Source organism: Rhamphochromis sp. 'chilingali' (assembly GCF_963969265.1).
Source record: "Rhamphochromis sp. 'chilingali' genome assembly, chromosome: 15".
NCBI lineage: Eukaryota > Metazoa > Chordata > Actinopteri > Cichliformes > Cichlidae > Rhamphochromis > Rhamphochromis sp. 'chilingali'.
Genome location: NC_137942.1, coordinates 4,772,917 through 4,874,916, shown reverse-complemented (window position 1 = coordinate 4,874,916; position 102,000 = coordinate 4,772,917). Strand labels below are relative to the sequence as shown.

The 102,000-nt window shown below is 40.3% G+C and overlaps 1 protein-coding gene across 1 annotated transcript; it reads right to left on the bottom strand.

Annotated features, from left to right (window-relative positions):
* Nucleotides 1-5,373: 5,373 nt before the first annotated feature.
* Nucleotides 5,374-90,042, bottom strand: cacng2a (calcium channel, voltage-dependent, gamma subunit 2a). Its single transcript, XM_080906130.1, has 4 exons — nt 88,034-90,042; nt 36,084-36,167; nt 10,970-11,110; nt 5,374-6,191 (listed from the first exon to the last, which is right to left on the bottom strand). The coding sequence occupies exons 1-4, from the start codon at nt 88,257-88,259 to the stop codon at nt 5,656-5,658; spliced, it is 987 nt and encodes a 328-aa protein (XP_080762256.1). The 5' UTR covers nt 88,260-90,042; the 3' UTR covers nt 5,374-5,655.
* Between the last annotated feature and the right edge of the window lie 11,958 nt (nt 90,043-102,000).

Here is a 102,000-nt window from a genome sequence, read left to right as displayed (position 1 = left end):
CTGTTGGACTGAGATCTGGTGAATGTGGACTTTTCCACTTGGCGTAGTCTTCTGCTGCTTCAAGACCGTTTTATGCATTCAGAAATGCTCTTCTGCATACTTTAGTTGTAACAAGTGGTTATTTGAGTTCCTGTCAGTTTAAAGCAGTCGGACCATTTTTCTCTGACAAAACTCCTCCAGCGTGTCTACTAACCATGCCATGAACATCATCCTGTTATCTTGCTCACTTGTGATTGATTATTATTTGCTTTAACAAGTAGCTGAAGAAGTTTACCTAATAACGTGGCCAATGAGTGTTAACAGTCTTTGGTTTCCAACCACAATTTATGTATTAGAACTAGCAGGCACTGCCAGCATTTGTGTAAAATAAGACTGAAACCAAGAGCGAAGCCTGAGGACACCTTTCCTGAATAACAATGATTTAAAAGGTGACAACTTAAACTCTCTCCAAATTAGAAATAAGGGCTGAACTTGTCCTTGCCCTTCCAATCTGCGATACCACAGTTGATGTATTGTTTCACGGACATTTATGGCCCTGTGTCTGCCTACTGTCTGGCAGGTCCAAATCACTGCATAGCGTGACAAGCCAAGACACTGATTTGGAAAAAGTTATGAGAGAGAAGTCAGAGAAGACAGCATGACAAAATGAAGATGATATACTCGGGCAAAGCTGAGAGGGGAAAGTAAAAAAAGAAAAAAAACTTATTCATTCCTAAAACATATTAAAAATGTGACATTCAGACAGCTGCACCGAGGCCAGGTGCTGCTTTGTGAGGAAGCTGTACCTCTAAGGCGCCTCCACAGGACGCGCGCGCGCGCGCACACACACACACACACACACACACACACACACACACACACACACACACACACACACACACACACACACACACACACACACACACACACTTTCTCTTTAATGTAATCCAGGCTTGTAAAATGGCTTCTGCTTATGAATTCTGAATAAAGGAAGCTATACATAAAGAAGCCCTATTCATTTAGACTGCTACGTTGACACATTTTCCCCTCAAATTTATGGGGAGCAGCTCGTGTCCATGAACTCAGATAATGGCTTATTAGGATCTCAGCACATTTTTAAAGAGAAACTTTTCTCTGCCCTCTTATTTGATGAATCTGAAAGTGTCCAGAGCTTAGAGGATATCTAAGAGCATAATTTCACAGAGAAGTCTGCAAATCCTTTGATTTATATGTATTTCAGTGGTTTGACTTGTCTCTGCACAAGAAACACATGCTGAAGAACAATCTGCCTTTTGTCTCACAAATAGATTTGCTTTGTACACCTGCTTCAACAGCGTACAGTTAGCACTTCACACGCTTGCAGCAGTGTTTTAGGCTCTGAAAGCAATGCTTTTAGGCTGGTGGTGTAGAAAGGTTTTGGATGTTCTTTTTGCAGGCAAACCTCTGGTAGAACTGTGTTATTGCAAACCCGTGTTTCTTTCTTGGGGATGCCTCGATGCAGAAAGATGCCACTGCTGTTTGCATCGAACATGCAGGCTTCTCTGAGGCTTTTTAGAAAGAAAGGAACAAATGTGCTCACTACTGTGTAAAAGAGCTGTGTTTGTAAAGCACAAGAGATAAAACTCCCAGACAGCCTGTTTTGTAAATTTATGGTTTGAGCTGCTTTTTGTTAAACAGAGATATTGCCATGCTTTAAACGAGGTAAAGTCAGACATTTGATGGGCAATGGTGATATTTTTTGGATTGCAGCTCCCAGTGGTCGATTACAGCGTGTTATCACAATTTTACAACAGCAGGCTGAGGCCCTGATTTTAGCAGAGCACACATGGTTTTATGTCTGACAGCTCAGCTTTTATTTTTATGGGTGTATGAAGGCTGATGCCAATATTTTTTAGAAGGAAGATGCCAAATAGCAAATATTTTGTATAGATATTCAGTGTCTGAAAAATAGCCCTCTATCAAACTCCTGGCATTTCTTTATTCCATATACTATATAAGGTTAACACCAAAATGGTTCTGTAAAGAAAAGATGGAAAAAATGTCTGTATACTGAGTTAAAACATTTATTTCTGTCCAATGTTGCATTATTTATTTATTTATTTATTTACCAAAATCTTGTATTGATGCTAGATTTTCAATATTCTCATTGGACTTAAGGTCTACACTCTGTGGTGGCCGATCCTTGTGTGAAAAATGATGCCCCATGCTCCCTGAACCACACGGTCCCAATTTGAGCCTGATGAATCCTGGCATTGCCATCTTAGAATATGTCTGTGCCATCAGGGAAGAAAACAAATCAATTGATGGAAAAGCCTGGTCATTCAGTATATCTAGGTGGTCAGGTGACCTAATTTTTTCGCCACATAACGTTGCTGAAGACCCGATCAGCTGAAGAAACCTGAGATTAGCGTATGGTAGAAAGGAGTCATGATTGAGAAGTGTTAAATATCCTGTTGCCATCCTAAGCATATTAATCACTCCAGAAATTATCCAGTTACCTATTTAATCCGAGTGACTTTTGTTGTAAGCAGTGTGTGCTTAAAGTGGACTTAATCATTTTTTCTGAATTTCATCATCAGTGTATTTGATGGCTAACAGTAAACAGAAACAGTTTATAGTTTGTTCAGTGTACCTTCCAAAATGCAGAAAAATATAATCTCTCTCTGACAGCTCAAGCTTCAGACCACAAGTTTGACAGGATTTCTGATCCTGGACCTGTTTGTGTCTTTGGCTATAGGCAGATGTGAGATCTTGTAAATGCTGATTGGTATAAAAAACGGATTTCAACCCTTTATTACAAAGGCCTTCCTTTTACAGCCTTGCGTGTTGAAAAGGAGTAGCCTACATTATTCCCCATAATTTCACAATATTTTTCACATTTCACCTAATCTTGTTTTGTAATTATAGCATCTGCATCTATTGTAGTTTTCATCTTTCCTTGTGAAATACTGGATTTGCCAAACTCTTAAATAAGTAAACCTGAAAATAAAAAAAATATGAGACAATAATTATGTGGATGTTACTCACCTCAGCGCTTGTCCTCCCTTATTTGACATTTTACTACAGAGACTTCAGTCCACCACAGTAATAAATAATGTTGGTTTAAATCCTGTTTATCTGATACATTCCAGTTTCTTCCAATAAATCAGGACTCTTCAAAAGTCCTTAAAAGTTAGTCAGAGTCAGAGTTCACCAGGGTTCTGCACAAGGACTGATTCCTCTCTCGTTATATATATTAAAACTTTAGCTGATATTATTGAAAAAACAAACAAACAACAGAAAACAGAAACCACTGCATACATTAAATGTGCACTTGTAGTTCTCTACGAAGCCAGACAACACAAATAAATTAGTTAAACTATTCTAAATACTGAATTATCATATGCTGCCCTAAAAATCTCTGAATCATAACGTCACAGTGAGCAACCACAGAGTGATTATATGTCTCTTTTCTTAAATATTGGCTTCCTGTAAATCCAGGTCCAAGATCTTTCTCCCCAAAAAGACTGCAGACTTGTAGTTCGTAGAGTTTCTAGTGGGAGGCGGGGCCTTTAGTTACCAGGCTCCTGCCATGGTGCACCAGCTAGAACAGCGGTAGGTCATCTACTTTTAAGATTATGCTTAGAACCCTGAATCAGCCTTTAGTTATGCTGCTATAGGCTCGAGCTGCTGAGGAAACTTCGCATGATGCACTTAGCATTTCTTCTCTGCTTCCCTTTTATTCATTATGGGAAGCAGAAGGCATAGCTTACATGCCATTGTTAATCACATGGCATGTCATACATCTCTGCTTCTCCTGCTTCTGCAGGTGGTCGCTTCCTGTTAAAAGTGAGTTCTTACTCCTCACAGTTGCCAAGCTCTGCTTGTTGGGAATTGTTATTGTTTTCTCTGTAATATCATGGGGTCTAGGTCATGTTATCAAGCACTTCGAGACATGTGTTTTCCTGAACTTATCTATTTTAGATAAAAGGCTAAAAAGTCACATTCACAATGAAGTCAAAACATTATAAATGCTAAAAACCACAGCTCTGTTTGACAAATACTTTCCTTTCAAGCCTGATTCTGTTTGTATTTCTTTTCTTCTCTAATAAGGACCAACATTTCAGATATCAAAATGTGACAGACAGACAAGTGCGACAAACAAGAAGGTGTTGTAGAGACACGCAGTGAAACGTGATGATTTGTTCCCCCTAGGGTTCGTATTTTATTCATCAGGACTTGATGCATCCAAGTATAGGATCATTCGGTTTTGGCACCTTCAATTTGAACAACACATTAAAAATCAAACGAAACAAAGAAATGACTAAGGCTGTGTGAGTTTTAAAAATAAAATACATACATACATACATATATTTATATATTTATAAAGAAATCGACCAAACCATTTAAAAAAGCAGTTTTGTTCCATGTAGATTGTTTGGTTCGTCTCACAAAAGCAGTAATGAACTAAATAAATAAATAAATAAGAAACATAAGAAAAATACACATGAAAACATTAATACTTTAGCGCCTTGGCTTTCCCCCCCCCCTTTATAATTATTAACCTTTAAAACTTAAGTTTCTCAAGAGCAGATTTGCTGTAATTTTATAGCATGCATTTAATTTCTGAAATTGTGAGTCACTTAGCTTCTCTTGTACTATTTCATATTTAACTTGTTTTTATTTTTGTGTTTGGCGTCCTCTTCTTTTCCTTGCCCTCTGCTCCTTCCTTTCTTATTTAGCAGAAGTCGTGTTTGGAGTCTTCGCTTTGTGTGACCTTTAACCCCCTTTTGTTGGCTCTTTCTGTTAAGGGGTTTCGACTCTCGCGTTACGACCCCCCCATATAAAAAAAGAAAGTGAACAGGGACCAAGAAAAAGACGAGAAGGTTCTATTAAAAGATATTATTCTACTGTCTGCGTCTGCCTGTGGTGGCTGCTGTACTGCTGCTACCTGAAGGACCATCTCTTGTTCTCGACCTTCGAATGAAAGCATACTAAAAGAGTCTTTTCTCATATTAACAACAGCACTTGGTTTAGTTAACTCGATTTTTTTTGTGTATGTGTGTGTTTTTTTTCTCTTTTTTTGCTTCGGTAAAGTCTGTATCTCTTGATTATTAACGTAATAATTTATTTATAAAAGTAATACATATATATATGTATACATAGTACCTTTGTTAGAGATTACAGATTGGGGTAATTCTTACTGAATCCCAAGCTGTAACAATTCACAGTTTTAATGCAAAAAAAATGAACAAATCAGTCAGTAAATAAAAGAGGTGGCAGGCTGGCTGAGGGGGGAGCTTGACCTGTTGCTCCAACCAAACTTGTGGGGCAATACTGTCAAACATAAGGGCAATGAAATGATGAAACCAATTCTTTGTCTCATAAATGCCCACCCCTCCCACCCTCCCTGTCAGCGCCCCGAACCTCACAAACAAATCCTGCTCAAAAATACCTGACAGAGCTCACTTCCTTGGGACATCCTGTCCCACTCTCAGTCCTCTGCCATTCAATCCAGGAACACAGCAGACTTGTTGAAACTCTCTCAACAATGGTAATGGAAAAGTCATGCAGCTGAACAAAAAGAACAAATGTCTATAAACATGGAAATCCATCTTCTCCTGGGGCGTTCTCCACCCACAGGGGTTTCCGTGTCTCCTGGTCTCCGCCGTGCTGGCCTGGCCTGTGTCGACTCTCTCATACAGGCGTGGTGCGGCGGTTCGCTGTGTTGGTGTGGCTCGAGTCTTTCAAGTCCTTCTGGATGCAGTTGTGGACTTGCAGGAAGTTGTGGTCCCTCTCAGAGTTGTAGGTGGCGGTTGGTGTGCCGGAGGATTTGAGGGTGTCCCGGGGAAGCGTGTACATGGAGATCTCCGTGGATGGCAGCGCGCTGAAGCCCTTGAGGCCCATCGGCGAGGTGTCGCGAGAATGTGACGGGTCTGTGGAGCGGGAGGAGGAGCGCGAGCGGCGTCTGTAGCGGTAGCGGTAGCTGGGGATCCGTGTTATGGCCGAGCCTTGGAGGTAGTCGGCCGCGCGCGCCCCTATTCGCAGCTGTCGATGGCGGTCGATGAACATGTGCACGGCCAAGACGCCCACCATCTCAGCCATGATGAAGGAGAGGGCACCGAAGTAGAAAGACCAGCCGTAAGAGTAGCTGTTCTTCTTCGAGTCACTTTTTGAAGGGTCTCCTGCGTTGGCTGATATGTACACAATGATCCCGATGATGTTGCTCAGGCCTGACGTGTTGGGAGATGTAAGATGGGCACAAAATAAGGGAAGAATTGTCGATTTATTGGGAAAAAAAGATAGAGGAAAAAAGACAAAGAGAAAACAAGACACAAAGTATCAGTCAAGATGAACTCAAGCCTTTAATCCTGGTAACTTACCATTCACACTCACACCAAATATGTTTAGAGTGCTGATTCAGGCACTGTACACAGTCTGCTAATCCTGTCCAACTCCTCATCCAACACGGCTGATGTTACAGTCTTAATCTTTGCCCTTTCTGTGGCAAAAAAGGACATTTATGTCTTGTCTAGATTGAAATAAAGCATATATTCTGTGTCTGAACATATATCCAAATATATGATCTCTTTATATATATTTACGTCTCCATCTATATATCTTACTTTGCCTTTTTAGTTTAGTCACACACACAGAAATGGTTGACATGGTATTTCTGGGAAGATGGATTGTAGGGAAAGTGTGTCAGGGACACCATATTTTTAGAGATGAGTCCCAACGGGTGGTTTTTAGCCTAGCAACAGGACCAAGAGAAATGAAAGGAAGGGAAGAGAAGAAGTGACTTGTAGCTGCAGTGACAGACGTGACCAGCAGCCCGAGAGTTTTCAGCATGGCCTTTTGAATTCATGGTGTAGAACATTAAGTTTTAAAAAAGTACTTTATAGCAAATACTGAGAGGAAAAACACCAACATCGTGTCTGTGCAGTAAAAATTAGGGTGCATCTGAGATTTTGTTACCTTTACACAGAGCCAAGCAAGCAGCTTCCCTCATTTACACTCTATGGGAACATATTCACTTGATCTCATTTTGAAGTACACTGTAAACCCAAAGAATTTAGCAGAACTTGTTGATGAACTTAAATGTTTCAGTTTATCAGAACTCTACTATATTGTGTACATTTCACATTTACTCTTTTCACTAAAATAAAAGTAAAATGTTTAATAATTACATTGAAAAATATTTAGTAACTAGAACTTAAAGTTTTCATTCATATCTGCCATGAGAACAAGTTGACATTACCTAAAAGGAATGAGTGAAACACAGTCACATTTGTTGTTCACTTTTGTGATCTTTTTTAATTACACAAAACTCAAAGATCTGGACACTGAAAACTCAAAAACATGTCACACAAACTGTACAAAAACCAATTGTGTACTTCAAAATTTAAAAGCACATTTCTTCAGTTCAACAGTATTTTCTTGGCCTCCACTGATGACACACTGCACTGTTAATATTCAAAAATATCAAATGCTAAAGACATATGTCTTTTTCAAATAGCAGATGTGACTAATTACACTGTAAACTGATGAAATGCTACATTTTTAAATGCTTATGTACAACCGTCCTGGTTCTGTTATTTTACAACCTGCTTTGTTAACATTCATATTCAAAATAATGACCATCAGAAATGTCTTGAAGTTCAGTTATTGCAACAAAAATAATAAAATAAAACAACAAAAACAATACTGTGCTCTGAGACGGTGATGCACACTTTTGGGGAACAGTTTACCAGATTACAGAGTACTCTCAAGGAATACAGTGTTGTTCAGTCCCTTGGTAATAGTTGTAGTAGTAGGTGTAGTGCACAGATCACTCCAAACATGACTAAGAAGTTCATCAGCAGTTCTTGGGAGACCTCCACAAAGTCACTCTGAAGGACTTTCACAGTCTGGTTGGTAATGAAGTGGGTTTTTGGCAAAGATTACTATAACGAGGGCCGTGGCATCATCTCAGATATGGCTCATTTGATTCGTCCTGAATGAATCAGAGAATGTGATCACAAACTAATTCTCTAATTCACAGGACTATTGTATGACAGATCACCTCTCCAGTTAATCATCATAATCATCTTCATCAGAAAAGTGGTTTATACTTGTTGTGACGCAGGAGATTCTGCAAATCTTTATAATACGTTAAGTCTTTAAGCACCATCCAGGAACCTTTGTTGTGTCGGAGTTATGTTCAAAAGCCATGTATTATTTTAGCTACAACTCTGCATTTTGTAGTTGTTTTGAGAACAAACTACACGTGGGTAGGTAAAAACAGATGATCTGTGTTCTAGACTGTAATCTGTTCTGAGTCCACTGAACCCCAGTGACAAATAAAGAGGAAAAGCTGAGATGGTCTGGGCGTGTGCAGAGGAGGAATATTGGATATAGTGGACAGATGATGTTGAAGGTTGAGCTGTAAGGCTGGAGAAAAGAAAGAGGAAAGCTAAAAATTAAAGCAAAGTGAATTCAAGAATAGAATTCAAAGTCTCAGTTTGAGGTTCATTTCAAATCTCTTTTCATTATTAACATTTTACATTTCAGCCAAAACTTTTGCTGTCTTACCTGTATTAGGATACTTCTATTTGAAAAAAGTAATTGACTGAATCAGATGGCCATTAGGTTTGGCGTGGAACGTGTTGGGCATGTTCTGTTTGAACCCCTTTGAAGGTTGGTGCTTTGAGTACACCTACATCGGAAAAAAAGTGCAAGTTATGACCTTTGCTATGGTGAGAACAAGATCCTATGCCTCTCATCAAATTGAGTGAAGTAGCTAACACATTTGGATTCTGGTAATATTAGATGTTGTTGAAAGACACTGAAACGAGAATTCTGACTTTCAAAAGGCTGAAGTAACATATCCCCCCCCCTAAAAAGTTTATCCATCTCTCTACATCAGGGGTGTCCAAGTCCAGGCCTCAAGGGCCGGTGTCCTGCAGGTTTTAGATATCACCCTGTGTCAACACACCTGGTTCATTACCAGGCCTCTGGAGAACTTCAAGACATGTTGAGGAGCTCATTTAGCCATTTAAATCAGCTGGACACGTCTAAAACCTGCAGGACACCAGCCCTTGAGGCCTGGAGTTGGACACCCCTGCTCTACATGGTCATATCACGAAAGGTTAACTTCTCTTTGCTTTTACCAGCTTATGTCACTTTTTCTCCAGTTCTGAAATTTTCATTAATTCCGTCCCCTTAAGTTTGAAAGACTTCATCATAATGTTTATATAGGACAGAGAGCATTGTATCAAAAAAGGACAAAAAAAATCAAATACCTCAGAATAACACATTGTCTATAGTAAAAATGTAGCAGTCTGTCTCAGCTACCACGGTGAACTCATCTTATTAGCTGTTAGCTTATTAACTGTTAGCTAACGGTGTCACTGAATGAGAATTGCTTTGCTGACATTTCACTAAAATGGGTTGGAAAAAAGTGAGATCTAAAGAAAAGTAGAATACTTACTGTGATACAAACATTGGTGGTTCAATGAGTCTTCAGTCCCACCCACTCACATTTTAAAATCAAACTACTGCAGACACATGGGCGGACCTCCATATTTGACAGGAAATTACAGCATTAGTGGAGTCTTTATTAGTACAAAACAAACCTAGATAAAAAGGTCAGGTTATTGTTTTTAAAGCTTGCAGTTGATGCAGATTTTTATAATGGCCTAATAACTGCACTGCACTAAATGAATAATTTTCAATTGTTTTTTAAATGTTTAAAATGTTTATGAAATGTTCCAAAAAAAAATAAAAGCGACAAAAAAAGAGCAAAAAAACCCCCAAAAAACAAAACAAAACAAAACCCCAAACAAAAACAATTTGTTAAACTTTGTGGATAATGTTAGTGAAAGAACCTGTGAGCAACTAATAAAAGACAAGGACACTTTAATTCTCGGTCCCTGTTCACTCATTGTCTTTTCCCAGAATCTGAATCAACCCAGCTGCTATAGCAGACTAAAAACAAATATCTTTTATATTTGGGGTTCAAACTGACACCAGGAATCAAAACCTTCCAAAGATGTCGGCCATATAATTTAAATAAATTAGTAAAAGTAGCGAGCACTTAATAGCCAAAATAGTTGAAGTTGATCCAAAACAATAAATTATGAACTAATTCAAATGTAAGAAAATTTTAGATGAACATAAGCTATTTGAGTTAGTAGGACTGTTTTTAAAAAATTAAGTTGACATTTTCTTAATGTATTTAATTACTTTGAACATTTGGTTTACAGTGTAGATGTAGTCTAACCTCCAGCTTCCAACAGTTTAATGTTTATCCCTTCTTTAAGCAGATAATCGTAACAGATTATGAATAATACCTGCTGGTTTCAACTGTTATGTGGCATTTAAGGTAAAGTGACCATCAGTTTGCAAAAGCAAAGACAATATGTTTGATTGATTTCTTGTATTGTATCAAAATAGTGAATTTGTTGCTCAGTAAAAGCAATTTTACGTGCGTTGTACTTGTCTGCTTTGTAATTAGAGCACATATGCTTGTACCCAAACTAAATGTACATTTCATCTACATGTCAGTGCATTCTGATGTTATTTATTTGCTTTGGGGTGAAAAGATGCCATGTTTTTCATGAAACAGATGAATGATGAATTCAAAAATGGGGTTATAAATACAGAGGGTTGACTGATACATTGGGCTGATACTGCCATATCAAACACAGTACTTAAATATATGTTGTCCAGTAAATGCCAGTGTGAATACTTTATGACAGAACATAACATAGAAAAAGAGCAGTGCATTAGTTAGCACTATTGCCTCAAAGAAACCCCTGGGTTCTTATGTACCACCTTTCTGTGTTTGCATTGGTTTCTCCAAGTTAACTAAACATACATATCAAAGGCATGCATGCTAAGTTAACTGATTCTAAATTGGCCTGCTTGACTGTGAGTGCGAATGATTGTCTGCAGCCAGTTCAAAATTAGTGCAGATGGTTTGACAAATTCTCAAGCTTTTGTTTCATTTTGCGGGTGTTTGACTGACCTGCAGACACAAAGAAGATCCCTGCGCTGAGGATGATGTTGTGGCGTGACTTGTAGAACTCACTGGCAGCTATACACAGGCCTCCCATGAAGAGCAGGATGACGCTGAGGATGGGGAAGATGCTGGAGGCTCGCACCGCACCTGGAAATCAGTGGAAGACGGGAGAGGGAAAAAATTGGGGAGAGGGAGGCCAATGGAGAATGGGATGTGATTTGGTGTACACACAGAGGGAGGACAGCCAAAAGGGCAAAAAAGAAAGTGGGGGAAATGGCAGGGATGAGCATAAATCAGAGGGAGCGACAAACAAAGACAGAAAAGCATATTAAGATCCATTTCAGCATCTGGTCCTTGTTTGTGAGCACATCCTAATCAACACCCCAGCAGGCCTGTGAAAGACTCCATCAACACTGTCTAGTGAGTGTGTATCCCCACAGTGAGCCTGTTACCCAACCTTATGTAATCACACTGCTTGACTCTACCTCTCTCTTCCTTTGCACACTTCTCCACACACCACAGAGCAAACCGGTTGCTTCATGTGAAAGGCGGTCCACAAAAGCGCTAAGAGACTCTGGCATGTATATGAGCCAGGCCGCAGTGCAGAGGGATACAGCCTCTGTCTTTGAAACAAAACAGTGTCCTTGCAGCTAATTATCATGAGGAAAAAAAATGGAAACGGGATAAGAAGTTACTTTTGAGGTCAAACCAGGGTCATAAAAGAGCTGCACTGCACCCTGGGGTGTCAGGTAAAATTAGAGTTTGAGAAGCACACAGTTTCTCTCTAACAGTCACCTCCTGCCATACTTTTGCCTCTCACACTTCAATTTCCCCCATCCCTCCCCCTCTCGCCTGTTTAACATGCACACTTAGACTTTCATCAGGGTGGTTAAATTTTCACCACTTCACCTCATCTCCCCACGTTGCTGCCGCCTCAGCACTTTTCTCAGCTTCTCCCCAAAGTGCTGACACGGGGCTGGGTGGCTCTGTGTGGAGCTTGGCCGCTTGCACCTCCATGGGGACCAGCTGGAGGTCCCAGCGGCCCTTCTGCCTGCCTACCCGCCGCCATTCATCACTTCCCTCCTCACTTGATCTCTATCCTGGATCCGTTTGTCTCCTTCCCGCTGAGCACCGTGAGACTTCTTGGCTGATTGCTGGCTCAGTGGGAAAGCTACCTTGTGCCCTCAGGTGGGCTGGTTGGCATCAGCTAACAGCTGCAATGCCAGTGGTGGCCACAGCTGGCAGGGCGTTCACCCTCCACTGGGCTCTCACTGGTAACTACAGCAAGATAGGTGACTGCTGAGGCTCTGCAAAGTGTATGCCGTCATAATAAAAAATGAATAACAATTAGAAAAGAGTTGGCTGCTTGATTTCTTGATCTCACTCAAGACTATCTTCATCAATTTAATCCAAGCAGCAAACTCTACAGCTGATAAATGAAGGCAGCATCAATGTGTCAAAAACTGCAGCTCTGGCATTCAAAAAGGATGTACCTTTGTTTTGATGAAGGCAATTCCAGTACATTATTTGTATGTCACTTTGCACTAATTAGCAGGTATCTGTGTCTGTGCATTGCAACCTACACTCTATGTGTGCAGCAATCTTTCTACTCTTGGCTGATAAGTTATCCCTTCACCCTCTTATCCCAATATAATTATATCTAACTCTGAAAGGAAAAAGAGATGCGAGTGTCTAAAACTAATAGGTGATAATATAATAGCTATGTCTATCTTTGTGATAATGCCCTAGGGTGTTTTCTGACATTCAGACCTGAAAACATTGATAAATTCAGTCATGAATTCTTCTAAAGTTTTATAGGCAAAGATGACAAAAACCCACAAAGTTTTGATATGACACTTGTGACAAAACTGAAATACAGTAAGTCTGTTGGTAAGTAAAAAGGCATGTATTTAAAAACATATATCTCATATCATCCACAATAATACAGAGCTCCAGTTTGAATAGCTCTTATAGAAGCTCAACAACTTGGAAATTCACTAAGGGCAAAACAGAAGTTCTTGTCAAATTGTAACCATGCTGTGATTAGTCTCTTAGTAATTTAATTGGCTGAATAAACTGATATAGGCCATAACTCCTCAGACTGAAAAGTGAAGGCCAGTGAGGAAGTGCCTTAAAGCTGCATTATTTCTAATAGCCAGCAGAGGGCGACTCCTGTGAGTGCAGAAAAAATGTCTGTTTGAAATCTAAGGGGAAAAACAATCACTGGTTAACTTAATCTATGACTTTAGCAGACAATTTCCTGATAAGGTCACAGTTTCAACTGTTAGTCTCAAGTTATAGTCAACACAACATAATGTTGATTTTGTGAATAATGGGCCCAACTAAGGCCAAAAAGCATGATAAAGTTTAAAGATGGAACAACTATTGACAAGTTGCTGGATTAAAACAGTACACTGTCTCTTAGTTTCTCACTCATATCCACCCTTTTCCCTTTCAAAACACCAAGGTGGTAATGGCAAAGCTAAGCTTGAGGACGCATTGGTTACATCAGCCAAAAATCAAGAATTGAGGTCTTGTTTAGCATAAAGCTGAGATATGGACAAACACAAGAAAGATAACATGGTGCTGATAGTCTGTTGAGACCATGACAAAGGGTTTTGGTCTAATTCCCTCCTGTATCTCTAAACCAACTGAAACTCACGCTGAGCTCAGTGCATGGTTGGCAGCAGCAGTGCCGGAGTGGGCTACACTGCATAAGCAGTGGTGCAGAAAGTGAAGTGAGCACACAGAGGTTTGGATAGGACATGCATCCTTTCTCTGACATTGGCAACTAAGATTTTCAGCATATAAAGTGTGGAAAGGGTATAGCCAGGTAACGAGGACCTAACCACAAACTAACAACAAGTAATGATTGCGTGACAATTAGCTAATACGAAAAATAATCAGCAACAAAATTTAAGGATATGTCTTCATCAGGTTTTCACATAAAAAGGCTGTTAAAGTGGCAAAAAGCAGGTAGGGAGCAGGTGAGAAAATAATAAAAATACTTACATTATAGATCCACATCCCACTGACAGCGCACAGGAGGAGGCACATTGTTCACAGGTTTCATAGACTGAACATTCAGCTTTGGTGTGAAAGGTACCATTGTATGAAAATAGCACCTATTTGGATAACAGCCTATGACTGTATTTTTGGATGTTATGTAAAGTGGTGTAACGGACAGCAGTGTCATCCAACACTGCTGGTCCAGAGCAGATATTTCAACATCTAGTGACCACACTGACCTGAAATTCAGTATGGTGATTTGTGCTCCCCCAGAGGATGAATGCTAATGATTTTTGGTGACCCCATGACCTTTCTGTTCCGGGCATTACGAGGCCAAAACAAAAACAAAGCGAAACCGCTCCTCATCCCTAGAGGATTCACACTTTCATGCATTATTTGATATTTTAAATTTTAATGAGTATATGACATTTGGTGGGTTTGTTAATAGATCCAAACATATATATAGAATTAATTATAATGATCCCAGAGCTGACAAACAATTATTATTTTTTTATCTCCAAAACTGCCAACAGCCTGAAAAAAATTAAATAAAGTACGATGTTCATTCTGTTCTGCGCTGTACATGGATGAGACGACAGTTATCAAATAAATTACAATAAAAAAAACTGCTGCTTTTACATTTTACACAGAAAAATCTGTTCAAAAAATGCAGACTGGATTTGTTTAAATAATGTTTGTCTGAATGGCCATCTGGGACAATGAATGCAAGGCCCACACTGTCACACAAATGCTCTTTACTTTAGGATTTATGGATTCACTTGTATATTTTTAAATGATGTAAGAATGCGCTGCCATACTTTTTATTTAGGATGTTACTATTTAAACAACTTGTAATGTACTTAAAAAAAGAAATTATGAGATACTGCATGGAAACAAAAAACTGTTTGACTTTATTTTTTTTACCTTTTATATTGTAAAATCAATGCTGATGAATTCAATTACAAAAAATAAAAAATCCGATATATTCCATCCATCTATTTCCTGCTGCTCCAGATTTCGCGGGAAGCAGTCTAAGCAAACACAGAGACTTCTGAGGGGACACCGAGGTGTTCCTAAGACAGCTGAGAGATATAATCACTCCAGCATCTCCTGATTCTACCCTCTGGTAGGGTACAGGCAAAACATAAAATCAGACCCTTAAATTTTAGTTAAAAATTCAAGTTAATCATCCAGCATACCAAAGACAAGCAAATGATTCTAAAACTAAACATCCCGCCATTAAAGTTACTTTCCATTTGTGGTGTCACATGGGTGCCAGAAATTACAGGAAGAACTCTTTTGGGCATTGAAATGAGAACAATTAAGTGGAAAAATCTACGGAGAGCTTCAATGAGGTGGTATTTGTTAAAATTTCTCTGCTATGAGCAACATGGATAGAAACGATTTAATATGTGAAACCTTAGTGCTTGATCTATAAAGGACCTAGAGAGCATTCATGTTTCTGACATTTCCTTTAAATTCATCCTAGCTGATCAAAACAAAAGACCTGGAGCACCTGGTTTTGGATAATAGGATGAAAATGACTGAGCTGAAGAGATTCACGGATCAGTAGCACCTTTATGAAACTGTTTCTGACCTGACATTGTAATGTCTCTGCTCCCTGCCCCACCCACATCCATCATGCCATCATTCAACATCACGATGTACTTATCGTTATATTTAACCTTGCCCGGCCACTGAGCTCCAATCTGTATGATGAAGAAGACTTTAATGCCGTTATTCGCCACCTTCCATTTTTCTTTCATGTGTCTGTCTCTGTCTGCTGCACACAGTCATCTCGCCAACTTTGTCACACAGCAAACGTCCCACATCTCATTTTTTCTTTGTCTTCCCCCCCATTTCTTTCTCTCTCTCACTTAATTTGCACTCAGTCAAAGCACAAGGCAGTTTGAGAGATAAAGTGTCATCTCGCCCTCCCCCCTCTCTCCCGCTTGTCTCCTTGCTCATCCACAGGGGATTGTGGGGTTTTGAGTAACCAGTGAGGGGGGATGATTAAATATTAAGTTGTCCTGAGAGTTGACCCCGCTCCTGTGTCCCACTCTAAACGCACCACTCTTCCTAAATGCCTCCCCCTCACTCTCTGCCTCCCTCACCACCTCTCCCGTTAACCCCAAAAGTATTGACCTGGCCATTCACAGCACATTACCTGCGTGAGGGCACGGGGGCTCTTTTTCATCCATCAGCTTCATTTGCAGGGACAAAAGAGGGACAGAGGGCCAACCAAATTTATTGATTGTTGACAGTGGGGCTGTTTAACGGTGCGGGATCTCAAGGTGACACCAAAGTTGAGGAAACCTCAGAGAGGCTCAGTTGCAGACAAACTTAGAGAGGAAAAGGAAGCCGATTTTGACTTTATTTCACTAATCAGCTGATACGCACATTGGTTAGCAACAAAATGTAACTGAGAATTTTGTCCATCTTAGTCCAGAACAACAGCCGACGGCTTTGATTCCTAAAGCTGCTGCTAAGCCTTTACAGATTGTATTTATTAATTTAAATGTCCATCAGTATTTGAATCTAAATGTGAAATTTAATTGCTACAAAATTAACAACTGAATAAATAAACAATTAGTGTTGACAAGCTTATTATGAACATGAAAATTCACGACTGATTGGGTACTCAAGCTGTGAAATTCAAGACATGAAACCCAGAAAGGAATGACTGGGTTATAAACAAGCATTCAGCCCCAAAGGCAATTGGTTAGATATCTAATATTAGATGTGCTTTTATTAATCCAAAAATAAATGCTTATAAACATGTTATTTTATATATAGTAATGAAGCAACACCTTATGAACCCTTAAACAAGCAAACTAATCCTTTCAGTGTATAGTCAACAGCACAATAAGCATTAGCAAATGTAAGCAGACCCTTTATAAGCCTTTAATATTTGAGCCCTTCTTGTCTCTGCAGAACGAGTGCCTCAGGTATGAGAGCTTCTGTGAAATCCTGAAAGCAATGAAAGGGATGCTGTGTAGTTCCAAGACGAGAAGCTCCAACTCATTTGCATGGCTTCGAAGGTCAGCTGCCACTCCGGTCCTCTGCATCCCCTGTGCTAACATCCATGTTTAGCAGTGCGCTGAAAAGTGCAGCGACCTTCAGAGTGACCTCCCAGCATGCAGTGAGCCTTCACTGGGATCAGGCTGCGCCAACATGCCCCTGGGTTTGGCTGACCACGCGCTATCTCAGAAAGAAAGGCTGAAGTCCCTGCAGATTTTTCATGCCAGGATGCACTCTGTTCTCCCGTGTAATACTGAGTGTGTCAGTGCTCACTTATCGTTTGTATGAAGCTCACATAGCTGTGTCTCCGAGCAGCTTGTTGCCTGCAGTGAGGACAGAGGATGGGAATTGTTGGATAAAGACTGGGCAAATAACTATGCCCCCAGGCAGTGAGGCTGCATGTCTGAGAGGCCACCTATTTAAAACCAGTCCTTTCTCAAACTACATTCTCAGGATTTCACATCTTCACTTTCCATCTTTATAGGATCAGCTGAGCCCCCGTCAGAGTTTTGGATCCTGCCTGGAGGGATGCTTAAGCAGAGAAGCATCCCCAGGGGGACGCAGGCAGAGAGACTGACAGGCTGACAGATACACGGGGAATAGTCACTGCTGTGGATGGGTGAGTGGTGAAAGGACAGGTCTATGATACGCCACCTCTTTGTCCTTCTTTTACACATTTACAATTAATGCATGCTGTCTCTGATATACATACATGATTTCTTACTGATTAGAAATTTGTATCTGCACAAACTGTTTTTTAAATAAATTTTAGTGGATTATTTAAACATGGCTTTAAATAGTTCCAGATAATGAAAGCCATCCATCCATCTATAGGCAAGAGGTGGGATACACCCTGGAAAGGTCATCACTCTGTCGCAGGGCTGACACACATCCATCCTTAATTAACAAATGAACCCATAAACAGTTAAACAAAATTTTAGTTACATAAATCTCACCAGTTTGAAAACTACTACCTTAAAGGCATGGCCTCAAATGACTTTATTCAGTTAGAGGATGAAATGAGGAACTGCACCAAGGCCAAGATAAATGACGATTGGAAGAATCTGTAAAGGTGCTGGATGACTGAGCGTGCATCAGGACAAGTAAAGGTACTGTTACAACGATGTAAAAATAAACAAACAAACACAAAAAGAAAGCAAATTAGGAACAAAAACATTATTTAGACAGTTGAATTGTGCATGCATTCCCCCTTGTCAGTGATTGCACTGCAAATACTGATGCACTGTAATACTGTAAGTAGTCTAGGTCAGCACATTCAAACTGATTTTAGTTCATGGGCAGCATGCAGCCAAAGTTTTAGTGGGTAAGACCAGTGAAACTGTTGTACTGTAAGCTATGTACAACAAACAAAGAAACAAGCTTTGTTTTTCATCATAAGGAAGTATAGCTGCATGGAGAAAATGTTCAGATTTAATGAACAAATCTGACTGTCTATATTCAGTCAATCTGCTATTAAATCCCCCCCCCCCCCAAACCCCCCCCCCTCAACAATAAACAAAAACAAAAGACAGCTGTTGTCAATCAAATGAATGTGTCTGAATAGCAGGCACTGCATGTCTGTGACAGCAAGATGGCTGTAAAAGTGACAATTACTCACACCTCTGGCTCAGATGAAAAGATAGAACTTGGATCATGACATCATCACAAGTCATGATCCATAAATTACAAGTGCTTTTCTGGATGAAATTACTGTTAAAAAAAGTCTTGATGCACACTTAATCATCCAGGTAAGGAAATCCTGAAAAGTTGATTCTGTTGATCAGGGCTTAGCGTTTTTACTGCGAAAAAGGAAAAGTTATTCTCTTCTGCACACCTGCCACATTAAACCCAGCCGTGTGCCAGTTCTGGCTTGCAGGCCGTGCATTTGACAATCCTGACCTTGGTGAATGAAGTTTAACTCTTTTACAGAAACCAAGAAAGGTTCATACAAAGGTCTGCTAGCTTTATATGACTGTTTGTGCACATTTAGTGATGCTTATGATCTACACAAGTGCTATATCTTCACAGCAAATAGAAAAGGTCTCATTGATAATTATTATCAAGCAAAGCAAAGTGGCTTAATTCTGACAGACAGCTGCTAAGAGAGGAGGGTAAAATGAGTGGAAAATCACTGCCAATCTCAACAATCCCATCCAAATGACAGCTTTAACCTCTGTGCTAATATGTAATGACGGCAGTGACCTTCGCGGTGCATTTTGTTTCTGAAGCCCTGACTTCAGAGCACATGAAAGGATACTCTCTGGAGTCCTGTGATTAGCACCGAGGTCACAGTTTTGATTTAGGTTGAGGTCACCGTCACAGAGAGCGGAGCATCTCGACTGTTTTATGTCGTGACATAAGTTTAGGAACTTTTCTGGTGATGAATGCTTCTTGCAGCTCTCACTTGCACTTACATTAAAAGCTGTATCATGGCTTATACTATATTTGACTTTAGCTGTGCTGTCTGCTGATAATTTGGTTTGAGGAGGCTGAGTTTGATTTCCAGAAACTTCAGGATGGTAAACCTGTTTTTGATACATTTGGAAAGCTCTGTATGGCACCAGCACAGTACTTTACACTACCTCTCTGTTATACATCCATTTCTTATCTACATTTGATGATGCAGATGCCAGTTTAAAGTATAAATAGTTCTGTAAAGACCAATAAAATTAAAAGTCACTGCTTTTCTCAAACTTTAATTGATTTCTTCTCCTACTGCTTGGTGTCTGTTTGCCTTGTGATGATTGGCACTTTTCTATTTACCAACAATATGACTGTTTTTTTCCCTTCTTCTTCTGTCAGGAGCTGAAATGAGAAATGCCGCATAAGTTTACTTTCCCCAGATGGACTAAATCCCACCTACTGTGATTTTATTGAGCCGGAACACTGTATATCGCTGCTATTTGGTTTCTCTTATGACAACAGAAAAGTAGGCAAGCAAGGAAAGTATCATTACAGTGTAGTGATAATATATTATTTTTTAAGGCTTGAGTAACACTGTGTGCAGTTTTTTCTCTTTTTTCTTTCTCTGTGCAGACATCCTGGCTTCAGCATGATGGGAATTATGGAAGCGGGGTAGCCCCGCCCATCCCTGCCATCCTGCTATCATGCGTGCCAACCTGCTCGCAGAGACCCAGGGTGAGAGCGGATACTGTGTGTACTGTATTGATTGGCACGGCTGCAGCTCGGGCTGGTGTCCGAGCTCTAGCACTCTTCTGCACTGGCTGACAAACAACTTAATGAGACTCAACACCCATGCACACCCATGGCTGGGCTTCACCAGCAGCTGGTCCTGCTCATGTCACAGTGGTTCCACACTTGCAACCTTTGTCCAAAAGAAAAAACCCAAAACTACTACCACTGAGGCCTCACAAAGCAAACTGAGAATATACAAGTCAGAGTTCTAGTCAGATTCCTATAAAACTGCAGTATATGTGTACCTTTTTTTTTTTTTTTTTAACCAAGACGTCTTATTCTTAAGAATTCTCCTATTCTAGTAAAATGAGACGTGTTATATTTGAAATTTCAGTGCTCAAGCCAAGGCTTCATCATGGAACTTTATAACCTAGCGGGTGATGTCCCATGTGGCTACATTCTGTCATACTGTCTACGGACTACATAAAAATGTTCTGGGGAAAAAATGCAACATATTTTAAAATATATTTAAATCTTTGTTTTTTGACAACACACAAAATACACATACAAGTAATCAGGGCCCATTTAATTTTAAAGTCCTCATAGTACCATATCATCCCTATAGAGCACTTCACTCTCAGACTGCGGGCTTACTTGTGGTTCCTGGGATATTTGGAAGTTGAGTGGGAGGGAGAGCTTCAGCTTCAGCTGCCTCTTCTGTGGAACCAGATCCCAGTTTGGATTCAGGAGTCAGACACTGTCTCTACTTTTAAGATTAGGCTTAAAACTTTTCTTTTTGATAAAGCATATAGTTAGTGATGCTTTTGTCCTGTCTTCCTCTCCTCACCTCCAACCAGTTGCAGCAGATGGTCGCCCCCTCCCTGAGCCCAGTTCTGCTGGAGGTTTCTTACTGTTAAGAGGGAGTTTTTCCTTCCCCCTGTTGCCAAGTGTTTGCTCATAGGGGATTATCTAAAGTAAGTCTTTTCTCTGTAATAATTGTAGGGTCTTTACCTTAAAATGTAAAATACCTCCAGGTAACTATTGTTGTGATTCGGTGCTATATAAATAAATCTGAATTAAACTGATAAAAAGATCAAATTAAACAAAGCTTAAAAGTTCTCCTCTCTCAGCAAGTTGCTCTATAATTCCTGAGCAACTTGACTACCTGACATGTTGAGGGATGTCTGTAAAATGCTATTGAGTGCTCTATATGTTCTGAAATGAAGCTAAATGGTGATAAATTAGGCTAAACTAAAAGTACAAATGACTAAACTGCACTTTTTCATTATTTTTATCTCAGTAAAAACTCATATGGGAACATAAACTGTATCTTTTGCCTCAGCTTTTATATATTTTATATATATAACATAACATATATAAACGACTGTAGAGAAGCAAGCCTTCTCTGGTATTGACGTCAGGACAAACACTGTACATTGGGAACTTCATGGCATGGGCTTCTATAGCTGAGCAGTTTCTGTACATTTAGATGATCCAGTAGTTTTGTTCATATGCTGTATTGCATTGTATAACATATTCACGTGTCTAAACATGCACACTGTCCTCTTTACAAATGCATCTCCCTGCACCTTCTATCCCTCCCCCCTGTCTTCCCCCCTCTCTCTTTCATTGACAGGGCTGAGAGGAAATTAGCATTGGCTCTTAATCAGCCTCCCCCAGCCCTAAATGTGCTGATGTGCAGGATGGGGTCATGCTAATCAGGTGCCTCAGCTCCCAGGCACATTGACTTAATACTACAAACGCTTATTAATCCCCCTCCACATCTCTCCCCTCCTCTTCCTCAATACCGAGCCCTTGCACTGTCCTCGTCCTGGCCGTGAGGCTCCCCCCTCCTCATCTACCTCGCATCAATCACACACAAAAAATATACAGTGTAAAACGATGTGTGCACAGACAACAGAAATTAGCTTTGGTGGCTAAATATAAAATTTGAGAGAGTGCTTGCACAGCTTTCATCCTGTTTCTGAAAGCTTATCCGTCTTGACAACACGCGTCGCAGGCACAATGCAATTCAACTTGAAATGACTGAAAAATGGATGCAGGTTCTACTCACTGGCAATTGTAAAGTGGCACAAGAACATTAGAGTTATTCACAATTGATGCTGAAGACCCCTCTTATTTATGTATTGTTAATTTTTGTATGTTTTTTATTTAAGTCACTTTAAGCAAAACAACAAAAATTAACTACTTGTGACTGCATATTAGCAAACATTGGAAGTGAATGACGTCAAAAGGACCATGAAAATACCCAAAGTCTCACAGGACAGTTTCGATACACCCTGAATAGGTTACCAGCCACCAGCAATAATATTTCACATATGGTCTACTTAGAATCACCAATTAACCTACCATGCTTGTCTTCGGACTGTGGGAGCAAGCGGGAATGCAGAGAGAACCCACGGAAGCACATGGAGAACATGCAATTCTAAACAGAAAGACCCCAGCTGGCCGACAGATTTCAAGCAAAAGCCACAGCTTGTGTTAGCCACAGCTAAGCTACAGTTAGTCACATCATTTGAGGATCTTCCACACTTTTAATCTGTTTCAAGTCACAGCTGAAGGATGGTAACGCAAAGTTGGACCATAGATAACTGCATTAATGCAGACTGTCAGACAGCTTTAATGAAGTGCTGTGAGATGGTAGAAAGAGGGCCGAGTCCACAACAACAGGAGGTGGAGTCAAGCAGCAGACTGTCACATAGGTTACTGGGACTTGAGTCCCATGTGAAACAAATAGCAATGAGAAAGTAGGTTTGAATGATTCAGAGTTTCACATAATCCTTATTTACCTTAAATGGGACTTGATGCTGTTTGTCAGGTCATTCACTCACTGACACGAGCTGTTTTTGCTCTTCCCTTTTTGAAGCCACACAACTTTTAAGTCAGGCTAATCAGAGTCAACTCTCTATCTGAGATCACCAAGAATATCCTCTCCCATCATACATCATACAGAGCAGAGTAGAAAAAAACTCTCCTGAAACCTGAACTTTCTTTTTCATGCTGACCTCAGTACTTGAAATGTTTAACATGGTTAGCATGCACATCCACCTCTATGACTTTATATATGACAAAAAATACGAAAAAGCATAATATGACTACCTTAATGACAACATTATCCATGCCTTACCACTTTTTGGTACAAAGCTTTTTGTCATAAAATTGGGCCCTGAAGGCATCATTTTTTTAAGTGCAGCCCTAATGTGCATGTTATGGGTGCACAATGGCAGCGGCCCCCAACCTTTTTTGCGCCATGGACCGGTTTATGTCCGACAATATTTTCACGGACCGGCCTTACGGTGTTGCGGATAAATACAACAAAATAAAACCAGTACCGGTACCAAAAAAAGGAAGATTTATTCATAACACACGAGAAAAGACCCAGGGAAACTGAGTTAATGATAAAAACGATAAAAAAAAATAACGATAAAAAACGATAAAACCCCTGAAAACCATGAATTTCACACCTGAGCCTCAACTCTCGGTCCGTGGCCCGGGGGTTAGGGACCGCTGCACTATTCCCTCTAAAATAGCAAAAACTGTTATGAAAAACATTTTTTAATTGCCAAAAAAAAATGGTTTCCCAACCATTTTGCAGCATAAGTAAGTAGTGCTGAATTTCCCAAGTTTATATTTTGATGTAAACTCAGGAAATTAATCATGTTTTTGCTCTTTTGACTCATTTTTTATAAAGTTTCTAGAGTTTTGTACATATAAAATTTGGCTAATTTGGTTGACAGTTTCTAAAAAAAACTCCTTATCAAGCCTTTTAAAAACATCAGTTTCTTGTATTTTTGTTTTGTGATAGTTGAGATTATCTGATCTCTGTGATGGTGACCTTGGCGCACGTTTAAAAAAGAAAACTCTGAACAGGTTTACAGCACATATTAGTATGATAGGGATGCAAAATCTTTTCATGGATACGCTCACGTTTTGTTGTTTGTTTGAAACACTGATTTGAACCACCAGATGACAAAGATCTGAATACAATCCCATGATCTTCTCATATTCACCCTGCTGTCATTAAAGCCAAGCAGTTCTCCTACCGAGCACTGCACCGTCACATTAACATACCAACGCATGCAGGCCGATCCGTGGTGGACTGTAAAAGAGAAATCAGTTCATGTGACAGGCCTGCTCTCACAGCTAAAGTTCCCTTCACAGAACACATTTCAATTACTGTAATTACCCTCCACTCCACTGCTGATGTCCCCACAGATCACACCTCAATGTGTGTGTGATGACGTCTGGCTCACTGCCAGACCTTAGCATGACCAACAGCACACATGCGGGGAAGGAAACGCCCCACTGAGCTGCCTCAAAACAGGTTTGAAAGTATACATATATCATGAGCAGTACAAAGCTTGTGTGCTTGCAGCTGCTTTATAAACCCAATATTTTAATCAACATTACAACATATTTTACTTTAAATAGATTTGATGAAAGTTTGCTTACATCATGCATCAAACTGGAATCAAGAACAACATACAGAGGCATGATGTGGCCAAAACGGTGCTAAGAATCTTTTCACATGGAGACAAAAATGGTCCCAAAGATCAAGATTTTATGAAAATGTCAAAGGTTAACTACACAGTGATGTCATAAAGCTTTGCAAAAACACATTTCAATACATTCTTCAAAGCTATAACTCAAAAACAGAAGGGGACATTGTTACCATGTTTCCTGTGTGATCACATAAAAAAACAGAGATATATGAACCAAACTGTGCTGCTCCTCAGGTTTCCTTAATCCTTGTTGCTTAACTCATCTTAATGTTCTTCTCAAAGTTTCTACACACATCTAGAAGCTTGAATGATGAATAGATTTACTGACTTGTGTTGATCAGAGTGTTAGATACTGTCAGGGTGGAAAATCTATCAGAAGACTTCTAATGCAACCAGGAATGTCCACAATACCTGATTTAAATATGTTCGCTGGCACCTCTGGACTGTTTTCAGTGAGTATACTATTTATAGATCTTTCTGTAGAGATCCCTGATATCTTCTTTCACTCGTGCTGAATCTCCTCCAGATAAAAACTAATCTTTCATCTTGATTTTCATTTTTTTGGGAAGTGGATGGTGTCACAGGTGATCCAGGTGGTCCAAAGATTACTGAGAGTTCATTTACAATGAGCAACAAGGACACAGAGTAAAGTTCAGATCGTTTCCTCTGAATGGTCTCCATTAGGAAGGTGCTTAAGACGTTAGAGTGGAACTTCTTGTTGACTGCAAGCTCCTGGAAGATCAGTTTAAGAACTAAAGAGCATTATCCTGGTCTCCTCACCTGAGGTTCTGCTCTGAAGCTTGGAAATTGTGAGCTCTAAAAATCTAAAAAAGCAATCTGAAAATAGCTGCTGTGCTGAAAACTGTCAGAGATGATCTTAATGGGAGTTTAGCATAATCTAAATGGCTGTTTCACAGAACTTTTTGATCATCTACAAAGCAATGGGCAATAAGCCTATCATACTCACATGTCACAAAACGAGGAACCTGCTATTTACACAGCGTAATAGTACTAGATGTCTAAAACTCCACGCTATACACAGCATCCCTCTGAAATTAGTGTTAAGACCCCTGTTCTTTATAATTGATCTACTTCCTCTTTGAAATATTCATCATTCTGGAATACAGTTATATTTTTTTATACTTTATGTGTCTACAAAACCCAACACCTTAAGGCATTCACCATCTGTATGATGATCACTGACAGTCAAACTAAACAATAAATAAAGTGACATCATCCTCAACGGTTACTTTTTACACAGATGGCTGTCCAGTCCACACCTGCCCCCATTTCAAAAGTCTTGGTGTGGTCTTGGATAATACTCTTCTTCACTGCCAACATCACTAATGCCTCATGTTTAGCTTACTTTAGTCCAACAAGACTCCGCCCCTTTCTTTCTCATACCCAAACATCATAGAACTCAAGTAAAAATATCCAATCCCTATATATAGAAAAAAATGTTTATTAAGATAGTTATATTGCTCTCTTTGCAATGAAAGAGCCTGCAAACAATTCTTTTGTACTTTTTGTGTAATGGCTGTAAAGATTCTGATTCTGAAGTTCTCACGTAAGATTGCTGTAGTGCCATTTTGGTCTTCTTAAAAAAGATTCAAATTTGACAGAACCTCTCCTCATCCAGCATCACTGGCTCCCCATTCTCCAGCACATCCAATACAAGAGTCTGCTCGTCCCTCTCAAAGCCCTCCATGACTCCATGACAGAGACAACAGGCTAAGGGCCACATAAGTACCTCCTGCTAAACGCAAGTCAAATTGAGTTGAATAAAATCATTGTAATTATTATGTAAACTACAGAAAAACTAAATACTTTCAACACAAATTACCTTTTACTTAGAAGCTCAAATCCACAAATTTATCTCATACGGAATTCATGTATTGAACCAGTTTCTTCTTTAGTACCCAGAGGTATTTTTTTCTCTTTTGATTGCATATGGATCAGCTTTCTCTCTGTCTTGCATCACTGCATGAAACATTTTCACTTTGGTTATGTGCTGCACAAAAAGCCCACAAACTGTCAACACTGACCCTTTTACCGCTCAATGTTTGAAGATAAAAAGAAGGCGCGTATTGGAAATTTCAGCCCTCACAACTGATGAATAAATGTGTAAAACTGATCTGAGAGGGTGTGGCCGTCTTTTCAAATGTCCCGGTGACAGCGGACCACTGTGGCTCGTCCCGCATACGCTAATCTCATTTTAATGTGAGGACGCACTTCCTCACCTCTGTGTTTTACAAGCTGAGCTTCCTCTATATTCTCCCTTAATAAGATATAAAGTTAGAGGGCTAACATTCACTCGGTCACCCAGGACAAAAATGATTGGCTATTAATTTATTGGCCCGTGTCTAAGCACTGTATGTTTTATGTATTAGGCAACGGATTCCTTATTTGTTGCCTTGGATACTGCAAAAAGTACAGGATGCTCAAGGTCAGTGTGACCAACTAGGAAGCTGCTGAAGCAAACACTCAGGCTGGATACTAACTACCACCACCTATTAACATATTTTATACCCGTTTGATAGCCCATCCCTCCCCTATCTATCTCTACACACACATACACAGACACTATCAAAACTCATACTAGAGACTCACTGCACTGCTCTGCAAGCTGGTGTGATTGCTACCCCCTGCCTGTGCCCTACAAGCCCCTGTGTGTCCTCCCCCAGACCCATTGATTTTATTGGGCGACACCAAAGCCAGTTTAGGCCAGCGTCCAGTCTGCCGCAAGGCCTTAGGGTGACATAGGCCATGAGAAGCCTGTCCTTCTGTCATCAATGTCAGCGAATACTTCCAGATCAACGCATGCAAGCAGAAGACTCAAGGCTGGATCTGGACAAACAAAAAAATCTGTGATTAAAGTCTCCTAAATGGAAAACATTTTGCATGTGATATTGGTTTTCATTGACTTCACATGCTGAAACTACTCGACTGTGGGCCACTGTAAATAAATAGTGGGCGCTCACAGCTGTGCCCTCATTCTACAGTGTACACTTATCAGACTAATACATTCACACAGAAAAAAACAAACAAACTTGAATTGAATGTGGGATTGATCTTTGAAGAAACAATACAAGAAAAAAAAACAGAAATACAAATGGTATTATTGTTCTTATGTAAACCTACAATAACTGATTTTTGTAAAATGGTATAAACACAACACTGATTCATAAACTCCTTTTTAAAATGTGATATGTCTTCTAAGTTAACTGCTGTCATATTTGTAACAACCTCATAAACAAATAAACTCAGTCTGACTCTATGGCTCATTTGTACTATAAAGACATTGATTTTTGTCACTTTTAATTATTGACATTCTAAAATATGTAAATTAACATGATTTGTGAATAAAGCAAAATCAATGTCTAATCTAGAGCTAAGAACATGCCAGTATTAACATTTGCATTTAGTCTGCTTTAAAATGATTTTACAATGCTTAATGTTTTGCATGTTTTCAATGATTTATAGGTTGGATATGTAACTAGTTAACTAAGTAAGCTAATACTGAAATTCAAAGGTATGCATGCAAATAATCTTCCAACCACCTTAAATTTATATTATAAGTAAATAAGTACAATTAAAGACATTTTAAAATTATTAAATGCTTATTGCTTTCTTAAAAAAGTCCTACTTTTACCTGAAATTTGGTCAACTTGTAGATAAGAAGTATCAGGAACAAAAGACCTCAACATCATTGAAGCAGTGTGGTATCATCTCAGCAGAGAACTCACTAAAAGGCAGCCAACAGCCAAGTTTTTTTAATGCTCTTCAAGAAGTCTGGAGAACTTTTTTTGAAGACTGCTTAAAAAAATTACAAGACAGCTTGCCTGAGCGGGATCAGACTGTGTCCTTCAAGCATGTTGTATGAACTCTGCTTTTTGCTTATATGTTATATTTGATTCCATAAATCGCTTCACCTATTGTGGGATGGCTCAAGACTTTTGCACAGCACTGTATATTTATCTGTTCAAATTTTAAACATCACTTGGTTTTGTGATGATTAAATTGAGGTGAGTAAAACATTCTCAAAACTGCTACTGCAGAAAATAACAAAGGTTTGGATCATATAATCAACAGTTTGACTAATTCAAAAGTTGAAGAGAGCTAGAGACACCGGCAACCATAGTCAATTGTCTTCCAGGGGCCAGAGCAGGCGACATTGAAGGAAATTTAAAACTGCTGGCTAAGGGTAAACGTAAATTCAGTAAAATCATAATTCACGTCGGCAGTAATGACACCCGGTTACGCCAATCGGAGGTCACTAAAATCAATATTGAATCGGTGTGTAACTTTGCCAAAACAATGTCAGACTCTTTTCTCTGGTTCCCTCCCCAATCAGACCAGGAGTGACATGTTTAGCCGCATGTTCTCCTTAAATTGCTGGCTGTCTGAGTGGTGTCCCAGAAACGATGTGGTCTTCATAGATAATTGGCAAACCTTCTGGAGGAAACCTGGTCTTGTTAGGAGAGACGGCATCCATCCCACTTTGGATGGAGCAGCTCTCATTTCTAGAAATATGGACAAATTTATTAAACCCCCCAAAATATGACTATCCAGAGTTGGGACCAGGAAGCAGAGTTGCAGTCTTACACGCCTCTCTGCAGCTTCTCTCCTCCTGCTACCCCCCCCCCCCCCCCCCAAAAAAAACCCCATTTCCATTGAGACTGTGTCAGCTTCCAAAAACACAAAAAATAAATTAAAAACCAGCAACAAACAACTTAAACATAAACAGTTACAAAGAAAGAACAATACAGTATCCACATCTGAACCAAAGAGTAAAACAGTGAAATGTGGATTATTAAATATTAGGTCTCTCTCCTCCAAGTCTCTGTTAGTACATGACTTAATAATTGATCAACAAATTGATTTACTCTGCCTTACAGAAACCTGGTTGCAGCAGGATGATTATGTTAGTTTAAATGAATCAACACCCCCGAGTCATTCTAACTATCAGAAATCTCGAAGCACTGGCCGAGGGGGCGGTGTGGCAGCAATTTTTCACACCAGCCTATTAATTAATGAAAGACCAAGACAGACTTTTAGTTCAGTGAAAGCCTGATGCTTAGCCTCGTCCACCCCAGCTGTGAAACTCAGAAATCAGTCTTACTTGTTATCATCTATCGTCCACCTGGGCCTTACACAGAGTTTCTGTCTGATTTCTCAGACTTTATATCTAATTTAGTTCTGAGCTCAGATAAAATAATTATTGTGGGTGATTTTAACATCCATGTAGATGCTAAAAGTGACAGCCTCAACATGGCATTTAATCTGTTATTAGACTCAATTGGCTTCTCTCAAAATGTAAAAGAACCCACCCACCACTTTAATCACACTCTAGATCTTGTTTTAACATATGGCATAGAAACTGAACATTTAACAGTGTTTCCTGAAAACCCTCTCCTGTCTGATCATTTCCTGATAACATTTACTTTTACAATAATTGATTACACAGCGGTGAAGAGTAGACTTTATCAAAGTAGATGTCTTTCTGAAAGTGCTGTAACTAAGTTTAAGAATATAATCCACCCACTGTTATCATCTTCAATGCCCTGTACCAACACAGAGCAGAGCAGCTATCTGAACGCTACTCCAACAGAGGTCGATCATCTTGTTAATAATTTCACCTCCTCACTACGTACGACTCTGGATACTGTAGCTCCTGTGAAAACTAAGGCCTCAAATCAGAAGTACCTGACTCCGTGGTATAATTCTCAAACACGTAGCCTAAAGCAGATGACTCGTAATCTGGAGAGGAAATGGCGTGTCACAAATCTAGAGGATCATCATTTAGCCTGGAGAAATAGTTTGCTGCTTTATAAGAAAGCCCTCCGCAAAGCCAGATCTTACTATTCGTCACTGATTGAAGAAAATAAGAACAACCCCAGGTTTCTCTTCAGCTCTGTAGCCAGGCTGACAAAAAGTCAGAGCTCTTGTGAGCCAACCATCCCTTTAACGTTAACTAGTAATGACTTCATGAACTTCTTCACAAATAAAATTTTTATCATTAGAGAAAAAATTACCAGTAATCATCCCACAGATGTAATATTATCTACAGCTATTCTTAGTACCATTGATGTTAAGTTAGACTCTTTTTCTCTAATTGATCTTTCTGAGTTAACTTCAATAATTACTTCCTCCAAACCATCAACGTGTCTTTTAGACCCCATTCCTACAAAACTGCTCAAAGAAGTCCTGCCATTAATTAATTCTTCGATCTTAAATATGATCAACCTATCTCTAATAATCGGCTATGTACCACAGGCCTTCAAGCTGGCTGTAGTTAAACCTTTACTCAAAAAGCCATCTCTAGACCCAGCAGTCTTAGCTAATTATAGGCCAATCTCCAACCTCCCTTTCATATCAAAAATCCTTGAAAGAGTAGTTGTCAAACAGCTAACAGATCATCTGCAGAGGAATGGTTTATTTGAAGAGTTCCAGTCAGGTTTCCGAGCTCATCACAGCACAGAAACAGCTTTAGTGAAGGTTACAAATGATCTTCTTATGGCCTCTGACAGTGGACTCATCTCTGTGCTTGTCCTGCTATACCTTAGTGCAGCGTTCGATACTGTCGACCATAATATCCTATTAGAGCGACTAGAACATGCTGTAGGTATTACAGGTACTGCACTGCAGTGGTTTGTATTGTCTCTATCTAATAGACTCCAGTTTGTGCATGTAAATGGAGAGTCCTCTTCACACACTGAGGTCAATTATGGTGTTCCGCAGAGTTTAGTGCTAGGACCAATTCTGTTTACATTATACATACTTCCCTTAGGCAGCATCATTAGAAGACATAGCATAAATGTTCACTGCTATGCAGATGACACCCAGCTCTATCTATCTATGAAGCCAGCTAACACACACCAATTAGTTAAACTGCAGGAATGTCTTAAAGACATAAAGACCTGGATGGCCGCTAACTTTCTGCTTCTTGATTCAGATAAAACTGAGGTTATTGTACTCGGCCCTGAACATCTTAGAAATATAGTATCTAAGCAGATTCTTACTCTGGATGGCATTACCTTGGCCTCCAGTAACGCCATGAGGAACGTTGGAGTCATTTTTGACCAGGACATGTCCTTCAGCGCACATATTAAACAAATATGTAAGACTGCGTTCTTCCATTTGCGCAATATCTCTAAAGTTAGAAATATCCTGTCTCAGAGTGACGCTGAATGCATTTATTACTTCCAGGCTGGACTACTGTAATTCATTATTATCAGGAAGTCCTAAAACCTCGCTGAAAAGCCTTCAGCTAATCCAAAATGCTGCAGTAAGAATCCTGACAGGGACTAAAAAGAGAGAGCAGATTTCTCCTGTTTTGGTTCCCTTCATTGGCTTCCTGTTAAATACAGAATTGAATTCAAAATCCTGCTCCTCACATACAAGGTCTTAAATAATCAGGCCCCATCTTATCTTAATGACCTTGTAGAACCATATCACCCTATTAGAGCACTTCGCTCTCGCTCTGCAGGCCTACTTGTTGTTCCTAGAGTATTTAAAAGTAGAATGGGAGGGAGAGCCTTCAGTTTTCAGGCCCCTCTTCTGTGGAACCAGCTTCCAGTTTGGATTCGGGAGACAGACACTATCTCTACTTTCAAGATTAGGCTTCAAACTTTCCTTTTTGCTAAAGCATATAGTTAGGGATGGACCAGGTGACCCTGAATCCTCCCTTAGTTATGCTGCAATAGACGTAGGCTGCCGGGGGATTCCCATGATGCATTGAGTTTTTTCTTTCCTGTCACCTTTCTCACTCACTATGTATTAATAGACCTCTCTGCATTGAATCATATCTGTTATTAACCTCTGTCTCTCTTCCACAGCATGTCTTTTATCCTGTCTTCCTTCTCTCACCCCAACCAATCACAACAGATGGCCGCCCCTCCCATAGCCTGGTTCTGCCGGAGGTTTCTTCCTGTTAAAAGGGAGTTTTTCCTTCCCACTGTCGCCAAAGTGCTGCTCATAGGGGGTCATATGATTGTTAGGTTTTTCTCTGTATCTATGAAGCGCCTTGAGGCGACTTTTGTTGTGATTTGGCGCTATATAAATAAAATTGAATTGAATTGAATTGAATAGAATAAATACTGCTAAAAATAATATCAAGAGACTAAAATGCCTGCCTGTGACTAACAGTTAATTTCCTGCTCCAGCGTGGATCCACGGGCATCCACATCTCCTCCCCGCACATGATTTTTCCCTCTCATTGCAACACGTTGTTCGGTTTTAGTATTAGCAGATTGCATAACTAGGCGTTTTCTTCCTCTGTTTCTTCTCTCTTAGCTGCTTAGCACCCAGTAGAGCAGCCGATGATGGGAGCTCCAACACGGCATGATCTAAAAACCCAGTGGCGCTTTAGTGTGCCTCAGCTGGCTTATATAACCCCGTGTGGATGCGCAAACTGCCTTGCTATTGGGAGAGCTGGACTCACGGAGCAGACACACACGCACACACAAACACGCACAGAGAGAAGCTACTGACATGTGGCATGCTCGTATGTATTTGTACATGCGTGGATGTCGGCATGAGGACAGCAGATCTGTGCATGTGCGGTGGAGCGGGGGTGTATGTTGAGCACAGTAAAGTCAGATTTGTCTGTTTTATGCTCGGCAGCCACATCACCGAATTTCTCACTCCCTCCTCCTCACTATGCTGTCTGATGACATCACCAGTGTGTCCCCTTGATTTTGGACGCCGTGCTCGCCGGTGATGTCACTTCCGTCGGGCCTTCACCTGAAGTGACATCATTCCTGTTGCATAACTATCCCCTCTCTCCCTCAGCTGTGAGAGCAAAGGCAGCTTTTCTCCATCTTTGGCCACCCAGAGGCACCGTGAAACTCCTCATTATGGAAATGCCAGGTGTGTCCGTGAAAGGGAAAAGCGCCGATGTATAAAAGCATCACTGGGGTTTAACATGAAAGACACGCATACTGCATCCCACATGACCTTATCTTGCATACGGGATAAAAAAAAACATGCAATGCTGCAAATCATCGTGACTGAGATGACATGAGGCACTGTGCAACTCCTGACATGTAAAACTATGAGTGTGAGGTGTGAGGGTGAAGAGATGCAGAGAGAGTGAGAGAGACAACGACCGAGAGAGGCCTGACCTATATAAGAAGGAGGCTGAAATATTTATGGATGTGAGTGTCCTAATTGGCAAGCTACTGGGAGCAATGCGGCCTTCTCCTCCAGTCACAGCCTGGGAAGAGGTTAACGTGCACAGAGCATCAGTGGTCTGAGGGCCAGACCGCTGCTTCTACCCCATGACTGTCATCCTCAGCCTGAGAGATGCCTTGTTATGAGTGTGATCTGCTTTTGCCAGGGCTATGGCATTGTTAGAATCATTACCAGAACTGTTATCGTAACCGTGGTGCATACGGGCGGGAACAACCGCTCAGAGCGCTGAGTCAAACGCAGCCTAATTGGCCGGGGTTAATATCCAGCACTGGCACACACCGTTAGGCTGTCTGTCAGGCCTCGATTACAATCCCTGCAGACGAAGACGAGAGGATGGACACTTTCTGACTTACAGTTTCAAATCACTGCAGGCTGCAGGGGGAATGAGGTCAACCAGGGCTCGGGACATTGGCATTTTTATGAAGTATGACAGAGCGTTAAAGCTGGCACCTATGTTTAATTATGATGAGTGTTAATGAAACGTAAAAATTCTAGATGTCAGTACTTACAGAAAAATATAGTTATATGACCAAGTCATCTACACATCTATTTGTAGCAAACTTTAGAGAGTAGAGTACAAATATTTTTTAACTCGGATGAAGCTCACACCCGCCTTCTGTATCAAGCTATTAGGCCTCATTTATTAGCAGTGCATATACGCAAATCTGCATGTAAATCAGTGATTTATCAATATTTCTGTACCTGAATTTATTTGCACGTTGCACAAAATGCGTTAGAAGTTCAAACCATATGTACGAAAAGATGACAAAGGCCTGGCTTTCTTTGGAAGTTTAAAAACAAATCTTGAATACTATAAAAATGAATACTTCTACTCCTTCTACTACTACTATTACTATTCAGAATGTTTATTTTTATTGCCATTTGTTCTTTATTTAGAGTTTTCCACAACACTATGAGACACAAAAACATCAGGATTGCAATGAAATTAAAAAACAAAAATGTAAAGATTTGTAAAGAAAACAAAAAAGTAAGAGGGAAGGTCCTACACCTTTCCTTTTACTTTAACCTTTATATTTAAACATAATTCATTCTTACTTACTTAAAATTATGTTGCCTTTAGTTAAAAAATGACAAATCGTTTCTGGATATTATGACTTAAAGTCTCATTTTCGGTCAAATGATCACATGCTTTTTGCCCTCAATCTGTCTTATGCTTTTTCTAGTAGTCTGTTAGTGTTTTCTCATATCAACATTGGTGCCAAAATTATGATTTTTTTCTTGAATTGCCGTGAGTGTCTCAGAGGTAATGATATTCAGAACCAAGGGGATGCAGTGGGGCACTTTTGCACACAGAGTGCACACGGAGAAGTTTGAGTAGTGCGAATATTTCCTGCTGTGCAATGAAGAACTGTACCTCCGTATCTACAGTTCATGAGTGACAGCTGCACCACACACTTCAGCAGAACAGAAACATGTACAGTCACTATCAGCTATCAGCAGGCCTGGAGCAGTCACAAAGTTACAAGTGTCCATATAAACTTTTCAGTGTGGATATGAGGACTCCAGCCAATGCGTTTCCAAAATCAGTATTACACTCCAAAAAAGTTTCTCTATGAAAGCTGTGTTAACAGATTGCATTACAAGAAAGAAGGCAGCTCATAAAAATTTCTTCTCTGTCCTTCCAAAAAAACAAACCAAATTAAATCCACTCAAAGAAAAAAGGATTTAAAGCTTAGGTGTGCTCATAAAAGTATTAACAATTAGTTACTGATCTAAATCTCTAAATTGAATTTCTTATCTTTTAAGCAAATACAAAGATTAATGGGACTATTGACCTAGTGATAGTAACAGCACCTGTTGTGATTTTTAGGATTAGCAGGCAAATGAGTCCGACAAGCATCTCTGTCTTGCTTGCACAAAGAAAAAGAGAGCAGAAATCAATGGGCTGTGTTTACAGGGTACACAGCCGACTGTAACACTGCACGTTATGTTACACACAGCCAAGCAGTAAAAACAGACGAGCTGCTTGGCAGGGCTCAGCCTGGCCAGCCTCACGCTAAAGGCAGGAAGAGACGGTGCTGACACACGGGCCAAGAGCAGCGACTGGCACCGTGCTCCAGTCTGAGCAAAAAGTGGAAAGAATTTCAAAAAGAAATTATAGAAGGAGAAGCAAAATTCCTGAAGTGATTTTTTTTCTCGTGTGGTCACTTTAAAGACAAACAGAAAAAAGTCACAATGTTTCTGTGTGTGAAAGTAAAGACTGAATATATACTTACGTAAGAAGTACTCAGATGGGTCTGCTTCATAATCTGTTTCCTCGGGAAAGTGGTCTATCTGTTTACACATGCCTTTGAAGTTTCCTGTTGAGTGAAAACAGAAAGAGGGTTCAGGAGAGAGAGGGTTCTATTGAGGAGGGAATTTGACTTTCCTCAACCAGTTACTACTGGTGTACCAGACTGAATCTAACACGTGGGCCATGCCAACATTACTTGTTTTGTTGTATAAGTGAAGTAGATAAAGGTAAAAACCGTTTTGCATGTTCATGTTTTTGTTCTTCAGCTTTTCTCAGTCTGACTTTTTAAAATATCATTTTCACAGCTCCACAACTTGGAGGACAGGTTCAAAGGTCCTTTTGGTCTTTACTGTAAGTTAACTGAATATTTTAGGTTTCAAACATGTACCTCAAGGTGCTTTATACTGTAAGGTAAAGATCCTACAGTAATAAAGAGAAAACCCAACAATCAGACAACCCCCAGTGAACAAGCACTTGGCGACAGTGGGAAGGAAAAACTCCCTTTTAACAGGAAGGAAGCCTCCGGCTGATCCAGGCTTGGGAAGGGGCTGAGGGAAGCGACACAGGACAAAAGTCCCACTGTGGAAAAGAGCCAGAGTTTAATATTAACTATTAATTAAACACAAACTGTTTATGATCATGCACAACACTTTTGTTCTTTTAATGGTCAACACAGACAGTGTCATAACAGCTCATATGAGTGGACTGATCTCTTTAGAAAGCACACCTGAGCATCAGGCCTCTCTGGCAGCAGTTGGCAGCTTGTAAACAAGAGCTGTGCAGCTGGTGCGACCTGGAGCTGCTCCAACTGCCGTGCAGAGAGAACCTCATCTCTTTTTGGCTGACACCTCGCCGTTCAGGTATGCTGTCCATCCAGGAAACAGCATCCCTCTCCTCTCCCCTCCCTCCAGCTCTTCCCTGCCTGTCTGCTCCGTGCAGAGATCTGGCATTGATGAGGTCACTCAGGGTGACGTGGCGGGGGAGGCACCCATAAGGCATCCATTATGGTCACCTGCTGCTGTAGCGAGGAGGCAGATGCCTGGCCGTTTGATTGGACCAGATTAGTGTTTCATTAACTTCTTCATCTCCTTTCCCTCCAGTGTCCCTCTAATTAGGGGAACAGGTGTTGGTTACCATGGTGCTGAGGAGGTCTTGGCAGCGAGGCATGATGGGCACAGCGGGATGCAGTTATTGCTCTGTGAATGGCCCACATACAGCGGTGGGAAGGGGACCCCTGGTGATGACCACTCAGATATTAAAGAGAGCGTCACCTGACAAAACAAGCCATCAAAGCACCCTCGATCGACTCTCTCATCATGACCTGTGGGTTAGCGCCAGCTGTTGTCTGGTACGAGTATTGAATGGAGAAATGTTCATCTGATTGCCTCATTGTCACTTGTAAAGTTTGCCTACAGATGTAGCAAAAATACTACCATAATTCAGTAAAAATAAAAACGGGCTTATTTTGTAATGAATGAACATTCGCAGGTACTAACAAAGCCATTAAACTACTGGAAAACACGAGAAATAGATGAGCTGATGCAATTTAAAAAGCACAGGTCAGACCTGAATGGTAAAAAACATGTGATATATGTGAGAATCACCAGTTCACACAGATGTTTTCTTTAAGGAAGTCTGGGTACCAGTGTTCAAAATAAAGCTCAATAAGAACATTAATACTGCTTTTAAATTGTGTCGTATTTAGTCACTCTGCCACGTTTCTTTCATTTCAGCCAAACCTGAAACTATTTTGCACTTTTCCCCCTAAAGAATTTTTATATATAAGCTTTTATATATCAGGTTTTCTCTAAAGGATTATAAAATCATTTAATTTAAATATCTATAAATATAATTTTTATAAATATCTATGGAAAATTTGCAGTCAGCCATTTGGCACGCGCCATATTCCCCTTCAGATTCCCCTTCAGAGTTCTGAAAGAGGTCTGATTACTAAGAAAAGAAGAGGCTATAAAAAGTTGCTAAAGAATGAGGTGAACTCCTTAAAACATTGATGTAGTCCTAATATTTAGTCCTTCTTTGACTAAGAAGTTACAATAAAAATACAACTGTAGTGAGGTGAAGAGAGGCTTTGTAACTGAAACTGAAACTCATTTGATCTTTGTGACACGGTTCCCTGTTAATCAGAAGATCACTAACTGGTCATAAAGGGATTTACATAGTCAATAACAATGCTCAGGCACTAAGGTGGTCAAAGTGTGTTAACAAAATATCCCGTACACCATTACATCACCACCCCCACCAGCAGCATCCTGACCCACTGATGCACGGAAGGATGACTTTATGCTTTTTACGCCAAATTCAAAGTACAAATTGAGAGTCGTCAGTCCATTCCTGTTCTCAGCTCTAAACTTTTATTTTTCTATTCTAGGATCTGCAGGATTTCTGAATATGGTCACCTATGTGGATCATTTAGACAGAAGTACAGAAGCTCCACCCACCTGGTGTTTATCAGAATAAAGTCAGCTTAATGGAAGAGGAGCTAAAGTTCACATATCACACGCTGGATGAACTGAGGAGCTGCACTTCTCATACAAAACTACTCTAATAAATTCAGACATTCAAAAGGTGTGAAACAGTGTACCACTCATTTATCGCTTCTAATCCATTAATAAACAACGAAATAAAAAGGATTTTCATCAACAGGCTCTGTGGCAAAGAGGGGGGAAGACAAAAAGAGAGAAAAGCAGGCAGAAAGACAATTAATGGGAAGGAGGAGGAGAGATAAATATAGGAAGGGCAGGTAACAGAGAGGTTTTGAAGGACAGCGAGGGAAGATGGAGCAGGAGGTGGAATACATCAAGTCTGAGTGTCAGTGTAATTGCTGAGCCATGAATAGGGCCTCCAGAGTTTACCGGTCCTCCACAGTTTTGCACTTGATGCTCTGATATATGATGTGAAGCTCCTCTTTGGATGGCGGACCAAATTTCCAGTCAGCTGCTGGGTGATTTCTTTTCACTAAAGATAACTGAAGCTGAAGGAAAATAATCCACCAAAGCTTCTGTAGCTTCTGTAGCATGCTAGTTTCAGTAGTGAGTTGGTGACTACTGCAGGTGTAACCTCACCACCTTCTGCAACTACTACCCCCAGTCAGTACCTCTTCAACATACCTGCTTAAAGAAGCTTTAAATAAGTTGCATTTCTGGGGGAAGAGAGGCAAGGGGGGACACACTTGTGCCTCCTCTCAGAGCATATTTCACTGAAAGATGACTTGTGTTTACATACGACTACATTACACACTCCCAGTGGAGCTGTCTGAGCAAACTAGCAGCAGCAGCAGCAACCCACAGAGCACCATGTGTGTGTCTTAACAGCGTTATCAAGTGGGTGTAAGATTTGGTTTGCAGCTGGCTGGCCTATCCACAGTAGTGTGATTTGTAATACCAGCTGTGGAGAGTGGCCTATTGGGGGAACCACTTCAATTAGCGTGCTGAAAGATTTATGTGACACTTAACCGCTCCAAACGGTCCTTTTCTTGTAAGACATGTAAACTCAGCAGGCTGGTAAATGTTTTATAATGGCATTTTCATTTCAGAGGCCTCCCCACGTGAGTGTGAATGCAGGGGCACAATGCGGAGCGATCCGTTTGGCCATTAGGAGCTTTGGCAGGGGGACTACTGGTGAATGGGAAGGTATTACTGAAGACTCAGGTGTTCAGTGGGTCAAAACACTTATCACTTTGAAGAGAAACACCTGTGTGCACTGAGCAGCTCTTGTACTTTCAGCGCAGTATGCCGAGTAACCAAAGAGCTCTGTGTTTAAAATCACAAGGCGGCTGGAAAATCATATTTTTCCACCATGAGCCAGGATGAAGGTACAAACATTTTTTTAAAAGATCCTAAATTCTTTAACAATGCAATGAAGTTAATGGTGTTTCCTGCAGAATTCAAGTTGGTGTTATTTTAAAAATTACAAAATAGAGTATTCTTAATTGAAACGTCACACATATTGCTTGCACAGTTCTTCTACACAGAGTGAAAAAAGTACAGTAAATTGCAGGTGATCTTGAAATAACTTCAGAAATACCTTGGCAATATTTTTCAGACAAAGCTTGTGTTTAGATTAATTGGTGCACAAACTGCAGTGTGTTGAGTACAATTTAACACATCCTGAACATAGTCAGTGCACCGCACTGCAAGCAGCTTTAAGGCGCATCCTCTCGAGAAGAGACTGCAGTGATTTAGTATTCAAAAACCAAAAAATGTCGGGGAAATTCAGTCACTTGTAGCAACAACAGGTAAAAAAAAAAAGTGAAGTGAAGTGGGTGGTACTGAGTTAAACTTTTAACAATTTTCAACTCAGCAACTGAAGCAACTACCAACAGGAGCAGGAGGTGGTCAACACTAAACAGAATCTCTGAATGTTCAACCATCAGCTAAGATGTTCAGCGTTACAACAAAACTGGTGAAATCGATGTTTACTTTGCAAATATGCTCATGTCTAGCAGGTACGATGCTTCACCCTAAACTGAACTCCAACATGCTCTCCTTTCCAACTTTGCACTTTCACTGTGCCTTTATGTTGATGTAGATTCTCAATCCTACAGTTCATGGTTGGTTGAAGTGCTCAAGTCAAAGCAACTGGACTTCATTTGGTTCTTGAAGATATTTCACCTGTCGTCTGAGAATCCCAGTATTTACCCTGGAGTGGGTTGTCAGCTATTAACTATCAAGACCCAAAAGAAGCCAAGGACTTTAGAAAATTTCAGTATGGCTCAAGTCTAAACTTCATAAATAATAATAATGATGGATTGGATTTATATAGCGCTTTTCTAGGCACCCAAAGCGCTTTACAATACCACTATTCATTCACTCTCACATTCATACACTGGTGGAGGCAAGCTACAGTTGTAGCCACAGCTGCCCTGGGGCAGACTGACAGAAGCGAGGCTGCCATATCGCGCCATCGGCCCCTCTGGCCAACACCAGTAGGCAAGTAGGGTAAAGTGTCTTGCCCAAGGACACAACGACCAGGACAGAGAGCCCGGGGATCGAACCGGCGACCTTCCGGTTACAGATGCGATTCCCAGTCAGTGAAGTAAGTGGAAAAAAATAGCAATAGCGTGTTACTTAATAATATTGATATAATTATAATATTTATAATAATATTTTTCATTGAATAAGATGAAAAAGATTTATTCCCCAATCAAAAAAAGCTTCCTTCTATAGAAGCCTATGTGTGAGGGGCAGGGCATGCTGCAGGCCTCTTATATGCTGGAGCACCACGAATCAAACACACACTAGCAGACGAAACCACAAGAATGCACGGTTACACTTCACCAGTTGAATCTAACTTGTTTGCCAAGTTTTTAGCATGTATCTTGAATATCATGTGCATACCAGTGTGTATGAAATTTATTGTGCTTTATTTAGCTTTTTAGAGTATAAAGATCTAGCTATTAGCTTTGTAAAGTACAGCAGAAAGTATGTAGTATGTAATGATACCCTTTTTTAAAACAAACAATTAACAAGTCATCCATGAATTGCTGTACTGAATTAAATGACGAGGCGTTTAGTATTTTTTCATCCTGGACCAAAATGACTCTACTTATGGTTCAACAAGTACTACTGATTTTAGCCATATTAGCAGCTCAAAGTCAGGCCTCAAGCAATGCTAAAAACAAGCTAAAATTAAAATGGGAACTGATCTTTCGCTGTAAAACACGCTGGAGGTTTAATGTGTGTTGTCCGGTGGATGTCAGTGTGTTTAACAAGGAGTAAAATTAGAGGAATTTTAATATAAAAACCAATTTCTCTGCAGAGAAGCATTATAACATGAAGGATGAACAGATAAAATGAAAAACAAAATCCTCAAAGGACTTCAGATAACTTAACAGAATAGATGAAAAATGAAACTTTCTGACACTTCTGAATATTGAAATAACCACAGCCTGCTCAGCCGGACTGAAAAGCAGCAAGTGACCATGATTTATTGAGCTGCCGCCATAAAACGATAGAGCAGGTTTATCTGTGATCTCTTGCTGGGAGTGAGCCATCACCAGTCCCTCCACGGACCCTTAGCTGTGGTTGAGGAAAGTCTTTGAGTGTTGTCCAGAGAGGGTGTTATCCTGACTAAGTCAATCAGCCCAGACACCACTGACCGCCGTTCCCTCCTATACTGGAAATGAGCTATGGGCTAACCTCATGTCCTCTGTGTCCCCTCCCGTCCCCTGCAGCCATAAAGCACCTCATTACCACAGAGCCTGGAGTGGCAGAAACACTCAGGAGTGAAGTACAGTGTGTGTGTGTGTGTGGCAATGAGAGGGGGTGGGAAGGTGAACGTACAGATTTACAGTTTCCCACAGCAGCAAGGCTCAGGGTCTAGTCCTGAGGGGCCGGAGCTTATCCAGCCGGCATCAGGCTCATTTTCACGGCCCTTACACAGCACATACACATAACACCGAGGAGGAGCTCTTGTTGGTCTGGTGATGTTGCCATGTTGCTCTTTATTCAAGCTTTCCCCAGGGTGATGTTCACATTTAGGTGCAGGATATTGGACCAGCTCCAGCTGAGGCAGAGCTCAACCCAATGTGGATCTGTTCCAAAGTTTAGGTGTTGACTGGTTAAAAAAGGTCCGTGACGAAGCTGAGAAAGTTTTTCTAATGCCACTGATAGCACAAGCATGGGCCCTGGCCCCTGGTTATTACAGGAACAGGAAACACTAACTCCTATTTTCTCTCTTGCCATCATTCTCGCAGGCAGATTTCTGGCCTGCTGCTGAGAAATTTCTTCAAGTTTTAAGGCCGCTTTGAGTCATTTCTTCCTCCTCGACTGTGAGTTAATCTCCATTTTGCTGCATATAGTATGATCGAAGTCACTGCACAAAGCCTGACAGAACACACACGGAGGGATTTTAGCTTACTTTCCTTCTTTTTCTGAGTGATTAAACCAACATATCACACAACAGTATCATCAGCAGTAGGTGAGATCCTCAAATGCAGATGAAATAACAGTAACAGGGAACATGACCACGTATGATTCATCTATCTGGTTTTATATCCAGCGCAGAAGAGCATCAATATTCCTGCTTGAGCTTTCCAGTTATTTGACACATGAAGATCAGTTTACTTGTGTGTCTTTGGAGAAGTTTCATCTGAGAGAGCGACTCAAGGGGGATCACTTATCATTGGTCTAAATAAAGAGGGTTGAGTTGGACTTTCATACCTCAGTGAGAAGTGGGGAAGAAATGAGTGAAATTTCTTCATTGAGTAGCTGATTAATTTATCTGATATAAAAGAACAAAAAGCTCAGTTACACTTTCTACACACCCAAGATGACTCCTATCCCTCTTTTTAGCTGTTTACACAAATAGGGATGTTTATGGGATGGAGTCTACGCTGCTTACAGTGGGTGAGGGACAGGGGACACACTGGACAGGTGATCAGTTAGGTCTATTACAGAGATGCAGACATCCATTTGCAATCATATCGGCCAATTTAGAGTAACACGTTAACCTAACGAGTCCCCCAACACTATTTTGCTAGAGTAGTTCTTTAAATACAAATTCATCTCATCTATCAAGCTGACTGAAAAGCCTCCCTATCGCTGTGTTATTTAAAGAGCATGATTTCCTAAAGTACTGCCTAACTTCAAACTAAGCTCTGTTTAAAATAAAGTGTTTCTAATAACAAAGAAGCATAGATGATATATGAAAGATCAGTTGTGTGGTCAAGTGAATCTTATGCAGAAGTGCCTACAACCTGCGGAAACTGCTCTGGCTGCAAAAAGCTGTTTATGATCCAATCTGTGGAAAAATGGCCTTGCTCTCTTTTGATCTATATGATGAGATTATGGTCTTAATAAGTTGTTGCAAGTATGCTTCAATACACCATGATGCTAGTTTTTAAAATCTGGTTCCTATAAAGAGTGAAACAGGGGATAAAGCAAGTTGTGATTTATAGTCTGTTTTAACTTGAGATTGACAAGTTCTAGTGTAAAAACGTGCAGTCAGTTTCAACCTTCACTCATTATTTATATCTGTTTTTCAAATTAAAAGTGGCCAAAATGCTGGAGATAGGGCGTTACTAACTGTTGATGGAATTGGACCTCTGCTTGCTGCCATAATGCACTGAAAACTATAACACTGCACACTGAAAAAAGTGCAATAAGCCAGATGCTGAATTTGCATATAAGGAACTCCCTATCTTGTAATTGTTATATATTGTTTAAGGAACCAAGGCTTATCAGTTTATCAGACTGAATTATGTTGAAATGAAACGGAGTAGTCATGTTTTATCTCCAGAAGCTCCGCCCCCCCAGAGCGGACTTTGCAGGAAAAAATGGCTGCTCCGTCCACCATGTTTTGTCTTGCTTTGGAAACTTAACAGCAGTCTAGAGTTCTTCACTTCGAAGGAAAATAAAATTTAAAGCTAAAATAATGTATATATGGACCTTTACTGAGGTAACTTTTTTTTTTACTGGTATGTGGGCTGGTTATTGAGCAACATGAAAAGCAAACATAAGGCTCCAGTTAGCTAATGTTGATCAATATCTAATGATGTGATGATCAAATTAGTAATAATCAAATGTAACGTGGGTTAAGATTAAACCTAAATAAACAGACCGTCATAAACTTTCATCGGTGTCTGCAGTAAGTGGTGGTACCAGCAGTATCTTAACAATTACACAGAACTGGACAAATCTTTCCTGGATGGCAGAGGAGAGAGACGTCCGGGTCACGCCTGCCCACACATGAAACCCTCTAACAGTGATCAAGCACGATAACTGCTGCCACATTGCTGCAAACTGAGACAAAGGTCTGATGAGACACAAACACGTAGGAGGTGCATGATGGGAAGGGGAGGGTGGGGGGTTGGGGGGCTGCAGGGGGGGTCAGGAGGACTTGACTGAGTAGGAGGTGCAGTTTAAAGAGAAAGAGTTAGAGACAGAGAGATTCAAGCCCACTTCTGATTTGCCAGTGGGTGGCATTCTCGAAAACTTTCCAGGCAGCCACTGAGTGCGTCAGCATCCAGAAACCCCTCCTTCCCCTCCTCCATATCCTCCTCCTCCCACCTCCATCCTCAGTCCCTACAGCAGCCGTTGCCATGTGGACATCAGAACCATTCGCTGCGGTTGCCATGGATATAGCTATCTGGGATCACATGGTTGGAGCCGGTGAGGTGTCTTTAACCCCTGGACACAAAGCGGCTTCAGTGACACAGCATGCAGTATTAGTCAGCAGCTGTTATAGTACCAGCACGGCAGCCTGTAAGCTAGCGCTGACTCCACACAGAGGCCTGCAAAGGCAGTCAGGTATGCTTGTGTCCTTTCGGGTCAAACGTATAAACTTACTGTTGGATTACACCACGGATGGAAAAAGATATATTGCTTATATGGGTCATTTAACTTCACAAATGAACACAAATGGTCTCCTCTAGTCTGCAGTTACACTATTGCGGCATTCCCATGTGGATGCATGCACAGGTATGAGCAAATAAATCCCCTGTGGATGAAAAGGTAATGGGTTCATGCATGTTACACATTGACATCATCTCCCTCCTAATGAACAGCCATCCTAGCAGCAATGACAAGATCCCTAATCGTCTTATTCATCATCATAATCACACCTTATTCATCCTTATAATCACTATATTCATCTTGGTAATGACCCTGCTAAGGCTGGGAGGCTCATGTGCACCATCGCTCCCAATACGAACACACACACACAATACTGGGTCTTTTTCCATGTCAGCACTGGAGCAGAACTGTTGCTAACACTTAAAGACGCAGTTAAATGACAGTTTATGCAGTTTTGTAACATATTTTAAATATGCAGATAAGGTATCACTGCAGTGAGGATCAGCCATCAAGAGATTTCATTTGATAGCTGCAAAATGGGGCCTGACTTCAGATCTGGATACAGTGAAGGCTTTTTTGCCTCCACCCACACCACCCTCACCTGTGTTGGTGAATCAAGGAGGCAGAGGAAGAGGCTCAAATGGCACTTAAATCACACACATTCAATTTTAGAAGTGCAAAATTGGTATTTTGTAAGCTGGCATCTAAACACAGCTCCAACCAATCACAGTACAAATAATTAATGTAAAATGTTTTTGTTCTTTTACAGAATGCCACTAATATCAATTCCTATATAATCACTAACTCCTCATTCAGTTTGTCTTTCATCGTTCTTTTTATAAACTGTAATTATAGTTTCTGATCTTTGCTTTCCAAATTGTAAGTGAAACTGAGCTGCTAATGCCAACTGATTTTGGGGGGAATGTAATAATTAATTTGTGTAACTAAAAGTTAAAAACATTGCACATGTACACACAAACTCACAAGGCTAAGAGAAAACACACTAAATGAATCTGTGAAATTTACCGATCTTATCTAGTTACATACATAAGGCTCAATTTTTTGTCGTTACCCACAAACTGTACGAAAAAAGCCTTGGTTGTTGTCACAACTATTTGGTTTTTGCACTACATTTCTAAAGGCTTGAACTTGACCACCTGGGTTTTTCTTGGAGCCTGAAGTTCTAAAGGGTCATTTGGATGAGAAGGTGGCATGGTATATTATCAGTAATGCTAGTTAACAAAGTGCATTCACAGGTTGCAAAATCACAGAATCCTGTTGCACTAACAAATACACAAATAGCACTAGAATTTTAATCAAAAAATCAAAGAAGAGCAGACTTCTTGGACAACCTGGTAGTTCGATTAATTTCAGAGCAAACCAATGCTTCAACATGGAGGAGAGGTCCAGTTCAGCTCAGTCACACAAGCCTAGTGACCAGTTGCAACCATCCGGAAACGTGCTCGTCATCTCCGAGCATGAAGTAAGGAGAGCCTTCAAGAGAGTGAACACCAGGAAAGCAGCAGGACCAGACGGCATCCCAGGTCGTATCCTAAGAGACTGCGCATACCAGCTAGCTCCTGTGTTCACTGAGATATTCAACATCTCTTTATCTCAGTCGGTGATCCCCACATGCTTCAAAGAGTCCATCATTGTTCCTGTCCCGAAGAAACCCCACCCTGCTTCTCTCAATGACTATCGCCCTGTAGCCCTCACCTCAGTAGTGATGAAGTGCTTTGAACGCCTGGTCAGAGACTTCATCATTTCTTCACTACCAGACACACTGGACCCACTACAGTTCGCTTACCGTCCAAATCGTTCCACAGACGATGCCATCTCTCATCTCCTCCACACATCACTCACTCACTTGGACACTAGAAGGGGGAATTATGTTAAAATGCTCTTCATAGACTACAGCTCTGCATTTAACACCATAATTCCCTCCACACTCACCACCAAGCTGGAGCATCTGGGACTCAGCTCATCTATGTGTCAGTGGATCTCCAACTTCCTAACTGGCAGACCACAGGCAGTAAGGATGGGCGGACATGTCTTAGCCTCCACCACTCTCAGCACTGGAGCCCCCCAGGGGTGTGTTCTGAGCCCCCTGCTGTACTCTTTGTACACATGACTGTGTGGCCACTACCAGCTCCACCACCATCATCAAGTTTGCTGACGACACCGTCGTGGTGGGCCTGATCTCTGATAACAACGAGACGGCCTACCTGAAGGAGATTAGGAATCTGGAGAACTGGTGCCAGAGGAACAACCTCCTTCTAAATGTCAGTAAGACAAAGGAGCTGATAGTGGACTTCAGCACTAAGCAGGAGAGGAACTACCAGACCCCCGTCATCAACGGAGAGAGTGGACAGCTTCAAATACCTCGGAGTTCACATCACGCAGGACCTGTCATGGTCCTGTCACATCAACACCGTGGTGAAAAAGGCCCGACAGCGTCTCTACCACCTCAGACGCTTGAGAGACTTCCAACTGCCCTCCAAGGTGCTCAGGAACTTTTACTCGTGCACCATAGAGAGCATCCTGGCGGGAAACATCTTAACCTGGTTCGGGAACAGCACCATGCAGGACAGACGAGCTCTACAGAGGGTTGTGCGGTCAGCTGAGCGCACCATCCGCTCCGAGCTCCCTGACCTGCACTCAATCTACAGCAGGCGGTGCTGGACCAAGGCCAGGAAGATCGTGAAGGACCTCAGCCATCCCAACAACAGACTGTTCTCTCTGTTGAGGTCAGGAAAGCGATTCCGCTCCCTGAAGACCAACACAGAGAGACTGAGGAGGAGCTTCTTCCCGCAGGCGATACGGTCTCTCAATCACACCACCACACAGTACTGACCCACACATATGGTTCTTACACACACACTGGACTTTGGTTTTGCACAACACTGGTCACTATATTCTTCATTTCCGGTTAATACTTGTACAGCTGCTGTTATTGTGTATATATTTATTTATATTTAGATTTCTTCATACATTCTTATATAGTTCTATATTGTGTATTTTGTTGTACAGTTATTTTATTTTCAACTTTAATTTATATATTTATCTTTATCTTATTCTTCCCAGTTAAATTTACCCTTCATTCTAATTTGTGTTGTACAGTTATTTCATTTTTAACCTTAATTTATATTTTATTCCTTCCTAGTTAAATTTACCCTTTTTAATTTTTCATATTTATTTCCTATCTTATTCATAGCCTTTTCCTTTTTTGTTTTCTTTAGGTCACGAGCAGTTGTCCAAGCATTTCACTACATATCGTACTGTGTATGACTGTGTACGTGACAAATAAAAAATTTGAATTTGAATTTGAATTTGAATTCATCTAGCAAAAACAGGTTGTGAGGGAAAAATTACAATTCTGTGATGGGCTGGAAAGGGTTGCTGACGTAGCGGCGAAATCAGCTGATGAAGTTTGACCCAGAGAGAGGTCAGTGACACCCTAGTAACCACCAGTTGCTGGGAAAGTGGTTGCTGGAGTCAGCTAGGTAAAATTAGTTGCAAATGCATATAGTGTTGCACTGAAAACCTCATTTTGATTGATGTGATTCTAGCAAGCTGCTGCAGTAACCTGTAGTTTGTTTTGGAGGACGGCAATTTGTCAGCATCGACAGTGGCAATCATCTAGTGATTAAAACAACCACTTTGGTTCCTGCACCTTGGTGACCAGTTTGACCTGGTTACAGTTAGCAACTGTTTGCCAGCCAGTTGGGGAATAAACATTTTTCCCCTGTTGCCAGAGGTTGCCATGGAGTTCCTGACTGGTCTCTAGACCTGTGTGACTGAGACCTAAACAAGTCTAGTAAAAAACAGTAACTATAATGGACATCTGTGCCCATATTGGACATGTCCATAATAGTGGACACCTGTAAGCAGATGATTAGAAAGAGACCATTATCTTATAGTCTCTGAATACAAAGGTGCTCTAGTAGATGTTACAAATGAACAATATGGAGTTGGAAATGACTCTTTAAGACATTTGTCATGGACATTTGGAGTCTTAGCTGTGAAAAGTTAACCAGAAAGCAAAAGGAATACAATATTAGCAGCCTGGCCAAATAAAGATGCATCTTGCAGGCTGAGAGGTTGGCAGGTATGTAACGCAGCAGCTGTAGCTGCAGGTGATGTGGGAGGCAGACTAATGGAGGCAGCAAGGTGCCGTCAGGTTTCGGCTCGTTGGAGGATGACTGACAGATGTTAGACAGTCATTTGACCTCCCACAGCTCGGCTCGAGCGCTTGCCCAACAAAGGCGTTCTTCTCTGTCCTGAATGGCTGAGTTGTCTACTGCTTTTGATCTGAAACGCCACATCTGCGTCTGTCTGTGAGCCGCTGCAGCACTGTGTGTCTGTTTACTCCTGAGTTGATGTGTTGATGGAAAAGAAATAGGGAGGAGATCACCTGTGATACACTACCAAAGGAACTGCGAACCCTCAGGGAGGCCAGACCCTCTCAGTCATACTTGTTTCTTCTCACTGCTTTCTTGACTCCTCTCTTCAAGCCATCCTTATTTATAGTGTTCTACTTTTATATTCTGCTTGCTGCCCTATTGCACAAGAAGAGCTCAATATGTAGCCACTGTCACAGGTTCTGTTTAGTTTTTATCATCTCAACCATCTTCAGGAGTTAATTTATTAACTTTCAATACTGCTCAAAATTTGAAATGAATGTGTCTTATGTTAACCCTTTATCACTCAGATATTATACAGGCTATTGTAGGCCATGGTAAAATCTAGAAAGAGCGGATTTTACCACGTGCACAGAGAGCAAGAGTTGTCTGTGTTCAGACAACAGTACCTTGTGAATGCTTTGTACTACTGTGATACACCAAATATGCCCCAAATGCTCATTGTCTCTTCTTTCTGAAACCATTTGAATTTTGTTTCTAACACAAATGGTGATGGGGTTATAGCCATTTAAAGAGAGCTTGTAAAATGGGCCAGTTGCCAGTTTGATGGTAAAAAAAAGAAGCTGTTTTATGCAACAGGAAAGGGTGTAGTTGCCTTTTGCAAGTGTCACCACCCTCTGCTTTTTATAGAAATTATATTGGGAGATGATATTGGGAGATTACATGGAAGACAGCTGATTCTTTCATAAAGCATGTAGTCTGTGTGGAGGTCGAGGTGGTGGATGGATCAACAAAACATTGGTGTTTAGTGGAAAGTGTTGCTTGTTTTCCACGTCCAACCTACACAGCGTTTTGTTTTGTTATGTTTTCTCTTTTTTTCACTTAAAAATATTTTTTGCAAAAGGAAAATTGACAAGAGCGAAGACGTTCACATCCTCTAATTAAATGTGCTCTCTCATACTGCTCTCTCAGTATGAATGTAGACAAACAGCAGATCTGACCACTCACAACAGACACCACTATCTGTCCTTGCGATATATATATCTATATCGCATTTCATAGTTTAGAATTGATTTCACAAAAATTAATGTGACGCGAACTCTGGCCAGAAAGGAGCTGTGAAATGAGTGGGAGGATCATTTTCAGGCACGGTGTAGATTAATCGTATCTAATCTAGAAGTGCTCTTATTTTCCAGCACTGGAATCACAGATAAATGGTAGCTGCGACAACAGGAAGGGGCATTTGATCAGAAAACATGCCATTTATATTTGACAACTCATTCACTCATTATTTGGCTATGTAAACTGCACAGTATTTTATTAGATTAGAATATTATTAGTCTGGCAGGACAGTAGGAGCATAATAGATAACAGTTGGAGTATGACACTACAAATAATAAAGAGCAATGTAAAACACTCCAGAAGCAAATACCTTGCATGAAAAATCAAAGTGCTAGTTTTATCCCTCTATATGAGATGACATCATTAGATTATTAATACTGAACCATCGCTGTGCAGCATTACTGTTGAAGCTGCTGGAGGTGCTGCTGATTTGAAGTGGATTTCTTTAAAGGAACACCAGAAAAATCTGACGGTTTGTTAGACATTTTGGATAGTTTTCAGAGGTCAAACATAGTTGCTGGTTTAGTGAAATGAAAGTGATATCAAAAAGTCTAAAACTTAATTAGGGCAGCTGTGGCTCAGGAGGTAGAATGGGTCATTTACCAGCCAGAAAGTCCGTGGATTGATTCTGTGACTGCTCCTTTCTGCACGTCAAAGTATCTGTGGCCAAGATACTGTTGTCTGTCCCTCAAGTAAACTATGTGGCCATTACACTATGGTACTACACAGCAATCTGGGAACTGATTGGCTCTTGTTTAAGAAGCTGAGGCCAATGATTAAGGTGCTTCTGGCAGGCATATAAATTAAAACAGGCTTAGAAAAAGCTAAAAGCTGTCAGTCAGCAGCTTAGAGCTCATATTTTGATGAATTTCTGCTAAATGCAATTCTTTATTTGCTTTCAATGTGGACTGTTTGGCTTCCTGCTGTATTATAAGTGAAGACAAGATGAGCACCATCACCCTCATGTTCAGAGGAAGTAGGAAGGATTTCTCCTGCCTGTGGTCCATCTGTGCATCACAGCCGAGACGTGTGGAAACACCAGGACCTGTTAGGTCAGGGAGGGCAGGAACCGCCATGAAGGAGAGAACAAGCTTTCACAGATCCAGGAACAGGAGTACCAGTGAGTCACTGGAGCTGCAGCCGAGTGCGTCACAGCCTTCTGGTCAGACGGGGTGAAAGCTGTCCAGTTCTTAGAAGAGTCCCTCAGCAGCACCCACAGGGAGAGGCATTCCCAGAACACAGGCCAAGTAAACACTTCACACGAATAACAACAATTGGAAAAGCAACACCTCACCTACACCAGTCACAATCATATAATGATCTCCATTGGGGGGGGGGGTTGAATCTTTTTGGTCCTCTTTAGAAACTTAAAGCATAAAGCATGCTTTAAAAAGCTGACCAGTAAAATCGCTTATTTTAGTGTTAAGCACACCATGCACACAAGCACAGGCAAACAGATCCCTGCAATGAGGTGGATGCAGTTTTGCTGCAGGTGGAAAGTGTGAGGCAACCGGGAAACAGAAAAAAAGAGGCAAATTTATATAGAGTGGTGAGCAGGATAATTTGTTCCTCAGCAGCAACACTGACAAACAGCATTTAGCATCAGTCTGCCAAACTTGGTGTAAAATCATGAGAATTCAGCGTTAGAATGAAAATTAGGATGCTTAGAAGTAACTTACACTGACTCATAAATGGGGTGATGTCAACCCAAATCACTCATTATGCAGGGAAAACGAAGAGTCAATCACAACAACCAGTCCTAATGGCTTGGTGTTTGCTCTGTACTTGCTGTTGTGTATGAGTATTTCACTTCTCGTGTTATGACATCACAGCATCACATCAGCCAATCGAATTCACAACTCACCCTTCAGATTCCCAAGTACGATGAGAACATGTAAACATAAACATGCTCACGGGTGAGGTTTTCTCAAAAGACAAAAATGATCTGCAGTTACAGTAGACTCATTAACACAGAGAATTAAGATTTCAGGTGAAGTTATTTCCAACAGGACGATTTTAAAGGATATTTGTTCCTGCAGTCTGAAATTTGAAAAGGGTGAAGGAGTTACAGGCACACAAAACTACTGACAAAGAGGCTGACATTTGGCAGTTTTCTGCAAACATTTTTAGTTTTCACACTGTTTGATTAGCCATTGACTGCATTTACCTTAAACCTGCCTTCTATCTAATGGCCAGCAGGGGGCGACTCATTTTGTTGCAAAGGAAGCATCTAGTCATAGAAATGTATGAAAATATTACACAACTTCTCACTAGATCCATGACTTCAGTAAACACTTTCCTTATCAGTTAATGGTCTCAATGACTAGTTTCAGATTTTACTGAATACAATATGATATTTCTTTATTAAATCAATTTGCAGTAAAATACATGATAAAGCAGGACATGCTGCAGAGCAAGCTGCTTTTCAAAGACCAAGATGGGAATGACCGAAGTGCTCAAGACAGAGGCTAAATTTACCTGTGTGTGTGCTTAAGTATCAGAAATGATTATTAGATAAAATGTAGCATTTTACAGTCATAATAAAACTTAAAAAGTGACATTTTCATAGTTAACCAGGGCTGATGACTCCACACCATCTAAAATTGATGGAAATTGATGGAACCAGTGCGCGTTTATTCACAGAACTTGGTTTTAAAACAGCTTAGTCTTAATAACAGCTGCATGGATGCTTCCTCCATTTTTATACTCTGCAACAGGGATCAGTTTAATTGTAACATGAATGTTGCTAATACCACAGTGTAACTTGTCATTGTTTCATGTTTCTGTTTCTAACAGCTCTTCTGAGGGCGCCAGAACTCATCCAGTACAACTCCTCATCAGATAGTGACGGTCATCGTTGCTTAAATATGAGGAATAAAGCATGAATAACACAGTCTTCTACTTCTATGAAATCTCTCCTGCAAACTCCATTTGCGAGAAAGACTTTGGTGGAGGAACTAAATTATGGACAGAAGACAAAAGACATGCCCCTGTTTTCAGTGCAGGTGCTGTGTAAATGGGCAGAATACTCTAATAGCTGTTGGCCAACATGAAAAAAAAAGGAAAGAGAAAAGAATTAGAAACTGGGCAGGTACAGGATACACGCCATGCTGCTACAGGACATAAAACATCTTCTCTGCATGACTGAGATGCCTCCTGCCTGCTGCACAGTGCCGCACTCCAACAAACCGACTCTTAATCCCTTAGACCTGAATTAATGGAGTGGCATGAATTTAAAAGCTTTGTCCGGCAGTCCAGGGCAACAACAATCTAAAAAAAAAAAAAAACACACCCTTTACTGTACAACACACATCCTAGAACTGCATGAGTCATTTTTAATTAAACAACCAAGGCTTGCCCTGCAAATGTGTGACTGATGGGTCAATGCAAAAATTAATTATTATTGTTTTTTAAATAATTTTAAATAATTTTTTCAGGGCTTTTCATGAATTTATTAGCTATGCCAGAGCCAAGGGATTGGCTAGGGATTATCACCCACACATAACAGTTGCTTATTATTTAATGGGCTTCATCACTGATTGAAAAAAATAACAAAATGGAAAAAAAAAAAGAATAGTGTTAGTTCTTATAAAAACTGTGACAGCACCCCTGACTGTGGCCAGTAAAATGAGGGGCAACAAATGGAGAAGAGGCAGACCAATTAATACATTATTTACATTACTAAATATTAATCACCCATAATTTCAGCTATTTATCCAGAAAAAAAACCCTCCCTGGTCTCCTTTGCTATTGTTTTTTTGTCAGGAAAGACAAAGTTAGAGATGGTTTGGACATATGCAGAGGAGAGATAGTGGCTACACTGGACAAAGGGCATTGAATATGGAGCTGCCAGGCAGGCCATGCAGGGCATTGGTGTGACAGAAGAGGCTGTTTGAGATCAGGGGAGATGGAGGTAGCTGAGCCCCAGTAGGAGCAGATGAAATAAGTAATATGTTGAATAATGCAGATTTTTGCTATTAGAGCTTTTTTTTTTTTAACACCACATAAATGAATTGATAAATCAATGAAAACAATTGTAGTTCCAGCCTTAGATACAGACTACTCAGTTTCTCAAAATTGTGTAATCAATTATTCTGTCTGGTCTGTTAATTGCCAGAAAATGCTCCTAAAGCCCAAGACTAAATACTCAAATTTGCTCCTAAAAAACTCCAAGTCATCCATCTATGAACTTAGAAGACAAAGAAAACGGCAGAAACACTCACACTGGGTCATCAGAAGTGGTCATTATTTAGCATTTTTCTTGAGAACAAGTCCCTTAATCCATTCACTTACTGAACTGATTGGTCCACAACCTTCGAGTGTACTATGTGAAATTTGGACCCACTAATGCAGCCACCTTAGTATCAGCATTCTAATGTAGCTTTTAAGTCCATATCAAGGCACTTGAAGGTATCTAAACTAATTTTATCCTGGATTTTTTTCAATGAAATTTAATTTAAAACCATCTGATGCTCAGATTTTCTGCTAAAAATGACTAATTAAATCTGAGCAGCACAAACTCCACACAAGATCAAATAAATACAGTTTACACACACCTCAGCTCAGAAGAACTTTTAGAAAGTTGCTGTAAGTGTATTTCAAGTTCAGGCCCACATCATTTCTGAAGCAACCCTTCATCCTCCTCACAAACAAGTAGCGATCGATATCTTCTCTTGTCCATTTTTAACTCGTGCGTCTTTGCTTTTATCGCTTTAGGTTGGCTGAAGCTAATCAGATCAACTTGTCAAACTTTTTGTTGCGCAGAAACGAGGGCGACGTAATGCTCTTTGCGTGTGTTGAGCTCTAATCTCTCTGTGTTCGTGGTGAAGCTCGCAACTGTGCTTTTGCATCTGAGCGGGAGAACAAAGCGTCCTTTAAACTTTCTCACCTCGGGTTTATATGCACAGCCTGGAAAACATCACACTCAATTCCGCTCAGTTTAATAAACTGGCAGCAGCGCTGAGGTATCTGCGCCGTGGATTGTTCACCTCTCTGCGCTTGTGATGATGAAGTAGTTGCTGATGCTCTTTTGGCTGTGATGAAATCCTAAATGATCTGACCTCCGCTGCTGGCCTTTTTCTATGATTTACATCACATCCCCTGCAAGGGAGCTCACGGTATAAGCGCAAAATGTGCACAGTGAGCACAGCAGGACAGTCTGTGGTCGTTATAAATTCCCTCTTAAAACAGCTGCCCATTGATCTTATGAACGTGCCGCACTCTTATTTAAATCAACTGGACTCCTGACCACCATTAATAACGGCAGGAACACTTGCGGACAAATCTGCAGGGTGGGAGTGTGGTTATTTTTACTGCCGACTGTAAAAGATCACAAATCAAAGGCAGTCGATGCAGCTGTTTCTCTGGATTATAACTGCATGAGCAGCGAGACAGGAAAAATGAAACAGGCCTGCTACTATTATTACCAAAGACGAAAACATTTTGTGGTTAATCTTATTAAAATATCTTAAATTGGAAAAAGAAAGATCTGTGCATTTCATCGTGATTTGTGCTTTTCAGAATTTATTTGAGAATTTCTTTGTTTGGAGGAATCGACCTCAACTAATGGCTATTTTACTAACTGATTAATGCGCTGATTATTTTCTTAATTAAGAGATTGATCGTTTGCTCAGTTAAATAGAAACTGATGCCTCCAAATTCCTTGTTTGCCACATCATCAGTCCAAATCAATGCAGCTGCTGAATTTATGATCCTATAAGAGTAGACAATCCTTAAAATTACCCAAACAATTATATAAAAGAGATGACTAATCAATTACTCGAGTAACTAAGCCTCTGCACAAAAGTATGGTACTCAAAAAGGTAGCATGAGTTTTACTTTCTGTCTCAGCAGGTGGTTAAATATAGGAACAGAGATTAAAATTCTATTTTATGTGAATTTAATATATTACCTGATCATCCACAACCAAAGAAAATAAAACACTACTGTATTATAGTATCATAAAAATCTACTTTTTCAGCTACAATCCAGTTCTGTGTCAATTAAGGTTATTTTATTTTAATACTGTAAACGTGTAAACATTATTCTGCAGATTAATGGAGACCTTCTGTCTGTGTGTCCTTGGGCAAGACACTGAACCATCAACCCATTCACCCAGAGAAGTCACTTTGAATAAGGTGTCAATTAAAATGTAATGTAAATGTAAATGTAAATAAAGAGAAAGAAAGTCAGTAATGCTCCCAGGGCATGCTGGGTAATAGGGTCAAAGAGCACGGCCCTGTTACAGGGTGCACATAGCGCACAACAGCAGGATAAATAAGTGCATGGACTGCATGAATGACATGCAAGTATAGTGAGATAAAGTCGCTAAAGACTTTATGAGTGAAATACAGCACCTTGAGTCGACTGTTGTTGTGATCTGGTGAATGAAAGTTGCCAGAAATTAAGCCAAAATCAATAACTCCTAGTTACAGTAGCTGGCTGCAGTCAGCCAAAAACGTCCCCCTCATTCTGCTACCATATGGGGTGGAGGTTAGGGTGGGGAGTCATTATAATTGATAGCTAATGAGATAATCACTTTTTATGTAGAAAATGATTAGGTATTTTGGCCCAGCAGGAAGTAGGACCGCAGTATTATGTGTCTAAACCCTGTAACTAATGCAGAAACTGTGGTTTCAAATTATGTCACCAGCACAAGAAGCAATCACCCAGTTTCACATCATTCACCCAGTCACCCACCCATCTATCCATCAATTCTCTCAAGTGCCTATCTGACCAGCATGTGAGGCTGGGTACACTCTGGAAAGGTTGTCAGTTTACCACAGGGCTAACGGATAAACAGAAACGCATGTGTGGGAAGAAACTGGAACTCAAGCACAGTGCTCACCGCCCACTGTCAGTGTATGGTAAATAAAATATAAACTATTTACAAGACCACAAACAAAGTAAAAACCAGCATTGTTAAAGTTCCCGGAATAAAAAAGTTACAAGACTGTCACGAGGGTGGTGAGGCTCTGCCAGATCACTGACGGTGCTAACTAATGTTAAAGGCACATAAAATTCAACATCTATTAATGTGTTAAAATGCTAAACTTTGTTATTAAGTAATCACAAATGTCTGTGGAAAGATTTATAGCAGTCCATTCAGTGGATGCTGAAATAATTTAAAAGCAGCACCAGTGTGTATGATTCCATCCAGTTAGTATTTTGTACTGTTTGTGTGATCTGTGCTGAAATGATCGGGACTACAGGCCTGTGGTCCAGGCTGACTCACGCTTGTGTTTGCAGGGCACTGGGGGTCCTGATCGCCATCCCAGCTTGTTAAATGCTCTTCAGAGCTGCTCTTAGCAACACACACACACACACACACACACGCATGCACAAACACACAATCTCTGCCCAAAAAAATGTTGTGTATCCAGCCACCTGCCCACTCACCATCTCACACAGGCATAAAAATCAGTTATGAAAGAAAATACACTTCCTGTTAAAGTTCTGACTTGTAACTCGTCCCACACTGACGCTCGGTCAGGAACCCCCTCACTGTGTTATGTTTTAACACGGTGCCGTTGTGTAAGTCAAAGATACCATTTTATCATCGATTTCTAATGTTAGGAACGGTAAAAATCGCACACCCTCCAAACGGGAAAGTTCTAGTTTTGTCTGGTATCACTTTTCTTTTTCTTTTTTCCCCTTTTTTTCTAATTGTTTGGTTAGGCTTAGGTGTTAAGATGTTAAACTGCATGTTTAGATTTGGGCATAAAATGAAGTGGTTAGGTTCGGAGGGGAAAGTGTGATTTGGATTCACAACATAAAAAACATGCTAAACGGCTATTTGTCTGTTTCTGTGCCTCTAATCCAATGTGTCTGACTAAGCAGTCACTATGTAATGAGTTGGGAAACTCGTAGTTACATTGTCTCATTACATATTATAATAAATTGAGTTACTGGGATCTGCATATCTATCTACAAAATAATAATGATGTCTTTAGCACACAGACACACCTCTTCTGTCTTATCTTTAACGGATACCGTATCTTTTTGCCTTTTTATGAACATATATAAAGTACTGTAAATTAAAAATAAATATATAGGCTTTTTAATTAGAAAATGAGATGGCAATACAGCACAAGTTGTGTTTGGTGCCTCGTAAAGTGTAGCAAAGTCATAAGAAGGTGTAGCAAGGTAGTCTGAGAGGTGAAACTCAGGGCAGAGCAAGTCAATTTTAAGACTGCTGCAAAATTCAAGCCTATCAACCTTTTTCACTTTTAACCTCACTTATCTGAAGCTTGGATGATAAGACAATGATGTTCAGAGACTTTCAAAAGAAATACTGTGAAAGTAGTTCACTGTACCAGCAGACCAGAAATGGTTTTTGTGGTCACTGGATGCGATTTTCAGCTGCATCCCTGAACTGTAAACATAATGTGGAGCAAAAATATATTCAGAACTCCACCAGTAGTGTATTGGAAGATAGAGGAAGATAACCATTTTCACATATTTGACTCGAGATACATTTCGTATTTATATCCTTATGATATAATAGTTCAAAATGACCTTACAAATAAATGTCCAAAAATGTTTCATGATGGCTGCCGAGTAGAAAGACTTGCCGCTAGAAGGACACAACATCTAGAGCTAAACCAGGACTACACGTCACTGATGGTTTGTGCTGTTTCTGTGGATGACGACAACGTTGAATAATATAGCTCTCAAGCTGTTTAAAAGCATAAAAATTAACATACAATAGCAAGCAAAGCTCAAAGCCAGCCACTCTGCTGCAGCACTGATGCGTGTTGGAAAGTGTGAATGTTCTGCAGCCTGTCCGAGCATCAGTCCTGAATAATAGAGCCCTAATGATATTCCCTGAAAGGGGGAGTGAGACATACTTTTTACAGTTGGCTACATTTACAGTGATTATGACTCACTCTATGTTAATATGTCAGTCTTTCTTTGCAGTAAAAACAGGATGTTTTGGATTCCATCGCTGGCTAATAACACACGGGCCGATAAGTCATCATTATCTGGAAAAGGCTCAGTTATACCACATCCTCCAAAAGAGGTCGAGTTGCTCTCTGCTAACTGTGTGTGATGTGGATAGATAAGTTCACACAGTGCGATCAGCGTCTTATGCAAGATTTTTAAGGATCAAGAATGAACTTGGAGTCCTTTTATGGGTTCAGAGGTGGAGGAAGTAAACAGAGATATTAGTCACAACACAGTCAGAACACAGTTGGGGAGGATTTCAGTGCCTGGAAGAAATCTGCAGCAATGGAAAAGATTTCTTACTGTTGAGAAATGTCATGAAATCTACCTTGTGTTCTGCTACATCAATCAGGAGCAGCTTCCCTGCACCAGTATGATGGCTGCGTTGACAAATTATCAGTTACTAAACGTTTTAAATAGTACAAATTTTACACAAATTACGGCCTTCCTTTTGTGTTCATCTGGCTTCCTCTGCCACATTTCATTTTTGTATGTTATGCTCATACTGAGGTGCCTGTGCTCTCTTTGCTTTTGCCTGGTGCCTGATACCACCCTGATTCCATCCAGCATATGATATTAATCTTAACACCCTCGCTCTCCTTTCTTTCTCACAATGCCCTCATCTCCCTTTCTGTTTCCTCTCTTCTTAAAAGCATCTAGTGAAAAATCACTCCCACCACTACCCCTACTGTGAGCGTGTGCGAGCGAGAGGCTTTTCCTCAGGCAAACAAAGTACTTGTCGTTTTGAATGCGGCGAGAACTGGCAGATCGAGAACATAGTTCCTCTTTAAGACAAGCTTCAGGTTGAGTTGTGGAAATTTTCAGCCCACTTTTGTATACTTAAAATATCGTGGACTCCTTTCTTCCTTTAGTGTCTGAAACCTCTATCAAGTGATGCTTCTAACCTTGCCCTCTGCAAAATTACCAGCAGCATACCCGTAACACCAATCCATGACTTGTGAACTGAGCAGTTTAACACTATTGTACAGCGTAGAGGATGCTGACACAAAAGTGCCCTTATACAGCTGTCCATGTGACTATTTTAGGTAATTATTTGTCAGATACCATTAACTATTGAAACCATTTAGCTAGTTACTTTAGCTATTTAGAGAGCAGGGCTATGCTGTGCATAGTACAAAGCCCAGCCACAAGGTGGTTTCCCTCAAGGTCCAAGGTGGGGCCACCATAACCCTATTTTGGGCAGGGTGAACTGGTCCCTTGGTTTTCTTTCTTTTGTCGACGGCCCCCCAGACAAGCTGGAGGAGCTGACTGGGCAGCAAGAGGTTTTGGCTTCTCTACTTAGGCTGTTGTCCCTTTAACCCGACATGGATAAGTGGCAGAAAATGGATGGATTTATAACCTTAGGCTAAATTTAAACAGTTTACCAATTTCTTTTGTCAAGCTATATGGTGTGTGTGTGTGTGTTTGTGCCAATTATGTGTATTTTTTCAATTCAAATCCTAAATTTATTATAAAAAATTGCAACTTTCCATTTTTCCAGTAACATCCTGAACATGCATACCATGCATTACAGTAATGCCACCCATTGGTATATATTCTACTGGTGGGGGGTAATAGTGCTAACCTTTAAATAAGACAATAAGCCCCGATTAGGTGCATGAAATGTAGATTTCAGTCTCTTGCCAGAAAATGATTTAAAAAGAGTTTTCAGTGAATTTAAATAATTCGATCAGCTTCTCCTTGCTCTTGAATAGTGCAGACCTCAGCAACACCTGTGCAGTTTAGCAGATAAGGTTATTGCAGAAAGATTACACAGTCTTCGCAGAGATACAAATGCACAGAGAGGCATAAAAGGCAAACTCATTTCCAGTAAAGGTGATGTGGGGAAATGCAGTTAGATGCAAGCAGTGATGAATATGACAGCAGGAGTTCGGACAGCTCGAGGGAGTGAGTAATGGTGGTTTACTGTAAATACAATATCTCATGCCAACATAAAAAAAAATCTTTTATGCTATTGGATGTCTCTCAAGTGGAAGCGTTACTCAGTTTACAAATTCCCATGATTCATATGGCTTTGGACATGCTGATCAATATTTGTGATCGTGAACCTCTCTCACTCTCTCAGCCTCAGGGTCTGATGTCATCAAAGCTGGAGATGCTCTATCGACGGCAAACGGCACACTGACTTTGTGGATCTTTCCAAAGGATATAAGCTTTTCCAGTGAAGCCAAGCTCCATTTTAAAAGCAGAGATAACAGTTAGGAATCAGAAAATGCATGCTCACACTGTCAAAGTCACCTTTCCCATCTCTGCCAATTACAGTAAGTTCTCTGAGGTGCAATTCTGTAGCTCAGCCCGACATCACACATCAGCAGGAGAGACAAATTCCAGCACTGCGAGACAGCTGCTTTATGCTCGGCATCGCAAATTGAATTGTCTGAGGAAGTACAATATATCAGAACACTAAAATGCAGAGTTGTTCACTTTTATGAAGTCTCAACCCTCATTTTAAAATATATCAAGTGCTGTGTCGTAAATGGAAGTGCTTTAGAAAAACAAAAATGAAAAGTGACTTCTGAGCACCCACCAGGCACCGTGCAAGATGGTTTCTTATTTTTACACATTCTCAAAGACCCAAAATGATCCCAACTGCCTTTCATCTGCGTTGTACAGAGGACTACAAACCTGTTCTCCATACTAGGGACAAGTGATTGCCTGCACAGCTTAAAAATGTCAATGCCTAAGTGCAAAAAAATGTGCAGTTCCCTAAATGGCCTCCTGGTAGGCTCCATGGAAAAGATAATCTCCACCACAGACTTCGTAAAAGATGACACCTACTGGTTGGTGTATATCAGGGGTGTTGAACTCCAGGCCTTGAGGGCCGGTGTCCTGCAGGTTTTAGATCTCACCCTGGGCCAACATACCTGAATCAAATGATTAGTTCATTACCAGGCCTCTGGAGAACTTCAAGACATGTTGAGGAGGTAATTTAGCCATTTAAATCAGCTGTGTTGGATTAGGGACACATCTAAAGCCTGCAGAACACCGGCCCTCGAGGCTTGGAGTTCGACACCTGTGGTGTATATGATATCCCAGTGCTGGTGTGGTCCCACATCATTATAACCATATTGGTCCAGAATCAACATGGCGACTGACCAGTAACGTTGTTGTGATGTCATAGTGTGTGTTTATAAGAATTTCAAGTGTTTTCTTTATTAATCTGCGCAACATAACTAAATATATTATCAAGTTAGGTTTGCTGTTAGCCTAAATTAGGTTACTCATGTTGTGCATTTTTAATAGCATTAGCTAAGCTGACGTAACTAACTGAGTACCCGGACAACTTGATTGGTCAGATGCAATGCCGATGTTATGATGCTGTAGGGAAAACACCAACACGGGGATATCAGATTGTGCCCCACTGGTTAGTGAAGTCCAGACATGAAGTGTGAGGGAGTGGATCTAACTGCGAAACCAAGGGAGACTCTGGCTAATGAATCACTAGTCATTAACCAACGAGCCTACCCTTAATAACTCTTCTTTGTGACTCTAATAATGAGCATACTTTGCAAAATTAATTTCATGTGTTTTTCAAAATGATCTATATTGGATTAACTTTATGGGCTACTGAGCCTATACAGTGTTTACAAATGTCACAGTGTGAGGAAGCCAAGAGTAATTTACAACCAGATATACTGCCCCCTGGTGGCCATTAAAAAGAACGCAGACTTAGTTAAAACTGCATTAAAAAGCTTTTTACAGACAGGTATGATGAAACCTTTCTACCTAGCATCTACCGACTTACTTAACTGACTTTTATAAATTTTCTTTGTATCTGTAATTGCATGGCATTGCCGCAAGGGGGAGATAGCGCTGAGTGCGATAGGCCGTTGCAACGCTTCTGTGCCTCAGAGCCTGCAGACCAAACGCAACTCATGTCTCCTGTCTCTGCTTTTCTGTTAAAAAAACAGGTTAGTAGTTCAAGTTTGCTCACTGCAATGCACATATAAAGGCAAGAAACCTTTTTTTGTCTTAGTTTAAAAACCGAAAATGTTGCGAGAGAGTGTGTTTTCACCGATTGAGAAAAAGCTAACTATACCGCCATTTGTAATGGAAGCCGCCATTTCACTTGTAGTCTAAATAGGCAACTGGTCTTATTACCTGTTTTATTTTGCGACAAATGCAGCTCTTAGACACTTCTTTTATCCTGGCATTATTGGAAGTTACAGTTGATTAGGACCCAGTTCTTATGTGTCAAATGTAAATAGTCTGATGTGTACTGTTTGTGGACGATTGTAAACTGTTTGTGAGCAATGGTAGAATATTTTTGTTTATTGTTTACAAATGTAATATATGGTTTGAATCTGTTAGAATATAAAGAATGTATAATGGTATATAAGCAGGTTAATTGCAGTGTTAATGGTACTGCACAGAAGGTTTTTGATGCTGAAATGCAGTAGAATTGGTTACAGATTTATTGTAAATAAGGACACTCATATACAATGATTATTTTATAAGTTTATTCTTGCGAGACAGCAAGGTAACCAAAAGGGTTTGACCTAAGGACCTGATTGACTGTGTTTTTGTTGTTAAAAGAGAAATGTGTGTGTCTGAATGAAAGGAACTGTTTAATTCTGTTAATAAATCAGACAAGGAAGAGCCTGCAGACCGAACGCAACTCATGTCTCCTGTCTCTGCTTTTCTGTTAAAAAAACAGTTTAAAAACAGACCTCATCGAAGGCCTGTAACACAACCATTACAACAGAACAAAAAAGACATCATAATTACAGACACTTTATGAATTTAACACCAAAACACTACCACCAACGATCAAAGCACCACAAAGAACAAGCAACACAAATCTCATATCACCTGGATGTGTTTAGCAGTGTCATACTAGAAGGTGTAAATGAGAAGCCTGCAAAGGCGGGACCCTGTACCTTAATCCTGATTGTGGTGACTCAGTATTATACATCACTGAGGAATGGTTACATCACTCGAGTCAAGGAAAGCTGTGTCACACTGTGTTGTCGTTGACCCACAATCTTATTGCATATGCTTAAATCATAGTGAGTTTGTTCTCAGCAACTATAACACAACAGAGTTAAATAAAAAGTTTAAATAATCTCCACAAAAAAAGCTACTTTGAACTGCTCCCTCATTCACCAAGGGTTACTGCAGCGGGTACCTCCACATGTCCGATTGCAGCAATCCCCTGAAGGTATTTGTGTCACTTTCTGGGATTGAATCGGGGATCTTTCACTTGTTGTTGACTGTAAGGGGGATGATTTTTTATAACTCACTTTTATAATTGTAACTAAGATTAAGTAAGGTAAGGTTTAATGTTGTGGACGTAGCTACTTTGACAGGCGACACGAGGAGCAGAACAGCCGTGTGCTAAGCCTCACTGTTTCAACTGGATCTCTTGATCATGTCTGTGTCGTTAATGTCATTTGGATCATTTAAATTCGACAAGTAATCTGGCTCACTGTGAAGACTCATGACCCATTCTTTCTGTGGCAATGTGAGTGATACACCTGAATTCAAAGGTGTGTCCCAATATCTTGTCCATATAATGTAGTTCTCCTGTGAAACAAGGAAACTGATGACAGACAAATGCCCCCCAGAAATTCAGTTCAGATCAATTCAGTTCAACTAACTTTTATTTTATTTATTTATTTATTTACAGGCGCTTTACATATATGGTAAAGATCCTATAATAATACAGAGAAAAGATCAACAATCAGACGGCTGCCTATGAAGAAACACTTGGCGACAGAGGGAAGGAAAAACTCCCTTTTAACAGGAAGAAACCTCTGGCAGAACCAGGCACAGGGAGGGGCAGGGCCATCTGCAGCAATGTCTTACTTGCACCTGCCACAGAGTTTTAGCTCTCTTTGTTTAGTTGTATGTGTGTGTGGGTGTATGCGTGTGTGAGGGGTCCCAAATCCCCCAAACTCTTAAGATCTTGAGAAAGCACTCGTTATACCTTTCTGTAGTTCTCTAAACACCCCTCTCTAGTGTCCTCTGCCCCTCCACCCCACCCTCTACACCCCCGAACTGCCTCCTCCTTTGGTCGGCCCAAGGCAGAATGATTAATTTGTGGCTACTGATTTCTCTTCCTGAACTGAAAGTATGTATGGGGGGAGGGGAGGGGGAGGTAGTGTGTGAGGGGGGAAAGGGGTGAGGTTGTGGGAGAGAGGGAGAGGAGTGTGTGGAGAGGGGTTGGCTGGGTGGGGGGGACACATCCAGTATTCAGTGTAATGCTTCTCTGCAGTTCTTTTCCCCCTCTAATCTTTAATGTAGGAAAAAAGAAGCCAATGGTTGCAGTCTGGATGCGTCAAACCACCTCCCTTCAGTCCCCCCCCCCCCCCCCCCCCCCCCAAACCTCACCTCCCCCCTCCACCCCTCTCTCTCGGTGGAGATTGGCAATTCACCGAGTGTCCACATGTCATCTCTTGCCCTGCTGCAGCGGCGAGCAGCGCGGCATGCTGGGAGGAGGAACGGAGGGGAAAAAAGGAGGGAGGCAAGATGGCTAGATGGATGGAGGCATGCATTCATCCAATTCCCTGTTTCATTACATCTATGTAAATGCTACTACCTACAGTGTGTGTGTGTGCTTACAGCCCATCTCCATCCTTTACCCACCCCCTCACCTCCACACCCTCCATCTCCCCCCTCCCCTCCCCTGATATAAGACAAACATCGTCTTGTGCACCGTTTTCACCGCCACCAATTCTTCACTGCCTCTTTTCATTTCTCTTCCCATCTTTCCTCTTCTTTTTTTCTTCAGTTAAATCTGCACACAGCTGCTAAGGAAATTTAATATTGTGGCCTCTGAGAAGCAATGGAAGGTGGTCGGGTTAGAGAAGATGACAGGCTGTCTGATCGGCACTTAATTCTGTTGGGTAATCAGTTTAATTAAGCCTGTATGTGGTTAGCGTTTGCACTGACGAGCCTGTCTCTCTGTGTACTACAAGCACATTTCTGACAAACGGCGTTGGGAGAGGAGTATGACCTACATTTGCTGGCTGACAATCACACACAGCATGTCTGACTCTACATAGTAAATGAGAGAAATGGAATGTGTAGAACAATCAGCAAATGTCGTGTTTGTCAAATGACCTTTCAAGGGCACATACTCAGCAGCAGCAACGGGTGATGAAATTAAAGTAGATGGAAAGGTGCACAAAAAAAAAATCCTCTAGATGAAGAATGCAGCTCTGACAACGTAGAAACCAAAATGTAAGGGCAAGATGATGCCAAATGATCCCTTTACAGGAGTGTTTATGGTTGAAATCTACTGAAAGGACGCCCTAAAAAGTCCACGAGAACCAATTGATGAATAGTTGGCATTTTAAATTCAGTAAAATTAGGAATCTGACTTTTCAAAAGAATAAAACTGAAATAACTGTAATGTGACATAAAAAGACATGGAAGATGGATGTGTGTCCAAGTCACATGGCTGCAGTCATGTTTTGTGCCTTAAGGGGAAGATGTTGTCTTCTGTGAGCAAAGTTTGCATTTTTACTCAGCAAATGGAGCGTTCGATGAGAAGATCAATATCACTCTGTAAATATGAGGCTGGAGAGCGCAGCCAGTTAGCTTAGCTTAGCACAAAACTGGAAGCAGTATCACAATATGTACGTAAAAGTAAGTCTGCATCACATTATTTAACCCCCATACAGTCACCGGCCCATGACATTAGGTACACCTGTTCAGCTGCCCATTAATGAAAATATCTAATCAACCAATGAAATGGCAGTAACTCAATCTATTTAAGAGTGTAGATAAGGTCAAGATGACCTTGTGAGGTTCATACTAAGTATCAGAATGAGGAAGAAAGGTGATTTAAGTGACTAAACATGGAAATGGACTGGTCTGACAGGAGGATAGGCCAAACAAGAAGGCAACAGCAACTCAAACAACCACTCGTACCAAGGTAAGCAGAAGGACATCTCGAAACATACAAGTCCCAAGGCCGTATCGGGTGCCACTCCGCTCAACTAAGAACAGAAAACTGAAGCTACAATTCAATATGGCACACAACAAAACGTTGTGCTCTGTCTTAAAAAGTGTCGGATCACATAGTTTTATGCTTTCAAATGGTGGACAATTTCATTCAGAATGAGGCCTTCAAAGAACAACAGCATAGTTTTAAGAGGTTAATCTGAATAAAATATTAAAAATAACAGACAGTGGGAATTATATGAAGGAATGTGTTTTGCCTGTAGTGGCTCATTTGTGTACCAAATGAGATAAAAATCGGAAACACATAAGAATTTTGATAAATGATCTGCTATGTCCTGCTTAAAACCAAAAAGCTGAAGATTGTGAAGCTACACTTTTGAGGGCCATACTTATACCTGAAATTAAATAAAAAATACAGAGTAAGACTGTTCATGTCTTATTCCTGGTGACCACACACCTACAACATGTAAAAGTATTTCAGTGGCTGTGTACATTTCTGTAGCCTACAGTCTTAATTTCACTGAAATATGCACGCTACCAATGATGGCAAAGACGATTTGATTTCGTTCAATGATCAGTTCATTCATTTGGGTTGAAAAGAGGAGCCCTTTAGGTTCTTACTTTCATTTTATTTCCAGATGTGTGGTTTTCAATACTAAGGCATAGTGAGATGACTTCGCAGGCCAAGCTGCCCCGCAGCGAGCGGTATGAAGAGCACTGTGGGTAAATAATAGATTCATTTTCACAACTTGTTCATGCCGTCATCCTAAAGACCGGCACAGCGTCGGCCCTGGCTGTGATGATGTAATGGTGTGACACACAAAATAAAAAGGCTGGTTACAGAAGCACAACTGTAAGACACAGTGTCACTCATAAAGAAGGGAGCAAAACATGCATGTGCAGTCAGACTCTACATGACAACTGTAGTTATTTCCAGGTGAAAGTCTGATTTTGTGTGGATATGTGTGTGACTTTTCACACTCTGGGCTGCCTGTATGCATGCTGCTATGATCATGAGAGACTCCCTGTCCTGGAAAGTGATCTGACACAGCAAAGAGAAGCCACGCTGCTCCTCATTAAATATTCATTCTGTTTCTTATTGCTCTGAGGGAAACAGAGACATGAAGGTGATCGCTCCCATACATGCCTACACGCGCACACGTTAACAAACACACACACACACACACACACACACACACACACACACACACACACACACACACACACACACACACACACACACACACACACACACACATGTACGAACATAGGCCAGAAGAGAGGGGGGAGGAGAAAATAAGTGTGCTCCACTGGAAATTACATCATCTTCTTCAGTGGACTTAGCAACACCTTATCCTTGCCCACATCAGGATGTAGCGATGATAACAGCAGCAGCTTCATTTTTGACAAATTCCCTGACTCGCTCTGATCTGGAGATTAGTGAGGCACGGTCTTTTTTATCCCAGCAAAAATCAGCAGCATCGTCAGCAGTTCAGCTGAGGCTTTGTGGAAGCGTTGGAGTCACAGTACATACCGCCACAGACATGAATAATCATGTGTCAGCCTTTCCCAGACACCAGGTTTACATCATTTCACGTGGGAAGCATATTAAATCATCATCCTTCAGGTTAAGGACCCAAGTCACTCCGTCAAGCTGCTCCGGCTCGACATGCGATTGGTAGAACCAACAGCATCTAAATTAATGAGAGTCAGGTCACGTTCAGCATCGGCCCAAAATGCACCAAAACGAAACCAAGGATGTCGAACGTGCCCTGCTCCCGGTTTAAACTTGAAGCGTAACTTCTCCTTCGTGTTTTGGACTGAAGTGGTTTTCCGCAGCCTCAATTGACAGACACAGTCTCATTACAAATGTTTGTTTTCCCAACAGCACCATTTGCTGTGACAGTGGGGTCTGCCAGCCCTGTCGACTGCAGTAAATACTCACTCTGGAGTGCAGTAAACATGGCCATCTGAGCAGTGTCACACTGACAGGCAGCTCTGATGTCCTCTAAGGCAGGCGGGCAGCCTCAGGGGGCTTCGCTCCAACATGGCCACCAAAGGGCACGACGACGGACCCAAACCTACTGTGTAAGCGTGGCTGCTTAAGAGAAGTTTTTTTTTATCCTAAAAAAGTGAAAATTTGTTAAAAATAATTAAAATAACCATATATTTTTTGGCAAAAAAATAAAGCGAGTGTAAAGCGAGCAGAAAACTGTTTTCTTTAAATGTTTTACAGCTATAGGAGAGAGAACTTTCAACATTTTTTTGACACAAAGTGCAAAATGCATGGAATATTTAGTATGTGTGCTTTATTTCTCTGACTTAGAGCAGAGGTGTTATTGAACAGGTTAACATGAAAACCCTGCAATCCCATTATAATCATTTTTAAAACTCACGTGGAATAATAACGACCCCGTTTATTCTTATTGAGGTCTTAGTGTGTGCAGTAGCAACCTGATTTCAGAGGGGTGCAAATGCTACCGTGTAAACTCTTCAAGCAGGTTAATTTCTGTGCTGTTCTTGTTCATGCCCACTGTATTAATGTGAAAAGAAAAAAAATGGCTGTTTTCAAGCTGCAGAAAGATTGTGTTTAAAACAATCACTGAACAAGCACTGAAGAGATGCGCCAGAGGTCAGCTAGTTACTGAACAAGATGAAAGCAGGACATAGTTTTCACTTTTTGCACATGTCACAATGTTCCAGTTACCATTTCAAAATTCTTCTAAATACTGCTTATGCACCGAGATGAACACTGTTCATGTTGTCCTCAATGCTGAGGTGCTGCTACTGAAGATTTGAGAATATTTTTTCCAGGCAGATCATCATCCTAAACATCCAGGATGACGATGAACATACAGCGCTTTTCCTGTTTCTCTGTCAGATATATACCATTATATATATAAAACATTAAGTTCGGATTGTGTGAAAATGAAAGACAAGAGCTTTACTCTTGGCTATGAATGATGTCAGTGAGTTTGGATATCCTTATGGGGTTAAAGGGCCACCCAATCAGAAGAAAGGTGGCTTAAAGGGATTGGAGATACTGAGACAATCAAATTGAATACAGTTGTCATGGTCCTGGGTTGTTTAGTGCTCTGAGTTTGAGTTATGCCCACTCTCCCCTTCACTGTTTGCAATTTTTATTGAACCACTAGCAGCAGCAATTAGACAGAATACAGTAATTAAGGGCATAAAATGCAAGAACGTGGAACATAAAATCAGCCTTTATGCGGATGATGTGTTACTTTTTCTCCAAAACTCACAAACCAATATCTCTGGGGTGATTGAATTGATAAACTCTTTTGCAAGAATATCAGATTACTCAATTAACTGGTCAAAATCTACAGTCCTTCCGATTAATTGCTCCTTCCATAATTCCTCTTCTACACCACTGCAATCTGGAAATATAAAATATTTAGGTATTAATGTTTCTCCCAAGCTTGCAGATCTAACAAAAATAAACCATATCCCACTTTTAAAGAAAGTAGAAGATGATCTGGCTAGATTGGAAATGTTTACCCATATCACTCATGGGAAGGGTTGCCGCTATAAAAATGATGGTCTTACCAAAAATAAATTATTTATTCTCAATGATCCCAACTAAACCGCCACAAGATTGGTTCAGATCTCTCGATTCATATATGTCCAAATTCCTTTGGAAACATAAACCCCCATGTATAAGCTTAAAAACACTACAAAAGACCAAGGATAAAGGAGGATTAGAACTACTTAACTTTCAGCACTACTTTTTAGCCAACAGGCTTCAGTTTATCTCAGGATGGCTAAAACATACCTTCTTAGACGAACTTTGGCTAGATGTAGAACAAGCACTTTGCAATAATCTAGAGATTTCTGACCTACCATTTATCAGCTCAAACATCCAACGACATGAATGCTTCAAAAGCGTCAGCATCAGCTCTTCTCTGACAGCATGGTGGGAGTTTCTAAAATTGACGGAGTCTTCATTAATCCCATGCAGACGTACACCTATCTGGAACAACCCTGACATATTACAAAACAATAATATGATAAACTTTCCATATTGGAGTGGTAAAGGAGTCAAATATTTAGAACATATATTAGAAGGAACAGAATTTATTCCATTTGACAGACCTTGGTCTCTTGTGTTCTGAGGGCCTCTGGATGTCTGGAGTTTTGATCTCCTCCATACCTGCTTCATGCCCTGGAGGACGGGGCTGTGGCCCCCCACACCCTCTAGCAGATCATTACAGGAAGGAACCTTTTAAATACAAGCGCACTCATGCTCACAGGTGTACACACGGGTGCTCACACACACAAACTACACCCTTTTTGGCTCCTACTTCAAAGCACACTGTTGATCTTACGTGCTGGACAATAATGTTTAATATTTAGTATTTAGTGTTATATTCCCATAGATCAGGGGTGTCAAACTCAAATACACAGTGGGCCAAAATTCAAAACTGGAGCAAAGTCGCGGGCTAACGTTAATATTTACTGAAAAATAAATCTTCCTCCAGATTTAAGAATGAATCTCTTCTTATGGACTCAAACACGTTTTTCTGAAAAACTGAATATGGAACAAGCAAAGCTTAATACTAAACAATATATATAATAGCTGTATAATACCAGTAGGCCAGCTCTAATAATAATTTGGTATGGCTTCGCGGGCCAAATGTAATTAGGCTGCGGGCCAAATGTAATTAGGCTGCGGGCCAAATGTAATTAGGCTGCGGGCCAAATTTGGCCCGCGGGCCAGAGTTTGACACCTATGCCATAGATCATCGTGATGTTGTTTATTATATTGCTCTTTTTTTTCTTCTGCTTGTTTTCTCTTTTTTCTTTCTCAACAGGTGATCAAGGTGATTGAAATATGTATTTTTTGTCTGCTTATTTTGGTGGTTTTTGTTTTTTGCCCTTTATCACCGTCCCTCTTCCCCGCTGTTTTTCTTTCCCTCTTTCTTTCTCCCCTTTCTTTTCCCCAGTCAAATCTGTCCCGTATTTAGCAAGTGAAAATAAAGTAAAATAAACAATAAAAGGTGAATCAAATAGACCATTACGGCAAGGCTGGGATGGTCCATTTGGTAAAGTAAATCCGTTGGGCATCTTTTTTATCCGCCTTTAGACAATAATTCTGATGGCAAAAGAGCCAAACGGGACAGGCAAAAAAAAAAAAAAAAAAAAAAAAAAATTAGTTTCAGCTGTGTCTCGTCACTCTGCTGTGTCCACTTTTCTTGATTAACTGTGTATTTAAGGCCTCAGTTTGTCTCAGTATCTTACTGTGTCATACTGTTAGCTAGATTTATTGTTTTCAATAACAACCTCAACCCTATCCAATCAGAACATATCATTTTAAGTTTTTTTTTGTGGTCGTTATTGTTTCCTAAGTGTCGTCAGTCACAGAACAAAGAAAACCATTATTTAGATACATCGAAAACTTTTTGGTCCATTTTACTTTTCTCTAAGATACAGAGTTAGGGTTATAGGGTTGTTTGATAACTGAAGTGACCTAAAAAATGAGGCCAGGGGTGAGAATGAGCAACCTGTTACTGCGTCTGTCCTGCAGTATAAAAAACAAAAGAGAAATCAATCCCATTGGCTCAACTGTCTGTCTGTCTGTCTGTCTGTCTGAAATTACAACTCTGTCTAGTCTCTTTGCATTGTTGCACAGAAAACAAATCAATCACAGTCAAATGCCAAAGACATGTGATATCTAAATACACTATAAAGCCTTGTATATACACTTTGAATACTATGCAGGGCCACTTGGACTGGATCATCTTTGCCCTCTCTGCCTGTGTAACCTTATGAAACTGCATCATGTTGTCTTTTTACTTCCTCCTTGCCCTCTTTGTTTGCCCTGTGTTCGCTCCTCCATCTGTCATGCACTGCCCTACTGGCGTTACCTCCGTACGTCCTCCTCTGACCCAGACCTCCCATCACCTCAGTCCAAGACTTCTGTGATAGTCGCAGAGGTGTCAGCAGCTCTCCCACTGGGTGTTAAGAGGGCTTTGCAGAGGTGGGAACATCTCTGTCTGCTTTCTTTAGTGCTGCTTTGTTTCTTTGTATACCATGATTCCTTTGATTCCTTTTAACCACAGCATCTTAGCAGCTACTTTTCCAGGAGAGCTAGTAGAAACTTTATACTGCAGTGATACGAGAAAGCGTAACATTTACAGGAATCTAGTTATAGTTTCTTATTAGTAAAAAAATCCTTTTGAAAGTTCACCTGCGTCTTCTTCCCGGTGTGTATACAGTCTGTGAGTTCTCCTGCTGTCTCATCATCCTCCTATTGGGGAGGCATCCCTTGTTTTCTCCTACTGGCTCCCTACATTTGTTTTGTTCTTTTGGATTTTGTTAGTTTATCGGCTTTTCCTCCCACACTGTGAAGCACTTTCTGTTAATCCATAAGTTCCCGACTAAAGCTCCTTTATTTATCCACCTGCCTGTCTGTCTCAGCTTTGTCTGTCTTTGGGTCTTTTGTGAACATGACTACTAATTGTGACATCTTCTAAATGAATTACTTTTTAAATCTGGGGGTCAAAGTGATACCTATTCAGAAGTGTCTTAAACCTGCATTCTTCTAATTGCCAGATCATACAGAATATCCCAGTTCAAGCGATTTATGACCTCTGTAAGCATTTTTTATTGTTTTTGGTCTCAATCGCTTGTTTAAAATCTTTGGGTGATTTTTTAAAAATTAGTCTACATTAATTTTTTTTTGCCAAATTATGAAAAAGATAGATTTCAAGGGTCCATATTGAACTCTTTTTAGCCAGTACAAAACTCACAGTAAATTAGGAATCAACAAATCTTCAGCTGAGAGCATCAGAGACACTTTTGGAATTTATATTTGGTATTTCCATGTCAAAGATGATGAAAATGATAAAAATCATAATAATTTACATGTCTAGCTATTCACATAGACATATAAAGATATACAGATGTAGAGCTGTACAGTTAAAAAAGTTAAATGAACTAAAAACTACTAAACTGAATGCTAATATTCTCATAAAGGCCGACGTACATGTAAAGAAGTTGCCAAACCTTTACGAGAACTTCTTTGAACATGAGCTCTTACAGTGCAAGTGTGGGTAAAACAGAATGCTTACCTCATGCTGCATATCCATTACACAATTACATTACACAGTCATGGCCACTATTGTTATTGTTATCACATTAGTATCAATATCAGCAGGCTGTACTAAACTGAGCTGGGGTAAAACCTCCAAACAGACCAACGCTGCTTCATACCTTCAACCAACTCGGAGATGATGCAGTGTGTTTGGGCTGTGTTCTGACACAAAGCAAATACGCTGTAATAGATTGCAAATGAACTGCACCACGGACACCACCAATTAATCAAAAGGAAGATTGCTTTCTCTGTGCTATTGCAGGAAAAAAGAGTGAATTGTGCCTCCTTTAAATGAATGGATTGTATCTGCAGTTAATTATCAGTTACTACAGGGTCTCTTTGGGATGCTTCCACAGCTTAAGGATATGGCCGAGGAGGTGGAACAGAGAGCAGCTCTACTGCGATGGAGTCAGAGATAGACCTGCTGGTAATTACACTTCCAATGTAAGAGGATCAATTCTACATAATCAGAGTGCAATCCTACTGAAAATCGAGTGGTTATTCAAGCCACTTTAACATGCAAACTTTACATTTTCAAGGGGATAACATGTCTTTAATAAACAGCGGCTGAGATCAAATAAACGATGATGGCTGAGAAGTCTGACTGTGCTGGTGCTCGATATCCAAACACTGCAGAGTTTTTCTGTTTGGAAGGAAAATTTAAAAAAAATCTTTTTACTCATGTTATCCTGTCTTCAAAATCTCTGCAATCCACAGAAATTCAGTTTATGACACCAAAACACAATATTAAATGTTGGATTTTTGGCATAATGTCTCTTAAAATATCCAAAACATACCCAAATGGACACATAAAACCCCCAATGATTAGTTGAAGCAAACAGATTCAACTCTAAAAAGCTGCAGCAAATGAAAACACAAATATTTTTTTGCAAACTGAAAACATTTTGATATCTTTTGTGTACATCTGTAGTTGGAGCCAAATGGCAGGTAGTTTAGCTTAGCAAAAGAAACTGTTGCGCTTTGCAAACACTTAGTCAGACATATCTCTTTCTTTTACCTTGCAGCTCTTGTGCAGAAACAAATTAAGCTATGATGCATTCAGAGTCATTTTGCTGCCTTGAACATATCCAGTTTCCCAATGTTTACCGTCTTTATGCTAAGCTAAGCTAGCTGACAAATGGCAATAGTGTCATATTTACCATACTGACTCATGCTTTCACATTACAGTGTGTCAAATACTGCTGTTTGTTTAGAAAAGTGTGATACGCACAAGTTATCCTAATTCACTGGACACGGCAATGCTGAACATCACCAACGGTCATGTTGCTCGAAAAATCAACAAAGCCTGTTTATATTTTAATCAGTTGTTTGTTTACCAGGATGTATTCTTTGGGAGCAGCCGTACTCGTGCATGTTAAAAGATGATGTTTAGTGGTACCCGGTGAGTTTAAAAGTCAGGGGGTCCCAAAGAAGCATCCATACATGACGAGGTGGAAGCAACACCCTATCTGTTTCCCTGCTGCTGCAGCTGATGGATCACAGCTCTCACACCAAGCTCACCTTTAGTGTTTCTCTGTGATTCTGTGAACATCTGACAAAACATTAGTATTTGATGCTGTTGGAGACTAAAAGCAAGCTCCACTCACATGAGCATGACATCAGTTTTCTCATCTCACACTGAAATAAATTCCCAGAATTTAAAGTTTTTACTTAGAGTTTGAAACACTGCCTGGTTGTTTTTAAATGTTCACAGAGATATTTCAAGCCACATTATTATTACTCATCCACCTTCATCATTGTCATCGTCATTGGGAAGCTTAAAGGATTATAATCAGCAGTTCTTTATGCATCTCTGCATAAAGTGCTTTTAATCTGAGAGCATATCAATGCAATGTTGTGGTAACAGTACAATTCTTACACCAGCAGATGTTGATCAGAATCTTTATTAAAAATACAGATTTGAGGTGGCTTCTGTTTCGAATCCATATGTCCTACCAATTGTCATGGAAATATGTGGAGTTAGGAGCAGACGGCCAGCAGTCGTGGTTCCACAGTTGTGGTGCCACACAGTTTGCTTACACAAAGATTGGCCCTGGGTATGTTTCATATCGATTTGTTCTCTGGTCATGTAGGATAAAGATAGACCCCACCCAACAGGACCAACTGCAGCTAAAAAATATCACGTGGCATCAACACACAGAAACACACATGCAGCCCTTCTGGCTGTGAGGACGAGGAGGTGTTGGGGGTCAGAGCGGTTAATAACTGATGTTTCTCCTCCTCAAAGCATGTCCCGTCATTAATGCTTTGTAGTTGACTTTTTTCCTAATTTGTAGCTAAAGCGCATATCTGGAGTACGGGTGGGTGGGGGGCATCTCCATGCAAAGAGGGCGACAGCATTTATGGGAGAGTGCTACCGAAGTTTACAGCCTCTCTCTCATTGATCAAAGCCATCCAAGGCATTAATCATACACTAAACCAATTACCGTGCCATCACACTCCTCTGGCTGGCCATCTAATCTCAGAGACTTCATCAGGACAGCCGAATGCAGCTTCACAAAGAGCCATCACTATTAATGTACAAGGAGGGAATCAGAATGATGTCTGCTGTGTGCTTTAAACCTCCGTGGTTCAATCGAGATTGCCATAATTCAGGATAAATGTTTTTCTCATTACGAGGGATCTGTCTGAGAATGAGAGGGGATATGTAATGATCGACATGGCTAATAATAAGACTGATGATGGATGTGTTTGGTTCTATCATTGTTCAGCACTAATGCTTTTTCAAACTTTGATTTACTGGGAAGGAAATGTATTTTTTAAGCTAGCTTTTTAAAATTAAGGTGTCTAAAATGTAGCTTTAAACATCAGTCTAACCACATTTTGTTCATTCTTAGAAATTGCTTAACTTACTTTTAACCCATTACTTATTTATTCAATACATTTGTTTTCAATTTGTTTTGTATTTCACGAAATTAATATTTATAACATATGAGTTATTTACTGTTTCTAGCACGTAAAATTCAGTTTTTTCTATTTTACGATTGTATTTTGTGCTTTGGATCTCCAAAGCACAACAGAAATATGTCACAATACTGTGTTACATACAGTTTACATGATAGCAGATTATACATAAGACTAAGTTGGCTTGCGTATTTTCAGCACTGTAAATGCAATAAAACTTCCCTACAAGTGTTAAGCTATCGAAATGCTTTGTGTGTGGTTATGTTTATGGGTTTTCTTCTCTTGGTTAACAAAACATGGACAGATGCAGTGTTCACCTCCATGAAGAAGGAGAACTTGTGAGTGGAGTCAGTGCAGAAAGAGTTCAGGCAGTAGGGTGAGGCGGGGACAGTGTTTACCAAACTTTGTCTGTCTGCTGCCAAAGTATAATTGGCTGCTCGTGTTAGCGTTATTTATTTACAGCTTTCCTTCGTTGGTCCAGGACAGTGATTGAAACTGATTTGCCACACTCTGTCCACGCCTTTGCTGTGTTGTGTTTCCCTGCTGGGTGTCTCGCTGACCACAGTCGATTGTGGCAGCCTTCAATCATTGAGCACCCTCTCCACACAGTCACTCAGCTGAACTTGAAATCCATCATCTCAGACTACAGCTGTGGATTGAAGTGTTTATTCTGCTCTGGAGTTGCATGCTAGACGGTTGCTCTAACCAGAACCTGCAGCAGGTGAAGAGCTGGTTCTGGTGCTATATCAAAGACTTTCTGGAAAGGTAAGTGACAGGTAAGTGATAACACAGCTCCTTTACATAACTGTGACAAAGTACTTGACAGCTAAAATACCACCTTAAATATTCATTATTAATACCTGCAAATCAGGAATTCTTTTTAATTACTAAATAAGGCAGATATATCCAATCAAAAAAAACCCAAACAAAAGTCTTACAAGTGTACAAGGGTTCATTCGCTGGAGAACAATTTCTTAGTAGTAATAGGCAGCCTCTTTAATTCTCATCAGTCTGGTCTCGGTGCAGTGACCTCCATGGTGCAAAGAGTTAAAGGACCGCTGCTAGCAACAAGACTCTGTTCCAAATGTTGTTTGGAAGAAAACTTCTCTGGATGCTACTTTGTGTTTATTTGGATCCCATTTTGGGCCTATTTTCTGTTAAGTTGTTGCACTGTTATGAGTTTTTGACCCCGGGAGTAAAGCAAACTTAAAAATGTTGGTCCCAGAAGTAAGGACAAACCAAGCAGACTTAAAGCAATCTGAAACAAAAGATAAAGACATCAGGTTTAATATAAACTGAAGACAGACTATATTTGTCTAATGATCTCAACCAGACACGTAATCAATAAACTCTACACTGATATCTGAGTCTGTTGGTTGTAGCCGTGAGAATTATAAACGACAGCCTTAACGGCATCACAGCCAAAGGCCAGAGTTCTGCACTGTTCTTAGACTGTCTGCAGCCCGGGCTTAATCTGATAATGTCTGGTCTGTAATTTGGCCTTAGTGGGCAATAAAGAGGGCAAGGTGAAGACCAATAAAATAGTCATGTTCGTCAGTGACTGTGTGCTGTCTCAGCGGAGCTCCGGTGAGGGCAAAATGAAGCCCATCCATCGCCGGCTGCACAGCATTGACAGTGCAGTGCAATAGAGCTCAGTCACTTTACACAGTGTGTTATCAGATGAAGGGGGGAGGCAGCCCAGAGCAGCGATACTGTCGGAGGAGAGGGGGCTCAGTTTTTACTCCAACAAGTGGCCGTATTCGCTTCCATCTACGCTGCCCTCGACTTGTAACTGTAATCCGTCCCATGCAGCTGTACGTACAGGGGATCGGTGTCATAATACAGTGTAATGCCACTTTAGGGCCAGAGCATTAGCCTGGGTGGGCATGCTCCAGCTGGGTAATCCTTATCTGATTGGACTATGAGACTAATCCTGCTCTTTTCTGCCACTCTGCACTGCTATCTTCTTTTATCTCATCCTGCCTCTCTGTTATGCACTGAGCACAAACATCACTATTCAAACATGCACAATATGCACAGAAATGACTCCCACATGTGTTTTCAGATGCACCAATGTGCAGTACACAGATACTCCCACATACAAATACATAAAATCATGAGGCAGGAATCGTGAACTGTGATCTGGGGTGATGGACAGGAGCTGTGTAAGTCTCCTATAGTACGTCACCTCTTAACATAACAACAAAAAGACACACCCACATGTTGCCTTTGACTCTTTAGAGCCCTTATGAAAAAAACCTGAGTAGCAGCACAAAATTCAAGCATGCTGGGTAGTATATATGTAGCACCTTAGCAATATGAGTACACACGAGCGCATACACATCTGGCAGCACAGATATTTAAGGGCCAATTTTACACTTGGGGATGATAGAACAATAAACTCTGTGATCAGAGGATGCCCTTCTCTACCATTTCAGCCACAGCCAACTTAATATGCACCCATTTGAATGATCAGCCACTGGATACATTTTAATAACCCATGACGGAGATCAGTTGGTTGATGCCTCGACTATAAGCAGCTGTAAAAATGTCACCTCCCTGATTTGATAACTCTGCATACCTTTATGGCTAACCTGGTTTTACAGATGTTGCTCTGGTGCTTTTCTGCAGACAGATGTGATCATTTTTGGATTGACTGTTAGTAGCTAACATGTTAGCAAAGTGTGTGTTAAACTGAAGTTCAGTTGAAGCCTAGCCAGCAGCTATACTCTACAGCTGCCTGTATCAGTGAATTTAAAGAAATTGCCCCCACACAGCCGCCATGAAGAACAACATAACAAAAAAATGCCCTGTTTTTGTACACATGCATATCTCTGCTATAAAGTTGGACATTTTAACACGGTCTTTAGGGATGACTCTCTTTCGGAGCCAGCCTCAACAGCAGTTTTTTTGCACCTCTGCGATGGCCTTCATCCCCAGAGGATGCTACTTGATCTCAACAGATGCTGGGTGAATTGGCACAAAAACGCTTTTGTGAAACATATTTATGTTTCCCTGATAATATAGGTTCAACATAGGCTGTGCTAGAATGATGAACAGGTTGATATTTTACCTGCTAAAGATATTAATGTTGCGAGCATGTACAGACTCACAAACAACATAGGTTCAAAGTCTTGTTTAAAAATGCTACAAATATTCTAAATATATTTTCTTTACCTGCAACATTATGCAACAAGAATGAACCTGATCTCTTTTGGATTTGGACTGTGATTCAGACAAAACAGGAAATTTAAGGACACCAACTGGGACTTTAGAATATAAAGGGTATTTCTTTGAAATTTCATAAATCATAGGTCAAATGATTAGATGAAAAAGCATCCATCCATCCATCCCACCATTCTCTTCTGCTTATCCAGTTTAAGGGTTGTAGCAGGTTGGAGTGTGTGCCAGCTCTCAAAGGGCGAGAGGCGGTGTAAACCCTGGAAGAAGCGAACACTAAGTGAAAAAACTTTCACAGCTTAGTTAGTTATTGTATTTTAGCTTTTGTGGTTTGGACACAGCTAGAAAGACTTAGATTAGTCTCACTGCTTTAGGTCCAGGCACAAAAGAAAAATGTGGCCCTCTTTCATCATGAAGTGCACCATTTCTCTCCAACGTCTCTTCCTAAACTGTGTCCTCATCCTGAAGCCATGGTAGAGCCTGAGGGTGGCGCTGTAATGAAGACGAATGCCTCAGATTACGAGCGACGTGCACGAGGAGGGAGGAGCAGAGGCGGCTTTTTTACAGACGTCCCAGATAGGACGGAGGAGCGGCGGCCTCCAGGGACCAATTCATCCGCATCACACATGTTTACTCTGCACCGTTCATGCTTCACCAGCTGAATCTCTCTCTGCACCCACACTGTGTGCAACCACATCTGTGTGTATGTGGAACCGCAGTCACTGGACTTTTAATGCTGGTTTAAGGCTGAATGGCAAAGGACCAAAAAGAACTAAAGTAATGTCTAGATAAAATCAAACAACTAAAAAGAAAATTAAGCCACTGTTCAGTGTGGACTGATTAAAGCCCCAGGTTCACCTAAACTAATAAAACATTTGACAAGAGGATCAAAAAACTGAAGGAAGACGGACACAGAATAAATAAAAATTTAAACCTTTTCAAGGAAACTCCTAAAATTGTGCCACGTTAATGTGTTTTCATTTAAGTGATCAAGAGCTATATTAAGAAATAGTACTTAGTATTTTTCAGATTAGTATTTTCACACTAATACTGAAAGTTTTCTAGACTTGCAGTGCATAAAAGAATCGGATGTTTCTCTCAAAATAAAGCCATCAAAGGCACTTTTTAGTCCTAGAAACCTCCTGAAGCATGATGATGGTCCTGTTTCTAGAGCTGCTTTATCCTAAAAGCATGAAAGCAGTTGATTTATTGAATAGGAAAGATGGAAAAAGTGACGGTTTGCTTAAAAAAAAGAGTTAGATGCTAAAACAACTGATCAATTATTACTCTTCGTTGCAGCTTGTGTTATCCGTGCGATGACATAACTGGTAACTGTGCTGTAATGTGCTGGCTGATTATGACATTGTTCCAGTTAAAACGATCTCCTCAGGGGGTCCAACAGAAATCATCTGATGTCCCTGGAACCAATCACATCTCAGGAATGTGACAGCAAGTGATCCATCCCCAGAGAGCTTTGAACAGAGTGACGCATTCCGTTTGAACTTTAGTCATATCCATGAGGAATTTTGCAGTTGACAATAAGGGTCCTATATCTGAGGCATAAAGTTTTGTATTATGTGCATGTTCTTGCAAAAGCACAGAAACACACAAAATTCTTCTACCTGCGGACATGTTTGAGAAATTGTTGGCCACATGATGAAAAACTCAGCCTGCATATTGATAAATGCACCGGCACGATTTGACTAAATTTGCCTTACTTATTGATTACCAATCTATTTATTTACTCAAATGATATTAGGTCCAAAATATAAAGCATTAACTATGAAGATACACCATGATCACATCACGTTGCTGATATGATGAGATCATTTGTAAGTAAGGCTGACATAAATGCTTGTGAGCAGTAGTGAAATAGAGCCTGCAGATGTGGTTTTGAGGCTTTGCCCTCAGCCTCTTGAACTTTACGTTGTTCAGAGTCAGTTTAAAGGTGAATCCAAATTCATAAAAGAAAGGTTTTATTCAAGCAGTAAGTAAAGCCACACAGTCAAAGTTAAGTACAAAAAACAGAATCCAAAGGTGAGCAATTCCAAACGGAAGTACAGACCCATTGGTGGGAACAGTGATAAGGAACAAAGAAACTGAAGGGACAAAACCAAAGAGGACAACAGACAGGATCAGAAACAGGAGGAGAACAAGACACAGGTGGATGTAATCAGCACGATCAGACAGGCAAGAAGTTAAAACCAAAACAAAACATCCAAGAAAAGAAAAGAAAAGTAGTACAGGAAGCCAAAAATACTGAAGCAAAATACACACGACTAAACACAGAAACAAGAAAACTCACACTTAACAAGACTGACTCAAAGAAACACTGCACCACAAAGATGCAACTAAGGGAGGGAGGTACAGCTGAAAACTAGAGGCATGAGCCTAAACAGAAACCAGTGCTCAGATAATGCTGCACAAACTCAAACTCAGTGATGAATACACCAAAAGAGGAATCCTGAACTAAAGCCAACACAAAAGTCAAAGCTTTAAACCAACAACACAAAACCTTCACAACACATGTGACCTAAAAAGTAACAGTTTTATAGAAATGTTTATAGATTTATATATACATTTATTTTATAGATATTGTAAAACTCAGTAAATGCCAGCATCTAGAAAACTATTAGCAATAACCGCTTTCCGTCACTCTTAGCTCAATGCGTCCCAAGTTGCTACTGCAAAAGCTCTGGATGCAAATTATGCGGTGTCATAATAAACGGAAAAATTAGTTCCTCCAGAAATAAAAAAAAAAAATCATTTTAAATGCTGTTGCACAACTTGCTGTTGTTTTTGAGAAAGATTTAGTGATGGAAAATCACATATGGCATCCTGTTATAACTGTTATCCATGTGATTTCCACATTTCTTTAAATGCCCCTGAACCCACCAAAGTCTGAACAATGTCTTCCAGTCATCAGTGCAAGATGGCAGCTTCCATTTCTGCCTCATTTTGGTGTCACTTTTGCTCACTGAGAGAAAGTTGTGACATTTTTTCAATTTTCATATAAAGCCGATTTGTTGAAACAACAGTTCAAATCAATTTCTGAGAAAGAAAAGCAGCAAATCCTAAAATGTGCAACAAACAGCGTTGACTGATCAGTTATTTCAGCTTTAGAAAGGAAAAGTGAACATCTGCTAAATCAATACGAGATATTCTGTGTTTTACCCAGCGCAAACCTCCAAAGCACACTTGCACGGTTTTATACTGAGGGAAAGTAAATGATCAGTTTTCTGTAGATCCACAGGAGAAAGATTTTTCTGTTTCTCTGACAAGCAGTGAGCGGAGCAGAGGTCGAGGTGCACCCAGTGTGGGTATTCCCATTTTGCTTTTTCACAGGTTCTCTTCTTCTGTAGCTGTTATACAAACACAAACGGTCGCCTACCTGCGTACACTCAGTAAGCAGAATGTGTGGGATACCGAGCTGCCAAACACACAGTCTGCATTCACTGCTGCGAGGAGGATGGAGCGACCACTTCAACTATTTGCAGCCTCAGCCGCTGCCTGATCACCAGCTCACTTTAGAGGAACCGGGGAACCGTGAATACTATCCGTCTTGGCACTTTGATTTAATAGAGCGGAGCTACAAATTGAAGCCTAATTAACATCTGAAATGTAAACTTGATATCTCTCCTCCTGACTCTCTATGTGCTGAAACAAGGCAGGGTTTGGTGCTTATCGCTGCCTCTCTCCAGCTGCATCCGCTCTATATTTTCCTATTTTTCAATTTCCCCCTCACAATTTTTGGTATAAAATTGCTCAAACTACCTATAATTAAATGTACTCGCTTTTTAAGACCCAATTTCCTGAGCAGGAAGTCATTTGAATTAGAATTTAAATGAATCTGACCCCGCTGAGTAAATGCAGTGGCCCCATTTTTCCACTCCCCTGCCTCTTCTGGGCCGGGGATCATTCATGAATCACAAATGACAAATCTGGGTTTATTTCCTGCCATTTTGATCCTGGATTCAAAGGAAGAAGCACATTGTGCTAATGCAAAAGGAACACACACACACATGCGCGCACAGCGAGTCTAAGTGTGATGTTTTTTGCTCTCATCTTGACTCCGTGCTGTTCTGTTTGCCAATTAAATAATGGCCTGGCAGGGATAAAAGCCAGTCACTGTCACAATTACACTCCAGCTGTAACTGTGATCCTATGTCGACTAATATAATCACTGTATCAGTGTTTAGTGTTATTCCTCTTATTTATCAGGTGAAGGCCAGCTGAGCTCTTTTGCCTCACATCTCGAGCTGTGTTGGTGAGACCGCAGCTTTCTGATCCCAGCACCTGAGCAGCTTCTCGGGAACAGCTGAGGTGTCAATGCTGTGATCGGAAGAAGGGCTGTGCACCAAATAAAGGTGTTTTTAAGGGTAAATGTATTGAATCTCATTAACAGGAACAGCAGCATGACTTGAATACCATTACACTCCTTGTTCTTTACCTTACGTTTCATTTTCAGAGTGACATATTTCCGTTGTTGCATATCGGGCATGTCTATTTTTTTTTTTAGCAGACCTGCAATTAATGATTATTTTTGTGCTCCAGGTTATTTAGAGTTTTGCCTTGAAATTGCTGAAAAAGCATAAAATACTTGTTAATTTGCTTTTATATTCAGACTTTAATAGTTATGACAAAAAAGCAGCAAATCATCAGACTCAACAAGGAAACGTTCAGTATGTTCAACTGACTGGCATCTAAAATTCAGTGCCAAATCACAACAATGATGGCCTCAAGGTACTCTACAATAGTTTTAAACCAGGAAACGTTCAGCCATATTTAATTTAAATGTTTTGTTCGGATATTCATTCACCCCAACCTCCTCCCTACAGGGACTCTGTGGCATTATAGCAGTGTCCCCTGACTTCCTAATTTGTTCCTGTCATGATTACTAAAAATGAAAGAAATGTCAATTTTACACAACTAGGGAGAATTTTTAAACATGACAAATCTTATATATATATATTTTTTTCATTTTAAAGCAAAAGCACATTGTTTCACACATCATTTAAATGTCATTTTTGTGTCTAAACATTTGAAGTGGCAACATATTTGTTTTTTCTTTAAATATATTATCAGTCTTTAACTGGATGTTGACAAAAAGATTCTTATTTTCACATCCAGCTCCAAATCACTTGGATCTGAGTTTGTATCCAGCTAATAAATTTTCAATTTCCACTCCTGTTTTTTGGTCTGTTTTTGGTCTCCTCCACCTTCGCCCTCTGTTTAGTCTCTTACAACCTGCTGTTTCATAGTGAGCAGAAATCAAAGAGGGAGGTGCACTGCCTCCACAGTTAAATAATGACCTTAAACTCTCCTTAAAGCTCTGTAAGCCTAGGAAAGCTGTAGATTTGGTCAATAATTCATCCCTACTCCACAAGCGACCTCTTTCGCACTGCTATTTTATCATAGTTATTTTAAAGATATTCATTATAGCGGCTTTAAATGTTTCTTCTTCTTAAACTTTGAACAGAGGGTGCTGCTTATCACAGGGGGCAGAAGAGCATGAAGTCAGCCACTGAGGCCTTTCAGGGGCTCACAGCTAAGACGATGAACAGATTTGTAACGCTCTGTGCCCTCACAAGGTTACAGCACCTCACTCCAAGTCAGCACCGACCGCCTCCACCGGGGCATGACAGGAAACACGCCGCCGCCGTCTGACAGGGCAGACACTCGAGGTCGTCTGAAAACCTGCACTCAGGACGTGAGGCAGTTTGACATCTCAGAAAGTACCGGGCACAGGGAGGTCGAAGGTAGCTCTGCCATCATCAGGGTTGTCAGGCAGGTCAGGCCTGCTGACAGATGTGACTGCATCTCGACTTTTGGGTCCTCACGCTCTGTCCAACGTGCTGCCCCGGTGTCACATCCTCTTTAAAGGTACAGATCTCCTGCAGCTTCCTTTAATTAGGGTTAGACCAGCTTATTGGCATGCCAATATATCAGGGTGATATATGATGAAGGTTCATCTCCACCTACAGCCTGTGAATGTGTTGTTAATTTATTATTTAAACTCTAAAGCCGGACTGAATAAACAATTCCAGACTGGTGTGGGTGACTTTTATGCAACCGGAAACCTGATTCAGCCTGCCTGCAGGAGCTAAACACCAAAATTAACCGTTGAAGTGCAGCAATTCAGTTTCGTGATTTTTATATAAGGGCTTATTTTACACCAGGTAAAAGTTACAACAGTTTCTTCCAAAGCTCAAAACTGCTGAGATTTAATGAGTTACATTAGTTTTAGACAGAATTTATGTGGAAAGCCTACTTTTTGGGATCCATGCTAACTTTTCTTGACCTTGTGATCCATTGCAAGATGCAGATGCCATTTCTACTGATATAAGTTTTGGTTTGTTCATGAAAAAGATGAAAACTGAAACCATCCACAAATTCAGAAAAACTCATTCTAATCCGAATTGTTCTCATCTATTAGCTGCACATCCGTGTAGTCCTTTGGGTTTTCCTCACAGAAACCTGTTTCACCCTGCTGGAAAATGGACTTGTCATTTCGGCTAAAAGTGAAATTTCTTTGTTTCTTTTTCAACAAAACATAACTAAGTGCTAAAAAGTGAAGTTCATTTCAAACAGATTTAGAACATGAAACCTAAATGATGGTGTCAGATCTTTACAGCACGTTGATTTGTTTGGTATAAGGTAGAAATCTCCTTCCCCATAAATGCAGAACACATATAAGCTCATAAGCAGCAGCCAGGTCACATGTTGCATTTTTACTTTCCTTCTATCAGATTGTATCATTTGAGGCACCAAGAAGGTCAGTGACGTATTCAGTATCCTAAGAGATCGTTTGGCTTTTGACACACATTTAAACACCCTTTGCAGGGAAACTCTGCAGTGGATCTCATTTACATTGAGTAGCATAGAAAAAGAGAGAGAATAGGTTCCCCTCCCACAGTACACTTGTGTCGTGGCAGTGCTGAGGCCTCTCGGGCGGGCGGCTTCAAACGCACGCAAATGAACACGTTGGAAAAGTTTATGTTGCACTACAGCACCACAGAAGAACCGACTTTCCTCTTACCTTCCAAGCAACACGTCCTCCACAGGCCCGAGTGGGTCATCACCTCCTCGTTCTTCTTGCTGGTCTCGTTCTCGCTCATGGACTTGGTCCTGCAGACGCCGCGGGAGTACAGCCAGTAGTCCGTGCCGACCGCGATGGTCATGAGGCTGAAGGCCGCGAAGGCGCCCACCGTGGTCAGCAGCATCTGGACTCCGCGGTCGAACAGACCCATGTTTCCGCATTCCATGAAAGGGGGACCCCCTTTCCTCTTGATGTATAGGAAGTAAATATTTGAAAATTTGCGGGACCAAATCAAACCGAAAAAACGGGATATACTCGAGCGGAAGGAGAGGGAAGAAGGAGGCGGAGGATGCGGTAGGAACCTTATGGTTGCGTTTGGGTGAGGACCAAAACAAGAGAAAAAACTAACTATGGCAGAGAGAAGGGGGAGAGAGGAAGAGGCGGTGAAGTCTCTCCTCTCTGTTTGTTTTAACTTTCACACCCAAAAAGATGTGTGGAAAAATTAGGTATGCAGAGGATGACAGCACCTCAGCAGGCCTGGAGCTGCAGATGGAGCCCAGCACTGGAGCCACTTGCAGCAAGAAAACAAAAGCTACAAATGTGATTATTAACACAGATCTATGACTGGTTAATTAAAGCCTGGGGTAACTAAGAGGAGCCTAAAAAGACAAGCAAGGCTGATTTTGTACAACCTGTTCGTTGACTTGTAGAGATCACAGCTATAAGCACTGAGCTGAATTTACACGAGCTCAAATGGAGCAAAGAGACGGCTGGGTGGGTGGGGGGTGCGGTGTTGGAGTAATGGCAGGTTTGAAGTACAACAGTTCAATACGTCTGTTACAACAAGTTGCTTTAGTCAAAGGCTATAACATTACGTTTACTAGTAAGTATTCAGAAAGAGAGCTATTCTAAAGACTATTGTTGTTATTAATAGTATTATTCTAGTGGCTTTTATTAGTAAAAATAAACTGGGGAAGGAAACGAAGGACAAAATCTAAATCTGTCATATTAGTGGTGACAGCGAAGAGTAAACAAACGGACCGATTCGAGTCCTGTCGAGAGGAAATAAAAGCGATTCCCTGCGTGTTTTATAACAGCCTATTGTGAGGTTAAAAGCAAATCTGTCTTCTCACAAATCAACCCGGTGGAATGAGGAAATCAAGGCTCAACGACTAAATTAATTCATTAGCCGGCGCAAAGAAACACACACGCTCAAAACCAGATCGAAACCTAACAAAAATAGTAATAAATTAGTTAAAAAAATAAATTAACCGCTTAGATTTTCCTTTTTCCTAAAATTTTGATCCCCAGTTTCCATATGTAGCCCTATAGCTCTGGGAAGGTTTCCGCCGAAAATGGGGGTCTGCGGTCAGAGGAGGTTCGGTGGTCGACGATCCGGAGAGAGCGGGGAGCATCCAGCAAGGCAAGCCGACCATCACTCGACATGGAGCCGGCAGGAGGAGGATGAGGAGTCGGTGTGGGCGCCGTCGCAACCCACGGTGCTTCTTCGGCGGATGGAGGAGGATGGTGGTGCTGCTGCTGCGTGGATATCCAAATTCACCGTGGCAGTATCACACCCAGGACGGTCCCGTTTGTATAGCCCTTGCGCCATGTAATAACAAGAAAAAATAAATTCTGATGAAGGCTGCGATCCCCCTGCTCTCGCCTCCTCCTCCTCCTCTTCTTCTTCTTCTTCTGCTGCTTCTGCCGCTGCTCTCTCTCCTGCGCTCTCGGGTGCAGGTTCGGCCGCTTTTGCAGGAAGGGGGTGAAAAAATGATATTACACAATCAGGAGAGCGACTCGCACAGATCCACGGACAGCGCTGGTGTTGTCACGATGTCAATGTGAGCAGCGCTATACATTCAACATATCCACTCCAGCCGTTTCCCCCCTTTTTCCTTCAGTGTAAAGAAGCCGCTCTTGAATCGGAGGATCACTTTCCTCCTTCCGCTCTGGCGACGCTTTAAAGGCCCACAGTGTCGGCGTGTGTGAGCGCGCGCAGCGCTGCAGCAATGGAGGCCAGTTGCTGGAAAGATATTAAAGATTTTTTAATTCCGTTTCTGTGAGTGGTGGAGGGGACGGAAGGAGGGGGTGTTGCGATGGTGGACTCTCTCTCCCCCCTCGCTTTCTCTCTCTTCTTGAATGGTGGGTTGCATTTGTGCACACATGTAGGAATTTACGCATTTAATGGCTTTATTGTGATGATTATCGCCCGATCCAATCGTTGCAGCTCTCGCACTCTTCTGTGAAGTAGCCACTCTAAATGTCACTTTTCTCGCGTTTTTGTTGTTTTGTTCTTTGTTACTAAAAGCCTCGATTTTTCAGCTACAGCGCACGGCGTTACAGGCAGACATCCCCGCTCTGATTACGCGATTTTTCTTTAATGATGCTTAGTAGCGAGAGTGAATGAGGCTTGGCTGACATTGAGTGCTTGAAGATATGAACCCAGCGGTACATTCAATTATTATTTTATTATTATTTATTTTTTATAATTACGGGCTCCTGTGTAAGTAATGTCCGGCATTAGCGCAGCGATGTTGTGTGAGTGTTGTGTGAGAGGCTGTGGTGCTGAAAGAACAGCTCCCTGAAGCGCTGATGTTCCTTCGTGGAGTTTGTCGCCCCCTGGTGTTCAAACGTGTGTATTACAATTGATAAAACCTGTGTAACCCAAAGACATCGAACCTCTGAGGTCCCATGAAATTATTTTCTCAGTTAATTAGAGGTGCTCACCTTATTTTCAAAATAACACACTATAAATTAAAGCTCTAAGTTGTTACTTAAAATAAAAGTATACAAGAATCATCATACGTAACTTTAACCTTTGTTACATCCCCCAGGAGGATGTCTCTTCTCCTTATTAACCCTTTGTTTTGTCCAGGCTCCACCTCCTCTGTCCTGATTGGATGTTGCGCAGAGTCCGGCTAATTGGTAATCAGCAGAGCACTACTTAAGGCCTGTGGAGCTGTGCTTCTGTGCCCTCTGGCCATTTTGGTTGCCATACTTGTGCAGGCTTGCATGCCTTTGTATTTTGTGTGAGCATTGTTGTTTCATGTTCAGACTGCTTGTAGGGGAGAGCTGCCTTTTGTTTTGACACCCTGTTTTCTCCTGTTTATGTGTTGTTAGGTAGGTTATGGTTATAGGTTGTATATTTTGTTTCTTTGGAGTTAGGTAAGTTTCTTTTATTTCTACGTCAGGGATGTTTCGTTATGTTGGCCTTGGCTCTCCCTGACGTTACACCTCGGTCTGAACCCCATCACCAGTATTAAATAAACCTTTTAGAATTACCATCTTGGCTCCTCCTTTTCTATCCACATTTATGTTCGTCCCTTCAACCCCCCTAGACTAGCCAGGGGACGTAACACCTTACTTAATCTTCAAGCTACCAGGTGGATTTATTTCGGACTCCTTAGATTTTCCTTTTTCCTAAAATTTTGATCCCCAGCTTCCATATGTAACCCTATAGCTCTGGGAAGGTTTCCACTGAAAATGAATATTATTTACATGTGACAATATTTCCTACCATGAATTTGTCTTTTTACTTTTCCTATAAAATCATATAGTATTTTAATGCCCATGTTTCATGTGTCTCGTTGCCCTTGTACTTTCTCTTCAAACCTTTCAGACTTGAATAAAATGCATTTATTTGATCACTTAGTTAATGTGAACATGCTATTTGAAAAAAGGAAAAGAGTTATATGTGATAACACTGTACTTTTTCACATTACTGAAGCAACAGACAGTAATAAAAATGTGCTTCTGTGATTTACAGCTAGTAAGTTAACTGAGTGTGTACTGTCATGAAATAACAAAAAAGTGAATAAAAATATAAGTCATGTTGAGGTATTATTTCAGTATTTTTAGATTAGAGATTAGCGGTTAGAGGATCATCAGGGGGTCCTTTTGTCCCTCTGTGGGGGGATACTCCCACTAGGTTTAAATCTGGGACTCCTCACCATTTGACCTTAGAACTGAAGAAGCTTCTCGGATGAGAGGTGAAACGTCTTCAAGTAACTTAAAGAAGTCCAGACGCTTTTCTTTGCAAGCTCCTTTGACTACGATGACCTGGATGACTGAGAACCTTCACAGACATATTCAGTATTTTTGTTTTATGTCATTTTATATCTTGGCCTCTATATTGTTTTCAAGTTTTGCACGATTACTGACCACTTCAGTCACTTTATGGACCAAGACTATCAGTACAGCTAAATGACTTATGATTATGAAATTAATTAGCTATATAAAATTCTTTAAGCAGGCCACAGAGTTCTGTCAGTATGTTCCTGAAACACATCGTTTAAGACAGTTGATTTTGAGATTGCTAATTTAAGGTCATTTTAGGTCTTTAGGTGGAAGTAGGGGAAAAAAGGCCTTAAAACAATGCTAAACTGGGGGATTTTTTGTTTATTCTTTGTTTTTATTATTGTTCTTGTTAATACATCTTTGTCTGTCTCCCATTTTCACCTAGAGCCAGCTTAAAATCAACAAGACTTCTGGAAGGTTTGAATCTGCTTTAAGTGACAGGGCTAAACCCAGCACCAATTCGCTGCACATATACAGTACAGAAATAATGGGAATACAGTGTGCCCAGGAGGCACATGACAACAGGAATGTATCAAATGTGTAAATGTGAAAATCCAACAGACAAAAAAAAAATTTCAAAGAAAAAAAAAGTTTAGCATAGGCTGTCTTCTGTTGTCCCCCCTTAAAAATATAGAAGAAACTGCAGAAAGGCTACTTTTAATTACACATATGTATCTTTTGGCTTTTGAAAAGCCACACACACAATATTCAAGGAAGAATGTATTTGTAGGTACAGACTCTACATCCGTTACTCAAAAAATAAATAGTTAATTATAAAAAGTTGTCATCAAATATACAAATAAAGACAAAATTCTTGGGAATTTCCCCATTGCATTATTTGCAATAATGATATTTTAAAAACTTTGATATAGGATTGCCCAAGAACGTGTCTTTGAAAAAATACAAAGACAGCCTCTGAAATTGCAAAGCCCTGATTTTATATATTGTAAAAAAAATTCACGCCCTTCAAAGTACTTACTGTGCTATCTAATCTGCTGACCCATGGGTGCTTCTTTACCCAGACATTCAATCTAATCAGATTTAATTACTGAGGATGGAAACAAACGTTCAAAGTCTGACCACCCTTAAGGCAGCCTCTGTTTTTTTAAATCTTATTTTACCCCAGAGTGCAATTTCCCGAAGGCCGTCCTGGACCCAAAGCTCCAGGGACGCTCTAACAAGCTCCCGATTAGGGCTGGATTTGCAGCTTGCTGAGTTACTGTCAGATTGGCATAAAGAGTGCACATGGGACCAGTGCAAGTGTGGTTCTGAAGGCCTAAATTTGTGAGCCCTCCTCGCCTGCCAAGGATAATTGCTTAATGAAAGTGAACAGCGACCCAAATCCTGGCAGAGAGGGCAAATGAGAGCTCGAGGTCTGTTTGCAGGGAAAAGTGCTGCAGAGATCCTTGAGAGTTTACCGCCCTGCAGAATGAACACCGGTTTCACTAAGTAGCTGACAATGGTGCAACGTAACTGCATATGGTTCCTCCACCTTTTTTCAACTGGAAGGTCTCGGCACCTGTTAGTTTAGGCAAACACAAACAAGCACCTTTTTAAAGGTTCAGATTGAAGAACATTTAATGTTGCATTTAACAGTTACAATGCAAAATGATGCAGTACTGCCATGCTTTATTTCTGTACAATCACGTTTAATAGAGCTGGAGTCAGGACTTTATAACTATAGTCAAACCAGGCCACAAAAATGTACTTTTAACAGATTTTTCCCTCTAATATAATTAATTATTCTAAGTAACGTGATTAGTTATGTAATTAGTTGTTTTCTTCTTTTATATATCAGCTATATTTTTAAGAGTTACTGTACATGGTTAGGAGTTCATTTTATTTGTATTCATCTCTAAGTATATGTGTGTGTATATACCTTTAAGTCCTAGGGTATTTAAAAATAACAGAGTAATACATTGTTGGTATTTCAAGTGCATTTTTTCCTGGTAATTAATTCTCAAAGACTTTTGTATTTTCTCTATTTTCACAAGAGTGGATGTCCCAGCAGATTCGCTCCAAAATATGACTCCCAGAAAGTGCAATTAACCCAAAAGGTACCTCGTGTCTGTGAAGGTTCTCAGTCATCCAGGTCATTGTAGTCTGAGGAGCTTTGAAATAAAAGTGTCTGGAATTCTTTATGTTTCCTTGAAGACGTTTCACCTCTCATCCGAGAAGCTTCTTCAGTTCTACGAGCAACTGGGGGAAAGTCCCAGATTTTAAGCCCTGTGGGAGTTTTCCCTGGAGGGTCATGGACCCCCTGTTGATCCACTACCCAATCACACGAGCCAAGGCGTGAAAATGGGTGTAGGTCACAATCAGCCAAGGTTTCGGGTGAACCCATTGTGAAACCTAGCCCCACCCTATCATGTGATTTGCTGAGATCAAATGACCGAAGATGTGAGTGGGTGTTAAGGCACCTGGGAATGAATCTCATCTATAATCCAGTCTGGGAAGGGATCTCAAAATTGGATTATAGATGCCATTTATAACAGAGCAAATCAGCGCAAACACCTCATACTATGAAGCACGGTGGTGGTGCAGTCATTGAGTTGACCACGAATTCCTCTGTATACCAAAGTATTCTAGAGTAAAATGTGAGGCCATCTGTCCAACAGCTGAGCTTCGCTGAGGTCATCAACAGGACAACGATCGCAAGCACAACAGCATATTTGCAACAGAAGGACTGAAAAGGGAAAGAATCTGTTCTTCATTGGCTCAGTCAAGACATCAACTAGATTTAAATGCTGTGATAGGACCTTAAGAGAGGTGTGCATGCGTGAATACACACAAACCTCAATGAACAGAAGCAACATTAAAAAGAAAAGCAGGTCAAAATCGCTCCCCAACGATGTGAGACACTGATGAAGTCATACAGAAAACAATTATTTGAAGTTTATCGAGCTGATAAAGGCGGTTGTACAAACTGCTGAATCATGGGGTGCATTTAGTTTTTCACAGGACTGCAAAGTCCAGTAAATTTTTTCTTCTTTTTTCCACTGACTGTACTTTGTAGTCATTATACAGATTATTTTCTCACACATGTTCAACATGGAGCTTCTTGGTGGATCAGAAATGCTGAACTTTTTAAAAAACAAAACATTTATTTATTGGTTTTAACCGGTTTTACATGGTGCACCGTGAACATTTAAAATAAATAAATAAATAAATAAATTAAAAAAAACAAAAAAGACAAAAAAAAACACAAACAAAAACAAAAACAAAGCAAACCATAACAGAAGGGAAGGACAGATATACAAATCAAGTTAGAGTTTCAGGCTGTTAAGTCCACAGTGGGCACGTTGCAGTTCTCCAGAAAGTTGTAGAATTTTGACCATATCGCCCAAAACTTGTCCAGTTTATTTCTTAATGTATAAGTTATTTTCTCCATAGATAGTATAGATGTCAGTCCATTAAGCCATTGAGATAGTCCACATATTTTTGGATTTCTCCAACACATAGCAATACAGCGCTTGGCTTCCAAAAGTCCAATCGTTAACAGAGCTCTATTGTTTGCAGCAGTTATAAAATTATTCACGTATATATTTAAAATACATATTTTAGGATTAAGTGGAATCACATCACCAATAATTTGACTCAACAGATTTATTACCTTTTCCCAAAAGATTTTCACATGTGGACACTCCCATATACAGTGAAATAAAGTGCCCCTGTCCACTCGACACTTAATACAGGTGTCTGGGATGTTTGAATTAAAATAATGCATTTTTGACGAATAAGATATTGTCTTGTTAACCATTTATATTGAAGTAGTCGAGATTGCACATTAATTGTCTGACTCTTGGCCAAGGAGCATGATTTATACCACTCATCATCAGATGCTTTATAACTGTGTTCTCTAGAGAGGAGTAGGTGGGGATTTCTAAGCTGTGTGGTTAAGATAAAATTTCTTAATTGAAGAAATTTTAAAAAATGTTTGACAGGAATAGAAAAAGTACTTCTAAGTTGTTCAAAAGACATAAGAGTATTATTCCAAATTGAAAAACCAAAATTGAAAACCTGCATTCGCCCTACAAGGAAGAAAGTTATTTCCAAATATCTGAGTAAACCTAGACAGTTGTATCATTTCTCCCAAGTAGTTATGTATTTCAAACCAGATCATTATAGTGTTTTTTAAAAGAGGGTTCTTAGTTTGTTTAATTAGTAAGGAAGGGGGAATTTTGATTTCTGTAGACTCCATAGAAACCCACACTGGAATTTGCTCATTAACAAAATAAAGCATTGCCACTCTGATTTGAGCAGCCCAGAAGTACCACTTTAAATTTGGAAGTTGTAAACCCCCTCTTTCATAATGAAGGTATAATAATGAGATTCTGAGTCTTGGTCTTCTGTTATTCCAAATAAAGTTTCGGAATAGTTTTTGCAAATTTAAAAAGAAAGAGTTTGGTGGAGAGAGAGGTATTGATTGAAAAGGGTAAAGATATTTTGGCAAAATTGACATTTTTAGTATATTGATACGATCAATTAAAGATTTAGGTAGTTTCGTCCATCTGTTTAGAAGTGTAGTAACTGACGTCGTTAAGGAATTATAATTGGATGCCAGAATATTTTCAATTGAGTGAGTTAATTTCACACCCAGATAAGTAAACCCATGTTCAGATAGCAGAAAGGGAGTGTTGATTGGAGGATTTTGTCGTTCATTGTTATTCAAAAATAATATTTCGGATTTATCAAAATTTCTTTTATAACCCGAAAATGTACTAAATGTATTAATGAGACTTAATATGGATGGTATTGATTTGTTTAAATTAGGGCAGAACAGGATCACATCATCTGCATATAGGGCAATAAGGTGGTCAACATTGCTTTAATTCCTGATATGTTTTTATGATTCTGAATTGCCATTGCAAGGTGAACAAGAGAGGTAATAAGGGGCACCCTTTTCTAGTTCCACGATATAATCTGAATGGTGTGGAAAAAAGACCATTAGTTAAAATCTCTGCTTGAGGGTTGAAGTATATCAATTGAATCCATTTAAAAAATCTGTTTCCAATACCAAACTTTTTCAAAACTTCAAATAAGAATGGCCATTCGATCCTGTCGAAGGCTTTTTCCGCATCCACTGAGATTAACGCATTGTCTCTGGTCTCTTTTTTCTCATAAATGATATTCATGACCCTCCATATATTGTGAAACCCCTGCCTCCCCTGGATAAAGCCGTTCTGGTCTGAATGAATCATTTTAGGCAAGAGTGTCTCTAATCTCATAGCTAATAGTTTGCAAAGTATCTTGCAATCATAATTCAACAGTGAGATTGGTCTGTAAGAACTACAATGTGTTGCTGGCTTATTAGGTTTCAGTAACAAAGTAATTGTTGAAACATTAAGTGAAATGGGGAGAGACCCAGATTCAAATGATTCCTGATACATATCCAATAAAGGCTGGATTCATTTATCTTTAAATATTTTAAATATTTCTATTGGTATTGCGTCAGGTCCAGGAGTTTTGCCCCCTTTCATGTTCCTTATAGCATTAGTAAATTCTTCTACTGTTATATTAACCTCTAGTTCATCCATATCGTTTTCTGGTAGACTAGGAAAAAGCAGCTGATCCAAAAAAAAAGTTTGTTTTGATGAAAATGACTTTAAATGCTCAGTTTTGTATAGCTGTTTATAAAAAGTACAAAAAGAGTCATTAATATGTTTAGGATCAGCTGTGATCTGTCCTTCATCTGTAGTTATAGAGTTTATTGTTCTTTCAGCCTGAGCCTGTTTAATACACCAAGCCAGTATTTTACTTGCTTTTTCACCCTGTTCATAATATGACTGTTTCAGTCTTAGTAAACTTTTAGTAGCTTTATTTAATGACAAAATATTAAATTTAGCTCTGAGTTTATTTAACTCTAGAATTAGAGCATTAGATTTGGATATAAATATCTCTTCCTCAATATCTTTTATCTTTTTCTCCAAATGAACCAGTTCCATCCTAGATGCTTTATGTTTAAAGCTTGTAAAACTGATCATTTTCCCTCTCAGGAAAGCTTTAAAGGCCTCCCATTTTATAGTCGCCGTAGTCTGAGTAGTGTTATAAGCAAAGTAATAATCTATTTGCTTTCCAATGTATTCTAAGAATTCTGGATCCTTTAACCAGAAAGATTGCAATCGCCATCTAGTGGTAAATAATGGTAAGTTAGGTAAATTTAGTTGAAACGAAATGCTGAACTAAGAGCAGCAGAAACATGCCTGTCTGATCTCGTCTGACCAGGGCTGATATCTGACATGTGGCCCTGAGGCCTGAGAGAAACATGATGATGAATTTTTTCACAAGAAGATGTCCAACCTATATACACACTCCCTCTCTCCCCCCTCTTTGACGTTACATGAGCAGCTGAGTGACATTTTTCTTCATCATCACAGCTGAAATGGGGCTCTCGACCCGAAAACAAAGCTCAGCGTGCTCGTCACGTGCTGACACAGGCAAAAATGCAGAAAATGGAAAAAACTAATAGCAAAATATTGATGTTTAATCTCTTTGCAGAAGATGCTTTAGAAAATACTGAAGTATTTTTTTTCACGAGACAGTTGACAAACAGGAGAGCCAAGTATTCCCAGGAATTCTTAGATGAACACGAGAAGAGGAAATTTCCATTTGAAACTGCAAACATTCAAACAAGTCGAGGGCCCATTTAAAAAAAATTATTTTTAATGTAACAATGGATCATAACACAGTTTTGCCCAGCTGTTTCAGTGCAGTTATTAAATTTAAGACTGTTGAATGGGAAAACCGGAGTAACGTTAGTGAGAACTTCAACATTATGCACTCCATACTGCACATAAATGCCACTTGTTTTGCACAATATCCAACTGCTGACCTCTGTATATTTTGTTTTTATTTAATTTTATATATATGTACACACACACACACACACACACACACACACACACACACACACACACACACACACACACACACACACACACATGTATATATACATATTTAGTATACATACACTCTTATATTTGTACAGGTACATATATTTATTCTTATAATTCTCTGATTTTTTCCTTATTAGATAAAAAGGAAGGTTATCTGATGCCAGCCACATGAAAGGATGTAGGCATGACAAACACAAAGAATAAGAAAAAAGTTTATCAAGTTTAGTAATGCTGTACTAAAAGTAAAAATAAAATTAAAAACCTCCAAATACCTCAAACAAGTTTAAGTCATTTGGAGTTTTTTAATTTTGAGTGAGCTGAGTGAGCGTTTTGACATGCTCCATACAAAGCCATGGGTTCATCATAGGCCTACTAGTATAAAAAACAATTTCTTCCTCCTTACATGAAGCAACACTTTGGTGGACTTGCTCTCTGCCTAAAATCCTGACCGTCTTGAAAAATCTACTTCACGTTCATGTGGGGGTTATATCCCAGCTGTAAGAGTGTGAGATGCAGTGCACACCCTGAGTGGGTCACTAGTTTATTGCTGTGCACTCTCCCTCTAGCATCTGCAGGAAAAAAAAATCTCAGTGGGTCCAGAAAGTGATTTTAAAAAGATTTTAACAACAATCGGAAACACATAACAAAGAAGGAAGAAGGAAAGCTGGATCAGGTGGCTCTGTCCTGTCCCAGAAGTTATGCTCAGGCTGCTGATGTCCTTCCCATGATGCACTACGCATTTCATGTACACCTCCCATATGTTTTACTACTTCATGTTATTAACTTTCTCCTTTTTCTCCCCCAGAGTGGGAACATTCCTCTTCTTTTTCCTCTCACCCACCCCCCTGGTCCCCGATTATGATGGAGGTTTCTTCCTGTTAAAGGGGAGTTCTTCTTTTCCACTGTTACCAAGCCCTGCCCAGTGGGGGGGATCATCAGATTGTTGCAGTTTTCTCTCTATTTGTAGGGTATTTATCTTACAATATAAATTGCCTTGAGGCAGCTATTGTTGTGAATTGGTGCTATATAAACAAAACCAAATTGAAACGGAGTACCGTGCTTTGGCACCAACAGTTGCAAGGTTTACACATGCATCCTGGGATGAATGTTGGTGCTTCTTGGAGACGTTGTTTTATACTGAAAATTTGTTCTTTTTCTGACATTTCTTTAGTTTTAGTTGAAAATTGTAATTATTCCTTTCCCAGTAATAGAACGACTTATTTAAAATAATTGGATTATTTGAAAAATGTATCTTACAGACCCAGAAACAGCCATGACCTTCTGTCTAAATGTCTTAAAGAACTATTTTAGGACATGTGGAAAAACTGGCAAAAAATCTTGAAACCTTGAATCTATTTTTTAAGGATTTGATAAAAGGAAGTGATAAAAAGATCTGTTCATCAGTAAAAACAGATAAGGGTTCTTTAAAGCTCAAATATTTGCTTGTCCAAGTAATGTTGACATTATTTTTTTTTCTTTAATTTCCATTGGATTTATGTAGCCACATGCTTTGTAATATAACACCAATAAGGAAAATCTGACTTTAGATGAAAAAAGGCAAATCTGCAGCTCCTCTAACTTTAAGAGGGACGTATATTATCAATTTCAGCACATTCTTTAGCTGCTGTTCACTCTCATTACCTCCATAGTGTTTTCAGCTGTAATTAGAAAGAAATAAGAAAATAAAATCTGCTCAGTGATAAATAAATAAATAAATAACAGAGTTGGGAAGTCTGTGGTAAATGGTGGAGCAAAAATCAACCCTTGTGTATTTTATACTGGGCCTTGTCACATTCTCTTGGTCTGAAACAAGTTGTTGTTGCGCCTCTCCCTTTACATACTTTCTTCTGTTTGAACAGTAGAAAGTGGGTAAAGGCTACAGCAGCTGGGTGGAGCTTCTTTGCTTCTGTGTGCCTGAGATAAACGTATTCCCTTACAGTTAATAATCCACAGAGCCAAGAGTGGAAACACTGAAACTCTGGAGTGTTTAGAGCTGTCTACAGCTGAGGCTCACATGGCTGTACACACAGCTTCAAATGAAATTTCTACCATGTTTGAATTCAAATATTCACCATTGTATGCTTTTTTATATTTTAGAATATACTGACAAGCACAATAGTTTCACTATAGAGGTTTTATATTGTGGTGTTCACAACACAGTGACAAGGAGAAAGCACAACAGCTAACTTCTTCTGCGTCAGCTGCTTATGAATTGGCCCTTTGATTTTCTGGATTCACATGGTTATCAGCTGCTATGAGTGGAGTCATTGTGTTGATTCAGTCTTAGAGTGCGACCTTTGTGAGCGTCGAGCAGTGCAGGGCTGTTTTTATTGTTGCAGCAAAGCAGACATGATGATGAACAGGCAGAGGAAGCTGCTGAATTTGCCCAGGAGCACAAGCACATACGTGTGCTGAGAGAGTTCAGGGGCATCTTCTCGGTCATGTTTTCTTTGGTTTCATCTTTCTACATCTATTCTTTCTTTGTTTTGTCTCTTTGTTCCTTCTGTTCTTATAGCTGCTTTTGTGTCTTTCTCCTTTCAGGAGTTTTGTTTTCACATTAACATTTTGGATGCTTTATCTCTTTCTAGGAAATTTTGGTAGGCCTTGGGTTGGTACGCCTTTTCAGTTATCTATAAATAATAATGATTATGCTAACCAGTACTGGACATGGAGATGGACAGGGGCATGCCCAGAGGGGAGCGTAAAATATGATTGGTTCCTACTTATGCCCTGCTCAAGGAATGCTTTTGGACTGGAGTACTGCTAAATGTGCAGTATCCAGTGCCCACTAGATGACAGCATAGATAGAATCATATTGAAATTTAATGAGAACATTTAGTTAGGTTATTTTACTGAACTACAGATTTAACGTACTTCAGTATTCTGCATCTACTTCTCTAAAATTTGGATGCAAATGTTTTACTTTATACCCCATACACCATTTAATTTAAAGCTGTAGCTAGTAATTTATTATTTGCACATTTGAAAGCA

Excerpts from the sequence above, each read along its gene's own strand:
- cacng2a (XM_080906130.1), bottom strand. The coding sequence starts at position 88,259 with ATGGAATGCGGAAACATGGGTCTGTTCGACCGCGGAGTCCAGATGCTG. Across the intron at positions 36,168-88,033 it reads GAGGACGTGTTGCTTGGAAG|GAAACTTCAAAGGCATGTGT; the intron begins GTAAGAGGAAAG and ends TTCACTCAACAG. Across the intron at positions 11,111-36,083 it reads CCCATCTGAGTACTTCTTAC|GTGCGGTGCGAGCCTCCAGC; the intron begins GTAAGTATATAT and ends ACTGATTTCCAG.